We start from the raw sequence: 144,179 nt of genomic DNA, 5'->3' as shown, positions 1-144,179 counted from the left end.
AGATCAAGGTTCTAACAGACTTTGAGAACAGAGCCATAGAGCTGGCCACAGAGGATGTATACCGTGCCTGTGCTGTTGGTGAGGATGGTGGCACACACCCAAGTGAGGATCCTGCGTTAGAACATCATCAGACAACCATACTGTGAGTGATTTCTCCTGTTTCTGAGTCACCTGCCATGCACTAATTGTCTCTCCTTTCTTTTGTACGTGCCTCCAGGAAGCTGCCAAGGGCATCCATGAGCCAGGACCTAAACTCCACCCCAACAACGCCTCGGATGAGGAACCTGAGGACAGCATCTTTGAAGACCCGTTACAGTGCCCACCCACACCCTCCACCAGCGCGGAGGCAAACACCTCGGTGGGACCTAGTTCTAGAGTAGCCCCGGGGTCACAATCTAGTGAGCACAGTGCACCATCTGCTCCACAGCAGGTGGAGGCAGGGACATCAGAGGTCGCCAGCACTCAAAGGACTGCTAGAGACCACGACTCTGCTGCATCTGAGTCTGATGATGGGGCTCAAGACGTGGTATTAAATCAGTTGCTGAAGTTGCAAAGTCAAGCACAGGAACATCAGAAAAAAGATGTCAGCTGCACTCCTCAGATTGCAATGAACGATGGACATTTCATTCCTCCTTCAGTCTGAGGCAATAGCACCAGCATACCATCGCACCAAGGTCAACAATGGCAGGTTAGCAGCCGCTGTGGAGATCATGGTCCGAGACATCGGTCCTGCACTGCTGCAGGAGCTGCACTCCATTACAATAGCCATTGGTGGCATCCATTAGTGTCAACATGAGGGGGCTGCGGGGCACCTCAATCTCACTCTAGCTGCCCCTTCTCCACAAGGAGTTAGCCAGGGGCCCTCGGCCACCCATAGGGAGGAGGACCAGCAGCTTCACCCAGGGCCATGCACCCAGATGATCCCAGGAGTATCCAGCTGATCCAAATTCCTTTTTCCTGTGACTGCATTAGCTCCAGCCCCACAGGCCGAGGAAGGTGCACCTGCCCACGGTAGGACACCTAAAGCAGGCTGGGGCCCACAGGCCTCAGCCCTCCAGAGGATACCCGCCAAGATCATCATAGACAACAGGCAAGCAGTCAGTAAGCTACCTCCACTCTGCTGTGGATGTTGGGGGAGCACTGGGACGTAACAGCAGGATAAGGAAAGGGAAGAGATGTAGTTGCCATGGGTGTTAACCACATATATATCATGTTCACAAACATAAATAGACTTGCAATCATTTCATATCTCCTCTTGTCTATGCCTACTTCTTATGATGAGCTGTGTTACTGTCAATCACATGTGATACCCTGGTTCTTGGACTCACTTAGGGCAATTGTCTTTATCCTGGGCTTCTCTTCTGTGCACTGTGCTATCATTTCACCACAGAGTGTCCCGTTTCAACATAATGCTCCACATCAGTAATGCCTGCACCTTCATGTTTAATATGCTTGATGAACAAACTTGGTTTCCATGCCTCGTAGGTCCCATCTCATCTGTGTTCTTGATAGGTGAACGTGTGGTGTTTAAGGAGAGATGTGCTAAAGCATGGAGAAGACTCATGTGCTGCCCAACTCCATCTGCCCACTGTCTCTCGGCAGGTTTACAATGATATGAGCCTAATACTGGGAGCTTATATGCTCTGTCCCTCAGCCAAACAGGTTTCCAACGTTCCCAGTGTCAATCTGCTGAACTGAGCAAAAGTGGGAACACCTTGCCACCTCAAGGTGATGGAGCAATGGCACATTTGTGTGCAGGCGCTGAGATGTCTAACTTTTACCATCTCTCACCCTATAGTTGTGACTATTCCAGGGAGAAGGGTCTGGTCACAAAGTTGGTACACAGCGTTGTGCGTCCCATCGCCTTGACAGTCAAAGAGGTTACTGATACTACTTCCAAATGGCGATTTCTGGAGGCCAAAACAACCTTTAAGCACGCTACAAATTCGCACATTGTTGCTTCAGATAATGTGGAGGGGAGCAATGGAATAGGAATGAATATGCGATGAAGCAGAACAGTGCTCCTCATTAGCAATGGTGCGTGCCCTTAAAGTCTTCATGTTCTCCGATCATCTTGGACTTTTCTAGGGCCAGGGCTGGCCATGAGGTTTGTAAGAGGAGGCATCTCAATATCAGGCAGCCAAGTTTCTGACAGCATCATGCTCAGGTGCTCCGCCTCCATATTAGGTTTAGGAGAAATGCAGGATCCCTAATGTAACTGCCAGATGTCACTGTCATTTCACAGAGTGTACCATGGCCAACTGAGTCATCTCTAAGTGAAGTCGCAGCAGCGGTATTTCATCAGCTACCTTGTCCCAAGTGTTATGTTTCTGTGTCACCATCAATGTAACACACTGCTTCTGATGGATCTCCTTGAGGAGCCTTGCCAGGTTGAAGGCATGCAGGCACTAGGCCATTGAGGGTCATGCAAGTGCCCCTGTGTCTAGGGTGCTGTTGCGACTGGGATGCTGGATGGACGTGTGAAGAGGCAGCACTTTCTGATGCCTGATTGCCCTCCTCTGGGTAGCACCTCATCTCAGCATTGATACATGACCTCGAGGCTTGCTCATCCTTCACAGCATCAGGGCCATGTGAGCATTCTGTGCAACGATGCACTGTCATCTGGAAGTTCATGGGCAAAATTAGAGTAGTAACTATGTTGGCAGTCATGCTAGCCTGTGATGGAGAAGAGTTGTCCAGGAGGATCCTCAGACTTCTTATGTCCTGGCTTGCTTGATCTCTGCCAAAGTGGATAAAATTGTGGGCCTTTGCAAAAATGGTGTCTGTGACCTCCTGGATGCATTTGTGGGTGGACGTTTGGTAGATTCTGCAAAGGTCCCCAGTGGAGCCCCGGAAGGAGCCACTGGCATAGAAGTTGAATGCGGCAGTTACTTTCACAGCCACTGGCAATGGATGCCCTCTAAGTCCCTGTGGCGCGCCAAATCCTGCAGAATGTGGCAAATGTGAGTCACCAGATCCCTTGACGAGTGGAGGCTCAGTGCTGCAGACAACACATGTGATGTGTATATACCCTGGGTCTAGCAAGGTGCCTATGAATTATGGCTCTCTGTGGATCATCCTCTGCGTCCAGAGGACCAGCTGCCCTTTGGTTTTGAGGGTTCTGCTCCTCTCTTTGGCGAGCCAGGTGCCTCCATCGCCTTCTTCTCATTCTTCTGTCCTGCCTAGAAACAATAATTCAGGCAGTGATAACCAGGCTCCATCTTCCTGATGGTCTCTGCACTCCAGTATCAAACACGCAAGAGTCAGCATTTGTTGCCAAAGTCCACTTTCTGTCTGTGATTGCGGGCTCAAGGCCTTTTTACACATGCCAGAGAGTGCTGGCCCCTGAAATGATGCCCAGTGCAGGATGCGCAAGAACATTCACCACAAACCCCTACCCCAACAACCCCCGGCCCACACAACTGACTGGCGGCAGCTTCAGCCAGGTGACTGGATGTTCTGCTTTCAGCCCTGGTATTGGGATCATCATTAACTGCACTCCAAGACTGCATTGTTCGGACTAAACATGAGGGTGAATGTTCAGTGAGTATGTGAGATTAGTTTAGTGGTCTGGAGGCTTCTCCTCTGAGTGGTGAATGGCCACATTTCCAAGCTTGTCGAGTCGCCCAATAGTTCTGCAGTTCCATAATGCTCTAGTAAATTTGAAGGCTACAAATGAGGGTTAAAACTAGGGGAACAATTATTGTCAGGGATCTGGTGACTCACATTTGAGGGATCAGTTTTGCATGAATGGGCATTATGGCTTCGCTTTACTCCCTGCATGTCAGTTGAACAGCTGTTAACCTGTCTCAGCTGTGCCTCTGCCCTCATTCTGGAACAATCAGTTCAATTGAGTGGCCTTTTCATGCCCCCTACCACCCAGTTATGTATCTCAGTGCAATCTTCCCCACTCATTGGCCCCAATTGAGCTCTTGCCCTTCCCTCAGTCCTGTCTGGCCCCTTCCCCAAAGGAGCCCTTTCCCTGCAGACCCTTCCCTTCCCTTAGTCCTGTCTGGCCCCTTCCCCAGTGGAGCCCTTACCCTGCAGCGCAGTAAAAACCACCACCACCTTAGCCTGCTGTGGTAACTGTAGAGACTTGCTTTAAGACCCTTCTGAAGCCGATGTGGTGCAGCCTGAAAAGCCTGGCGCTTCCCCCTGCGGCCGCTGTGCAATGCATGGTATGCAAACTAGCCTCAGGTTCAGGAGTGAAGTGCAGGCTGCCAGCTGCACGTCATTTGAATCCTGTTGAGAAATGTGTCGTTATAATTGCACGCTGATGTGGGCTCTTAATCCAGCATGGGGGGATGATTCCGGTGAGCAGGGGTCATAATGAGATGCTGATTTATGCTAATGATGTTTTCGAAGTTCGGTGGCGGGAAACGTGGCCTGCCACTGACGGCTGAAGTGCACAATCGCTTCCTCCTTTAACATCAACATAAAAATGGTTTTGGGCCTTCTCGCGTGATTAAGCTCTCATGCCCGCCATGACGCCCGCCGACCAGGAATGGAAAATCCCGGCCATGGTGCGCATTCTTGCAGAATTCCATTACTCCTTGGGGCCAAACGTTGAATGGGTGTGAATGACTATTTGTCCCTCTCACAGGAACAAACAAATTTCAGAAGGATCCATCTTTAAAGGGGCAACAGATAAAATACATATACAAAATACTCCAAAGACCCCGTGAAGTCTCATGGCTTCAGGCCAAACATGGGAAAGGAAACCTCCTGCTGATTACCACTTACCATGCTCCTTCAACTGATGAATTACTACTCCTCGATGTTGAACACCTCTTGGAGGAATCACTAAGGGTGGCAAGGGCATAGAATGTACTCTGGTTGGGGGACTTCAACGTCCAAAGCCAAGAGTGACTTGGTGGCACCAGTACAGACCAAGCTGTCCAAGGCCTAAAGGACATAGCTGCTAGACTGGGTCTGCGTCCAGTGATGAGGGAACCAATAAGAAAGAAAAACATACTTGAATTCATTTCCACCAACCTGTCTGCCACAGATGCATCTGTCCATGACAGTATTAGTGCGAGTGACCACTGCACAGTCCTTGTGGAGATGAAATTCTGTCTTCACATTGAGGATACTCTCCATCGTGTTATGTGGCACTACTACCACGCTGAATGGGATAGATTTTGAACAGATTTAGCAACTCAAGTTTGGGCATCCATGAGGGGCTATGGGCATCAGCAGCAGCAGAAATGTACTCAACTGCAATCTGTAACCTCATGGCCCGGCATTTCCCACACTCTACCATTACTACCAAACCAGGGGATCAACCCTGGTTCAATGAAGAGTACAGGAGGGCATGCCAGGAGCAGCACCAGGAATACCTAAAAATAAGATGTCAACGTGGTGAAGCTACAACTCAGGACCACTTGTGTGCCAAAAAATGTAAGCAGCATGCAATACACAGAGCCAAGTGAATTTGCAACAACCTTCATCCAGAAGTGCCGAGTGGATTATCTATTTTGGCCTCCTTTGGAGGCCCCAGCATTACAGATGCCAGTCTTCAGCCAATTTGATTCACACTATGTGATATCAAGAAATAGCTAAAGGCACTGGCTACTGCAAAGGCTATGAGCTCTGACAATATTCCAGCAATAGTACTGAAGACTTGTGTTGCAGAACTTGCCGTGCCCCTAGGCAATTTGTTCCAGTACAGCTACAACACTGCACCTATCCGGCAATGAGGAAAATTGCCCAGGTGTGTCCCATCGACAAAAAGCAGGACAAATCCAACTCGGCCAGTTACCGCCCCATCAATCTACTCATGATCATCAGTAAAGTGATGGAAGGAGTTATCAACAGTGCTATCAAGAGGCACTTGCTTAGCAATAACCTGCTCATTGATGCTCAGTTTGGGTTCCGCCAGGATCATTCAGCTCCTGAACAAAAACAGAATTACCTGGAAAAACTCAGCAGGTCTGGCAGCATCGGCGGAGAAGAAAAGAGTTGACGTTTCGAGTCCTCATGACCCTTCGACAGAACTTGAGTTCGAGTCCAGGAAAGAGCTGAAATATAGCAATGAAGGTGAACAAGGCAACAGAGAAATCCGGAAATCTTGTCGCAGAGAGGAACAGAACTTCTTCAAGGAGGTAGGCATTTCTTGAAGAGCAGTGGCAGTCAATTAAACACAGAGATAAAAACAAAAAAACTGCGGATGCTGGAAATCCAAAACAAAAACAGAATTACCTGGAAAAACTCAGCAGGTCTGGCAGCATCGGCGGAGAAGAAAAGAGTTGACGTTTCGAGTCCTCATGACCCTTCGACAGAACTTGAGTTCGAGTCCAGGAAAGAGCTGAAATATAGCAATGAAGGTGAACAAGGCAACAGAGAAATCCGGAAATCTTGTCGCAGAGAGGAACAGAACTTCTTCAAGGAGGTAGGCATTTCTTGAAGAGCAGTGGCAGTCAATTAAACACAGAGATAAAAACAAAAAAACTGCGGATGCTGGAAATCCAAAACAAAAACAGAATTACCTGGAAAAACTCAGCAGGTCTGGCAGCATCGGCGGAGAAGAAAAGAGTTGACGTTTCGAGTCCTCATGACCCTTCGACAGAACTTGAGTTCGAGTCCAGGAAAGAGCTGAAATATAGCAATGAAGGTGAACAAGGCAACAGAGAAATCCGGAAATCTTGTCGCAGAGAGGAACAGAACTTCTTCAAGGAGGTAGGCATTTCTTGAAGAGCAGTGGCAGTCAATTAAACACAGAGATAAAAACAAAAAAACTGCGGATGCTGGAAATCCAAAACAAAAACAGAATTACCTGGAAAAACTCAGCAGGTCTGGCAGCATCGGCGGAGAAGAAAAGAGTTGACGTTTCGAGTCCTCATGACCCTTCGACAGAACTTGAGTTCGAGTCCAGGAAAGAGCTGAAATATAGCAATGAAGGTGAACAAGGCAACAGAGAAATCCGGAAATCTTGTCGCAGAGAGGAACAGAACTTCTTCAAGGAGGTAGGCATTTCTTGAAGAGCAGTGGCAGTCAATTAAACACAGAGATAAAAACAAAAAAATCTGTGTTTAATTGACTGCCACTGCTCTTCAAGAAATGCCTACCTCCTTGAAGAAGTTCTGTTCCTCTCTGCGACAAGATTTCCGGATTTCTCTGTTGCCTTGTTCACCTTCATTGCTATATTTCAGCTCTTTCCTGGACTCGAACTCAAGTTCTGTCGAAGGGTCATGAGGACTCGAAACGTCAACTCTTTTCTTCTCCGCCGATGCTGCCAGACCTGCTGAGTTTTTCCAGGTAATTCTGTTTTTGTTTTGGATTTCCAGCATCCGCAGTTTTTTTGTTTTTATCTCTGTGTTTAATTGACTGCCACTGCTCTTCAAGAAATGCCTACCTCCTTGAAGAAGTTCTGTTCCTCTCTGCGACAAGATTTCCGGATTTCTCTGTTGCCTTGTTCACCTTCATTGCTATATTTCAGCTCTTTCCTGGACTCGAACTCAAGTTCTGTCGAAGGGTCATGAGGACTCGAAACGTCAACTCTTTTCTTCTCCGCCGATGCTGCCAGACCTGCTGAGTTTTTCCAGGTAATTCTGTTTTTGTTTTGGATTTCCAGCATCCGCAGTTTTTTTGTTTTTATCTCTGTGTTTAATTGACTGCCACTGCTCTTCAAGAAATGCCTACCTCCTTGAAGAAGTTCTGTTCCTCTCTGCGACAAGATTTCCGGATTTCTCTGTTGCCTTGTTCACCTTCATTGCTATATTTCAGCTCTTTCCTGGACTCGAACTCAAGTTCTGTCGAAGGGTCATGAGGACTCGAAACGTCAACTCTTTTCTTCTCCGCCGATGCTGCCAGACCTGCTGAGTTTTTCCAGGTAATTCTGTTTTTGTTTTGGATTTCCAGCATCCGCAGTTTTTTTGTTTTTATCATTCAGCTCCTGACTTCATTATAGCCTTGGTTCAAACATGGACAAAAGAGCTGAATTCCAGAGGTGAGGTGAGAGTGATTGCCCTTAATATCAAGGCAGCATTTGACTGAGCAAGGCATTAAAGAGCCCTCACAAAACTGGAGTCAATGGGAATCAGGGCAAAATTTCTTCAATTGTTTCAGTTCCAGGGCATCACTTCAGGAATTCCTAGGCCCAACCACTTCAGCTGCTTCATCATGACCTTCTTTCATCATAAGGTCAAAAGTGGGGATGTTCACTGATAATTGCACAATGTTCAGCACTCTGCGATGACTTAGACACTGAAGCAGTTCATGTTCAAATGCAGCAAGACCTGAACAATGACCAGGTTTAGGCTGACAAATGGTAAGTAACATTCACGCCACACAAGTGCCAGGCAATGACCATCTCCAACAAGAGAGAATATAACCATTGCCCCTTGAAATTCAATGGCATTACCATCACTGAATCCCCCACTATCAACATCCTAGGGATTATCATTGACCAGAAACTGAACTGGACTCGTCATATAAATATTGTGGCTACAAGAGCAGGTCAGAGGCTAGAAAATTCTGTGGCGAGTAACTCACCTCCTGATTCCCCAAAGCCTGTCCACCATTTACAAGGCACAAGTCAGGAATGTGATGGAATACTCCCCACTTGCCTGGATGAGTGCACCTCCAACAACACTCAAGAAGCTTAACACTACCCAGGACAAAGCAACCCCCTTGATTGGCACCCCTTCCACAAACATTCACTCCCACCATCACTGACGTACAGTGGCAGCAGTGTGTACCATCTACAAGGTGCACTGCAGGAACTCACCAAGGCTCCTTAGATAGTACCTTCCAAACCCAAGGCTGCTACCATCTAGAAGGACAAGGGCAACAGATACATGGGAACACCACCACCTGGAAGCTCCCCTCCAAGCCATATACCATCCTGACTTGGAAATATATCACCGTACCTTCACTGTCACTGGGTCAAAATCCTGGAACTCCCTCCCTAACAGCACTGTGTGTGTACCTACACTGCATGGACTGCAGTAGTTCAAGAAGGTAGCTTACCATCACCTTCTCAAGGGCAATTAGGGATGGTCAATAAATGCTGGCTTAGCCAGCACGCCCACATTCCATGAATGAATAAAGAGACCCCAAAACATTGCAGCTGAGCAGTTCAGGCTTTTCACGGCTCTACGATGACAGTCATTACATTAGTTCAAGGCTGGGCTCTAGTCTACTCCAAAGGGTGCAGCCTTACAGTGCCCTGACTAAAGTTGATAGCACCTGGCTGCACTCGTCCAGATCCAGCCGTCTTTGTGAATGGGCTGTCATTCCTGAGATGTTGGGGAGTGCAGAGGGTGACTCGGCTTCCAATGATCCTAAACGGCTGTACTGGAACTGTTAGGGAGGATCTGTGGATAGCATTCCTGGAATGAGGGCAGCCCAAGGGCTTCACAATGACTCCCTAGCTTGGCGATGGAAGGTGATCAGTGCATGGTTCTCATGCAATTGAGAGGGGGAAAAGTTGTCCGTCACTGTCAGGTAGGGCAAAGGGAAGAGCTTCACCCTGACAAACATGGGCCAGAGGAGCTTCATGAAGACCCAGAAGCTGAGCAGGAGAGACCAATTCCACGGAGGCGTTTAACGCAAGCCAGAGTGTACTGAAGATGCTTCTCATACTAACAGATGAGTGAGAGACTGTTCTGTAGATGCCTTCACTTGTCAGTGGGTGTGGGGTGGCTCACATCTACCACATTCTTCGGGAGGAGCCGACGCTGTACGGCCTGGGAAGCTATCCATTCCCAGTGGCTCTAAAGGTGACTGCTACACTCAACCTTTTTGCAAGTGGCTTGTTCCAGGACTCCACTGTAGAATATCACAATCCTTTGCTCATAAATGCATCCGAGAGATCACCACGCTCTATTCAGTAAGGCACAAAATTACATCCAGTGCTCACTGGATGAAGCAGGCCAGGCTGCCAGAGCAGTGGAATTTGCAATGATCTGTACCTTCCCATGGTGCAGGGTGCCATAGACTGCACATATAGCATTAAGAGCTCCCTGGTAGCAGCCACAACGATTCCTCAGTAGAAAAGGCTTCCATTCTCTCAACCTGCAGTTGATCTATGATCTCCAAAAGCAGATTATGCAGGTCTGTGTGAGATACCCTGGGAGCTCGCACGACTCTTAGATCTTGAGTCACCCGCAGGTGCCATAGGTTTTTGAAGGCCTCAGCGCATTCAGGGTTGGCTCATCAGTGAAAAGGCTACCCTCAAAAGGCATGGCTAATGTCACCTGTTTGGCACCCACAGAGTGCTTCAGAGGTGAGGCACAATGTGGCTCACTCCGCTGCAAGCTCCTTGATTGAGCATTGGCACGTTGAAACTGCATTTCAGATTTCTGGACCGGCCAAGTGGTGCTCTCCAGTACTTTCCTCAGACGGTGTCCTGCATCATCAAGGTTTGCAATGCCCTATACAACCTAGTGCTCCATAGTGGGTAAGAGTTGCCAGATGGACAGATGGAGGAGCTGCATGTCTCCTCCAATGCGGAGACGTTGAGAGGGTTGAACTTATTGAGGGCAAGGATGTTGACGACCCACAGGAAGATGCCATAGCATTGGCTCGAAATGGCAGACATACCCGTGATACGTTTCTTTTAATTCATTCACAGGATGTGGGCTTCGCTGGTGGGCCAACATTCATTGCCCATCCCTAGTTGCCCTTGAGAAGGTGGTGGTGAACTGCCCTCTTGCACTGGTGGTGCAAGATGGTGTTCCCATCTTTCTGCTGCCCTTGTTCTTCTAGATGGTGTTGGTCATGGGTTTGGAAGGTGCTGTCAAAGGAACCTTGGTGAATTCCTGCAGTGCATCTTGTAGATGGTACACACTGCTATTACTGCGGGTCAGTGGTGGAGGGAGTGAATGATTGTGGCTGTTGTGCCAATCAAGCGGGCTGCTTTGTCTGGATGTTGTCAAACTTCTTGAGTGTTGTGGGAGTTGCACTCAACCACACCAGTGGGGAGTATGCCATCACACCCCTGACTTGTGCCTTGTAGGCTTTGGGGAGTCAGGAGGTGAGTTACCTGTCGCAGGATTCCTAGCCTCTGACCTGCTTTTGTAGCCACAGTATTTATATGGCTAGTCCAGTTCAGTTTATGGGCAATGGTAACCCCCAGGCTGTTGATAGTAGGGTATTCAGTGATGGTAATACCATTGAACATCAAGGGGCACTGGTTGGATTCTCTCTTGTTGGAGGTGGTCATTTCCTGACACTTGTGTGGCACAAATGTTACTTGCCACTTGTCAGCCCAAGCCTAGATGTTGTCCAGGTCTTGCTGCATTTGGACATAGACTGCTTCAGTATCTGAGGAGTCGCTAATGGTACTGAACATTGTGCGATCATCAGCGAACACCTCCATTTCAGAACTTATGATGGAAGGAAGGTCGTTCATGCGGCAGCTGAAGATGGCTGGGCCGAGGTCACTACCCTGAGAAACTCCTGTAGTGATGTCCTGGAACTGAGATGACTGACCTCCAACAACCACAACCATCTTCCTTTGTGCTAGGTATGACTCCAACCAGCAGAGAGTTTTCCCCCTGATTCCCATTGACTCCAGTTTTGCTGGGGCTCCTTGATGCCACACTCAGTCAAATGTGGCCTTGATGTCAAGGGCAGTCACTCTCACCTCACCTTGGGAGTTCAGCTCTTTTGTCCATGTTTGAACCAAGGCAGTAATGAGGTCAGGAGCTGAGTGGCCCTTGCGGAACCCAAACTGGGCATCAGTGAGCAGGTTATTGTTAAGCAAGTGCCGATTGATGGGGCAGTTGATGACTCCTTCCATTATTTTACTGATGATGGAGAGTAGACTGATGAGGCGGTAATTGGCCAGGTTGGATTTGTCCTGTTTTTTGTGTACAGGACATAGCTGGGCAATTTTCCACGTAGCCGGGTAGATGCCATTGTTGTAGTGTATTGGAACAGCTCGACTGGGGGTGCAGCAAATTCTGGAGCACAAGTCTTCAGTATTATTGCCGGAATATTGTCAGGGCCCATAGCCTTTGCAGTATCCAGTGCCTTCAGCTGTTTCTTGATGTCATGTGGAGTGAATCAAATTGGCTGAAGACCGGCTCTGTGACGCTTGGGGTCTTTGGAGGAGGCCAAAATGGATCATCCTTTTGGCAATTCTGGCTGAAGATTGTAGCAAATGTGTCAGCCTTATGTTTTGCATTGATGTGCGGGTTCCTCCATAATTGAGGATGAGAATATTTGTGGAGCATTCTCCTCCAGTGAGTTGTTTAATTGTCCACCACCATTCATGACTGAATGTGGTAGGACTGCAGAACTTAGATCTGATCCATTGGTTGTGGGATCGTTTAGCTCTGTCTATCACTTGCTGCTTATGCTGTTTAGCGTGCAAGTAGTCCTGTGTTATAGCTTCACCAGGTTGACACCTCATTTTTAGTTAGCCTGGTGCTGCTCCTGGCATGTCCTCTTGCACTCTTCATTGAACCAGGGTTGATCCCCTGGCTTGACAGTAACAGTAGAGTGGAGGAAATGTGAGGCAACAAGGTTACCGGTTGTGTTTGAGTACAATTCTGCTGCCCTGATGGCCCACAGTGCCTCATGGATGCCCAGTCTTGAGCTGCTAGATCTGTTCAAAATCTATCCCATTTAGTATGCTGGTAGTGCCACACAACACGATGGAGGATATTCTTTCCTCCACAGAGTTCCAGGATAATGGACGACTAGCTTGTACGAGCCTCTTTCATCCTCCATGCAGTCTTAACATTAACAACTTTGCTATTGTCAGCATCAAAATGAAGGACATCAATATCAGAATGAGTAATCACAATCTTGCAGGTGATGGCCTCATCCTTGGACGGCCAGGCAGCCTATGGAGCATTCACCATTCTGATCTAAGGAACTCCACCAGCGCTCATTATGAAGGAAGTAGACATGGACAGAGAGAGCTTCAGCAGCATCATCATCTGATCATTGACAAGCACTCGTGATCCAGCCTTCATCTGGAGCTTCCCAAGTTCATGTACAGAATTGCCTTGGCATCTGGGTGTGAGGTGGCCCAATTTCAACACAGCATTTAAACATTACTTAGTAACTTCATTGATAATAAAGTGCACACATCAGATATCCTGGAGCTTCGCTTTGACCCCATTTGAACTGTCCACATTTTCATTCCAACCATTTCAGATATACACAAGGAAGCCTAGGGCACTGATGGCACTGTCACAATCAGATAACCATGTTGATTGCCCTTCGAAGAGTTAGCTCAGGGATCCTGTCAAGCCACACTAGCAAGATCTTCAGGTGCAGATCAGCATCCTCCCATTTAATAGGCCAGCATCATGAGGCTAGACACACACCTCAAATCTCACAAGTCATGGCCATATGGCAGGCCTTGGAGGAGTCTAGCTAGCTAGGTCAATAGCTCTGCATCATGCAGGTGGAGAGTGGGAACTACTATAGGGGTGATGTCTAACTGTACATGCGGTCATGATGTCATGCTAGAGGCCGCCATGAGCTAAGGTCCCCAACTATTACTTGAAATGTAACCTACACCTAGGCCTAACAGACATTCCATGGAGACCATCGGAAAATGCACCGAGTTAGATTGACTTCAATGTGGGTTGCCATTAAAACCTATAAGATCCACATAGATCAGCCTTCAGTGCAGCAGCAACAGGAAAATAAACAAAACTGCAAAATCAATACTCATGAGGCCACATGATAGGATCCTCCGATGCAAGTCTAAAATATGCATTGTTCAGCCACCATGTTGATAGAGCAATTGTTCATGTTGCTGCTGTGGACAGAAAGGTGACTCACTGTACTGAGATTGTGCAAAACACTTTTTTAAATTTATTCATTCACGGGATAGGGGCTCTGCTCACTGGGCCAACATTTATTTCCCATCCCTAGTTGCCCTTGTTGAACGGCCTCTCCCTAGTGTGAACGCGCTGGTGTTTGACCAGATGAGATGAACAAGTTGGTGGTGGTGAGCTGCAGATTGTAGCAAATGCGTCAGCCTTATGTTTTGCATTGATGTGTGGGTTCCTCCATAAATGAGGATGAGAATATTTGTGGAGCTTTCTCCTCCAGTGAGTTGTTTAATTGTCCACCACCATTCATGACTGAATGTGGTAGGACTGCAGAACTTAGATCTGATCCATTGGTTGTGGGATCATTTAGCTCTATCACTTGCTGCTTATGCTGTTTAGCGTGCAAGTAGTCCTGTGTTATAGCTTCACCAGGTTGACACCTCATTTTTAGTTATGCCTGGTGCCTTCTTAAAGCACTGGTACACCCACAGTGCTGTTAGGAAGGGAGTTCCAGGAATTTGACCCAGCGACATTGAAGGAATGGTGATATATTTCCAAATCAGCATGGTGAGTGACTTGGAGGGGAACTTCTAGGTGGTGGTGTTCCCATCCATCTGTCCTTCTAGTTGGTAGTGGTTGTGGGTTTTCGAAGAAGCCTTGGTGGATTCCTGCAGTGCATCTTGTAGATGGTACACACTGCTGCTACTGTGCATCGATGGTGGAGGGAGTGAATGTTTGTGGATGTTGTGCCAATCAAGTGGCTGCTATGTTCCGGACGGCGTCAAGCTTCTGGAGTGTTGTGGGAGCTACACTCATTCACACCAGTGAGGAGTATTCTATCACACTCCTGACTTGTGCCTTGTAAATGGTGGACAGGATTTGGGGAGTCAGGTGGTGAGTTACTCGTCGCAGGTTTCCTAGCCTCTGATCTGATCTTGTAGCCACAGTATTTATATGGCTAGCCCAGTTCAGTTTCTGGTCAGTGGTAACCCCCAGATGTTGATAGTGGGGAATTCAGTGATGGTAATGCCATTGAACATCAAGGGACGATGATTGGATTCTCTCTTGTTGGAGATGGTCATTGCCTGACACTTGTGTGGCGCAAATATTACTTGCCACTTGTCAGCCCAAGCCTAGATGTTGTCCAGATCTTGCTGCATTTGGACATGGACTGATTCAGTATCTGAGGAGTCGTGAATGGTGCTGAACATTGCGCAATTATCAGCGATCAGACCTGAGGCACATGATGGGAGATAAGTAAGGAGGGGGGCCATCTGTTACACTTATATGAGCATTGTATCAGATAGAAAAGCCATTCATGAGAGGAAACTTTCAGAAAAGCAAAATATACTTACAGATGTGCAAAATATATACAGTGAGTGAACACCTGTGCCACCATTGTTCTTTCAGCGTTTCTTAATTTTTCTCATCCTTCCGCTATGTCTAGGTGCATCCCCATCATCTGCAGCAGTGCCTGCTGACTGCTATGTTCTCTTGTCTATGATGATTTTGGCTGACGTCTGTTGGACAGCCGAGGTATAGAGGGCCCTGTCCCGATTTGTGTCTCCTGCTTTGGGACAGGTGGACCCTCCTCGCCTGAGCAGCTGGACAGCCTTGCAGAGTCCTGGGTGGATTGCACTAGGGTGTCTGGCTGTAGCTCCTTCTCCCTGTGAGTGTCCAAGGGCACCTCCATGACTCCTTGAGGAGAAGGAGCTCCTGGAGAGAGATTGAGCTGCACCGTCCCCCTTTCGCAAAGCCACTGATGAATCCCACTCATGGCTATAGTGACGGTGTACAGGTCCGAGTGCACATCCGGCACAAACTGCTGGACCAGGGTCTCCATGGCAGATGTCACCCTTCAAAAGGTGACCTTGATGTGCTGGCATGTTGGTGCCATGATATCACACAGAATGTGGACGGACTCCTCCATCCTCCATCCTAATATGCTGCTTGCCTCTGAAAACCCTGCCTGCTATACCCCTGCCTGTCTTTGGAGCTCCAACATCTCTCTGAGGGCTGATTCCAATGGCTCGTCATCAGACTTGGACTCAGCAGGAGCCTGGCCTCCAGCAGTCCTCCAAATGTCAATGACCTTGACTGTCACTGCCTTCACCGACCCAAATCCATGCTGTGCTCTCCAGATGGTGACCCAAAGCTTGCTCTAAACCTAGGTACCACCGAGGTGTGTGTCTTTGCACTAGTGGAGGATGCAGGTGAACGCAGTGACAGCTTGATATCTAGTGCATCTTAAGGGCCTTCATCTGAGGTGGTCTGGGGACTGGGGCTGATGGGCTGCCTGGTAGACTGCCTCCTTCTTGCTGGTGGCTATAATAGAGAGGAAATAATTAGGGATTGGCTGGATAGTCACCTACATTAAAAAGCACACAATTTCAGATTGTGGACAAAGACTTCTGGATGGAACCTCACTGGCTTTGTTGGGAGACGCCGGTCTTGCCTTTGGTGCAAGAACGGTCCCTGTCCTTGCCAGCCAGCTCTGTCACCTGCTCTTCAAAGTGGGTGAGTGGCCTGAGCTCTGGCATTCCCCTACCCTGCCCCCCCTCCACCCCCCACCACCACTCCAACCCAACCCTCCCCCTCCTGTCTGGGATCTCTCCCTCTTGTTCTGGGCAATCTTTTCCTGCATAAAGACAGATGGACAGACTGTAAGCAGGATGGATGTCAACACATATGATAAGCATGCATGCCTGCTGTGTGTGCTGAGTGGACCTATGTAAGGGCTGAAGGCATGACTTGTGCAGGATGCGACAAGAGATGGAGGTGTAAGTGTGTGTGAGAGAGAATCAGTGATGATGTCTCTTATGCAGATAGTGTGTGAGATCCCTGTAAACTGTAACTTTGTGAATGTCTGCTGGCATAGTGATATTGTCACTGGACTAGTAATCCAGACACCCAGTGTAAGGCTCTGGGGACCAGGGTTCAAACCCAATCACAGCAGATAGTGAAATTTGAATTCAATTAAAAAACCTAAGAGTGTAAGGAATAGGAACACTCTAGCCTCTACAACTCTCTGGGATAGAGAATTCCAGGCATTCACAACTCTCTGAGAGAAGAAATTCTTTTGCATCTCAGTGTTAAATGAGTGTCCCCTTATTCTGTAACTATGCCTCCTAGTTCAAGCTTCCCTCACTAGTGGAAACATCTTTTCAACATCTGCCCTGTCAAGCCCCCTCAGAATATTGTACGTTTCAATAAGACTCATTCTTCTAAACTCTAATGAATAAAGGCCTGATCTGTTTAGCCATTCTTGACAAGTCAACCCCTTTATCCCAGGAATCAGCCTAGTGAATCTCTTTTCAACTGTCTCCAATGTCAGTATATCCTTTCTTAAATATGGGGACCAAAACTGTACACAGTACTCCAGGTGCGGCCTGTAGGGGGTGGAAGTATGTGTCAGCTTCACCTCTAACTTCTGAGCGGTCCGAATTGCTCCCACTCCCTGGGTTCTAGACCTTGGACTTATTTAGGGGTTGTGACAAAGTGCAGCAGACAACTGGTTTTGGTGCAAGAAAAAAACTGGGTTTATTGAAGTCACAAATGACCTTATAACATTAGGATTACACTGAGATTATACAGACCTATGAAGTACACTTAGTTAAGAATGGGGAACACACGGCATAACGAGGGAAAATCATGCTATTAATCCCCTTACCCTTCTCCCATCCCCAAAACCTAACAAAATTGAACTAGGAGAGGTCAGGGATCATGCTCACCAACTAGGGTTTCTTGGCAGTTCGAAATTCAGCCAGGTAAGCCAGTTGCAGTTTGGGGGTATGGTCTGTGTGTCCTCTGGGGCCTGCCGTCCCCACGTGGTCCCGGTCTGTGGAATCTGCGAAGGTTCTTCAGTTGGATGGAGGGCGCGGTTGTGGGTGGTCGATCTTTGTGGGGGGCTGCAGTTGTGGCCTTGTTGTCATTGGTTGAGCCTGCCACCCCGTGCCCCTCGCCGTGATGTTGCCTGCGGGCCTGCAAACCTCCAGATCTTCTTCCTCCGTTTGGCTCAACTACCTCTCCCTGCTTAAACTCTGCTTCAACCACTCCAAGAACTGCTCACCCCTTTCTTTCATAATTGGTGGCCCAGTTATACTGTTTTTTTCAAATATCTTAACTGAATCCAAATCAAGGTTCGTTCTTTGTCTGATTTTGGTGGGCTTCTTCAGGTGATTGTTTTCTCGTTGTTTTTAATGGGCTCGCATGATGTTTCCCGTTGTCTTCCTGTCCCCGTAACTAGTCTTGAACTGAAAGCCATTGTATATGTAGAGTATTGATAGGTTCGCATAATTGCATTGATTGCTGCCTTCCTGCCTTAGTAGTTAGTAGCGATTATTTATGCAAGATTTTGATGGGCTTTAGTTTCATGTAAGATGAAGTCTTTCTCTGGGTTGATTCTTTTAAAGGGAAGAATGCGTATTTCATCTCCTCTCGTTGTCTGGTTCCAGGCAACAATCCACACTGCACTCAACAAGCCCGGGCATGTCCAGTCCCAAGCCTTCATGGGCCCAGCCTCCTGTCTGCAGGGTTCTACACTTAACTTGACAGTTGGGTCCTCTGCCATAAAAGTCCAAAAGTCATATCCTTGTTGATGATATGAAAAATGTGGGAATTTTGAGAACCCTTCAGGCCTCACTAACACCCTGTACAGTTGTAACAATACTTCCCTATTTTTATACTCCAACCCCCTAGCAATACAGGCCAAAATTCCATTTGTCTTCCTGTCTGACCATGGTAGCCTGGGAGGAGGTCGCAGGTGTGGTTGGCACCCGTGGAGCCCAAAAAGGAAACGGCCAAGTGTTGAAAGAGGATAAATGATCTGCTGTGCTCCACTAGGGTAAGTATACCTTCTACTCAATGTAAACTGACGCTAAAGGAAATTGCTTCTTTGTATACATCCGATCAAATCCTTTTAAGAGCCCTCTTCAGTTTAAAGGTCAACAATACATTAATATTACTACTTTTTGTACCTGTGTTTTTAGTGATTTGTGTATAGAGGCATCCAAATCTCTTTACTCATCCACAGTTCCTAGTTTCTCGCCTTTCAGAAAATATTCGAGCAAGGATTGTCTGATGCAACTTGCCTCGAACCTTTCCCAGCCACCAGTTGTTTTAAATATCTTCTTCACATTATCTCTTTTTAAAGCAGTTTCACATTTGAAGAGCAGCCAACACTTAGCAAGTTGGAGTTGGAAATTATCTTACAAGCAATAGGCAGTGGGAAGATCATGCAGTTTGAGAGCATTGGGCATTCTTGAGCTTTGAGAACACTGGAATGTAGTCCTAGATTTAGCAGAACCGTAGCTAGATAAAAAGTTAGCACAACAGCATAATTACATTTATTGAAAACAAATAATCGATTTGAGATGCTAAGTCCAAACAGTTTAAGCAGGCAGAATTACCTGGAAAAACTCAGCAGGTCTGGCAGCATCGGCGGAGAAGAAAAGAGTTGACGTTTCGAGTCCTCATGACCCTTCGACAGAACTTGCGTTCGAGTCCAAGAAAGAGTTGAAATATAAGCTGGTTTAAGGTGTGTGTGTGGGGGGCGGAGAGATAGAGAGACAAAGAGGTGGAGGGGGGGGTGTGGTTGTAGGGACAAACAAGCAGTGATAGAAGCAGATCATCAAAAGATGTCAACGACAATAGTACAATAGAACACATAGGTGTTAAAATTAAAGTTGGTGATATTATCTAAACGAATGTGCTAATTAAGAATGGATGGTAGGGCACTCAAGGTATAGCTCTAGTGGGGTTTTTTTTTTACATAATGGAAATAGGTGGGAAAAGGAAAATCTTTATAATTTATTGGAAAAAAAAGGGAAGGGGGAAACAGAAAGGGGGTGGGAATGGGGGAGGGAGCTTACGACCTAAAGTTGTTGAATTCAATATTCAGTCCGGAAGGCTGTAAAGTCCCTAGTCGGAAGATGAGGTGTTGTTCCTCCAGTTTGCGTTGGGCTTCACTGGAACAATGCAGCAAGCCAAGGACAGACATGTGGGCAAGAGAGCAGGGTGGAGTGTTGAAATGGCAAGCGACAGGGAGGTTTGGGTCATTCTTGCGGACAGACCGCAGGTGTTCTGCAAAGCGGTCGCCCAGTTTACGTTTGGTCTCTCCAATGTAGAGGAGACCACATTAGGAGCAACGAATGCAGTAGACTAAGTTGGGGGAAATGCAAGTGAAATGCTGCTTCACTTGAAAGGAGTGTTTGGGTCCTTGGACGGTGAGGAGAGAGGAAGTGAAGGGGCAGGTGTTGCATCTTTTGCGTGGGCATGAGGTGGTGCCATAGGAGGGGGTTGAGGAGTAGGGGGTGATGGAGGAGTGGACCAGGGTGTCCCGGAGGGAACGATCCCTACGGAATGCCGATAAGGGGGGTGAAGGGAAGATGTGTTTGGTGCTGGCATCATGCTGGAGTTGGCGGAAATGGCGGAGGATGATCCTTTGAATGCGGAGGCTGGTGGGGTGATAAGTGAGGACAAGGGGGACCCTATCATGTTTCTGGGAGGGAGGAGAAGGCGTGAGGGCGGATGCGCGGGAGATGGGCCGGACACGGTTGAGGGCCCTGTCAACGACCGTGGGTGGAAAACCTCGGTTAAGGAAGAAGGAGGACATGTCAGAGGAACTGTTTTTGAATGTAGCATCATCGGAACAGATGCGACGGAGGCGAAGGAACTGAGAGAATGGGATGGAGTCCTTACAGGAAGCGGGTTGTGAGGAGCTGTAGTCGAGATAGCTGTGGGAGTCGGTGGGTTTGTAATGGATATTGGTGGACAGTCTATCACCAGAGATTGAGACAGAGAGGTCAAGGAAGGGAAGGGAAGTGTCAGAGATGGACCACGTGAAAATGATGGAGGGGTGGAGATTGGAAGCAAAATTAATAAATTTTTCCAAGTCCTGACGAGAGCATGAAGCGGCACCGAAGTAATCATCGATGTACCGGAGAAAGAGTTGTGGAAGGGGGCCGGAGTAGGACTGCAACAAGGAATGTTCCACATACCCCATAAAGAGACAGGCATAGCTGGGGCCCATGCGGGTACCCATAGCCACACCTTTTATTTGGAGGAAGTGAGAGGAGTTGAAGGAGAAATTGTTCAGTGTGAGAACAAGTTCAGTCAGACGGAGGAGAGTAGTGGTGGATGGGGATTGTTCGGGCCTCTGTTCGAGGAAGAAGCTAAGGGCCCTCAGACCATCCTGGTGGGGGATGGAGGTGTAGAGGGATTGGACGTCCATGGTGAAGAGTAAGCGGTTGGGGCCAGGGAACTGGAAATTGTTGATGTGACGTAAGGTGTCAGAGGAATCACGGATGTAGGTGGGAAGGGACTGGACAAGGGGAGAGAGAAGGGAGTCAAGATAACGAGAAATGAGTTCTGTGGGGCAGGAGCAAGCTGAGACGATCGGTCTACCGGGGCAGTTCTGTTTGTGGATTTTGGGTAGGAGATAGAAGCGGGCCGTCCGAGGTTGGGCGACTATCAGGTTGGAAGCTGTGGGAGGGAGATCCCCAGAGGAGATGAGGTCACTGACAGTCCTGGAAACAATGGCTTGATGTTCAGTGGTGGGGTCATGGTCCAGGGAGAGGTAGGAGGAAGTGTCTGCGAGTTGACGCTCAGCCTCCGCGAGGTAGAGGTCAGTGCGCCAGACAACAACAGCACCACCCTTGTCAGCGGGTTTGATGACAATGTCAGGGTTGGACCTGAGAGAATGGAGTGAAGTAAGTTCAGAGAGAGACAGGTTAGAATGGGTGAGAGGAGCAGAGAAATTGAGACGACTAATGTCGCGCCGACAGTTCTCAATGAAAAGATCGAGAGAAGGTAAGAATCCAGAGGGAGGGGTCCAGGTGGAGGGAGAATATTGGAGATGGGTAAAAGGATCCGTTGAACTGGGAGAGGACTCCTGCCCAAAGAAGTGAGCCCGGAGACGAAGACGGCGGAAGAAGAGTTCAGTATCATGCCGAGCCCGAAATTCATTGAGGTGAGGGCGTAAGGGTATGAAACTAAGTCCTTTGCTGAGCACTGAACGTTCAGCATCGGAGAGGGGAAGGTCAGGGGGTATAGTGAACGTTCAAGCTGTCTGTATTTTTCTAGGATCTCACCGTCATTCTGAAATATAACAAAATCATAATAGCTTGCTGTAAAACTACTTCAGTTTCTAAAATTCAGGTTCCAACATTCATAAATCATTTTGTAAAACAACTGATCTAACATAACCTATGTGGGTACACAGTTCAAGTTTCCCACTGCGAAAACATATGCTCGGTAGATATTTGTTTTAAAATTCAAATCTTAAAAAACATGCATACATTCAATAGAGTCCACCATCCCAGTGTAGTGCTCGTAATTAAATCTCTTCTGCACACCAAAACTGTGCTGGAGATCAGGAACACGTATCCATTTGCATGGCCTTTGAGCGCTTCTGCCCAAAATTCGACAGATGCACTGTGCATTCTCTTGTCACTTCCTCCAACGTGGAAAAGAAAGGCCAAGTGCGTAACAGTGGCAGATATTTAAGGAGATATTCAGTTCCTCCCAAGTAAATATTCCAAAGAGGAAGAAAGATGGTAAGAGGGGGAAAAAGCATCCATGGCTAAGCAAGGAAGTTAAAGATAACATAAAGGCAAAAACTAAGGCATACCAAATTGCATAGGTCAGTGGCAGGCTGGAAGATTGGAAACTTTTAAAGATCAACAAAGTGTTACTAAAAATTAATAAAAAGAGCAAAGGTAAATTATGAAAGAAAACTAGTGCAAAATGTAAAAACTGATAGCAAAAGCTTCTACAAGTATATAAAAGGAAAGAGAGTAGCTAAAGTGAATGTTGGTCCCTTCGAGGATGAGACTGGGGAGTTAATAGTGGGGAATGCAGAAATGGCAGAGATGCTTAATCAATATTTTGCCTCAGTTTTCACGGCGGAGGATATGAATGGAACCCCAATAGTAACAGGTAGTGCAGAGGGTATAGAGGAGGAACTTAGAACAATCACCATCATTAGAGAAAAAGTACTGAGTAAACTATTGGGATTAAAGGGTGGCAAGTCCCAAGGACCTGATGGCCTACACCCCAGGGTCTTAAAGAAGTGGCAGTGGAGATGGTGGATGCATTGGCTATAATATTCCAAAATTCCCTGGATTCTGAAAAAGTTCCAGTGGATTGGAAAAATACTAATATAATGCCCTTATTCAAAAAGGGGGGAGGGGGGCGTGGAGGCAGAAAGTCGGAAACTATAGACCAGTTAGTTTAACGTCTGTCATTGGGAAATTGTTGGAATCCATTATTAAGGAGGTAGTAATGGGGCATTTGGAAAGTCAAAATGCAATCCATCAGGGTCAGCATGGTTTTATGAAGAGTAAGTCGTGTTTGATTAATTTGCTAGAGTTCTTTGAAGATGTAACAAGCAAAGTGGATATTGGGGATCCTGTAGATGTAGTATATCTGGACTTCCAGAAGGCCTTTTTTTAAGGTGCCGCACAAAAGATTAATACACAAGCTAAGATCACACGGAGTTAGGGGTAATATATTAGCTTGGATAGAGGATTGGCTAACCAACAGAAAGCAGGGAGTCGGGATAAACGGGTCTTTTTCTGGATGGCAAGCTGTAACCAGTGGGGTACCACGGGGTTCGGTCTTTGGGCCCCAACTATTTACAATACAATATATTAATGACTTGGATTCAGGAATATAAGGTACTATAGTTAAATTTGCAGATGACACCAAAATAGGTGGGAAAGTAAGCTGCAATGAAGAAATAAGAAATTTACAAAAGGATATGGACAGGTTAGGTGAATGGGCCAAATTTTGGCAGATGGAGTTTAATTTGGATAAGTGTGAGGTTATCCATTTTGTTCGGAAGAATAAAAAGGTGACTTATTATTTAAACAGAGAGAAACTTCAGAATGCTTCAGTGCAGAGGGATTTGGGTGTCCTCGTGCATGAATTGCTGAAAGCTAATATGCAGGTACAGCAGGTAATAAGGCAAATGGAATTTTGGCATTTATTGCTAAAGGAATAGAATATAAAAATAGGGAAGTGTTGTTGCAACTGCACAAGGCATTGGTTAGACTGCACCTAGAGTACTGTGCCCAGTTTTGGTCCCCTTACTTGAGGAAGGATGTAGTTGCATTGGAGGCGGTTCAGAGGAGGTTCACTAGATTGATTCCAGAGACGCAGGGCTTGTCTTATGAGAGAGATTGAGCAGTTTAGGGCCTATACTTGCTCGAGTTAAGAAGGATGAGAGGAGGTCTAATTGAGGTATATAAAATGCTAAAGGGGATGGACAAAGTAAATGTGGAATGGATGTTTCTCCTTGTGGGGCATTCTAGAACAAGAGGCCATAGTTTTAGGCTAAGGCATGGTAGATTTAAGTCAGAGATGAGGAGGAATTATTTTTCTCAAAGAGTCGTGAATCTGTGGAATTCACTACCTCAGAGTGCAGTGGATGCCGGACGCTGAATAAATTTAAGGAGATAGACAGATTTTTAATTAGTAACGGGTTGAAAGGTTATGGGGAGAGGGCGGGAAATTGGAGTTGAGGCCAAAATGAGATCAGCCATGATGGTATTGAATGGCAGGGCAGGCTCGAGGTGTTGAATTGCCTACTCCTGCTCCTAGTTCTTATGTTCTTTCTGTGCCACAAACCGCCTATGATTCCATGATAACTCTGGCGGAAAGTCTCGGAACATTTGAGTTTTTTTAGAGAAGAAATTTCTTTGTATTCTCAACATTTTCTCTTAAGAAAAGTGCTGAAAATTGTCCAACTCTATTTCAATTAACAAGACTCCCAGTGATAAAAGCAAAAAACTGCGGATGCTGGAAATCCAAAACAAAAATAAAAATACTTGGAAAAACTCAGCAGGTCTGACAGCATCTGCGGAGAGGAGCACAGTAACGTTTCGAGTCCGTATGACTCTTCAACAGAACTGTTCTTCTTCTGTTGGAGAATCATACGGACTCGAAACGTTAACTCTGTTCCTCTCCGCAGATGCAGGCAGACCTACTGAGTTTTTCCAGGTATTTTTATTTTTGTTTAAGACTCTCAGTGACATTGCTTATAAATTAGTGAATGTGTTGCTTTATAGCATTAAGTGCGTTATAACATGTTAACAAGCAATGTATTATAAAAAAAATCACTGATTTAGTGAATAAATAAGTCAAACTTCCTTTTTTATTACACATTAGGAGTATAGAGGATCAGATCTTCTATAGTCCAGTATTCTGTGAAAAACATAAACAGGCCTACGTTGTGTATGTTTTATTTATGCTTGGTGACTGTTGGATATATTACTCACAAGCGCCTGATTAAGTGAAACCGATACTCAAATGGTGCAGTCTACTAGGTCATGATTCTGCAGTGAACTCTCTTACGAAAGTGGGATGAAGCCTTCCCCCTTGGTGAGGTTCTAACTGAGGCCGGCAGTGGGGTGCAACCTCCGCCTTGGTGAGACCTGAGGGTGTTGATTGACAGTTTAGGCTGAGTCCGGCGGCTCCTTGCTCACACATTCCTAGAGGCCCCCTCCCCCATCGGGCGTTGCGAGCATGCGCCAGTTTCCGTGACGCGTTTCCTTCCGGTGTCTCGAGTCTCCGTCACGAGTCGGAGAGAAGGCGGCGGTTTGGTGATACAGAACGGTCAGCATCAATCAGCAGTAACCTGTTCAGGTGAGGTTCACTCCGTCTATTCTGTCCTTCATCGAATCGCTCAGCTAAGGCGAGCTGCTCCCAAACTACCATTAACTCTTTGTTAAGTTACCGTTCTTTCGGCCATGTATCTGGTCGTCCTGAAGGAACCGTCTCTAATCGCATCAGGAACATGGAAGCGCACCGTCTCCGGGTGGAAGTTGACTAGTTTAAATCGTAGGAGCCCGGGGCTCACATCCCCATGTAACGGGGCAGGTATTGTAGTGAGGCAAGAGCAGCTGTTGATGCTCAGGGGGTGGGTGTTAATGTACATTGGGGCGGATATCGCTGCTCAGGAAGAGAGGAGGAGGGAGAGGGCAGGGGGAGGGGGCCATGGGGCAGTGCCAGGGGAGGGGGCACTGGTGGGGTGAGGGGGCCATGGGGCAGTGCCAGGTGAGGGGGCCATGAGGCAGTGCCAGGGGAAGGGGCACTGGTGGGGTGAGGGGGCCATGGGGCAGTGCCAGAGGAGGGGTCACTGGTGGGGCAAGGGGGCCATGGGGCAGTGCCGGGGAGGGGTCACTGGTGGGGCGAGGGGGCCATGGGGCAGTGCTGGGGAGGGGGCAATGCCTGGGAAGGGGGCACTGGTGGGGTGAGGGGGCCATGGGGGAGGGGGGCACTGATGGGGCAAGGGCACCATTGGGCAATGCTGGGGAGGGGGCATTGGACAATGGGACAGTGCTGGGGAAGGGGGAATGGGGCAGTGCTGGGGAAGGGGGCCATGGGACAGTGCCAGGGAAGGGGGCCATGGGGCAGTGTAGGGGTAAGGTGTGTGGGGGGCACAGGACAGTGTCTGGAGTATGATCTCTTCTGCAAAACTGGGAGGTACCAGAGATGGACAACATTTAAAAAGGGTCAGGACAACAGAAAGAAGGCAAAAAAAGGGCTTTTCAGAAGCTTTCCTGTGAAAGGTGGCACCATTAAAACAGATGTGATGAGCAGAACCACCCTAGAGTGCTGCAAATTGGGGTGACTGCAGTGGGCCCAGCGATTGAACATCATGATGTCAGGCATAATGCTATCCTGAACTAGTTAATGTCTTTAAAGCAGGCATATAGTGCATAGTGTCCGTCTTGTGGGTAAGTCACTCACTGCGTTTATTTTTGGTCCCAGGCAGTTTAAACCCTCCGCTTATTTTATTTTCCTTCCAGTGCAAATTTGCAACTAACATTTGCTTAACATTGGAAGGTGGACAGTCTTTTTTAAAGTCAAATTATTTATTGTTTCATTTCTGTAAATTTTTTTGAGAAGTTGAACGCAGTGACAGACACTTGGGCCAGAATTTTCCAGCCTCCCCCCCCCCCCATGGCAAGGCCGCCAAGGCATTGAAATCTCCATTCACATCAGCGGGACTGAAAGATTCCACTGGTATGAAGGGCTGGAAAATTTTGGCCTTAAAGTTTTCTCCAATTGGGGTTGTTAGTAAAAATGTTATAATGGAATCCCATGGATTTCTCCTTAACAAAAGGAGAGCCAACCTTGGAAGCAAGGTGTAGTTTTACATGCGACACAGTTATCACAGTCAAGAGTGTAGTCCCTGCTTGTATCCAAGTGCTCAGTAGCTGGGATGCTGCTGCCAGTGCTCCTTTTCACACACGCCCGGGGGCCCAGCTATCAAAGGAAACTTGTATAAAAATGTTATGGGGGCTCCACACAGACCATTGTGGTTTGAAAGTAGGGAAAACTTAAATGGACATTATTGTTTGCTAGTGCACAATGACAGCGGTGTACACCATCTACAAGATGCACTGCAACAACTCACCAAGGCTGCCTTGTCAGCGCCTTCCAAATGTGTGACTTCAACCAGCAGATGCATGTCACCATCTTCTGCAAGTTCCTCCAAGCTGCACACCATCCTAACTGGGAAATATATCACCGTTCCTTCATTGTTGCTGGGTCAAAATCTTGGAACTCCATTCTTGCAGCACTGAGAGTATATCTACACCATATGGACTGCATGGGTTCAAGAAGACAGCTCACCATCACCTTCTCGAGGGCAATTAGAGATAGACAACAAATGCTGGCTTACATCTCAGGAACAAATATTAAAAAGAAGCCTAAGACTTGTTTGCATTTCGAGCAAGACATGTTTTCCCAGATGGTGATTTGATTACATTAATTCTGATATTTCTGGTATGTTGTATAGAAATTAGAAAACAATTGTGAAAGTTGCAGACTGTAAGGTGTAAGTTTTTCCTTTTCTGAATCGGTCTCTTTTGAGATGTTTTTCTATGTTAAAGGTGCTATATAAATCCAAGCTGCTGCATTAACTTGACCAGTTATTAAGGAGGTGTCTTTTTCAAGAAGGGATCTTGCCCGAACACTTCAAATAAAATAATTTTGAAAACACTTCTACGTCCCACGTCACCCAAAAGAAAAGTTTAATCTCAATCTGATAGCACAGCATGATGGCATAGTGTCAGTTTTATTTTCTTTCCTTAATGTTTCTTGCTTGCTGTGTCTGGCAACATACCAGGTGTTTTGCACTTGGTTGATATACCAACTGGGAGTAAGGTGCGGTTGAGCTGTTCTGCTAATGTTCAAAGCACCTATTAGATAGTGTGTGACAACTTTCTTGTATAGAGGTTCAATCTTTACCTATATCTACATGGCTAAGTTCATTGTCAATATTTGTTACAGTGCATGGAATGCAGCCAGAGCAGCTAATGCTTGTACTTTTCCGTGCCAAGTTCTGCTTCCTTATTATCCCTGTCTTTGTTGAGCCCTCCTAATAACCTCTTTGGCTTGACATCTGTTGTATAATTGTGCTTCTGTTAAGGGCTTGGGATATTTTTCTATGTAACTTGTGTTTACATGATGCAAGCAATTTGTAGTAGTGCCTTCCATTCTCTTTCTTGCACTGTGCCCTCTGCTGTTCCTCAATGATCTTTTCTTTACATATATGTGTTGCCACGCATTGACCTCATCTTCAGGCATGAGGTCAGCATTCATATATTTTCTAACCATATCTCTTTCTATCTCTGCCACTTCTCTTGATTACATTGAATGGTCTTGTTTCACAAGCAGTCTGATGGCACATCAGGTTCTGGATAAGTTTGAAGTTATTCAGTTCAATATCGAGAGACTATCGCTATCATCTTTGGCCGATAAAAATCTATAAGCCCTCCCCAGCTACCCTGGAAGACTGATCCAGAATGGCTGTCATTTTGGCAACCTATTTGATCCAGTTTTAAAACCTATATTCAATCCATCATCAAGATGGCTTATTTCCACTTCCACAGTATTTGGTATGTCTCAATGCAACCCTTATATATGCTATTGTCCCATCAGATTTAACTATCCTTAATGTTATCTTGCCAGCCTCTCATCCACTGCCCTTGTTAAACTACAATTTGATCAGCACATTGCAGCAGGTAATCCATCCACAACTAACTTCTGCTCAACCATCATCCCCATTTTCAGTGACCTAAACAACACCCTTGTCCTCATTTGTAATTTTTTAAATCTCCTTGCATAAAACTTTTCAATCCTTTGAGCCCTTAATATAATCTATTTGTGTGACTGTAGCTTTCCCTGCACCCCAAAAAAACCCTTTCCCTTGTCCAACAACTGTTGGAAAGCTGACTCGGTACTTTTCTTTGGAACTCCTTCCTTAAACCTCTCAATATCCTCTGCACTCCACCTGTTTTAAAAACCTGCTCAAAACATGTGTTAACCTGGCTTTTGTCACCTGTCCAAATTTCTTCCTGGTTCTTTGTTTTTATTTTGTCTATTTCTCAACTAAGGCTAAACATTTTTCATGTAGAAGCTGTCATATAAATGTATGTTTATAAGCATTAAGCATGTTGTTTTGCTATGCAGTAAAATATGTTCAGAAAAGATTACTTCCAATTAATAGTAAAAGTTGTACTAGATTATATCATTTCGCCACCTCGCCTCCCCCAGCAGTTATCTACTTTCTAAACTAAGCGTGTTCTCTAATTCCTTACAGCAAGGTTGTAATTCCATCTCTTGAGTTGGTAAATTACATTTCTCTCTGTGAGCCTCCACCTTTGCTGAGGTCAGTTGTAGAATCCCATCATCACTGTAACTCATTGCTAATCAGGGATTGAATCTAGAACCTTGGTAGCCTATATTGCTAAATGTCACACCAGGTAGTAGTGGATTTATTGATGAAATCATGAAGGATAGTACTTTTATTGGTAAGATGTTGGCATGCTAATGTGTTAATTTGTTTTGTTCCCCTTTTGGCTACTTGTCTATGCAACTGTGGAGAAAGTGGGCACCCATCATATAGGGAGAAAGCACTTTGGAGGATACTTGTGCCTTGTCCTTGTGTACACTTCTTGGCAGCCAGCTCAAAATTGAAGTTTTGGAATTCAAAGCTTAGTGTTGTGTAACAGGGATTTTTTCCCCCAGTTAGCTACAGTTCTGAGTTTTACAGCTGGATAATATGACTAATTTTGAGCTGTTGTCTGAAAATCTAAATTATGGACTTCATAGGCTTGACATTGGATTAGATGGCATTCACTTTAGAAATGCCTTTTATTAGTAATAGTTAACTAGATTAGAAATGTGACATTTTCCCCACATGAAACCTAAATGCTCTTCAAAGCCTGAGAGTAGAATTGATCTTGTCTAGTGGACTGCTTCACTTGTAGGTTTTTGTAACAGGAAGTTCTTGTTGGCTACAGCAGAATTTACTTCCGTATACCTATTTTAGTGAATCGCGAAAATACCTCATTTGAATGATTTAATATCAGCAACTGAAGAGGATTGTGTCTTTACATTTTGAACCTGACCAAATCTTGGATTTCGATATGCTATATATATTTAATGCTTTATTTAATTGTCTGAAATTCAAAATTTATGTTCACCTGGCAGGATGAGGACCTGCTTGGGCGATCAGGCTTTCCACATAAAGCAATGTTGTAAGGGGTGCAATAACATTATTACCACCAGTTATTTTTCTGCTACAATACTGCTCTGATACTGAATTCGACTTTTACTTGCAACTCCTTACTTCAGACCACTTGATTTTAAAATCAAAAGCAAGATATGGAGTTCTCAAAGGAGTTGCTGGAAGGGCATAGAGATAAAGAGTGAATATGTTTGAGTGCCAACAAACAGAAAGGGTCAGTAGATTTATAAATCCATACTCAGGAGAATCGTAGATACTTAAGCAGTAGAATTTTAAGGTGTATCTTAACATGAAATGTTCTAGAAAATCCCTTGTCTGACTCACTTTGCAAGTTGCAAAATGTTGCTAACCAAATCAAACTGTACTACTATTGAGCAGTGTTCAGTGTGACAGCTCGCTCTGGCTAAAAATTGCATTAAACAAGAAATAGATAGTTATAGCAACTAGTGGTTATGATTTTATAAATATAAATTGTTTTCCAAAGCGATTGAATATCTGTTCAATTTTTGTTTTATGCTTGGGTACTTTAGTTTGCATAATTGGATCGAGAGTTAGAAAGAAAAGAAAGACTTATGCTTAAATAGCCTTTCATGACCTCAGGGTACTTCAAAGCATTTTACAGCCAATGAAGTACTTTTTTAAATGTAGCCACTGTTTTAAATTAGGAGATATAGCAGCCAATTTGTGCAGAGCACGATCTCACAAGCAGCACTATGATAATGACTGGATAATCTGTTTTTTGTCATTGACACCAACACCCATCTAGGACTCTCCACCCCTGCCTGTCCCTCCGTCCCCACCCCATCTTCCAATCCCAGCCTTGGCCGTGTATTCACTATACCCCCTGACCTTCCCCTCTCCGATGCTGAATGTTCAGTGCTCAGCAGAGGACTTAGTTTCATACCCTTACGCCCTCATCTCAATGAATATCGGGCTCGGCACAATGCTGAACTCTTCTTCCGCCGTCTTCGTCTCCGTGCTCACTTCTTTGGGCAGGAGTCCTCTCCCGGTTCAACGGATCCATTTACCCACCTCCAATATTCTCCCTCCACCTGGACCCCTCCCTCTGGACTCTTACCTTCTCTTGATCTTTTCATTGAGAACTGTCGGCGTGACATTAGTCGTCTCAATTTCTCTGCTCCTCTCACCCATTCTAATCTGTCTCTCTCTGAACTTACTGCACTCCGTTCTTTCAGGTCCAACCCCAAAATTGTCATCAAACCCGCTGACAAGGGTGTTGCTGTTGTTTTCTGGCGCATTGACCTCTACCTCGTGGAGGCTGAGCGTCAACTCACAGACACTTCCTCCTACCTCTCCCTGGACCATGACCCCACCACTGAACATCAAGCCATTGTTTCCAGGACTGTCACTGACCTGATCTCCTCTGGAGATCTTCCTCCCACAGCTTCCAACCTGATGGTCGCCCGACCTCGGACGGCCCGCTTCTACCTCCTACCCAAAATCCACAAACAGAACTGTCCTGGTAGACCGATCGTGTCAGCCTGCTCCTGCCCTACGGAACTCATTTCTCGTTACCTTGACTTCCTTCTCTCTCCCCTTGTCCAGTCCCTTCCCACCTACATCCGTGACTCCTCTGACACCTTACGTCACATCAACAATTTCCAGTTCCCTGGCCCCAACTGCTTCCTCTTCACCATGGACGGCCAATCCCTCCACACCTCCATCCCCCACCAGGATGGTCTGAGGGCCCTTAGCATCTTACTTGAACAGAGGCCTGAACAATCCCCATCCACCACTACTCTCCTCCGTCTGGCTGAACTTGTTCTCACACTGAACAATTTCTCCTTTAACTCCTCTCACTTCCTCCAGATAAAAGGTGTGGCTATGGGTACCCGCATGGGCCCCAGCTAAGCCTGTCTATTTATGGGGTATGTGGAACATTCCTTGTTCCAGTCCTACTCCGGCCCCCTCCCACAACTCTTTCTCCGGTACATCGGTGATTACTTCGGTGCTGCTTCATGCTCTCGTCGGGACTTGGAAAAATTTATTAATTTTGCTTCCAATCTCCACCCCTCCATCATTTTCACATGGTCCATCTCTGACACTTCCCTTCCTTGACCACTCTGTCTCAATTTCTGGTGATAGACTGTCCACTAATATCCATGACAAGCCTACCGACTCCCACAGCTACCTCGACTACAGCTCCTCACACCCCGCTTCCTGTAAGAACTCCATCCCATTCTCTCAGTTCCTTCACCTCCGTCGCATCTGTTCTGATGATGCTACCTTCAAAAACAGTTCCTCTGACATGTCCTCCTTCTTCCTTAACCGAGGTTTTCCACCCACGGTCGTTGACAGGGCCCTCAACCGTGTCCGGCCCATCTCCCGCGCATCCTCCCTCACGCCTTCTCCTCCCTCCCAGAAACATGATAGGGTCCCCCTTGTCCTCACTTATCACCCCACCAGCCTCCGCATTCAAAGGATCATCCTTCGCCAACTCCAGCATGATGCCACCACCAAACACATCTTCCCTTCACCCTCCCTGGCGGCATTCCGTTGGGATCGTTCCCTCCGGGACACCCTGGTCCAATCCTCCATCACACCCTACTCCTCACTCCTCAACCCCTACCTATGGCACCTCCCCATGCTCACGCAAAAGATGCAACACCTGCCCTTTCACTTCCTCTCTCCTCACCGTCCAAGGGCCCAAACACTCCTTTCAAGTGAAGCAGCATTTCACTTGCATTTCCCCCAACTTAGTCTACTGCATTCGTTGCTCCCAATGCGGTCTCCTCTACATTGGAGAGAGCAACGTAAACTGGGCGATGCTTTGCAGAACACCTGCAGTCTGTCCGCAAGAAAGACCCAAACCTCCTTGTTGCTTGACATTTTAACACTCCACCCTGCTCTCTTGCCCACATGTCTGTCCTTGGCTTGCTGCATTGTTCCAGTGAAGCCCAACACAAACTGGAGGAACAGCACCTCATCTTCCGACTAGGCACTTTACAGTCTTCCGGACTGAATATTGAATTCAACAACTTTAGATCTTGAACTCCCTCCTCCATCCCCACCCCCTTTCCGTTTCTTCCCCCTTCCTTTTGTTTTTTCCAATAATTTACATAGATTTTTCTTTTCCCACCTATTTTCCTTATTTTTTAATCTTGTATGCCGGGCTAGTCTTTCCACCCCACCCCCACTAGAGCTGTACCTTGAGTGCCCTGCCATCCATTCTTAATTAGCACATTTGTTTAGATAATATCACCACCTTCAACACTTCTTTGTTCCTTTGTCTGTGACATCTTTTGTTATCTGCTCCTATGACAGCTTGCTTGTCTCTACAACCACACCGCCCCCCCCCCCCCAACTTCTCTTCCCCCCCCACCCCCCCCCCACCTTAAACCAGCATATATTTCACCCCTCTTCTAACATTCAGTCAGTTCTGTTGAAGGGTCATGAGGACTCGAAACGTCAACTCTTCTTCTCTGCCGATGCTGCCAGACCTGCTGAGTTTTTCCAGGTAACTCTGTTTTTGTTTTGGATTTCCAGCATCCGCAGTTTTTTGTTTTTATTTTTGTCATGTTGTTTGAAGGCTAAATATTGGTCAGGACATCGGAAATATCTCCTCAGCTTTTCATGGGATCTTTTACCTTCACCTGAGAGTGTAGTGGTTTAACGTCTCATCTGAAAGACAGCACCTCCAATAGTGCAGTGCACACTTGGTAATGCAGTGGAGTGTCAGCCTAGATTTTTGTGCGGAGTCCTGGAGTATGATTTGCCATTGAGGGTTCGAGATTGCTACCAACTGAGCTACAGCTGACATTCCCTTTTTTCCCTCTTTCTCTTTGTTGCACCTCACCAACTCGTGTATCGGAATCACAACATGGAAACAGACTGTTCTGCCCACCACTCTGCATTGGTATTTATCCTTGAATTGAGCTGCCTTTTCATATTTCACTAATTTAACATTAAATGTTGACATGCTTCAATCATAAATTCCAGTCATTCATTTTCACAGCCTCATGCAATGTGTGCTTATATAAAATAATTTCTTTGTTCTTCACCCTAAATCTCTTCCATTTAATCTTATACTTGTGTACCCTGGCTCTGACCCTTTAGAACAGAAAGTGTTTCCTTCTTCCCTGTTCCATTCCTTCATAATTCCAAATGCCCCTATAATCTCCTGTGTTCTTTTTAAACAAAAAAAGGCTGAATCTAAGCCTGTTTTGGTATTTTTATTCACAGCAGAATTCTAATGAACTTCTGCTGTATACTGCTTCTTGCCTCAACATCTTTCTTTTAATGTGGAGCTTAAATTATGGAATCACTTGGTGGCTCTGTGGATTGCTGAGACCATCATACTATGATATCACATATACTGGAAAAGGTTCCATTGGGATAAAAACAAAAAACTGCGGATGCTGGAAATCCAAAACAAAAACAGAATTACCTGGAAAAACTCAGCAGGTCTGGCAGCATTAGTGGAGAAGAAAAGAGTTGACGTTTCGAGTCCTCATGACCCTTTAACAGAACTGAGTGAATCTTAGGAAAGGGGTGAAATATAAGCTGGTTTAAGGTGTGTGGGGGGAGGCCCTACCTTAAACCAGCTTATATTTCACCCCTTTCCTAAGATCCACTCAGTTCTGTTGAAGGGTCATGAGGACTCGAAACGTCAACTCTTTTCTTCTCCACCGATGCTGCCAGACCTGCTGAGTTTTTCCAGGTAATTCTGTTTTTGTTAAGGTTCCATTGGGTGTCAGTTGCACTCCAAAACCTTGTCCAAATGGCCGTCGTTCATAAGCAAAGCTTGGAGTATCCAGAGGCAATTTAATGTCATTTGGTGAAAGAAACAAACTCAATCCTGTCCCCCTCTGATATTTGCATAATACATTTCCAATGCAGTTTGCTAAATTACAATCCCAAATGGGTACTCTGGCTAACTTGTTTCCCTCCTCTTTCAAAATCCAGGGTTGTTAAGCCATTGCCCCAGCTGAGAGCAGCTAAGTGGTCAGAGACTGGGTATCAAAGCTTTTGCACTCCTAGCTCAGTTACTCACTTGCAAACCTGAAATACTGCAAAGGTGAAGTGCTCCATAACTGTTAAAATTATATATTTTTTATCAGCGGCTGAAAAGTAAAACATACTCTTGTAGTGTTGAACAAGAAAAGCAATAGCCAGCTGTGTCATCAAGGTGCTGAATTGCTAGTTTTCAAAATTGTTTTTTGCATCATTCTTTTGTGCCCAAGTAGTTTGTCATTTATTAAGTCAGACTGAAAGTGTATAGTGTGGAGGCTCTAAGTCATAAGTAGATATGATGAAATGTGCAAGGTATTCAACTTTCCTCACCCACTGCCTTGGAAAGGGGAGAAAAGATGTATCAAAAATGTTTTTTCAAAGGTAACTATTTAGCTAAAATCTGTGCTTATTCATTTGTTGTCTCCACTCAACCTTAATCCTGATGAGGATTGGACCATTTTTTTTGCGAAACTAACAGGATTTTGAAAGTATCTGAAGATAACAGATGATCAGAAATAGTGTAAATAGCTTTCCTTTTTGGTTTGAACTTGCATACAACAATAACTACTTTTATTTATATGGCATCTCTAAAGTGATAAAACCTTTCAAGGCGCTTCACAGGAGCATTACAAAACAATATAACACCGAGCCACATGAGAAGTTAGGTCAGACGTCCAAAAGCTTATTCAAAGGTGTTTTAAGGAGAGCCTTAAAGAAGGAAAGCGAGATGGAGAGGTAGTAAGAGAATTCCAGAGCTTAGGGCCTAAGCAACAAAAGGCATGGTCATCAGTCAGTGGTGAATACAATTGAGGATACTAAAGAGGCCGGAATTAGCTGAGTGGAGATATCTTGGAGGGTTGTAGGTATTACAGAAATAGGGAGGGGTGAGGTCACAGAGGCACTGACAGCAAGGTTCAGAATTTTAAAATCAAGATTTTTGTAACGGGTGTAGGTCAGTGAGCAAAGGAGTGATAGGAGAATGGGCTCGGTGTGAGTTAGGACGCATAAGATTACAGATGGTACAATGTGGGAGACCAACCAGATGTGTATTGGAATAGTCAAATCTAGAGGTAACAAAAGTATGAAAATGGATTTCAGCGGCAGATGAGCTGAGGCAGGGGCAAAGTCTGTTAGTAGGCAACCTTGGTGATGGCTTGAGTATGCAGTACGAAGCTCATCTTGGGGTCAAATATGACACCACAGTTGCAGACAATCTGGGTTAGTCTCAGATGGCTGACGGGGAGAGGGATAGGAACTGAGTTTGGAGCAGGGATTGAAATTAATGGCTTCAGTCTTCTCAATGTTCAATTGGAAATTTCTGCTCATCAGCAGCTTGATTATTTAGCAACAGTGGAGGAGTAGAGAGGTGGAACAATATATTGAAAGTGTAAACATAAATAGTGTATCTGTATCACCTTTTCTTTTATTGCACTTCCACCTGCACCCCCCTCCCGCCCCCTACCAAAAAGAAACTTTCTATTCAAGGGGTCGGGGAAGATGTATGTTGCCTTTCTTGGAATGTATTCACAGTACATGTCTGAATGATGTTCACGTACCATAATACATTGTAGAAAGACTGGTTAAGAAACAATAACATATGCATATATTTCTAGTACCAAAGTGCTGCACTTTAGTTGTTTCTGCATTTCTAATTATTTCTGAACTAACCATGGCTTGTAACCTTTACTAAATGTTAGCCCTTCTGAAATGGCAAAAGTGCTGTGGCTGCGAGATTAGAATTTACTCCAGTTCAGCTGGCTTTATACTATACGTTTAGATGCTAAGAATGTTCTGGATAAGTCTAACAATTTCAATCCCATCATCCAATGCAAGTATGGTAGGTTGTATTATGTTTATAATTCCCTGTTAATGTACACCTGGAGAATAAGGAATTATAAATTAGTATATGAAAGATAATTGCTTGAATAAGACCCATCAGTATGACATGTCACCATTGAAAACAACAGGTATCTGTTTCTGCTATATTTTAAAGTATACATTTATGTGCATTGTTATGTGGTAATTTGCAATATTTTAAATCATGAGAATGTCTGTGAACAAAATATTCACTTTTTTTCCTCTAAGGCTTTTACATTTGATTAAAGATGTCTTTGTACCCGTCCTTAGAAGACCTTAAAGTAGACAAGGTGATCCAGGTAAGTGGAAAATGTAGTACTTGCCAGTTAAGGGTCCTTTTCACTATGCATTAAGCAATCAGGGATACATAAGTGCTGGATCTAAATATGAAACACCATAATTGGAATTTAATTCAAACCTATAAATATAAAGGAATGAAGGACACCAAGCCAAAATATATTTTAGGAGGGCTGATCAAAAGCTTGATCATAGGTAGGTTTTCAGAAAAGATATGAAGAAGGAGAGGAAGGTAGTGAAATTGAGAGATTTAGAGAGAATTCCAAAGCTTGGGGCCTAGGAGACTGATATTACAGTTGCCAATGGTGAGACAATGGGGTTAGAGTACAAGAGGCCAGAGCCTGAAGAATGAAGAGATTTTCGAGGTGATATTTTCTTGGTGGTTCCAGAGATAGCAACACAAGTGTTTGTGTTTTTTTATAGGAGCCTGGTTCCTAGGACTGGTACCAGATTCTAACGATTTCAGTTGAGTCTAGATTGATACTGTATCATTAATTAGATTACGTTCATAGAAAATTGCCAGTAAGCCTGGTTTAGTTATTCTTGATCAGTAATCAAAGTGAAATAACGTTCACAGTTGCGAAAAGTGTGATCTTTGTTTTCCTTTGATTTCTAGCATTTGTAAATCAGCAAAATATACAGCATGATTGTCAGTATCTGTAAGGCAGAAAGACTGGTTACAATATTTTTGATTTGTAGCTTTCGTTAGAAATCTATAGATGCTGATTGTTATTTAATTCAAGCATTTGTTTTCATTTCACATATCTTTTACCTCTTGGGTCACAGAAGATAAGGTGCACATTGGGGAGAGAAATGGAGAATATGGCAGATGTATGAAGAAAAAAGTAAAATAATGCTATTTTTAACAGTGAATTGAAGTAAGGGGAGCACAGCCAGTTGCATAAGTTTCTATTGTAATCTATCTTGACACACACCACAAGCATGAGTATGAGTGGCATTCACTTTCTTATAGTAGGCATCCTTGAGTTTTCCAGTTATGTTAGCAATGTCAGTGGTAAATTAAGGGTAGCCTTATGCTGTGGGTCCATGCATACAGTGAGGCTTTGCAAACTCAATTTGCAGAGGGCTCTTCATCCTAAAGACCTATGCTGGATTTAAACCTTGATTTCAAAGGTCATCATCTGTGCTGAGCCTTGCAGTTTCCCTTGCATAGGACTATAGTAAAGAATAGGACCAGATAAAGCTGCAGTCCATCTGATCCTTGTCTCTATACTGTTTCCAATGTCTCCCTGGGCAGTCTGTTCAACACATTTACTATTCTCTTAAATTAGCTACGTCTAGACCTTTCTAACCATCTCCCCTGGCTCCAGAACTTGTAACAAGTTCAAAAATATATTGTTGAGGTTCAAATTTCTGCTCCCTTAAGAACATTGAATAATCCCCTGGGCTTTTTCTTTTCAGTAAATAATGCCGGGCTCTTCAGTTTCTCCTTGAAGCTGAGATATCTTTAGCCAGATGTCAGTTTGGTTGTCCTTTTCTCCACTGTTTTCAGCACCTGAATATTTTTGCCGTAGTATAGCTAAAATTGTACCCAGTACTCCAGATATAATCATACCAATATCGTGCAGACTCAAGATTTGTGCTCTTTTGCTGGTGAAATGTTTTAAGAATCGGTTAGTTTTCTTTCCTCTTTTACGCACTGCTGTTGATTTCAGTGAGCTATGTATTAATATCCCCTGCTATTGTCTGTAACGTAGAGCCACTTAGTTTATATTTACATTGTTTACTTCCTTCTATAGTCACATAATTTTGTACTTGTTCACATTAAATGCCGTTTGCTACACATGAGCCAAAACTATCCAAATTCATTTGAGTCTGTAGAATCTTTCTTCCTGTACCCTACCTTCTGATCATGTGAATTAATTGCTCAGCTGAGATGGTAATGAATGCCAAGCTAAAATCTAAATATTTCATCCCTTTCTTAAATTTGTGATCAAACAAATTTCTCAGATCATGCTTGCATGCACTGTTTCACCAGGGAATATAAATACACTATTCTAAATTGGTAACAAACTTGTCTTTCAAAGTTGTATGTTTAAAACTGGCTCTAGGACTTCACATAATCTGGTTTAGGTAGACACTCCAGTACAGACTAGATGTGCAGTGCACATCTTCTGGATGAGCTTTAAGGTCAAGTGCTGATACCTATTTGAGCAGTTGTAAAAGACCCCTTGTATCTATTTGAAGATGTCCTGGCCATCATTCACTCCTCACCCCCACCCCTACTTCAGCTAAGTATGTTTCTTACATTACAACAATCCTTAGACTTATGAAGTATTTTGACTGTAAGGGGCTTTGGGGATAAAGCACATGAGAAACACGGGATTTCACAATACTGGTATACAATAATGTGACGAAGAAGATCAAAATTCAAATTCATTGAAACAAACAGTGAGAGCTTTATTTAATTCTTCTACCTCGTAATAACAATGGGAGATAGGGTGAAAAAGCCTGAGAGAGAACAGTGCTAGATTTTTCGTTTTTGAAAACAAATTCCCATAAATTGACCTCAAAAGTTACGATGAAAATGTTAGATTTATGCAACAGAACCATTTGTGACATTCAAGACATCATGCAAAAAATATAAAATAAACTTAACTTTAATCATATCCCGTTATAATCATCTGAATGGAAATGTTTTAAAAAGATTCGGAAGGGAATAAACAGGGTTGGGAATTTGCTTCCACTTCTAGCTGATCCTGATAATGGTTGTTGCACTGTCAGACACCAGCCATGACAACAGTTATCATGGTTTTGCTGATCACAATGTTTTCCTATCAGATTGTTTCACCTAACTTTTTATAAAGTATCGTAATTTCATTGAAGTTCATTTTTAAATGTCACACATTGGTGGCCATCTTTGAAAACTAGAGTGTAATTGAGTCATCATGGAGAATATTGTTTTGAAGTGCACAATATTACCTCAGCTACATCTATCATATATATTCTATCAAATGATAATGTCCTTTATTCTGATATTCATATCCGGTCAGTTATAAACTTAACCACTTGAGTGTCACCAGTATTAAAACAATACTCAAATGCAAGCTTTCCCCCCCTTTTTTTTCTATTTTCTTTTTTCCTTTTCTTTCATGTACCCAACAAGAATAGAATACATTTTTCAAAATTGCTTATTGGAATGCCAGTATGTCAAATGTTCAAAATGTTTTATAGGCTCAAGCTTCATATGTGGCAAATTCTGGAACTCCTGCAATTTTGTCTGAAAACGCAACCTGTCCAACTTCAGATGGTGGTAAGTTACTGACTTTGTGGGAGAGGGTTAGGAAGAGAGAAGGTTTGTAATATGGCACTGCTCATAATAAGTTAGGTGATGCACTGTTAATAAGAACAAGAGCATTATGCCAAATAATGTGAAGCTATGTTCTTTTAAAGCTGTAAAGTCAAACTGCTGTTAAGCAAATGTTGAGTCAGTTCAAATTTTAATTGATCGTACTGTAGTCAGAACCCTGCTTTCAAGTATGACAGGTGACATAGTTAAGAGACTGCAGAAGTACTGTTTTATTTTGCTTCTGATTGGGTTCAATAGGTATTTCAAATGGCTCCCTCTGCCTTTTTTTTACGGTGCTGGGCAGGATTTGTGTGTCTAAAGCACATCATGCTTGTGGCATGAGCCAGATCATGCTCTGTTTTAAGAGAGGGAGTTTCCTATTTGATTGACCTGAGGCTATATTTAATTAATTAGACTTTGTGGCCTTGGAGATGATTGAGCTTTGGCAACAGAACAACACATTTGTATTAAGTGGCATATTTCACTTGAAAGAAATGCCAGTGGATCCCCAAGGCATGTATGTGAGATCATGTGGTGTGGAGATAGCTCATGATACCAGAAGAGTACACTGTTTTATCTCTCTCCAGTATTTTACACTAATTTGTGGTGATTAAATCATTTTTTTTTACAGGCTCTTTTTCCATGATTGTGTATTTGTACATAAGAGTTGAGGCCCTAACAGAGTTGAGAAAATGTATTATGCTGGTATTTTTAAAGTTTGATTATAATAAAGTAATGTTTTAAAATCAACAAATTAATGGGAAATAGAGTAAATGATAGAGAAATTATAAAGGTATTGAAATTAATTGAGAATAGTTTTAGATTGGAAGGCTTTATTTACTTGATAGGAATACAATAGGGAGTTTATATGTGTATCATTATTGATGAAATATAGATATATTTATATAAATCACACAATTCTGTCTAGAGATCCTCAATGATATGATGTCCATTCTTTTTATTCTTTCACTCCTCACCCTTTAAAATAAGTGCCTCGGGGGTTTTTCTATATTAAAGCTGTAACTTATCTGTATATAGGTAATAAGGCTCTGGTGAAGCTAGATTTGAGTTTAGCTTTGAAACCTATTGCCTATATTGCTTGGTTTTAAAGTTGGTTATTTTCACATCTCAACTACATTTTTGTAGAATAAACTGCACAGTCTGAAAAACCTTTGAATTTTTTGCAGGCCTTTATCCCTGCCTGTATCCTGAATTGTCTCAGTATATGGGACTTAGTCTGAATGACGGGGAGATACAAAATAACATGGCTATGGTTGCAGTACCAGAGGCAAGTGATGATGCATTTCTTAGTATTTTTACCAAACGGCATGATTAAGCAATTGTATTTTTCCACTAACCCCCGTCACCCCAAACATGATGTGGCAGTTAATTTTCAATTGACATATTATGACCAAGTTGAAATCTGCAGAATGTGACTACAAAAAGTGCTACCAAGATCAACATCTCTATATTTTCTCAATGTAAGGATAAAACTACTTAGCTAATGGAAAAGATCCTAAATCATTGTGAGAAGAGACATGTAATATTTCTAAAAGATTTTTAAAAATCATATTTGAATGTACCTTTATATCTAACAGCAAACTGTTGCTAGACCATCTAGTATAAATTACATGGTGGCACCAGTAACTGGATCCGATTTGGGTCTTCGGCGAGCCGAAATCAAACAGGGTATCCGGGAATTAATTCTCTGCAAGGATCAGGATGGAAAGATTGGCATTCGCCTCAAATCAATTGACAATGTAAGTGCCGCTTACTATAATTTAGAGCACACAAAGGTTTATAAAGTTGAGACCATTAGAATAAACAAAATGTATCGGGAGATGCTTTGTATTTCTTCATATTGGTAATGATGCTAAGGTTTTTATTGAAAAAGGGTGGCTTCATCAATGCTTTAATTGCTTTACTCAGGTGAGAGGGATGGGGTGTTAGGAAGGTTCTTGCTGTAGGAAAGCTGGACTAACTGTTTCAGCAAAGAAGTACTTTGGATTTTTTTCTCCCCTGAAATTATACACTACAAATTTTAAACACCTAGTATTTTTCACCTACCCAACTCAAAGTCTTTGCATACATTATCTCGCTCAAAATATACTTTGGATGACGATACTGATTTTGAGGGCTGCTGTTGATGGGGTTGAAGAAATGGAAACTAGTATGCTTGTAATTAGCTAATAATATTTATTAGCCAATCACAGGGCAATATATTAACTGACATCATGGAGAAGGCCATCGCCCAGAATGTTCTTCCTACCAAGCAATAGGCCCAGCCATCTTCATATATTTCATCAATAACCTTCCCTCCATCATAAGGTCAGAAGCGGGGATGTTCATCATTTACGAATTCTCAGATACTGAAGTAGCCTGTGTCCAAAAGCAGCAAGACTTGGACAACATTCAGGCTTGGACTGGTAAGTGGCAAGTAACATGCACGCCAGGCAATGACCATCTCCAACAAGAGAGAATCTAATCATCTCCCCTTAACATTCACTGGCATTTCTATCACTGAGTCCCCCACTATCAGAATCCTGGGGTTATAATTGACCAGAAACTGAACTGGATCAGCCATGTAACTACTGTGGCTACAAGATCAAGTCAGAGGCTGGGAACTCTGCAGAGAGCAACTCTCCCCATGACTCCTCAAAGCCTGTCCACCATCTACTTGGCACAAGTCAAGAATGTGGTGGAATACTCCCCACTGACCTGGATGGATGTAGTTCTAGCAACACTCTTAAGAAGCTCAACACCATCCAGGACAAAGCAACCCGCTTGTTTGACACCCCATCCACCACAATAAATATTCACATCCTCCAACACCAATGCACGGTGGTAGTGTACCATCTACAGGATGCATTGCAGCAACTCACCAAGGCTCCTTCAACAGCACCTTCCAAACCCACAATCTCTACTGCTAGAAGAACAAGAGCAGAAGCTACATGGGAACACCACCACGTGCAAGTTTCCCTCCAGGTCATACAGCACTCTGACTTGTAACAATATCACTGTTATTTCACTGTCGTTGGGTTAAAATCCTGGAACTCCCTCCCTAACAGCACTGTGGGTGTACCTACATCACATGGACTGCAGCAGTTCAAGAAGACAGCTCACCACCACCTTCTCAAGGGCAATTAGGCATGACCTGGCCAGTGACATCCACATCCTATTAAAAAATATTTTAAAAAACTGCACCAATGACATAGTTGACAAGGAAAGCAATAGTGGTGTTCTTCGGTTAACATTTAGGAACAAGGGAGAAAACAACATTGTAGTAAAGGTTTGTTAACCTTGAAAAGCAGCTACCAGCAGAAAGATGATATTCTTTGCATTGCCCTGCTGCTGTGTCTGAAAGCTGTTGCTGTCGGCGGAATCAAAAGACAAAGATAAACCATGTTTTGTAGTATCTCGACACAGAAGAAGCCGACTCGGCCCGTTGTGCCTGTGCTGAACACCCGTCCAGCTGCCAAATGCAGCTCATTCTTTTCTCCACGAGTACTGTGAATGTTCCCTTCTTAGGTGTATATCCAATTCCCTTTTGAAAGTGCTTTGAATCTGCTTCTGTGACTCCATCAGGCAGTGCATTCTACATTGTAATAACTAATCCCTCTTTGGTTGGCATCCAGAAAGAATGAGAAATTTCTTTGAAATGGGAACACAGGAAAAAATGTAAACTTTCATTTTATATTTTTTGGTATCGGCAGTTTTTTTCCTTAAGCGAATGAGATGCTTTTCCTTAGGCATTTGAGTACTGAATCTTGAGCAATTGGTAATCCAAAAAGCTATCATAGTTGCTAGAGTTGGAAAAAATGAAAACTGACCACAGTTCCAAAATATAATGTACTGTAATTTGAAATCGTATAACAGCAAGTTTGTGATCAAACTCTTGTTAGAAGAATGTAATACCTTTTTAAATTTAAAAAAAAATCAAATGTTCATCTGGTCTCAACAAAAAACTTTTGGTTTCACAATTTTTTTTTTACCATGTTCTTGAAGGAATTTTGAGAGCGAAGTATACATAGAGGCTGTCCCTACCTTTCTTTTAAACAAAAAAGGCTTTTCTTGAATTGCATGGGATTATATTTGTGTACTTTCTGTCTGTGGCCTCAAAACCTCTGCCAGAGGCATGTTCCACTGTGGATGAAGAAACTAGCAAACCTAGCAATGTTTACTGCAAGGCTAAGCATTTGTGAAATGTTTCAACATTTCCAGTGACATAATGTTTCGTTGACAGTAAAGCTCTTTCATGACTGTTAAGCTTTTTGACATCTTTGGTTTTAAATCTGCTATTGGTTCAATAAAAGCACCAATTTAAGGGAAAGCTAGATAGTTATGTGAGGGAGAAAGGAATAGGAAGATGTCTTCTATTCATTCATGGGATGTGGGCATCGCTGGCTGGGCTACCATTTATTGCCCATCCCTAATTGCCCTTGAAAAGGTGATGAGCTGTCTTCTTGAAATGCTGCAGCCCATGTGGTGTAGATGCACCCGGAGTGCTGTTAGGGAGGGAGTTCCAGGATTTTGACCCAGTGACAGTGAAGGAACGGCGATATATTTCCAAGTCAGGATGGTGAGTGGCTTGGAGGGGAACTTCCAGCTGGTGGTGTTCCCATGTATTTGCTGCCCTTGTCCTTCTAGATGGTAGTGGTCGTGGGTTTGGAAGGTGCTGTCTAAGGAGCCTTAGTGAGTTCCTGCAGTGCATCTTGTAGATGGTGCACATTGCTGCTACTGTGTGTCGGTGGTGGAGGGAGTGAATGTTAGTGGATGGGGTGCCAAACTAAGTGGGCTGCTTTGTCCTGGATGGTGTCAAGCTCCTTGAGTGTTGTAGGAGCTGCATTCATCCAGGCAAGTGGAGAGTATTCCATCGCACTCCTGACTTGTGCCTTGTAGATGGTGGACAGGCTTTGGGGAGACAGAAGGTGAGTTACTTGCTGTAGGATTCCTATCCTCTGATCTGCCCTTATAGCCTCAGTATTTATATGGCTAGTCCAATTCAGTTTCTGGTTGAAGGTAATCGTCAGGATGTTGATAGTGGGGATTTAGCGATAATAATACCATTGAACACCAAGGGGCGATGGTTAGGATTTCACTTGTTGAAGATGGTCATTGCCTGACACTTGTGTGGCTCACATGTTACTTGCCACTTCTCAGCCTTAGCCTGGATATTGTGCAGGTCTTGCTGCATTTGGACATGTACTGCTTCAGAATCTGAGTTGTGTGAATGGTGCTGAACTTTGTGCAATCATCAGTGAACATCCCCACTTCTGACCATATGATTGAAGGAAGACCATTGATGAAGCAGCTGAATTTCGTTGAGCCTCGGACAGAGGTGAAGTAGGTTGGAATGGCTGTTGGAGCATTATGCTTGCACAGTCCTTTTGGTTTCTGTGTTGCTCAAGTAATTGTATGTATTATACAAGTCAGGCCATATAAAAGCAACATATTTCCTTCCATAAAGGCTCTTTTTGAGTCAGTTGAATTTTTCGCTTTGCAATAAAGTAGCTCTGAAGTTGGCCAAGTTGTATTTTTAGAAATTGAACTGAATGCAGATGTCTTTCCTGAAAGTTGTAGTTGCTCCATGGTTTCACTGAACTGAAGTGGATTTTAATGACAACCTTACCATAGTCATGTTACTTGTTTCTCCACTGACCTTGATCTTTGCTTTTACTCTGATCAAAAAGACATCAATAATTAATAATCCTTACTTGCATTTGTTTTTTAAATGGTTTCTATTTCTTATGATTGAATTTCTGATGCACATCTGTTTCCTTATGTTGAATTGGAGGAAGCATTTACTACAATGTAGGAATGAATTCTAAATTTTGTAAACTTTCTTGGGGTTTAAGTGCATTCACATTCCTGAATATTACTTGTATCTGTTTTGTTAAAATCATTACACCAGTTTACTGTAGCCTTTAAGTAGATTTAATTTGCATAATGTGTTGCACAAGTTTCTAGTTGCATCAAATGTTTGCTATTAGACACAGGATAAACATATGGTCTATGGCCCTTGGTAGAACAAATGTATTCCATTTTTGTGGTGCACTGGCACTGATGAAGAGATAGAGTACATGCACATTTTTCCATTGTATAATGGAGTTGCATTTCTTTTTGCCTTCAAGGGTGTCTTTGTCCAACTTGTACAAGCAAACTCGCCTGCTTCTCTGGCTGGTTTAAGGTTTGGTGACCAAGTCCTACAGATAAATGGTGAGAATTGTGCAGGCTGGAGTAGCGACAAGAGTCATAAAGTACTGAAACAAGCTTCTGATCAAAAGATTAGTATCATAGTTCGTGACAGGTGAGAACGTGCTCCTCTTTCTGCTGAAATGATAATTTCTGATGCAAGTTGCTTTTTATTTTGTTTGCATTTTGCCGCAATCTTTGATTTTAACTACTAGTTGGTTGAACCGTAAAAGTGTGAATTTAGTTATCCCATGCAGGAAATTTTTATTTTAGTTGAGCCATTTTTGTGGAAGCAAAGAAGCACCATGCTGTGAAGAATGAATTCCATGGAATTAAAATGAGGTGGCATATCTCCACAATAGCGAATTGCCATGCTCAGTGGACTGCAAAATGAGACATGCTGTCGAAGCTTATCCTCTTGTACTTGCACTCATCAAGGCAGAACCGCAAGAATACCAAACCTCAGAGGGAACAACAATTTATACTGTGAAGAGGGTTGATTGTTTGGCAAGTGGACTCTGGACTCAAACAGGAAGAGATAATTGCTGAGGTCAAACTCCTCTATTCTCAGTTATCCCGCTATAAGTTCTTGAAAGTACACCTAGCTGATCTAGTGCACAAATATCGCAGGATACCCAACGTCTTTGCTGACTTTCACATGCAGCCCAGACGTTTGGTAGCATTGCGAGGTCTCAACCCAGACATAGATATCTGTAAGCCAGACAAAGGGACTGGAATGGTCACCCTTAACAAGCGTGACTATATTGACAAAATGCACACCATCCTTAATGATGGATTCAAATTCCTATCCATTGGGCCCACCGCAACGCATGACTGCATAGTCTATTCCAAACCAAGTTACAAAAACACTTGTTGGACTTACATAAGTGTAACGATTTGCCTGTCGGTGTATCTGATGGCTCACTGCGTCCACATATGTATGGGCTGCCCAAGGCGCACACATGATGTCCCTTTGCGCCCGATCTTATCTATGACTAATTCTGCACCACATGAATTGGCCAAATGATTGAGCAAGTTGCTACAACCAATTGTGAGCACGTTTTCCACGTGCACAATGAAGGATTTTTTTCACCTGTGCAAACACCATACAGGACTTGCATATTGATAGCAATGCTGTGTCCGTGTGCTCATTTGACATTACTAGCCTATTCATATGAGCAATTCAGTTAGGAGCAGCTGTAGGCCACTTGGATCCTCAAGCCTGCTCTGCCATTCAAATAAGATCATGGCTGATCTGACTGTAACCTCAACTCCTCAATCCCACCTACCCTTGATAACCTTTCACCCCCTTATCAAAAATCTATCTAGCTTTGACTTAACAATGTTCAAAGACTCTGCTTCCACCGCATTTTGAGGGAAAGAGTTCCAAAGATTCACCACCCTTGGAGAAAAAAAACTTCTCCTCATCTCTATTCTATATGGGTGACCCTTTATTTTTAAACAGTGACCCCTAATTCTAGATTCCCCCACAAGAGGAAACATCCTTTCCACATCCACCCTGTCAAGACCCCTCAGGATCTTATGTTTCAGTCAGGTCGCATAGTACTCTTTTGAACTCGTGGCTACAAGCCTAGCTGTAACTAGTCAGTATTGTACTGCTGAAGGAAACCATAGACATTTGCATGCCAGAAGCTACACATTCACACAAAAAGCCCTGTCCTTTGCAAACAGAGAGAACATGTAAATGCATTGTGCCTTTTTCAACTAAACGAAGGCTTAGGGGACAGCCATTCCCTGGTTCATTCACCATGGCAACGTCTTGACTAATCAGAAGTGTCTTGCTTGGTTTGAATTTAAGCAATAGCTTGGCAGCTGTTTCCTGGTGCATTCTCCACGCCAACTGCTCTACCAATCAGAGTTCATTCCCAACCCATCAGTACCCTCTTGTCATGCAGTATAAATTTTTGTTTCCTTTGAGATTTGATATTCTTATGATTCTGTCCCGATGATTACAAGTCTAAAAGCTTTGAGAACGTGCTTTTTTCTGCAATACTCAAGTTCTGTGCTACCAAACAACAATGCCGTTTATTTGAAAATGGGCACAACAAGATTTGTTAAAATGACAGAGGACAGGTGATTTTAGCAATTTCTGCACAGACAAAGAATTAATTCATGTCTGCAAATGTCTCTGGGAGGTTCTCATGCAATTGGGTCTCGGATGTGAAGGGTTCATCCTTACCAGCCTGATCGAAGAGATCTTTAAAAAAAAAAACAATGGCTGCCAGCTGTGATGGAGCTGTGAAGATGGAATATCAAATGTCTTGCAGTTGGCTAATCATAGCTGGTGCGTTGATGGGTTGATCATGTCTTTTAGGCATGATAACCCATCAATTGGTGATTGGTAAAAAATTCGATCAGATTTCTCAAACACGACCTTCCCTTAAATCCATGCTGATTACCCCTGATTAATCAATCTGTCTGTCTCCAAGCGCAGATATATTATGTCTCTCAATTCTTTCTAGTAACTTCCCCGCCACTGAGGTTTGACTGAATGGCCTGTAATTTCCTGGTTTATACCTTCCTTTTTTAATAATGGGACACATTGGCAGTTTTCCAGCCCCCTAGCACCTCACCTTTAGCCAGAGAGAATTTGAAAATTACTGTCAGGACCCCTGATATCTCTTCCCTTGCCTCACTCAATAGTCTGGGATATATCTGATTCGGGCCTGTGGGTTTATCCACTTTTAAGGCTGCTAAACCTTTTTTTTAATATTCACATGAGGAGGTAAATGGGACCTCAATTTAACAGTTAATCCAAAAACAGGAAATCTAAATTTCAGCCTCATGCGATGCAGGGAAGAGCAAGTACATGTAAGATAGTATATTTAAAACTTTGAAGGAACAGAAGAGGAAAATTGTAATGTTCTTCTGGAAATTGAACAGCAATGATCTTTCATATTGAAGTTGGTTATTAGTTCATTGTGTATATATGCGCTCTCATGGAATTTTATTTTTACATAGGCCTTTTGAACGCACCATCACTATGCACAAAGACAGCACGGGACACGTTGGCTTCATTTTCAAAAATGGCAAGATCACCTCAATTGTAAAAGACAGCTCAGCAGCCAGAAATGGACTCCTAACAGAACATAATATCTGTGAGATTAATGGGCAGAATGTCATTGGACTGAAGGTAAGGAAGAGTGATATTTTAATTGTTTCAAATTAGGCAGCCTTGCAGGAAATGCATATTTTTCAGAAAATCTTGATGCATCTACAATTAAGCAATGCCTAAATAAGTTCCAAAGTGCACTGTAATTATAAAGCTGGCCCAGTATAGTTTTGGGTCAATGGTAACTCTCAGGATTTTGATAGTGGGGGAATCAGCAATAGTAATGCCATTAAATGTGATGGAGAGATGGTTGGATTCTCTCTTGTTGGAGATGGTCATTGCTTGGTTCTTGTGTGGCATGAATTTGACTTGCCACTTATCAGCCTAAGCTGATATTGTCTATGTCATGCTGCATATGCGCACAAATGGTGCTGAACATTGTGTAACTGTCAGTGAACATCCCTACTTCTGACCTTACGATGGAATGAAGGTCATTGATGAAGCAGCTGAAGATGGATGGACCTAGGACACTACCCTGAGGAACTCCTGCAGCGATGACTTAGGACTGGGATGATTGAGCTCCAAGAACCACAACCATCTTCCTTTGTGCTAGGTATGACTCAATTACTGGAACGGTTTCCCCTGATTCCCAGTTTCCCCCCTGACTTCAGTTTTGCTAGGGCGCCTTGATGCTGCCTTGATGTCAATGGCAGTCACTTTCACCTCACCTCGAGTTCAGCCTTTTGTCCATATTTGCACCAAGGCTGTAATGAGGTCGGGCTGAGTGGCCCTGGTGGCACCCAAACTGAGCGTCAGTGAGCAGGTTATTGCTGAGCAAGTGCCACTTGGTAACCATGCCGACGATGCCTTCCATCAGTTTAATGATCAAGAGCAGACTGAAGAGGCGGTAATTGGCCAGGTTGGATTTGTCCTGCTTTTTGTGTGCAGGACATTAACCTTGTGATTTTTCCACATTTCTGGGTAGATACCAGTAGCTGTACTGGAACAGCTTGGCTACGGGCATGGCAAGTTCTGGAGAACAAGTCTTCAGTACTATTGCTGGAATGTTGTCAGGACCTGTAGCATTTGCGGTATCCAGTGCCTTCAGCCCTCTCTTGATATCAAGTGGAGTGACTCGAATTAGCTGAAGACTGGAACCTGAAGATGCTGGGGACCTCTGGAGGAGGCCGAGATGGTTCATCCACTTGGCACTTCTGGCTGAAGGTGGTTGTAAATACTTCAGCATTGTCTTTTGCACAGATGTGCTGGGCTTCCCCCCCTCCATTGAGGATGGGGATATTTGTGGAGCCTCTACCTTCAGATAGTTGTTTAATTGTCCACCACCATTTACAATTGGATGTGACAGACATCCACACCCCATGCCCTTCCCACGTTAGGTCATCATCCACCTTCAAACCACAACTGGATATAGAGCTGTACATGAGAGAAAAATTAAAACTGTCATACTGTAAATGCAAAGGTTTTTTGGTTCCTTTTACAGACTTTTCTATATTTATCTGAAGTACATGAAATAACTGAAGTACATGAAATAACTGAAGTACATGAAATAACTGAAGTACATGAAATAACTGAAGTACATGAAATAACTGAAGTACATGAAATAACTGAAGTACATGAAATAACTGAAGTACATGAAATAACTGAAGTAATTTATGAAACTGTTAAACGTGATTTTGTTTTTTCTTGATGTGTGAATAGGATACACAAATTGCTGACATTCTGGCCACAGCAGGGAATGCAATAACCATTACCATCATGCCTTCCTATATTCATGAGCATATGATGAAAAGGTAAATGTTGATTAAATCATGTTCAGAGGAGATATTTGTCAATAGCATTAATTCTTAAGAAGTTGGTGTACTTCAAGGTGATCACTCTTTTTAGCATGATAACTGCAGTTGTTTAAGGACAAGACACATCACTATTGCAGGGTAACTAAAGATGGACAATAAATGTAGCCGTAGCAATGTCACTACATCCCAAGAACCATTAAAAATAAAACTTCTGACAGATCAAAATGTAAAAATTAAATTCTACGAATACAATTTTTTGCTGTTTGAAAGAGATTTTAAGAACATTTTTACAGCCCTTTTTAATGTGCTACAATTCTTACATACTGTACAAATAAATCTCACTTTTAACTGCAGTTTTTGTCAAATACGCAATGTTATTTGGAAATATTTCTTTAACTATTGGACACTTGCAGAAAAAACCCTATGATATGATTTTTCTTTTTTAGTGCCTATAACTTTTTAGACTGGTGACAGACTACATTTTAATCATTATTTCATACCCATATAAACATTTGATTCCCTTGATCCTAGAGCTGCCAACCCATCAGACTGCCCCGGTGTCTTGGGTATTCTGATGAATGACTAATCTCCAGGATTCCACTGTGAGCAACCCAGGAAAAAATCATAGGGACATATAAATGTTATTAAATAATTTTCTTCGAACATTTCTATTTACTAGTTATAAAAACATTGGACTTGTGGGGCTTGGGGAAGGAGGCTGTTTGGATGATTCTCAACAGTCAGATAATGAGTCTGTTCACTTTCTAATTAGCATAGGCAAACAGTGCACTGCAAATATGGACATGTTGGAAGACCAGTGGTGAGACTGTAGGGGTGGGACGTTTGGAGGCAGATCTTGTGATGAAACTTTCAGGAATATGTCTAACTAGGATTGGCAACCCTACTTGATCCACAAAAAATTGCATCCTAACAACTGGAATGTACCCTTTGACGTTCAGTGGTTGATTTAGCTGCAGCGTGGAACATCGTAAAGCAAAATGTTAGCTGTAACATCAAGATGTTAATCTCTCCCTTGTTGGCAAGTGCATCACTTGTGGTATTGGGACATAGTTTAAGTACTATTTCACCCTGTTAGTTTCCTGATGGCAGCCGAGATAGATTTGTAGGCATAATATGTACTTGTTATATAAAGCGGGGGGGGGTAGATAGGCCAGAGTTGTTCCTCCTGATTTTTATCCAGTGAGCCTGTTGGAATTGTACTTTTGAAAACAATTCTTCTCTATGGTCCCCAGAATGGTCGATTGTTGAAAAAGAAAATTGTCAAATGCTGGAAATACACAACAGATTAGTTATCTTTTAAGAGCAGGAGTTAGGTCATTTGGCCCTTCAACCTGCTGTGCCAATCAATAAGGCTATGGCTGACCATTGGAGCTACACCTATCCACACTATCCAATCCCTTGATTCCCCTTAGTTTCTAAAGTTCTATTAAACTTTGACTTGAATATGCTCAACAACTGAGCATCCACTGATTTCTTAATCCAAAGATTCACCATTTTTTGAAGAAATTCTTCCTCATCTAAGTAACAAACGGCTGATCTATTAAGAGACTCTAATCTGAAGTTCTAGACGCCCCAACCAGGGATAACATCCTACCTGTCAAGATCCTTGAGAATTTTTGCATTTTAAATAAGCACTTCTCATCCTTCTAAACTCCAAGGAATATAAGCTGAGTCCACTCGATTGCTCCTCATAGGACAATCCCCTCATCCCAGGAATCAGTCTAGAGAACCTTCGTTGCACCCCTTATAAAGCAATTATAAACTTGGGAAAGTAGATCAGACTGCTACACAGTTAGCCAAGTGTGGTTTCATCAAAGCCGTAATTGCAGTAAGATGACTTGTACTCCTGTTATAAAGGTTAGCATACTATTTTTTTCCTAATTGGCTGCTGCATTAACATGTTAATTTTGCGATTCATATGCAAAGACACTCAAGGCCCTCTGAATACCAACATTTCCTAAGTCTTTCACCTTTTTGTTTGCTTTTCTATCTTTTCCAAGTGGTTAACTCTGCATTATATTCCACCTGACACATGCTTGCCCACTCAATTTATCTATTCCCATTTGCAGCCTCTTTGTCATCTCCTCTGTGTACTTTCTCACCTAACTTTGTATCCAATTTTGCAGGGATACAAGTATACATTGGTGGTTTGCTCATCCAAGCCATTTACATAAATAGCTGAAGTTCAAGTGCTGATCCTTGTGGTGCCCCACTAGTTATGACCCTATCTGAAAGCTGCCCATTTATTTGTACTGTTTGCTGCCTATTAACCAATCCTCTATCTATACTATGAAATTACCCACAATCACATGAGCCCTAATTTTGTGTAATCCACACCTTATTGAATGCTTTTCAAAATCCAAATATACTGCATCTACTGGTTTTCCCTCATCTACCCTGTTAGTTACAACCTTAAAAAGCTCAGAGTTGTCAAACATTGTTTCCCCTTTTATAAATGTTAACTCTGCTTTATATGATCTTCTAAGTGTGCTGTAACTATGTCCCTAATAAAGATTCAAGCATTTTCCCTACTGTCAAGATATGGTTCCCTGTTTTCTCTCTCCCTCAAGATATGGTTCCCTGTTTTCTCTCTCCCTCCTTTCTTGAATAGCTGCATTGAGTTTGCTACTTACCTGTCCACATGAACCTTTAGAATCTAGGGAATTCTAGATCAAAACCAATGCATCTACTGTCTCTGTAGCCGCCTTTTTAAAGATTTAGGTAGACCATCAGGTCCAGGGGAATGTGTTGACTTTAGCCTTTTATTTCTCCAGTACTATTTCCTTACTAATAAACTCCTCATTATTCAAAGGACCCTTACTGGTTCCTCACTGTTTCTGGAATGTTTTGTTTCTTTCTACTGTGAAGACAAAATATTCATTTAATGTCTCTGCCATTTTCTTCTTCCCCACTATAATTTCCCATTTCTCTGCCTCAGGAAGACCTATATTTACTTTTGGTAACTTCCTTTTCATATGCCAATAGAAACTTTTACAAGCTGTTTTAATGTCAGTCAGGTTAACTACTCTTTTTGGCTGCATTGTAATCTTTATTTTAAACTCATACTGTCTTTTACCTTCTCATTAACCAGAGTTAGCCCACTATTCCTGTGGGGTTTTTATTTAAGGGAGAGAATTTTGAATTAATTCTTTAAATGTTAGCATTGTTTATCTACCACTGTCTTTTAATCTAGTTTCCCAATTTATGTAGTTTTTGTTCAAATTCAAGACCCTAGTTAGACTTAAATTTTAGACCGAGTTTGAGATAATATTATGATCACTCTTCCCAAGAAGCTCCTTTTGTACAGGGTTTAACTTAAGCTTGCTTCACCTTTGATCTAAAGTAACTTCCTTCCTAGCCTAGTTGCTTCCTTAATGTACTGATCTAGAAAACTACCTTGAATATATTTATGAACTTGTCTTTCACATGATTATGGCAAATTTGGTTTTCACAATCTTTAAAGAGATGTTATATTTCAGATCTATCATTCATTAGAACCATAATTTACCACTATTGCTGATACATGCACTCAAAGAATAACCACTGAAGTACTGTGGGATTCTATGGAACTTTACTCCTAGAAAGATTTCTTAATGCTGGAAAAGTGTAATAAATGAGAAAATTGAATTCAGAAAGTGGTTAATTTTAATGTTTAAAATGATTAGCTGGGATATCCCTGGAGGTAGACTTGAAGGGTTAAATTGTTACATTTACTCAAGTGGGAACTTGGTATTTCAAATTAACACTGACCACCTGAAAATTTTAGATGCTACTTTCTCATAGATTAAGTACTTATTATGGTTTCAGTAAGCTTCAATATAAAAGTATAGTACTTCAGTTAGCTTGGGTGGAGGTTCATTTATGAATAGTGAACTTGGGAGCTGAAATTTTGAGGATTTAATGGCCTTATTTTAATACTGTGTACAGTATAATGAGATATAATGACTTTTTGCCCTTATATCGGATTATTAATTATTGCAGAGTTAGTGTGTTCTGTTGGTTTTGCTAAGTCTTGGAATCTAGTTTTAATCTTGTAACAATTTTCCTGGCTAACTACAGATGGCCTGAAGTGAATTTTGTGCTTGCATTACCTAGTTACTAATTGTATATAACATTTAGGGGATGATGTGGAAGGTAATCAAAATCAGAAGAACAGTTGGGGTTCTGACTGCAAATTACATGAATGCTATATGGTCGCTTAACCAGTCAGTTGTAGATATGATATGATCCAGATGTAAGAGCTTCCTGCTTTTGGATACTGAACCACAGTAGTTCAGTTTTGTACTTTGAATTCATGCAGGTTGTGCCCCTCTTTCTGATTTGCACATCAAAAGGTAATCTATAAATCACATAAATATCTAAGTTAATTATACTTAGAGGCATGTTTTAAGTTTTAGATTTAAAAAACAGATCTATTTTGGAAGACTAATGGCACAGGATTTATAGCTGTCAGTTTAAGCCAAATTGTATTCATGGCTATTCAGCTTTTTGTAATTGTAAACTAAGCAAATTTCACCCCCCCCCCCCCCCTTTTTGTCTTTCTAGGATGGCTTCAAGCATCATCAAGTCCCTTATGGATCACACTGTTCCTGAAGTGTAAATGCAGTGATTAACAGTGACTTAACCTATTAGCCTTTTAGATGGCCTTAGTCTAGTTAAAACAGCAGCTTGGATAGGACTTGGCTTACACATTAAAGCAGTTTTAAGTGTAAAATGGCTATTAACTGTTGCTGCCTGACTGCATATTTACTGTTAAACTACTATACAAATTATGAGCTGCTTTACTCAATACCATCAGTTTACATAGCAAAGAAATGGCACATTAGCATTTTGTCTCTTAACCATTCCATTGTACACTTTATTGTTCCATATCCTTTGATCATTTACACATGGTGTGGAATTGTGATTTGACAGTATTGAGCAGTTAATTTCAAGAAAATTGTGAATCTTGATTTCCATACGCTAGCTAATCAATATCTATGTAGATTCTTGACTAAGATGTCTTGTAGTTCTTGGTTATTTTTGGTCCTGATTGTATTAGTCCATTTATTCTGTATAGCCTGCTACTAAGTTTTGAGACTATCATTGTCCTTAAGTGTCTCGTAAGACATCTGAATGCAGTTTAATTTGATTACAGCAAATAAAGAATCTTGAATATTTTATGGTGTCCATTTTTTTAAAAAAAAATTGTTTCACTTCCACTCCCTGGCATTACTCAGCATTTTCTTCCACACTGCAAGGTAAAATGTAACCACACCATTTGAGGATAAACAATTGAAATAATGAGTATGATCCTGTTCCATTTTTGGGGACTGTGTTGCAATATAACAAATTATCTTTAATCATTAAAATATGTTTAGTGAAATGTGTAATACAGTACCTCAAGGTCTGAATCAATTATTTAAAATAAAGGTAGATATTTACCAAATAATGGTACTGGAGAAAATAAAGATTTGTATTTATATAAACAACTTTCATGACCGCCAGGGTGGAATTTTACAGCAGGGGTAGAGTCAAAATGCAGCAAGCCATTCAAAAGTCCATTGACCTCAGCGGGACTGTAAAATTCTACCCCAGGATATCCTAAAGTGCTTTTGAAGTAGGAAACAGCAGGTAATTTGTGCACAATATACTTCACTGAAGTACTAGGTACTCAAGACAGACTTGTAGCCAAAACCACCTGATAATCAGTGGTAATTTTCTTGACTAATGGCATAATGCCTTCAGCCTGGGATAGTTTTTCATTAGTTTTTCTACTCACCCTGACTTGAATGCAACAAGTTAACATGGCAATGACCTCTGTTAAATAAGGTTTCCCCACGCTCCATTTTCAGCAGCAGTCTCAATGTGTTCAATTTCTCATCATAGCCACTGGCAATTCAAGAAAAATTTAGGTTAGAGATGATCTATCTTTTCTTACGTGTTACTTTATTTTGATGGAGATTCAAAGGCTGCTGAGTTGACATTTTTTAAGTGGTTTAGCAACTGTTCACTGCCTCCTTTCCGTGCCCTTCCACCTCAGCCACAGTTACTTTTTGCACTTATGGAAGTTTTTGTTGAGGGTGTGCAAGCATTTATGTAACAACTGATTTCTCTAATTGACAGTGGAATTGCTGTCTAATGCAATGTTTAGTTCATTTTGCACAAGTACACTATGCCTTATCTCCTTGCATAGAGTTACTGTTAAGACCCCTGCTGAGGTTATCCCTGGACAAGCCTGATCCCGGAGTGGAACCCAGCTTGATAGATCCTAACTTTTAATTTTGTTTAGATATATGGAGAATAGCTACTGAACTGAGACACAGGAGTCAGCTGATGAACTTTTAAAAGATTAAAACATTTATTCAACAAGATAAAACTATATTACAATACTCCTTCACCTGCAACTATACCTATAGATTTGTAAGGATAATGCAAGTTACAAAAATTCTTATACTCTGATGTCCACAGCAAATACAGTCCACGTGAATCAATTGTGACCTGTAGTGAGACATGCCACACTCTGAAACCAAGTGATAGATGCCTCAACTTCTCCCCACCCACAGACACTTGTTACATCATGAACCAACTGGTTGCACTGCACTGTCTTTCACACAAGGTTTTCCACTCTCCAAGACCTCATCTTGGAATCTTGTCCAAAATCGATGCTTTCTCAGACGTCTTCCACAAGGGTTCACCTCCAGGGCTTCGAACTCAACTGATGTGCATTCAAGTAGTCTTCCACTCACCCTTTTACTGACTCAGTCATCAACAATGCTACTGCTTCATATGCCCATAGCAAAGAGTTACAGACCTTCAGTTGTCTCTTTGGACCTTGCCTCTTGCAAGCTGTTCTCGCTTTAATTCTGCTTTCTGCAGTTTTTGTCTCATTAAATCTGAAGCTTGGAGCCTTTCTCTCTGTCCCTTACTCTTGACTTCACTTAACAGGACCTTTTCCAGGTTCCTGTCCTTCCTTTGACTAGAAGGTCTTCTTGGGATTTTCCCCTGGATTTTGGGTTTTTTTCTTTAACTTAGGACTGGCTTTGCTTCAGTCTCCCCTGGCAGCTACTTTCAACTAATTTTAGCTTGGGACTGACTAATTGTCCCTTCCAGGTTACTCCCCTGGCACTACATTGGCTGTAAAGTGCTTTCAGCCATCCAGCAATCATGAAAAGTACTATATAAGTGCAAGTCTCTTTTTGCTTTGCATCTTCCTCACAGCTTAAATTCCCAATTTGCTTTGTATCATCAACAAACTTAGAGACACATTATTCTTGGTCTCTTCATCCAAGTCATTAATATAATTGTAGTGAGCTAAAGCCCCAGAACTGATTCTTGGGGCGTATTAAAACTTAATTGTTTTCAGCATGTTCCTAATGATTGTCAGGCTAACTGGTCTATGGGTCCTTGTTTTTTCTTGAATAGCAGTGTTACATTTGCTAACCTCTAATCCAATGGGCCATTCTAAAATCTAGGGAATTTTGGAAAATGATAACCATAATTGTGTGGTGGTGCAGGATATTCCCAACAGTTAAATATGGAAACCAGAGTTGCTATGTGCAGAGACCATAAGTTGCCAGGTTTATGCTGTAATAATAGAGCACTGATAGCCTCACTGCCATTAAGCAAAATCCAGAGCACTATAATCACCAGAATGTTGATTTAAACCTGTGGTCACGAGCAATGTTCCCTTTTTTTTTGTTGTTGTGCACAGCCTATTTAAGTGTAAATTTTCTTACGCTGCAGCACACGCATGGTAACTTAAAGGGGCAAACTCGTGCTCGACCTACGTGGGAACGTTTGAGTTGCTGCGCAGCTTAGAGGGAACACTAGTCATGAGTTTTTAAATTTGGGATGATTACCAGATAAAATGAATCGACTACATAAATTTACTATGCAATTTGAGTTAGAAGAATAAACCAACACATACCATAATATGGTTTATGTTTATGGTGTCTACATAATTAGCTATGGTCAGCTTCAGTTAAGACCATCCACTACATGAAGTATGTGGTTTACATATTTTAAAATAAGAAATTTTAACAATGGTTAAAGTACAACTCTCAAGTTAAATGTACAAAAGTCAATTTTTAAATTTAAATATGCTCCCACAATGAGAAATTATTTTCAAATTAATTATAAAATTACACAAGTTTAATAAATCCATTCAATATACGTTGTAACCTCTCCAGTCTGGAACACTTGGACCAAGTTAGTTATGGATTTAAGAATTTTCTGGATTATAGAATGACATCAGAATGCCTAATCATGAGTGCGTGCACCAGAAAACACTGTGGAGATAAATATTTATAAAATATAAAGCAATCGGCAAATTTATTTTACTTATCCAAGTACTGTACTAAAATGCCGATAACATTGAGGTTCTACTTAAAACATTTCTGGACAACTGGTATTCCTTAACAATAGATTCCCGACTGGAGAGGTTACAGCGTATGCTGTTAAATTATGACTGATGCATGTAAAATTTGCTACGATGTAACACAAGCATAATTAACTTTAAAGAATGGAATAAAATTTATTCCTAGTTATGCATCTCCAAAAACAATACAAACCATGAGTTCAAAAGGATGTAAACTGACAAATCTTTTATTTCCAGTTGAAAAAAACATTTGTACAAGATAAATGTTCAATTTCCATACTCATTTCACTCTTCCTTGTGGGTGACCTTTGTAACTGTAAATTGAAATACTAAACACAAATGTTGTGCTCTTTAATTAACTACCATAGTAAGATAAAAGTTGGTTTTAATACATAATCTCATCTTGACCAGGAAATACACTAGCAGTGTTTACAGCGTGTAGAAGAGACAATGCTTACAACTGACGTAGCTCTGGAGATGGAGATACCACAAATAAACTAATTAAATTATCCTTGCAATGACCAATGTGTCTTTTCCCTAAGGAGAAATCTTATGGTAATTTATACCAGTTGGTGCAGAGATTTAACAAACATTTCACAAGGAATTAGACAATTAGGAGACAAGGGTTACCTAAACCGATGGTGGGAGGGGTTCTTATTACATGAATAAATCTAACAAATATGGATTTCACAAATTGGTACTAAAATAATCTATTGGAAACGGAGACTTTCTAAGGCTTGTCATTAGATATCCAGTTTTACTGACAGTTCATGCCTTGCAATGTTGTTGTGCAGAACAGAATCTAAAGATAAAAATGTAAATATGCAGCCATCTTGAAAATATAACCAATTTGTAGATTTTTAAAAATCCAACTATACCCAAACATCCCACAATTATTATAATCTGTAGAATGAACGTAAAGATTAGCTAACATAGTTTTAGTTGACGAATACTTTTGATGCCACATACAGAAAATTTTATTGTGCGATGAAATACTCCCTGGAATGGTAGTTTACTTAGCCACATCAGTAACAACAACATCCCTCCACAAAATCATTTACCCAGAGGACATAGTCACCAGCAAAGTTTTTATCTTCTACACTTTAAATACTTTATATTACCTTTAATTTTTCTTCAGTAACAATCACAAGATGCATACATCAAGAAATTTCCTAGCCACTAAAGGGCATCAAGGCACAATCATTATAAAAAAAATACTATTGGGGGCACCCAATAATATTCACATTAACTGTGTCAGAATATTTTTTTAAATTTCACAATTTATCTCAAGATAAAAGCACTTGTATTCTGTAGATACATCTGTTATGACAGACACAATTTGGTCTGGCATGGACTCCAGTCCACTGAAATGAAAATGAGTTACTAACAAAAGTAAAACCTTAGCTCAGCTCAGGTTCAGAATTCTGCTACTTCATGACTAATCTTGACACAACCCAGTTGACTAGGTTCACATATTCTTAATACTAGATGAACTTCACAAATTTAAGATAAATGCATATTACTGTATCATGCACTTGATGTAGAACACTTGACCATACAGCAACTAAAACAATAAATATCTAACAGTATAAAATTTAGTTAAACCCAAGTAAAATTTTTCTAATTCCCCATAATTTAATATCATTTTCCAATCTGAAACACTCAAAAGTACTTTTGTTTTTACACTGCACCATGACACAGGGTGCTGAAGGCCCAATGCAAGATCCTGCAAACTATCAACACACAAGTTTAATGATTCCGTGCTGTTGCTGTTTTGGGAAGTTTATTGAATGAAGGTAAGTGTTCCTATAAGGAGTCCTCTTAAAAAGCAAAAAAGTGCTAGAAATACTCAGCAAGTTAGGCAGCATTGTGAAGAGAAACAAAGTCAACGTCTCAGGTTGAGATGATCAACTTGACCTGAAACATTGACTTTGTTTCTCTCCATGGATGCTGCCTGATCTGCTGAGTATTTCCAGCATTTTTATTTTAGATTTCCAACATCTGCAGATTTTGCTTTTGTATTAGAGATTAATCTTGCTGTCTTAATTACTGCTTACAGAATGTGGACAATGCAGCTTTAGAAGAGTTCTTGTTTCATGTTTTTTTTAAAGTGCTAGAAGCTAAAGTCTTGAGGGATTTCAAAGAAAGGCACTTAGTACTGCAGCTTCCAGAAAATAATCTGTTTATCTTCTCCCCCTGTTATGATGTTGCTGCATTGCTCATTCATCCAAATACACGTCACAGCACCTGACAAAAACAAAAGAAAACCAATTATGTCAAATGATGTTAAAAAAAAACAATTCCTTTGGCAATTTACAATATCCACACATAGGCATTATGCAACAGTTAAATAAAATAAATTTTATAGACATGAAACAGCTAAGCTTTTGATTTTAGAAGATCTAAATTTGTTAGCTTTTCAAAATCATTGAGAAATGTATTAACTTTGAGCAAAGTTAAACTGATGCCTCAGTATTCAATTTTACTGTACTCAAATTTTATTATTTAGCTGTATTCTATCTAAACACTGTCTTTAATGATGATCAGCCAACTGAGATTTTTCTTTGAAATGTTACAAGGAAATTGCATCTAGATAATCGCCTAAGTGCTTTCATAATACAGCTGGGATACAATCCAGCCCAACAATGATAAGGCAATGGTATTTGTACAGGATTAAATTGTGACCAAAAGAGATCATGATCTTATCCTGTATTATTGTCAACTAAATGTGGTGACAAAAATAATGAATAGTCTTGTTTTATGATATTTATACAATGAGCAGATTTGACTGCACAACTTGGGGATTATGCTATCTGTACCAGGGATGAGAGTGGCTGAAGACAAAAAGGTCTGAAAAGCTTTTGGGACAGGGAATCAGGTAATTCTAGCACTTTTTGTGATCTATAGTGAAAAACATTTCTTGGCCACTTCAAATAGATCGAATTATTAAGCTTCAAATGGGTAGAAGCATTAATTTTCCCTCTGTTTACCTTCTATTATCGTCAATACTGTGGACCAATGAATTTGTATCAAATCACCAAAATGACCTCAGCATCTCAGATTCAATGAAGTTAATGCATGTAATACAGGATGAAGTCCATACTAACAACAGAACCTGACCTTACTAGATTATGTACATGCGAAGTGAAGCAAAAGAGTACAGCAGTTCTTCAGAAACTATTTTCCAATGTGACCCCATTTTAATTTATCACCACTTTCTCAACGGCAATTGGGGATGGACAGCAAATGCTGGCCTTGCCAGCGATGTCTACATCCCATGCACAAATACGTTAAAAGAACTCCTGAAAATTAATACAACCCCAGACATCAGCAAACACAAGGTAGCAATAAAGCAGCATAGTAACATTCAGTATTGTTACGACTGAGATGGGAGGAGTGCACTGTGTCTAGCTCCACTACTCCACTGGTCACAACTTATATTTAAATGATTTTTCCAGCTAATTATTCAGCCAATTATGTACTTTGCCTATTAGTTTCAGAATGACCACTTAAAGTTTAGGTTCCTTCGATAAAGAACATTTTAAATTTATTATAAAACCAGACTTGTTGAGTAGCAAGGCAAAGCCAATTAACATATAGTATGGAATATAAAAGTATAATAATGACTCTTTCTAATTCCCAACTCAGACACACCGGCCCTCCCCCCAAAAAAGGAGGAATTCTGCAAAAAGGATAAAAATCAATGGTTCAAGGGAAAAGGATAAATGGTGGAGTCCTTGAAATGGAGTCTGGGTTATACAGTTGGTCTCTTGGCACTGGTGTGGGAAAAATTGATGACTCTTGCACTACTTTTCAGGCAGACTTCAAGGAAAACTTGCAGTCTATTTCCGAATGTAGAGCCACTTCAGAGCAACATCCATTCACTTTCTGCTTTGAACAAAAAGAACAGTACAGCACAGGAACAGGCCCTTCGGCCCTCCAACCCTGCGCCGATCATATTGCCTGTCAAACTAAAACATTTTGCACTTCTGGCGTCCGTATCCCTCTATTCCCATCCTATTCATGTAATTGTCAAACTGCCTCTTAAACACCACTATCATACCTGCTTCCACCACCTCCTCTGGCAGTGAATTCCAGACACTCACTACCCTCTATGTAAAAAACTTGCCTTGCACATCTCCTCTAAAGTTTTCTCCTCTCACCTTAAATCTATGTCTCCTAGTAATTGACTCTTCCACCCTGGGAAAAAGCTTCTGACTATCTACTCTGTCCATGCCACTCATAATTTTGTAAACTTCTATCAAGTCGCCCCTCAACCTCCGTCGCTCTAGTGAGAACAATCCAAGTTTCTCCAACCTCCCCTCATAGCTAATAACCTCCAGACCAGGCAGCATCCTGGTAAACCTCCTCTGCAACCTCTCCTTCATATCCTTCTGGTAATGTGGCGACCAGAATTGCACGCAATATTTCAAGTGTGGCCTAACCAAGGTTCTATACAGCTGCAGCATGACTTCCCAGCTTTTATACTCAATACCGCTGCTGATGAAGGCAAGCACGCCATATGCCTTACTGACTACCTTATCCACCTGCGTTGCCACTTTCAGTGACCTGTGGACCTGTAACCCAGATCCCTCTGCCCGTCAATGCACTTAAAGATTCTGCCATTTACTGTATAATTCCTACCTGTATTAGACTTTCCAAAATGCATTACCGTGCATTTCTCCGGATTAAACTCCATCTGCCATTTCTCTGCCCAAGTCTCCAACCGATCTATATCCCGTTGTATCCTTTGACAATCCTCTTCACTATCTGCAACTCCTCCAACCTTAGTGTTGTCTGCGAACTTACTAATTAGCCCAGTTACATTTTTCTCCAAATCATTTATATATTCTACAAACAGCAATGTTCCCAGCACTGATTCCTGCAGAACACCACTAGTCACAGTTCTCCATTCAGAAACGCACTCTTCTACTGCTATTCTGTCTTCTATGACCAAGCCAATTCTGTATCCATCTTGCCAGCTCACCCCTGATCCTGTGCAACTTTACCTTCTGTACCAGTCTGCCATGAGGGACCTTGTCATAGACCTTACTAAAATCCATATAGATAAATCCACTGCCCTTCCATTGTAATTTCCTTGAAAAACTCGACCAAGTTAGTGAAACACGACCTCCCTTTCACAAAACCATGCTGCCTCTCACTAATACGCCCATTTGCTTCCAAATGGTAGTATATCCTGTCAAGAAGAATCTTCTCCAATAATTTCCCTACCACTGACGTAAGGCCTGTAATTTCCTGGATTATCCCTGATACCTTCTGAAACAATGGAACAACACTGGCTATTCTCCAGTCCTCTGGGACCTCACCCCTAGCCAGTGAGGATACAAAGATTCCTGTCAAGGTCCCAGCAATCTCCTCCCTTGCCTCCCTCAGTACTCTGGGGTAGATCCAATCTGGCCCTGGGGACTTATCCACCTTAATATTATTCAAGACGCCTAACATCTCTTTTTTTATCTCAACATGATCCAGGCTATCTACACACTCTTCCCTAGACAAACTGACCGCTAAGTCCTTCTCTTTGGTGAATACTGATGAGAAGTATTCATTTAGTATGTCTCCCATTTCTTCTGGCTCCAAACACAGACTCCCACCTCTGACCCTGACTGGGCCTTCCCTTTCCCTGGCTACCCTCTTGCTTTTCACATTTGTATAAAAGGCCTTGGGATTTTCCTTAATCCTGGTTGCCATGACTTTTCATGACCCCTTTTAGCCCTCCTGACTCCTTGCTTAAGTTTCTTCCTACTTTCTTTATATTCTCCACGGGCTTCATCTCTTCCCAGCCTTCTAGCCCTTATGAATGCTTTCCTTTTCTTTTTGACTAATCTCACAATATCCTTCATTATCCATGGTTCCTGAAACTTGCCATACTTATCCTTCATCCTAGCAGGAACATGCCAGTCCTGAATTCTTATCAACTGACGTTTGAAAGCCCCCCCATGTCAGTTGTTGATTTGCCCTCAAACATCCGCCTCCAGTCTAGATTCTTCAGTTCCTGCCTAATATTGTTATAATTAGCCTTCTCCCAATTAAGCACCTTAACCCGAGGACTCCTGTTATCCTTATCCACCAGTACCTTGAAACTTACTAAATTATGGTCACTTTTCTCGAAATGCTCCCCTACTGAAACTTCGACCACCTGGCCAGGTTTATTCCCTAATACCAGGTCCAGTATTGTCCCTTCCCTATTTGGAATATCTACATATTGTCTCAGGAAGCCCTCCTGGACGCACCTTACAAATTCTGCACCATCCAAACCCCTAGCACTAAGTGATTCCAGTCAATATAGGGAAAGTTAAAATCACCCACAACAACCCTATTGCTTTTACATCTTTCCAAAATCTGCCTACATAACTGTTCCTCAACCTCCCGCCGGCAATTGGGAAGCCTATAGTAAACCCCCAACATTGTGACTGCACCCTTCCTATTCTGGAGCTCTACTCATATTGCCTCGCTGCATGAGCCCTCCCAGGTGTCCTCCTGTCATACAGCTGTGATATTCTCCTTAACCAGCAGCACAACTTCCCCCACCTCCTCTACATCCCTCTCTATCCTGCCTGAAACATCTAAATCCTGGAATGTTTATCTGCCAATTCTATCCATCCTTCAACCAAATCTCTGTAATAGCAATAACATCATAGTCCCTGGACTTTTAAGGAGCTGTTGTCTTCTTTATCCAAGCAGTTGATCCTTCTTTCCAGCAAAACTTTACCAGCTTTTTAAAAAACCCAGTTTTCCAAACATGGTGTTGTTTTCAAAGCCATAAATCACCATGTGACCCTTTTGTAAACAGTTCACCGAGGTCAAGTGTCTTCCAGCTTCTTTGAAAAAAATACTTCTTTGAAGAGGTGATGCACTTGGGCAGGACAAACAAGGCACAGGAATACATGATGAACGGTAGGACCCTGGGAAGTACCGAGGATCAGAGGGAATTTGGTGTGCATGTCCATTGGTCCCTTAAAGAAGCGGGACAGGTAGATAAGGTGGTTAAGAAGGCATACGGGATACTTGTCTTTAATAGCCGAGACACAGAATATAGGAGCAGGGAGGTTATGCTGGAAATATATAACGCTAGTTAAGCCACAGCTAGAGTACTGTGTGCAGTTCTGGAAGCTGCATTATAGGATGGATGTGATTGCACTAGAGAGTGCAGAGGAGATTTACCAGGATGTTGCCTGGGCTGGAGAGTTTTAGTTATGAGGAGAGATTGGATAGGCAGGGGTTAATTGAGAGGAGATTGAGTGGGGACATGATTGAGGTGTATAAAATTATGAGGGGCATAAATAGGATAGACAGGAAGGAACTTTTCCCATTGGTGGAGGGATCAATAACCAGGGGCATAGATTTAAGGTAAGGGGCAGGAGGTTTAGAGGGGATGTGAGGAAGAATTTTTTCACCCAGAGGGTGGTGGGAGTCTGGAGCTCACTGCCTGAAAGGGTGGTAGAGGCAGAAACTCATAACATTTAAGAAATATTTGGAAGTGCACTTGCGATGCCATGGCATACAAGGCTATAGGCCTAGTGCCGGAAATTGGGATTAGAATAGTTAGCTACTTGTTCGGCCTGCGCAGACCCAATGGGTTGAAGGGCCTTTTTCTGTGCTGTAGACCTTGATGACTCTAAAACTTTTACTACTTTTCTTGTAAAATGCTGTCTTTTCCAGGAACAGCAGCCACAAGAGTCCTTGCCTTAACTCTTCAAGGGTCAGTGTCTTTTAAAAACCCAAGTTCTTCCAGAATGTTTAGTTCTTGAAGATGAACCATTCCGTGATTAAGACTTTTGTGACAGTATATAATTATTAAAGTTTGCATATCAACATATAAATAAAACACATAAAGATGAAAATCAGTGTTTTTAAAGTAGTTTGCAAACATATTATTTTATATCAAGTATGTTTCAGCCAAGCTCTCAGTATTCGCTGGTGACAGAAGACTTAATGAAGACCCTCTCCGCCTACCACCCCTCTCACACACTGTAATCAGCCTCGCTCCACACACACACAGACAGACACACACACATACACACCCCTCTTATTCTCATGCTGCTGATAGAAACATAGAAACTAGGCGTAGGCCATATGGCTGATCAACCAACTCAATAGCTTGCTCCTGCTTTCTCCCCATACCCTTTGATCCCTTTCGCCCCAAGAGCCAAATCCAACTCTTTCTTGAAAGCATACAATGTTTTGGCCTCAAATACTTTCTGTGGTAGTGAATTCCATATGCTCACCACTCTCTGGGTGAAGAAATTTCTCCTCATCTCAGTCTTAAATGGTCTACCCCGTATCCTCAGACTGTGACCCCTGGTTCTAGACTCCCCCACCATTGGCGACATCCTTCCTGCATCTACCCTGTCTAGTCCTGTTAAGAATTTTGTAGGCTTTTATGAGATCTCCTCATTCTTCTGAACTCCGGCGAATATAATCCTAATTGATTCAATCTCTCCTCATACGTCAGTCCCGCCATCCCAGGAATCAGTCGGGTAAACCTTCGCTGCACTCTCTCTATAGCAAGTAACTCCTTCCTCAGATAAGGAGACCAAAACTGCACACAATATTCCAGGCGTGGTCTCACCAAGGCCCTGTACAATTGCAGCAAGACATCCCTGTACTCGAATCCCAAGCCTCTTCCTCATTTCCCCTCCACTCACTCACCTGGCCATTCCAACATCCTTACACCAACATCGAGCCGTCCTGGGGCTCCACAGGTCATTTTATAGCCAGGTTACAATGACTGGAAACTAGTGCCAATTCACTACAACAGCTGAGATTTGGGCACTGCTGCTCTCTTATCTCCTTTCCCCAACCCACCTGCTGAGCCCCACCGTCCCACCAAGTAGCCAACAGAAGAATGCATCCTACCGGTGGGATGGGTGAAGACTGCTCAGGTCCGGGTGTCACGAGGCTGTGTGGCAGCACCCCCAGGGCCTTTTCCCAGCTTCGTAATTGATGTAGATTTTCTGGGCTGAGCTCTCTCTTCCTGGTTTTGGCCATTTTGGAGATTAGGAGCAGAGGTCAAGAAAAAACTAAAAGGGTGGAATTCCATTATCCAAAAGTCAGAATTCCACCAAACAGCAGAAATTTCTCATCCCTGCAGGTCTAGTTGAATACAGAGATCTGGACAGTGTTTTATTTATGAGACACCATATTTTGGAACTTCCTCTATTTCACAACTGACACTAACCATTAAGATTCACATATGATTAATGGTCAAAGGATTCAGAGAGTGATCAGTGCCTGTGGAATCACACACCAGCAAGTAAACAACAACTTCTCTTGATTAGTACTATTTAGGGAAGGTATCTGTTACTCTAGGACATTGGACAGTGTCCGAGAGAAATGGGGTAGGGAATATGACATGTGTCTCTTAAATGAAATGAGCTTTGAGAGATCACGAGGATGACTGAAGGAGGAACTAAAAAAAGATGGATTGCAGGCTGGGATAGAGACCCAGGGCGAGGCATAGCTTGGTGAGCAATGGAAAGGAGAGATGCATAGGAACAGGAATAGGCCTGCCCCTTATTCTGAGATTATGTCCCCTGGTTTTGGGATTCAACAGCCAGGGGAAACATCTCATCTACATCCACCCTGTCATGCCTTGTTAGAATTTTGTAAGTTTCAATGAGGTCACCCTTGTTCTTCGAAACTCTAGGGAATACAGACCCTGTCTCCCCAATCCCTCCTCATAAGGCAATCACGCCATCCTAAGGATTAACCTGGTGAACCTCTGATGCATTCCCTCTATGGCAAGTATATCCCTCCTTAGATAAGGGGACCAAAACCATACATAATACTCCAAGTGAGGTCTCACCAAGGCTCTATACAAATGCAGGAAGTTATCTTTACTGCTGTACTCAAATCCCCTTGTGATGATGGCCAACATACCATTTGCCTTCCTTACTGCTAAATTAAGCAGTTAAACAGATGGGCAGGGTTTGCGGGCCCGGGAGCAGCCAGGAAATGGTCTGTCATCTGCGATTTCATGCTAGCAGGCCCATTAACAGGTTGAGAAGCTCAGCGCTGCCGGGGTGGGGGCGGCAGGTGGGCAAGTGCCGAAGTCTGCGCATGCGTGGAGAAGCGCACAATGAAAGCTCCCTGAAGGCAGAGAGCTACCTCAGGGAGCTGAAGCATTTTAAACCAATGAATAAAGTTTTTAAAATTCTGGAAAAAATGTCAATATGGCCAATTCACTCACCTCAACATGTATATTTGAAAAATTCAGTCCCAAAATTTTATTTTAAAAAATTTAATTACGAAAACCTCATCCAGCCCGTGGATAAGGTTTCCTCACAAATCCAAAGGCCGCTTGGCCAATTCGCCCGCCCGCCAACCATAACCGCAAAAATGCACGTAAATTAATTGATTAATGACCTTGATAGGCCTAATTGTCGGCGGGCGTGCTGCCAACTCTCGCACGTGCTGACTGAAATATTGCGCGAGTTCACGATGACGTCGGGGCACTCACTCGATGTCATCGTGTGCTATTTCACGCTCGGGTTTGTCGGGTGCGCACCCGCATGCTGAGCAGAAAATCCTTCCCATGGTGTCTCTTGGTAACAAAGACGTGCATGAGTTCCTTCTTGTGAGAGATGAGGGGAAAGAATGGAAGGGTTTAAGAAGACAGTTAGTAATGGAGAAAAGAAGTCACAGTCATCCTCACTTTTCAGGATAACCCCTTGAGGAATGAATGGCTTTGGAAGAAGAGGCCGAACATGCTAGAGTTTGATATAGTTCAGCCGGATCTGGTGATTGAATGGCTGAGGAAAATGCAAACCAGATAAGATCACGTCTCCCATTATAAATGAGGAAGTGAATATGAGAGACATACCAGAGGAATGAACAGGATGGGAAACAGCAAAGATTTTGCTACAGACAAGACCAACAGCAGTAATAAGCATGTCAACAGCAAATCAGAGGTATTGTGAATGGGGGGCTAAGCAATTGGAAGATTGAAAATGCAGCTGTAAGCTATTTGCAGGACTTTATTTCCTTCTCACGGCAGATCTGGATGGAAATGGGGATGGAAGAGGGTAGGGAGGTGTGGCTGGCAAAGGATACAACATAAGGACCAAGGTAAAGCCTTGTCTGTGATCAAGAGAGGAAGAAGGCCATGGGAAATCTGTTGTGCTTACCCACTGGCATCTTGGTCTGTACGTGATTTCTATCTTACACAAACATGATTCACTCTTAGCTGCCCAGTCAACTGGCCGTCAAACATGCAACTTATCAAATCGTTATTTTCACCTCATGAACTGCAGCAGCTCAAGCAGTGAGCTCATAGCTGCCTTCTTTGTGCAACTAGGTCCCGCCAGCAACACCAACATCACAATTATTTTTTTTGTAAAAGGGCAGTTAGCCCTGAAAGGGCAACCAGCTGTCACTTCTGGCCTTTATGGCAAACAGTCCATGAAAATTAGCCAATTATTTTCCTATTTTGGGCTGCTTAAACACAAGTGCATGAAAGAATCTATCCACTAAAGCAAGGTTATTTTATCTTATGGATCAGTGGCTTGCTGCCTAAGAAATTGTCCATCTTACGTGGACCATTAAGGGATGGTTCTGTGATTTTTTTCTAGGAAAATATTCTTGCACTTTCAATATGTTCTCTAAGTTCTGAAAAACCAGTCTTAACTACTTCAATTGGTGCTCAGGAAGACACAAGCTATGAAACAGGGCACCCTGCTTAGAGTTATGAGTACCAGATAGACAAATACTACCCCAAATCATTTATAGATCAAATACCTAGTGAGTTCAGAATTGGTAACAGTTTTCTCTGAGAACTTTGTAGCAAATATTCCTACCTACGTAATTTTCCACAGCATCTAATGACAGAGATATTATGCTTAAGAGCTGGAAGACCTCAGGATCAGGGAGGAATCTAATGTTTCTCTTCAAGCATACAAAAAAGATTTTGAGCTGCTCATGTCTTGTACTCTTGAAAGAAAATTAATCCCACAGGCAACGATGATAGTCTACTATGTTAGAAAAATCTTTCTGACCCAGTGTGGTGTTGATATTTTATTTAGATTTGGACCTTGCCCAATTGCAAAGGCTGGTAATTTCTTTGGAGCTACTCCCATTCCATCATCATAAACTTTGTTATCAAAACAGAACTTAAAAATATAAGTTGTGATACTTGGATGATGAGGCTTCATAAGTTGGTCAATTCCAAAGCAGGAAGGCCTTTTTTCAAATGAGGACCCCAGTACAGATTATAGAAGGGAAATAATTAGGCACTGAGGAAGGGAGTTATAAAATGTAGTAATACAAACATTTAGATGACTTCAGATAGTTCATGTAATACAACAAGGAAAAGTGACACATTTTGGCTAAGCAAGTATAGGAAAACAATGCTGAGGTCATACCTGAATGTGCAAGAATCCTTTCAGTAATTTTTGCAGCCATCAGATCCCATACTAAAAGTTCACCAGACTGGCTGCCTGAAAGAACAGTGTTTCCATCCCAGCAAAAACACCTGTAAATAGAGTTTTGTATTTTTTAAAAAAACCTCCCAAGTTTATTTCTATGGCAAAATATAAACTTCAACTTAAATTATATTGCCTTATTCCATTTATTATGGGATGTGACCTTTCTATTTATTTTTCATATAAATGCCATACTCTATGTTACTGTAAGAATTGTTACCTTTGTTGCTGATCTGTAGGCAAAGAGGAGATCAACATCCCTGTCTGTACATCGATAACTTTCAGACAACAGTCTTCTCCTGCACTGAGAACATGATGACTATCTGCAATTAAGTCATACATAAGTTTGGCCATCTATCAGGATTTACTGAAATGTTCAGTTAGACAATAAACTTTATAACTGTTTTTTCATTAGCTCAACATAGGGTCAAGTTGCATGTTTAAAAATAAACATATTGTTATGAGTGTGGCAGTCAAATGCAGCTGTGTTCCGTGAAATTATTTAATAATATAAATTACAGCAATCATAATTTAGAAGGCTTAGCGAGGCACCACCTTAATAGTATGACAAGGATTTGTTTATACACTTGACAATTAAAGCAAACCATCATGCACTTGAAAAGCATTCCACAATTTAAGACTATGTAATGAGGTTTATATTTGATAAAAATACTTTTAAGCCTGAAACATACCAGGGCTGAATGCAACATCATTGATGGCACCCAAATGACAATGGATTTGATGTAAAACAGTTAAGGTGGTGAGGTCCCAAATACTAACAGTCCCTTCCTTGTTTCCTGAAACAAGCATTGTGCCTATAGGATTCAGGCTGATTGTATTTACCTGTCAAAGAAAAATCCAAACTAAGTTACTTTCATCCTAAACAGCATGAGCCCAGAATTTTCCTTCATGCAACACGCACGAAACGAAACTCTCCAGCAGGCAAGGCCTGACAGCTACTTCAAACATACTTACCCAATTCCAAAGTCTGTCTGGCACCACAAAATGAAACAATGTTTTTTGAATATTTGCAGAGCACTGGTTATATAGGTTCATTTAATAGGTTTTACTTTAAAATAAACATATTATTTGCCAGGAGAATAGAGCTTTGTATCTAAATCTGAAAGAATTTATAATTTACCATACACGAGCTGACTTCCGAGTTTGGGATTTTACTTTTTGATGCTGAGTCCCTATCACCTTCCCTTGGCATCCATGTTGCACTAATGAGTTGCCAAGAATCAAAATAACGCAGCAAATTATTTATTAGCATGCTCTTCTTAAGGTGACTAGACTATTCAGCATTTCTTCTTTTTCCAGGACTGGATACACAAGAAAAGCTTTGATATGATAGGTGAGCCTTTTCTCATTTCCAGCTTTCTATCCCTTCTCTGCATTGTAAACTTCTTGCTTCAGTCTGCCCCTGAAGTGTCTTCTCTGACATTTTGCCAATATAGCACTCTACATATACTTCCTTCTCTCTGTTGAAATCAGGACTTGTCACATGATGTTGAACACACTCCTTCTCAGGACCTCAGTTATGAAACTCCCTACATATTCCCTTCTAATTACAATGTAGATGCTCTTAAAAGTCAGATTTGGTGTGTATAATCACTATTCCTTAACTTAGCTTCTGAACTTGCCAACCTTAAAAGCACTGTGGTCCTTCAGCTGGCGTTTTTCATCTAAAATAGGCAGCAGGATAAAAGCCAGTGAAGTGCAAAAGAATAAATTGGAAGAGAAAGATTGTACATGTGGGTGCAGGAGGTGAGAGATTTTTTTTTAAATAAAAGGAGAATATGTGGCAGAACTATTACTATTTAGCGATCATAGCGGTGTAATTTCCTTAATGTAACGACTAATTTAAGGAGAAATATTTTGTTATTATGTGATACGATATACATTACAAAACAATCTAATAAATTTGTCTAATTTGTTATTAGTTTTGTACCAGCCTGAGTCAGTTGCTTGCCCGAGACAGTAGGTTATAGTTATATAGACTATTTCAGGGCTTGACCACAACTTTGGCTGACACACCAAATGAAGAACTTTTCTAGTGACAGATTTTATTATCCTTCAGATAAGATAATCAAGGATTATTGGTCTGTCGCTGTAGCTTGGAGTGGACATCTGGCACGTGTTGAAGCACAGATTTCTCAGTTTCCTGGACAATATTCTTTCCTCAATTATATAAAAGCATAGGCACAGGAATAGACTAAGTAAGAGGCTGCCAACAGCACTGCCACCCCAATCAGTGGGCCGGCAGCTCCATCGATAAGAGGTAGTCACTGCTGAGGTTGAAAGACGTGAGAGTACCTCCATGCTGGAGAGAATGAACACGCTAGAGCCAAGCAGGCAGACCCCAGTGAGCTGAGGGTTGAATCTTCCAACGGCAGCATTGGAGCTGCAGGGATGACCACTACCAGTGGAGGGCCCATCCATGGGGCATGGAACCCCCAAGGAAATAAGGCTCCTTCCCAGGAAGCCACTGGGGAGAAGGGTGGGAGAGGGGGGTGCCCTGGCATACCTGGTAGACTCCCCACACAGCATGCCCTCCAAAGTCAATATATCCTTCCTGACAGGCGGTGCCTAGAACTGCTCACGATATTCCAAGGCTTGGTCTAATCAGGGATTTGCATAGTTGAAACAGGACATCTACCCCCATGTTTTCTGGTCCTGTAGGTATAAAGGCCGGCATTCCATTAGCCTCTTTGATTATTTTCTTCTGCGCCTGATCCTGACATTTTAATGCTGTGTACACCTGGACCCCATAGCAAATCACATAACCCTCTTCACGCCTCCATTTTAACCTGAATTAAAGAGACAGTCCAAAACATAATCATCTTATAAAACCTTGTATTTGTAACATTTAATCTATCAACATGGCTTTTTCAATTTACAACTTCTATCTACACTGCTTACAATAATACCACCACAAACAGATGAACTTCACATTTACCTCATTGGTTTTGCTGTGCATAATACGGTTCCTGCTTTAGCCTAAACAACAGCTAAAACAATTCAATGCCTCAAGGTGCTTCAATATGTTTCTGCAATGTGATAAGATGGAATATGAATACAAGTCTTTCTTTCATTATTAATTCCTTTTTGTCCCAAGCTGCAAGTTGTCCTGCTCCCAATTTCTATTTGGATGAATTCTACACAAATTTGGTATTTTGTTCACATTCCTTTAATTGAGAAAGCTCTTTTCCCTTTCACCAAGATGGATCACATCAAATAGAAACATTTTGACCACTGAGTTGTCATATGAACACATAGATAACAAGCTACTTGAAAGGGTGTGTACTTACACCTGCATCATGTTCCAACTCAGCCTTTAGTTCACAACTATTCTTTCTCGAGCTAGAGAGATCAGCAGAGGCACATCTCCAGACCTATAGCCGACCAAAGGTAAAAGTTAATTTTATTCAGCTACTGAAACTTGATTGTTCAGGGTTAGAAATTAAGTATGTTTATAGATGAGTAGATCATTTCCCTAAATTAAAAAAAAAAGAACCTTCAGTACTGGAAAGAGACCTACGTTTTTTTAAACAAAGCAAATAATTTCATCTCCAAACAATTGTGACCTCTCTTATATAGGCACAAAAGAATATCTCATGGGTACTATTGAGATATTAGGTTAAGCATTTAATGGGCCTGAAAATAGTACTTATGAGAAAGTCACATTCGTCCTCTTTCCTGACAGGGCCATTTATTGCATGAGCACAATAAACCAATAGGAGCCATGAAGTATTCAGTTAACAAAGTGGGCAAATTGAGAAATGTATCATATTAGACACAGGGCAAAGTGGTTTGCATTGGCCAAAATAGAAACATTGTTTCAATGCAGAAAGAGCAATTTTCAACAGAACTGTGATAAAGCACATTCCTAAGTATGTTGGTAGCTCCAAAAGGAGTCATGATGCAATCACAGATGACTTTCATTATACACAGACATCACAATTCACTGCTGACATATTATTTTGGACTCTGCTTGAATCCTGGTTTAAATAATAACAACTGGCATTTATATAATGCCTTTAATAAAGAAAAGTGCCTCAAGGCACTTCAGAGGCTCAATCAAAAAAACTGGATTCCAAACTAAAGGAGATATTATGAGGACTGACCAATAGTCCGGACAAAGGGTGGGTTTTAAGTAGGGTAGTACAGGAAGGATTTAGGATGGAAATTCCAGGGAGCTGTAGGGAGTGAAGAGAGAGGATGTGCAGGAAGCTCAAGTCAGAGGAAGGGGGAGTTTGGGGCTTGTGGGAGACATGAGGAGGTGGTTTGTAGGGCTGGGCACCACGCAGATAGGGAAGAACAATACCATGAAAGGATTTAAACATGAGGATTGCAATATAGAAAATTGAGATTCTGAAGGACTGGAAGCCAATTTAATAGAAAAAAAGACTTGCATTTATGTAGTGCTTTTCACAACCACTGGACATCCCTAAACTAATTAGATACTTTTGAACTGTAGTCACTATTGTAATGTAGGAAACACAGCAGCCAATCTGCACACAGTAAACAGCCACATGTGATAATGACCAGATAATCTGTTTTTTTTGTGATGTTGACTGAGGGATAAATATTGGCCAGGATGCTGAGGATAACTCTCCTGCTCTTCTTTGAAAACTCATTCACCTGAGATCAGTGAGGAGAGGTGTGAGGCTGAGCAGGGCAATGCTGGATAAACTGGAATTTACAGAGGTGACAGGATTAGAGGCCAGCCAGGAGAGATTGGAAACATCAAGGTAAACAGTGACAAATGCATTGGGAATGTTTCATTGACAGATTTCTGAGGTGAGGGTAGAGGCAGACAAACTTAGAGGTGATGATAGCCAGTCATTGTGATGAGAACAAAAACAGAATTACCTGGAAAAACTCAGCAGGTCTGGCAGCATCGACGGAGAAGAAAAGAGTTGACGTTTCGAGTCCTCATGACCCTTCGACAGAAGATGAGAGGATATCTCCAGTTGAAAATGCAGTTCAGAATACAATGACACATAGATTTAAAATAATTTGTTTCAGCCAGAGACCGTGGCCAAAGTAGAGAATGGAATCAAAGGCAAAGCTACAGAGTTGTGCGAGTGAAAGACAATGGCTTTAGTTTTCCTGATATTTAACCAGAGGAAATGCAGCTCATCCAAGATTGAGAACATTAGTCTGCCAACGCCAAAGCAGTGGCAAGGTAGAGCTGGGTGTTGAAGATGTGAAAGTTACCCCTGTGTCCAAGGCAGTGTCACCAATTGTAACAGTAAGTGATCAAAAATGGATCCCTGGGGTACTCCAAATGTAATGGTGCTGGGGTCAAAAGAGAAGCTTTGCTGGATGTGCTTTTGCTAAGAATGGGTAAGCAACAGTGGAACCAAGCTGTACAATGGGGAAGAAATGATGGAGGAGGGACAATGCACCACAGTCACAGGGCAGAATCTCCCAGGCCTGCCAGCAGTGGGAAGTTTGGTGAACAGGGGAACTTAATTTGGCGTGAGGACTAAAATCAGTTTCCTGATGGCGGGATGAACTTTAGCAATTATGCGTTCAGGACTTTATAGGCGGGTCAAGATTCCTGACGAACCGTGTCGAGAAGCCCTTTTGCATGCAAAAGCATGTCATGCCTGCTCCTTAAAAGTGCAGCTCGCCAGAAGTAAGATCCCCCTCGAAATTAAGTTCCCCACCAGTGAGAAATGAGAATGTTCACATTCACAACTGTATATAATTGATGCACACCTGGCGACGCTGATTCCTTCCATGATTAATGGTGGGTTGTCAATGCATTATCCTCTTTGGGGGGGCATCTGTAAATGCCAGCCTGTGCTTGAGACCGAGTGGTGACAGTGCAAGGTACGTGAAGGATGACCAAGGAAGAAAGGAAGGGTTAGCAGGAAAGAGTGGAGCAGTGGCTGGGCAAAGATGGAAGGAATAGTGCAGGCTGCACGTGTTTCCATTTAATATGGCACCCGGACCTTTGACGCTCATGAGGTAGGGAGGGGATGGCGACTTCCTGCCCGCCCTTGCTGCAAGATTCACCATGCTCCTTGTGGATGCATATATAATAAACTGAACAGTGCAAGACAGCACGTGGCCAGCAGTCCTGGTCGCCAGCAGAAATCACTCTCGCTTGTGCCCACCATTGAACTTAGGCTCCAGAATGGAAGATTCCAATCTTCGAGTCTGCCTTATATGACCTCATCTTCCTGTATACTTCCAAACATCTTGCTGTGCCTCCTAGCTTAGCATCAGCAAAATTCTATTATTCATTTTGTGCACATGCCCAAATTATGCATGCAAGTGGAAAACAACACAGGATATTGCTCAAACACAGTATTTTTAGGCTGCTCAGTGAGATACTGGAACAGGCTTAGAGGAAGTAGATTTGAAGATTATTCATTACATGTAAGCAATTTTCCCAGGTATTGTCAGTACTATTACATTCAGTGCCATGGAGCGGGCGCAGAGCCGATCACTGCCCGCGATCGGCTGCATGCCGCCATTTTACGTGGGCTCAGCGCTATCTGTGTGGGCGGAGGGAGGAGGGCGAGTGGGGACATGTCTAAATAATTTTTCGCTTTATTGAAAAATTTCAATATGTACTTAATGTCCCTGAGGCAGCTCCGTGCCTCAGGGAGATTTTTGTGTTTTTTTTTCAATAAAGCAGAAAATTATTTAGACATGTCCCCTCATGTGACAGTGTCACATGAGCTGTGACATGTATGTCAATGTAACAAAAATTTATTGATTTTATTAAACCTTCAGAAAACCTCATCCCACCCGTGGATGAGGTTTCTGGAAAAACGCAAAGGCCACTTGGGCTCCTTGTCTGCCCGCCAACCTTAAGGTTGGACGGGCAGTGCTGTTAATTAGCTCAATTACTTTCCCAGTAGCCTTAAAATGTCTTTGACAGTTCGGGGAGCATGAAATGTCTAAATGACGCATCATGGCATTGGGATGCACGCCCGTCATCGCATGTCATTTTGCGCTTCAGCGTGTCGGGCCCGCCCCTGCACGCCGACGCCAATATTCGGGCCAAAGGCAATATATAAATGCAAATAATTGCTGTTACTGTTGTTTTGCTGAGTTTGGGGCAAGCTTTGCTTTTAGAGAATTCCAGATTACGTGGGGGTCAATAGTGGAATCAGCCTATTTGTATCGGGTAGGCAGGGGCCTGTGCTATTAGGGGTTCATCTGGAGGGCAGCTGCCAGCCTGCAGGATACAAATGGGGTGGGCGTTAGGAATGAGTGTCAAGGCATCTTTTGAAATGCTAGTTTATGGTGCCAAGCAAGGAGGCCACTTTGTTCATCTTACGATTTATCTTTTTTTCAGGGTCCAGGTTACAATACTGACCTGCCCTCCCCTATCCTTAAAAGGTGTCAGTCACTCAAGAGGCCAATACACCTCTGCTTAATTCATTTACCAGCCTCCAACATGCATTAGCTCCATGTGAGTCCGAGAAAGAGGAGCTGGAAGTCAGAGGTGTGCCACCCTTTTGAGTGGTGGCCTTGTTTGGGCAGGCAGGAGCGCCTAAAAAATATCACAGGAAACTGCAAGGCAAGTTTGAGACCAAGCACATCAGCAAAGTTTGCAGCCCTTCTGGTAGGTTCCCACTGGATACACAGCAGGAATCTGCTTATTGGCTAACCAATTCTTTCCCCATGATGTGGAAGCTAATAATTGTCATGGGTGTTAATCACTAGGAAGGATCCATAAAATATTTTCAAGTTTTCAAACTGGATGCCAGTATCATCAAAAGTGAAGACAATTTGATGAATGTACCTATACCTATAGCAAATCCTGGTCAACAGATATTGAAGTACAACGAAAATAATGAAACCAAAGTTTATTATTGTTAAAATAAAACTTAAACTTCATTTCAAACTTATCAAAGTTCTTAAAAAAACTTGTGAAAAGGAATCTTTTTATTGATTTTTGCATTTTATTAATGCAGAGACTGCAAGTGTAAACTTATTTTCTATAAATACTCAATTGTTGCTACTGCTCTATGTGCCATTTTCCAATAGTCTATGGACAGCAGGATATCTGTGCAAATTGTTTCGTAAGTCAAATGACAAATACAAATAGACAACTGCATTCAAGGTTAAATGACCTATAACTGATGCTGCTAATAATGCTCCCTGCGTGCTGGAAAGCTTACAGGGATCTGATCACTGCAGGCTTGGAGGAGGAGGAAAACAGGGGAGTGAACACTGGTATAGGCTTCTGTTATCATATTTCAGTGAAAGAACAGGGCTTTCATTTTTTTTTTCCAAAGCACAAGAGATTCTATTCAGGAAAATATATTTGTGGTTCCCTGCTGCTAGGAGATTCTCACCTTCACACTCTTTCGAAATATACACAATCTTACTGGTGAATAAATGTTTCAGTGAAAAGGGTATTTCAAGTGGAAACTTCCAGTAGGTTAAATGGTGCCCATTCATCTTTGGGGTTAGTTTCAAGGTCCATCCAGAGTAATGGGATTAGAATAGAAAACTGCAAATGCTAGAATGTATGTCTTTATTGAAAGACACAGATTTATTTTTGAGGTTTAATCCCTTGGTCAGAAATTTCATGACAACTTTTGTTTCTATGTCAGTAAATGGGTCAAAAATAGAGTATTTCACAGTTTTCTTAAAGTTGGAACAGACATTAGTCATCAATGACTCAACTAACTTTCCCTCATATAATGTTTAGCAGCCAACTCAAACTTTGAAATCACTTCAACAGAGTTTTACTCCTTTGGACTAAGGGATGCACAGCATCTAACATTAACTTGACCTCACATATATCATTTTTCTGTTTTTTTTTTGAAGTGCTAGTTTGACTTAATTGGTTGTGGATTCAAGTCCACTGCAAAACTTGAGCACATAATCTGAGGCCAATGTCCCAGTGCAGTCCTAAAGGAATGCTGCATTACCAGAATTACTCAATCTGTTGGCAATGAGATATCTCCTACCAAAGTATGAGAACTGTAATTACAACATCTGCATTATATTTATATACTCTGGTCCAGTTATTCCCTTTCCTCTAATCACACATCATCAGAAAACAACACTTGTCTGGACTTCCCATCTGCAATGCCACAAAAGATCAGCTATCACTTATGAACAGCAGCACTAACCTTGACTGTAGAATCCCAAGAAGAAGTATATAAGTGGTCTTTGTACCAACAGATCTTGCTAACAGCATCATCGTGACCCATGAGTGTATCTTGTCTTCGTCCATAAGCTACTGAGTAAAAATATCTGTAACAACGAATCCAGAAAAATATCAAAGACTGTCTAAAATACTGATGTGCCGACTAAACATACTTGAATCATAGAATCTTATACCACAGAAGGAAGCCATTTGGCTTGTCATACCTGTGCCAGCTCTTTGAAAGAGCTATCTGATATAGTTCCACATCTCTCATAACTTTCCCCTCCAGCCCTTTTGCCAATTACTTTAAATCTATGACCTCGTGTTACCAACTTGCCAGAGGAAACAGAACCTCTCTACTTGTTTTACCAAAACACTTCAAAATTTTGGATATCTCCACCTGCAAACTTCAAAGGTCTACTCCCTACACCTAAGTCTATTTCGTTTATATATAAGACTAACAATGGTCCTAATATAGACCCATGTGGAATGCACTGCAAACTTTTCTCCAGTCAGAAAGAAACATCTTGGGCTTTATAAATGGAGAGATAGAGTACAAAACCATGAAAGTTATGACGAGCCTTTTTAAAACATAGGCTCAGCTTGAACTGGAGTATTGTGCCCAAATCTGGGCATCACACTTTAAGAAGCATGCAAAGGTTTGGTAAGAGTGTAGAAAAAACTTACAAGAACCCTTCCAAGGATGAGGGGCCTCACTTATAAAGATCGACTGGAGAAACTGGGGTTGCTCTACTTAGAAAAGAGAGTTAATGGAGCTGATCCAAATCACAAGGGGTTTGACACAGAAGATGGAGGGAAACTTCCCATTGGAGAAAGGGTTGAGGACCAGAGAATACACCATTTAAAGTGAATGCAAAAAGACCTAGCAGTGACGGGAGGAAAAAATCTTTTATGCATCGAGTGGTTAGGATCTGGAATGTGTTTCTGTGTGTGGCAAATGCAGAAACAATTATGGCTTTCAAAGGAAATTTGATAATTATAAGAGAAAAGATTTTCAGGACTACAGGGAAAGCAGGAGAGTGAGCCAGTCGAGTTGCTATTGGAGATCTGGCACGGGCATGCTCGGTCTAACATCCCCCTGTTGTCACCGTTCTATGAGATGAGGGATTTTAGCTAGATGGTTAGCTTGAAGAAGCTGGGGTTGTTCTCCATGGAGGAAAGGTTTGAGGGGAAATTTTGTAGAAGTGCATAAGATTATGACAAATTCAGATAAGGTGGACAAAGAACATCTGCTCCTATTAGCTGATCATGCAACGACTAGGGAACACAGATTTAAGGTTCTGGGCAACAGATGAAGGGGAGATGTGAGGAATAACTTATTTACACAGTGAGAAGTAATGACCTGGAAGGAACGACCTACAAGGATGGTGGAATCGGAGAGGATCAATAATTTCATAACAAAATTGGATAGGCATTTTAAGGAACTAAACTTGCAGGGCTAAGGCATGGAGTGGGAAAATGGGATGGGCTAGACTGCTCTACAGAGAGCCGGCATGGACTCAATGGGCTGAATGGCCTCCTTCTCTCCCATAATGACTCAGTGACTGACTACTTTAAATCTAATTACATTATGATCACTATTATCCAGATGCTCTCCAACTGAAACTGACTCCATTAGAGCCACATTCCTCAGAAATATGTCCAATATTGTTTTCTTCATCAAGTTAGATACATACTAATTAAGAAAGTTCCCTTGTACACACATGGTAATTCTTCACCATCCTAGGCCCTTGCATTATTTCTTCCCCAGTTTCTCTTAGGGTAATTGGAGTCACCTAGCATCATTACTCTATTATTTTAACAACTCTCTGAAATTTGTCTATAGATTTTCTGTCCATTTCCTTCTCACTTTCGTGGACCTATACTAAACACACAGCAATGTAACAACTCCTTTTCTGCTCCTTAACTCTAGCCAAATAGATTCAGTTTTTCAAGCCTCTAACATATTGTCCCTCTATAGAACAGTAATATTATCCTTGATCACTAGTACCATATTCCCTATCCCTCCTGAATACATTGTGCAATATTTTTTGAGCACGTTTCCATTATTAGCAACATTTGTTAAACAATTTGATACATACACATTATTATCCCACGATGAACACAGAACAGTCGTATCCTCCAGTAACAAACAAGATGACAGGGCCTAATAAAAGATTGAAGGATCAGTTTGGCAGACTGTTCACAGACCAATGAATTCAATATATGAGGGCAAACGTAACACAGCAATCTCATGCTGTAACTACGGCAGACACTTGGTTGAAAACCTGGAGGAAAAGCATAAATCAAGGCTTATGCCATTTCTGTGGGATTTCCATCAATCTCCTGAAATTACAGTAACAGATGGAGGAAGCCCTGCAGAAATTACTGATGTTGTTTATTTAATGATATTACATTTTGTAACCATTTTTACATAGGCCCTCTTAGTGACACTTCCACTTTAAATTAGCACAAGACAAAATGTTAATAAAGATCTTTCACCCCTCAAAAGCACAGAAACATATTATTATTGATTTTACACCATGAAGCACTGATAAGAATCCAAACAGAGAATGACCAGACTTGAAATAGATGGGAATCCACATAATTTAAAACAGTGAAAACCGGGAGATGATTATGGATTAAAATATATTTAATATCCTCCGGTTGTTTTGCTGATTTTCCCCACCTGTCGTGAAGGATTAAACTATAGCTTCTCATTGTCCTCTATTTATCACAGAAGCCATTCTTCAATTGGAAGCCTACATGATGAACATCAATAGTTATTCCCTCTTATAGGACATTACTGTCAAGCTCAATCTTGCCGTCATTCGATGGCCACACATGCACTTTCAGCAGCTTACCAGAAAGTTACTAATAGCAAAATCTTCACCGATTTGTACCTTGCCTTACCCAGAAACACAGATTAATTATTGCACCATCAGCACTGTGCTGAGACCAGCTACCTCAGCACACCGTGAATACATCAGATTTGGCATGCTCCAGGTTAGAATGTCTCAGTGGTACCCTGCAAGTGTAGTTTTCCGCTAAGCCTCTGGAGTAGATCTTGACAAAAACATGTACTTTGTTTGGTTTAAAATTATCTGTTACTTTACCCTCAGGAGCAATGAACTCCATTTGGGGATTCTTTATTTGACTATTATTCTTTTTCTGCAGCGCCAGATCTCACCATATTTGAAAAGGACATGCTCCGTTGTAACAATTTTTTTTCCTTGGAAAACATTTTTAGTGTTGAATCTGTGTTTTGAATTAAAAGAAAGTAAAATATAAATTAATAGGTTTGGAATCGGAAGATATACAGACATTACAGAATGCAAACAAAAACAAAAGAATACTATAAAAATGGAATACTATGCTGGTCAGCAACACAGACTGCTAAACAATATTTTTAAAAAATCTTATAGTATAACCAAGAATATTACTGGTAACTTAATGGAGAGAATTTGTGCATTTCCTTGGAATTTGATTTTTGCAGTCGTGGGGCCATTAATGCCATTTTAGAGATATGAGGTCCCTACTGTTTTCTGAAGGCTAGAAATTCATTTTGCGAGAGTTGTAGCTAGTCAGGATTCAGTCTGACTGCAGATATAGAAAATTAGACACCGCAGGGTCTTTGTCATACACTAAACAAAGGCTTCTAAAAATTTAGTTTTACTTCATCTCATCTAAATTTATAACCTAGTATCAAGCTGTAGGGAGAAAACATGGCTAGTTTTCCTAGTTACAGGTGATCAACACTCAGAAGTTTAGTAAATTACCTTGAGAAGTTGTAAAGACTGAAGTTCCATTGCTCGCTACAGCAATCCCAGTCACTGCCCTAATTGTAAAAAGGGAGCCAAGATAAAATCCAAAGACAATCAGAAGCCACAACAATACCAGTTGAACATTCCAGTTTAACTACAATCCAACTATAATATATTTACATCAGCAGATATGTTAATAACCTTATCCGTACTAGGTTATTAGTCACTCAGTTGTACGGAATCAACACATACAACTTACTCCTTGTGAATCTTTTGCTGGTGAACTATACTCAGTTTGTTGATATTGCTCCATGCTAGCTTAATGCTTTCTTCTGTCAAATCTTCAAATGAGGAATCTTCACAGGAAGAAACTGCAATACAGAAAATTGGTTACTGCAGCATAGGGAACTCCAGCATCCAACGAGAAAGTGGTGTACTGTTTCATATTGATACTTAAAGCAACACATAATTCAATTTGAATTTAAAAAAATCTTAGCTTGACAAGAGGATTGAGAAGCACCTAAGATCCTATCTTTGATCTGTCATGTCCAATAGACATAAAGCAATGTATATATATATATATATATATATATATATATATAGCTAGATCATCCTGGCTACTTTATAAAACTTTTTTTTTAAATGGACAATGGCTTTACATGGACTGAAGCCTGACTAACTACAACTCTTGCAAAAGGAATTTTAGCCTTCAAAAAACAGTAGGTACCTAGTGATCTCTAAAGAGGCATTAATGCCCTCATGACTGCAGAAATCAAATTCCAAGGAAATACACCAACATCCTTTACATTTCACGGTCGAGATTTGACCAATGGAGACTAGACGTCTGCAAGGACAAAGGGACCCTGAAACCTGTTAAATTTATTAATGGATGAAACATTAACCATCTCAAGAATCCAGGGCAGGAATTTCTATTAATTCAATAATGGGATGTGGGCACTGCTAGCCAGGCCAGCATTTATTGTCCATTCCTAATTGCCCTTGAGAAGGTGGTGGTAAGCAGCCTTCTTGAACCGCTGCAGTCCATGTGGTGTAGGTGCACCCAAAGTGCTGTTAGGAAGGAGTTCCAGGATTTTCACCCAGTGACAGTGAAGGAACGGCAATATATTTCTAAGTCAGGTTGAGTGGCTTGGGGAGGAACTTCCAGGTGGTGATGTTCCCATGGAGCTGCTGCCTTTGTCCTTCTAGATGGTAGTAGTTCTGGTCGTGGGCTTGGAAGGTGCTGTTTTAGGAGGAGGCTTGCCGAGTTCCTGCAGTGTATCTTGTAGATGGTACACACTGATGTCAGTACTATTGCCGGAATATTGTCAGGGCCCATAGCCTTTGCAATATTCAGTGCATTCAGCAGTTTCTTGATATCACATGCAGTGAATCGAAATGGCTGAAGACTGGCATCTGTAATGCTGGGGACCTCCGGAGGAGGCCAAGATGGATCAACTGTTCATCACTTCTGGCTGAAGATTGTTGCAAATGCGTCAGCCTTATCTTTTCCACTGGTATGTTGGGCTCCATCATCATTGAGGATGGGGTATTTGTGGAGCCTCCTCCTTCAGTGAGTTATTTAATTGCCAACACCATTCACGACTGGATGTGGCAGGGCTGTACAGCTTAGATCTGCTCCTTTGTGGAATCCTCCAGCTCTTTCTATCACTTGCTGCTTATGCTGTTTGGCATGCAAGTAGTTGTGTGTTGCTTCACTAGGGTGACACCTCATTTTTAGGTATGCCTAGTGCTGCTCCTGGCATGCCCTCCTGCACTCTTCATTGAACCAGGTTCGATCCCCTGGCATGGTAATGGTAGAGTGGGGGATATGCTGGGCCATGAGGTTACAGATTTTGGTCAAGTACAATTCTGCTGCTGCCTCATGGATATCCAGTCTTGAGTTGCTGGATCTGTTTGAAATCTCTAATTTAGCACAGTGGTGGTGTCAAACTAACAAAGCTTGTGAGCCAGATGGTATACTCGCAGAGGTACACCATACTGGCAGCTATCAGCTCTTCTCACAAATCTACCAGTTCATCCTCCGTCTCTAGGAAAAGAGAGAGAGAGGGGGAGGAAAAACCTCTGGAGGCTTGGTGGTTTCATTTCTGAATTCAGAGTTGCATTTCAAACATATAATTGAAAACATAAGTTATGATAGTTGTTTAAAGTTTCCCTCAGTTTTTAAATAACTTAGCCTTTACCAACTGCTGTGTCATAACAATGTCCCAATCTTTATTTTTCATTATTCTATTTATAAGATGATCAGTGGATTTTACTTCCAGGTTTGCTGTCTGAAAATTCTTCAGTGCGATTGGCAGCTTATCCTGCTTTTTGGCATCACTGTTAGTGGATGCCTGAAGATCTCTTTGACTTGGTGTCAGATTCAAACTAATTCAAGAAAGATAAAATAACATTGCAGAGACCACTAGGTCTTTGTGTACAGCTTTTTTCAACGTGAGTGGCGAATGCTACCAAAACTAGGGGCCGTAAATATAAGGCAGTCCCCAATAAATTCAATCAGGAGCTCAGGAGAAACTTATTTACCCAAAGACTAGTAAGAATGTGGAACTTGCTACCACAAGGAGTGGCTGAAGCAAATGGCATTGATAAATTTAGGGGAAATCACTGTAACAAAGTGAAATTATTAATGTAAGTTCTTAGTGGACATTAACACCACAATTTTCTTTTTATACCAGAATTGATGACTGTGACTTACAAAAAAACATTTAAATAGGAACCTTAAAGGAATGTGTATTCTCTTCTGGGTTTCAGCCTCAAGAATTCCAAAACCACAAAACCCAGGTCATGGAGGGACTGGAGAAGGCGCAAAAAAGACTTACAAAGATGATATCAATACTGAGGCAGTAATGTAATGGAGATCTTTATGATTATGAAGGGTTTGATAAGGTAGGTGTAGAGATGTTTCCTCTTGGGAATACAACCAAAACTAGGGGCCATAAATATAAGGCAGTCCCCAATAAATTCAATCAGGAGCTCAGGAGAAACTTATTTACCCAAAGACTAGTAAGAATGTGGAACTTGCTACCACAAGGAGTGGCTGAAGCAAATGGCATTGATAAATTTAGGGGAAATCAAGACAACCATACAATGAAGAAATCAAAGGGCACATTACCAGTTAATTTACTTTACTGCTTTGCAATCAAACCTAAGACTGAAATTGGTGGCAAAGCACTGAAATAAATGTGAAATTAAAAAATTAAAATTACCCCATCATATTAACGCCAGACCTCTGGGGATCACTGATTTGTTCATTACTAATAGAAAACAGCCAAAATCGCAGTTCATATATCTGCACCTTTACCTGGAGGCAACTCTGTGATGGAAGTACTTCGGCTGCATCCTCTGGAAAGGCTCTGAAACTTTGGCATTATCCTTTGAGGATGTGGGCTAGTGAACAACTGTTTTGGTGTCTGTCCAAATTCCAGGATCTGGGTTAGCATTGCTATCTTCTGATTTGGATCCTCAATGCTGAGGGCAAATATTGCAAATGTGAGTATTGAACTAATCCAAGTGCTGCATTTGCAACTACTCAATGAAAGCTACTATGAAGACAATAGCATTTTATTTCCATATTGGCTCAAAACTAATCCAAGTGCTGCATTTGCAACTACTCAATGAAAGCTACTATGAAGACAATAGCATTTTATTTCCATATTGGCTCAAAACAGTTCATGCACGGCGCTAATCATTTAAAATTGCATCCTTCATTCTGATGTATTGCGACTTCTACAAAGTTATCTAAATTGGGTTTCCAAGAGGCAAGCAAAATTGATAATATTCATTACCTGCCCCAATCAACTCCTCCTTCATAAGTCAAAGGATGAAACACTGTAACAAAGTGAAATTATTAATGTAAGTTCTTAGTGGACATTAACACCACAATTTTCTTTTTATACCAGAATTGATGACTATGACTTACAAAAAACATTTAAATAGGAACCTTAAAGGAATATGTATTCTCTTCTGGGTTTCAGCCTCAAGAATTCCAAATCACAGTCTTGCTGTGTAATAAAAAAATCATGCTGTGCTAAAAAGTGAAGCTAAGCAATTTCCACTGTTGTTTCATCCTCCCTTGTAGTTGGCATTGTACCTTAGGGATTTCTGCCAGCCTTAAGCTTCCTGATGTCCCTCTGCCTTTACAGCCCCCACTTAATTTTCAAAAGGCTTTATAAAGTCCAATGCTTTCGGAACTCCATAATCCCTCAATTCTTTTTTTTCCTTTTCCTCTCTCACTCAAGGAAACACACTTAGGCTTAGTTCCTCCAGTCCCATGCAGCACAATATGCAGCAAGAAAACAGAGTCAGGATAACTGTATCATTCTCAGGTTGGCAAACTGTAGCTAGTGGCGTGCACAAGGGATCAGTGCTGGGGCCTCAGCTATTTAGGATCTAATATTAATGAATTGGATGGAGGTACAGATTGTATTGTAGCTAAATTTGCTGATGATACAAAGATAGGTGGGAAAGCAAATTGAGAGGATATAAAAAGCCTGCAAAGTGATGTAGATAGACTAAGTGATGGGCAAAAAATGGCAGATGGAGTACAAAGTGGGAAAATGTGAGGTTGTCCACTTGGGTGGGGGGAATAGAAAAGCAGAATATTATTATTTAAATATTATTTAAATGGAGACACAGTATAGAAGGATCTGGGTGTTGTACATGAATCACAAAAAAAAGCATGCAGTTACAATAAATTAGGAAGGCGAATGAAATGTTGGCTTTTCTTGCAAGGGGGATGGCATATAAAAGTAGGGAAGCCTTGTTACCATGGTACAGGGAATTGGTGAGACTGCACCTATATCGTGTATAGTTTTGGTCTCTTTACTTAAGGGATATACTTGCATTGGAAGCAGTTCACAGAAAGTCTCAAAAATGTAACCTTTTCTATAATTTAGGAAAAAAAGTATGATTCAATGCAAGTATACTACTTGTAAAAGGAACTGACAGATCAGAAGGCAGCTGAGCATGTTTTCTCAGCAGGATAAATATTGTTTGGAGCTGATCAAGTGTAGGTCCAACAGATTAAACTTATAAATGATCCAATTTTGTGTAAAATATTCTGTAATGTCCTGTGAAAGATGTACAGTGTAAATACTTGCTAGCAAAAAAGTTAAGCTTATTGAGGACCTAAAGGGAAAATCTTCACTAGAGTGAGATGAGTACATTGAAATTGCAATATGTCAAACTCGGATGACACAAAATTCCAGTTCTGTCAAAATCATCAACCATTCCCACTGACAGAATAGCAAATTCCACAGAACGATGCCCACAATAAACCAAAGTTCTGCACTGGTAACTCAGGATTAGCTGCATTTGTCCAAACTTGTCACATGACCCTGTCAACCAGGGTGGAGTTACACCACATAACAGAACAAAACCATGGAGCATTGGATAAGACATCATTTGACGTTGAGATCTCCTAAAACCTGTGAGTGTGGTTAAATCTGAAAGTTAAAAGTGTTGTCAATTGGAGAAAAGGTGAAGTTGATACAGCAAGTGGAAAACGATGGCATGAAGCTGAAAGTGGACACTGTAAAGGAGCAGGAGATTCTACCATCAAGTTTGTCCACCATTATGAAACACAAGGGGAACATTTCGGAACACTTCAACAAACAGGCATTCTGTCCAGCAAGAGGCTTCCAACTTTGAAGAAGCTCTGCTAACATGGTTCAAAGCAGCCCGTGCTGAGAACATTCCCATCTCCAGTCCAATCTTGCAGAAAAGGGGAGTTGCCCTGGCAAAGAAGCTGAGCTACATGGAGTTCACCAGCAGCGACAGATGGCTGGATGGATTCAAGATAATTTACAAAATTATGAGGGTATAGACAGAGTAAATGCAACTAGGCTCTTTCCACTTAGATTAGGAGAGATAAACACAAGAGGACATGGCTTTGAGGTGAAAGGGGAACATTAGGGGGAACTTCTTCACTCAGAGAGTGGTGGGAGTGTGGAACGAGCTGCCATCTGGCGTGGTAAATGGGGGCTCACTCTTAAGTTTTAAGAAGAAATTGGATAGATACATGGATGGGAGAGGTCTGGAGGGTTATGGACTGGGTGCAGGTCAATGGGACTAGCGGAATAATATTTTGGCACAGACTAGAGGGGCCAAATGGCCTGTTTTTCTGTGTAGTGTTCTATGGTTCTAAGGTATGGGATCATCTTCCGTGGCAGTAAGCAGTGAGGTTACGACAGCAATGACACTTGATTGACTCCAAAATGAATTTGCCCACGTCTTGAACAAGAAGACATTTTTAACACTGATGAAACTGGAATGTTTTATCTTCTTTTGTCAGGCTGTTCTTTGATGTTTAAAGATGAAATATGTAATAGTGGAAAAACAGAGCAAGGAACGTGACACTGCTATGGTCTGGGCTAACATGAATGGCACTGAAAAGCTGCAGCTTCTTGTGATATCAAAGTGCAAGAAACCATGTTGTTTCACAAATGTCAAGAAACTACACGCAGTAAGGCACTAACAAAACCACCCAGATGACCTCCAGCATTTTTGAGGCATGGATCAGGAAAGTTGACAAAACATACCAATGAAAGAAAAGGAAGATTGTCATCAATACAGGCAACTACCCTGCGCACCACGACATTGCTGGCCTCAAGAGCATCAAGTTCATGTTCTTGCTTCCCAACACCATGGCCAAACTCCAGCCAATGGATCAAGGATGATTAGGAATTTGAAAGCCCATTAGCGACAGCTGATCTTTCTGATTATTGAGATCATTGATAGAAGGAGTACAATCCACTCTACCAGAGGTTGTGTACACGGCAAAACAGCGTGGAAGATGGTGACAGAAGCCACACCTGCCAACTTCTTCCGCCACATTGGGTTCAAACACGTTACGACTACACAAGACAGCAAGAACAAGGAGGAGCAGACTGAGGCCAACCAACCGATGACGAGGCACCGTTTGCTCGGCTGCGGAAGGCCAACATGGAAATTCCAGCAGAGACAATCATGGAAACTCATGGGGAGATGGACGATGCACAACAGAGCTGGGAGACAACATCATCATAGATGCAGGATGTTCTTCAACCAAGGAGCACAAGGAGGCTGATGTTCCTAAAGAGTCCAATGAATTCCTGGCCACTCACCCATCTGTTTCCCTATCCGATGCTATAAAAGCCATAGAGATGCTTTGAAATATCACAATGCAGCACAAAAACATGTTTGATTGCACTGACAACATGGCTGTGTTGCATGCATCCAAAAAATAGCAGTTGAGCAGAAAAAGATTACAGAGTTTTTCCAGAGCTAACTCCCAGCTTTTTCTCAATGCAAAGTGGCATTCATTTGCAAGGTCAGATTCTTGTAAGGTATGAACAAATTAAATAAAAATTTTTTCACACGTTTACTGTTTTAGTATGTATTCATTTGCTATTTGAATCTGTCGTTTTTGACACAGACCACGTTTGTAGACATTTTGAGTTACATAGAGATACAGCCATGTGGGCCTCTTCGGTTATTACAAAGCTCTGCTTAACATGGATTTGGAGGTGAGTCTGCTGGGATTCAACTCATTGAGATTTTATTGTACTTTGCATCTGTTTTCACAAGGAAGGTTACACTAAAAGGAGAGAGCCGTTATGGACAGGACAGGAATAGAGATGTACTAAAAAGATTAGCATTACTAAACGTTGTCAATCTGTCGGTCTGAAGACAGATCGTTAGTTCCAGAGACTTCACTGGGAACAAGCAAAGGCGAAGTCTAGGTGTCAAAACAAGTGCACAAACCTTGAAACAACTCATCTAAGTAACCTTCCAAGCACCACCTGCTCTGCATGTGGCAGAGTCTACACTGGACTTATCAGCCATCTCAGAATCCATCGAACTGGATTGGAAGCAAATCATCCCTTGATCCCGTGGGACTGCCCAAGAGGAAGAGTATAGATAGGATCCAGAGGCACTGGAGAAGGTGCAAAAAGATCTGCAGGGATGACACCACAACTGTGGTTTTATTCCCATTAGGAAAGAATGAACAAAAGGCTGAGGAGTGACCAAATAGAAGTCTTTAAAATTTTCTGTATGTTATATTTTTTGGGCCAATTTAGACAGGCTGAAGGCTATGTAGTGATTAGAAAAATAAGTTTACATTACATACTAGCATTCAGCAATCCTGAGGAAGTGAGCAACGTATGGTGTCTTCTGTTATTTTTGCACTCAAAGAGCTATGAACAAGTGAAATTGGGCTCTGTTGATTTTCTTTTTTAAAAAAAATTTTCAATAAGCTTGACCATAGTTTTAGCATAGCTCACATGGTCTACTAGCATGTTTATTCTTCAAAGACCAGGATGTCAAAAGAGGGTTCATTTTAATTCAGAGAGCTAATTTTGATAAAGTTTTCATTTAGATCCAGGGCAATGCTACATGACCAGATATAAAGTCACACTTTGTAGAGAACAAGGGTTTGCTTGAGCGAGTGATCTTTGGCATTGAGCAGGACAGAAATATCTGATGGAGCCTAAAAAATTTAACATATACATCATAATTAGTTTTGGCACACCTGATGCACAAATTGGTATTCATTAGTTTCTTCCTGAATTGTGATCGAAATGTTGTATGGATTGATAAAAGGTAAATTATTCATCTTTAATAAATCAACAACTTACATATTTATAAATCATTCTTTAATTGAAAATAATGTAGCTTGCTAGTAATTCTTGTTAAAATGGAGAAAATGCTCCAAATTGTGGAGTTGTGCTCTCTCTATAGCTGGACCTCAGGATGGAACTCACTTATGTCAATGACATTTGAGCTGACACTCCCAGATGCTCCACACAATCCTTCCTCTCCTAAATAAAAACAGGAAATGCTGGAAATATTCAGCAGGTAAGGCAGCATCAATGGAGAAAGAAACAAAGCCAATGTTTCAAGTTGATGCCCTTTCATCAAAACCAGAATACACTAGAGGTAACAAGTTTAACAGTTTTAAGCAAGTACAGAAATAGAACAAAGTGGAAATGGAGGAAAGAACTTCCTTGTCATATGGTGGAAGGCAGACAGATTAAATGACAGAAGGGTTGATGGTACAAGCCATAAAGGGACAGGAATAGTAATAGGACAGGGGTAGTAATGGAAGAAGTAAAGAAAGAAAAGATAGATGTAAAGGTGATGTAAATGTAAATAAAATCATTACCAACCATTAGCCCTTCTATCCTGTTCCCTATACTTAACCAGCTCCAACACTGTGGACTGAGCCTACTGATGTCTTCATAAAACATGGTCCAGACATTATATGGAGGCTTACCATCAAACAGGTTGGTAAGACAATAATAATACCCTATATCTGATCAGTGCATCAAAGTTTGTGGGGAGCAGATATGAAGATTGTGCCTTTCTATTCAGTCTCTACAATTTCTACTTCCGCTGAACGCTAAGCTTTTTATTTAGTAATAATTCTGAAAGGAAGGTAAAACACATTTTATACTTCTAACTTCAGCTTTACATTTCAATCACTGAAATTATTTAGTGGCATGGGGAAACAAACATTTACACTTAAATATGCTATTTTTACTTTACCAAAATTCCTTATTACAATGAGTCACAATTTAACAGGATTTATTTTTCAAAATTTGGTATTCCTCTAACAATGCAAGGAAAATCATACCATTGTAGGCTGCAATAGCTTCACTCCCTTTTTGCTTGTAACCAAATACTAGATCGATCCACTCATGCAGATGTTCCGAAACATACTGGCTCTCTAAAGCATCTCTGTTCTTCTGGAGGAAATCATCAGGGCCTAAAAGACACAATGAACTTTAACTCTTGCTTAGCCACATTAACACAGTAGTGCAAATAGTATTTCTACACAACAGACAAAGTAGTATGTTTAACATGCTCCCTCAAAAAATTGTGTTAGTTTTCAAATTGGCCGAACAGTTCAAATTTTGTTAATTTTTCAATGACTTTTTAAAAAACACCTACCCTAAAGTGCCTCTATCTCATTTCACTATTATCTCATTCAATGTCATCAATGACTAATGCTGTAATTAAAAATTCTAACACAAAAATCAGTACTAAGTTGCATTTTGTGGTATTATTACATGCGCCCTTATTCTGGCAGAGCACCACATAGAGGACATTGGTAGACTGATGCAAAGCCTCCTTAGCGCTTCACGAGCGACACAATATGAGGCATTGCCTCGACCCTGGTGTCAAGAACCAACATTGTCCTGGAGTAACGCAAGGAGTGATTTGATTGAGCATTAGTCTCACTCCAAGTGAGCAAGGAGTGTTTACAAACTGCTTAGAAGATTTTTGTGGATTTATTGGGCACTTGTTAAACTAATTTTACCTCAAGTTCAACATTAAGTGTGTAGACATTGCTCCCTCCCTTTCTCTTTATACACTTAAAGTTTTAATTGCTGGAAGCATGCTCTCTGTATGTGGGCATCCATTCACACGTCTTAGCTACTAAGAGGGTAGGGTTAAGTTTCCGACAAGAACCTAAGCAATGTAAATAGGTACTACCTGGCTAAGAACCAATCTTCAGACACCAGTCTCAGACCAACAAGTTGATTGTAAAAGCACCCTTAAAACAATTGACACTGCATATCATATTGTACAAGCTTCAGGGCATGTAGTTGTGGAATATGTTAAAGCAGTAGGAGCATGCCAATTGTCTGAGCAATATATTAAGAGAAGATAGAAAAACACAGCATTTTATTAACACAAGGCTGTGTAGATGGCTGGCTATTCATTTCATTATAAACACTGATCATTGCAATAAACCTGGAATAAATTCATTAATTATGCAATGAAGAACTTTTAATTTCCAAGTACCAGAGGTCTACTTTATTTATATGAATTCAAACACCATTTTTTCTTTTGGTGAGTAGGAGTGTTCCTCCCAATATTACATTAAAACCTTGCTGGCCATCAGCCCCACATCCACTTAACCCTTTCCAACCTCAACCTCACCATCCAGCCACAGCTGTCGGGACCTCATCAGCCTCCATCTTCAGCATCACCCAATCATAATCATTTCTACCCCCCGCCTTCACCCCATCACAGTCCCAGACTCATCTATACCAGCACTTCTATCTCATTTCTACAGTCATTCCACTTTCTTGGCTATTGTGCTTCCTTTTTGCAGTGCTACCCATGGGGGTATTTGCTGGCCTATTTGACATGAATGCAGTAGCAAACAACTGGAAATCACAGAAAAAAGACACAGGTATAAAAATAGCACTAATCTATGGGGGCAGAGGTCGGGCGGTTCAGGTGGGGTCAAGGGTTGTTCGGGTTGGCTCAGAGCGAAGGAACTAGACCGATGAGCCACTGTGAACAAGCAGCAAAGCTGATAACTTGACCGGCGTGCCACCAAGTGCCTAGCCATCCCCATTTCTGACCTTATGATGGAAGGAAGACTGAAGCAGTTGAAGATGGTTGGGCTGAGGGCACTACCCTGAGGAACGCCTCAAGTGATACCCTGCAGCTGAGAGGACTGACCTCCAACAACCACAACCATTTTCCTTTGTGCTAGGCATGACTCCAACCAATGGAGAGTTTTCCCCCTGATTCCCTTTGACTCCAGTTTTGCTAGGGCACCTTGATGCTACACTCGGTCAAATGTTGCCTTGATATCAAGGGCAGTCACTCTCACCTCACCTTGGGAGTTCAGCTCTTTGGTCCAAGTTTGAACCAAAGCTGTAATGAGGTCAGGAGCTAAGTGGCCCTGGCAGAATCCAAACTGGGCATCAGTGAGCAGATTATTGCTAAGCGAGTGCCACTTGATAGCACTGTTGATGACAGTGGTAATTAGGTAATGACAGGTAATTATTTTATTTAATGACAGGTAATTATTTTATATTTGCTTCCAATTCCTTTACTATTCTCTACTCTCATCTTTTTTATCGTTCATGGGATGTAGGCATTACTGGTAAGGGAAAAGATTGACCAAGGGTCTCTAAAATGGAAAAATTGCTATGGCCTGGGAAAGAATAGAGGAGTGAGAGTAACTGGATAAATCTTTCAAAGAGCTGGCATAAGCACATTGGGCCAAATGGCCTTCTTCTGTGCAGTACAATTCTATGATTCTGAATGTAGATTTACATGATTCGCATTTCTGTTAGAAGGAAGCTTTTGATCAATTAAACAACACCTGCTGTAGTTTTTAGGGAATAAATCCTTTAATGCCCAGATATGTGAACATAAATAAAGAATTGAGTGCTGAAATATGCAAAGTACCTCCAAACATGGAATATAGAATATAGAAAGAACAACTTAAAAATCTCTACCAAGTCTATGTACCTGAAGCCCATGGTGGAAGTTCCACAGAGTCTACCATCTTGCCTCCCTGCCTCTTCCCAAGGTCCAACTTCAAACTGTTCACAATGAAGCTGGAATTTGTGCCATAAAACTCTGGGATCAACTAGAAAGTGAAAAAATGATTAGCAGAACAATTGGTAATTCTGATACTTTATTCCACGGATGACACAAGAATAAATATAACATTCATCTCCTACCTCTTTGAAATCTGTTGCACCTTCTAAACAATTTCTCCAGGTCTCTGCAAAACTAAACATAGCATAGATATTTACTAGAAATATAAATATCCACATACAAACACACAAATATTTTTAATGAGGCATCAGATTGTCCCAAAGGTATTAATACTAACCTGTTGAACATTCTATCTGCATTGTCAAATTTTCCATTTTGTAAACACAACATATATTCAGGGGCTGAAAAAGAAAAAAAAAGACACTTTTCTGAAAATAGTGTCCACATATATAATCCTACAATTTAGAAACAGGAAATGCCGCAAAAATAAAAGTCTGTCTGCATCTGTAAAGAATAAGCGCCAGTTAATATTTTGTGCAGTTTGTGTATTGCCTGCATTCTCAGTTTATATTTCAGATCTCCAGAATTTGCAGTTTAACATTTAACTTACAAATTAATTCATTTTAACTCCTTCAGCAAAAAAGATAATTTTAAAAAATACACTTAACATGCAACACCTAAGCACGTTAAAAAGACATTAAAGTGATATAAGGGGCATATAACATGAAACCACACATGTCCAATTACTTTTCATTTATTAATTTTAGTTGATAAAAAAAACGTGCAGTGGGGAAGCATAGGCACAAAAGCCCAAATTGACGACCAGTTATCAAGGCTCTTAGCTGGGAACACACATTTATAATATTTATCTTTAAATTTATTACTAACAAGTGCCACATAAAATAATGGAAGAATAAAGGTCAGAAAAAGCATCCGATGGCAATATGTAATTTAAAAATTGTTTTAATCTTTACCTTGCTTTTCGCCCTTTCACGTTCTGAACTGTTTGGCTTTAGCGACCTATATGCAGGTGGTGCAACTTTATAGTGCCACATTGGTCATGTCAAGATTGCAGCATTGGAACACACTTTTGAATACTCTTTTTTTTTTCCATTGTAGTTGCCTGATTCTTATGATCCCTATCTGAGATTACCCCTGTAGAAGCCTGATCCCAGAGTGGAACCAACCTGATAGATCCTAACTTTTATTTGTTTGTTTAAATAGTAGCTACTGAACATAGTCACAGGAATCAGCTGATGAACTATATTACAATACTCTTTCACCCACAACTATATCATTACAGATATATACAGATTTGTAAGGGGAACACAAGTCACAAAAGCTATCTTATACTTTAATGTGCACAGCAAGTACCCAGTCCATGTAAACTTATGGCACCCTGTGGTCAGACACACCACACTCTGACCTCAAGTGACAGATGCCACCTCAACCAGATGCCATGGATCTCTCCTCAACCCCCTCCATGTGTTTGTAACAACTTGAGCCAACCAGATACACGGAATTCCATCCGTGACAGGAGGGTTTCCAATCTCCACTCTCCAAAACCTCACCTTGGAATCTTCTCCCAAACCGACGCTTTCTCTCAGACACCTTTCACAAGGGTTCACCTCTCGGGTTCCGAACTCTCCTTCTGATGTTCCTCTTCCCTGGGTCACCACATGCATTCAAGCTGTCTTCCATGCACTCTCTCTCACCAACTCAGCCTTAACAGTACACCGCTACTTCACATGCCATAGCAAAGAATTACAGACCTTCACAGTTCGCTCTTTGAACCTTGTTTCTTGCAAGCTATTCTCACTTTAAATCTGAAACTTGGTGTCTTACTCTCTGCCCCTCACTCTTAACTTCACTTAACAGGACCTTTTCCCAGATTCCTTTACTTCCTTTCACTACAGGGACTCCTTTGGACATTCCCCGCTTTCACTTTCCTGGATTTTTGGGTTTTCTCTTCGCTTGGGATCTTTATGTTCTTTTGGGAAATCTGCAGTTCCCTCTCCCAGTGTCCAGTCTCTCTGGAGTCCTGACTTCAACTGAATTTTAAACTGCTGTTTCTTAAGCTGTTTGTGTATGTCTGTGGGAGGAACCTGCCTATCTGGCCCCGCTGATGCTAGGCAACAGCATTATTCTTTCTACTCGTGTGCTTACTTTTTCTTTACAGGGGTCATAAACCTCTCATTAGAAATGCAAGCAGCCTTTAAAAGTGGAACTAAAACTCCATTTGACCTTTCTTAACACACAGATACAGAAATATAAATCAAACTTAAACTGTAAAACTAAAACTCATTCCTAACACCCACAAATACAAATATAACTTACTTGAACTATCTCTTATTTCCTAACATGATGAACTGGCAGTATGTTCACAGCTGCAGTTGAATTTGGTGAAGGGTTAGGATGGTAAATAGTAAATAAAAATGTGATAAATTTGGAGCTGCTTACTCAATAACAATTCTCTTCTGCATAGCATTCAATAGATTACATATTTACAAGCTACAATTTGATCAGAGGTTTAATGCCATCATAAAAAAAATGTTTTTAGGTCACTCTTTAAAAATATTGCACCAATGTACAACCGAAGATATGCATCCAGGACTCTGGAAGTCCTAACTTGCAGACCTACATGGGAATTGCCCTGGAAGTTTCAACTTCCAATGGACAATTCCCCTGCTCCCAGGGATCTCCGCGAATGCCAACGATTCTGAGTTAGAGTCGGAGACTTTGGACAGTTCGGCATTACTTACCTGGATAGTTAACCAGGAAACGTTAGACAGATTAAAACCTAGTCTACCAACTGGTTAACTACAGAAATGACCCCAAAATCAATCTCCCGAAACCCTAACCACCTTCCTGATCATCCCCCCCCGCACCCCTTCCCCCCCACCCCTCCCACAGCTGATCCAACTACCACCTTGATGCCCTGGCTACCACTACACCACACCCCCACCCCTCAGACCCGACTAACTTCCTGACCACCCAACTACCTCCCAAACTGACTACAACCCATGACCACCTAACTATCCACAGCACAAGTCCCCTGCCGACCTTTCTCCCATCCTGACCACACCTCCCTGCCCGACCTGCCTACCCCTGCCAACCTCATGACTACCCTCCTGACCAGGCCCAACACACACCACCACCCAACTCGATTACCACTCAGCTACTTACCGCCTCCACCCACTTTCCACTTACCCACACAGTCATCCATTCATTTAACATTCAAACTGAACCTTTTGTTATGACAAGCGGGTGGTAAATGACAAGCTGCTCAAATCCCAGAGTGAAACTTTAAACAGCTGCCACAACTATTTGCAATTTGTATTTATTTCGCGGTGGGGGCTTTGAATTCAGTAAAAAGGCCAGCAAGGCTTAGAGGTTACTTACAAAACTAAATTAAACCTTTATTAATAACAAAGAGACTTTAAGCACATACATAGGTTTACAAATTACTGTTATGATAGCTCCTAGCTCCCCTAGTTAATCTAAGGCAACAGTAAAAAGACACAGATTTTAAAAGGCCCAGGCAAAGTAACATGACACCCTGAATAGTCGAATTCAAAGTGAATTTTCTTCACTTCAGTTCTTGCAGACAGCAGTTTGGGGAGAAAGGGTGGAGGCTTTTCACGCTTGTTAGATCTTAGAATGCTTTCCCTTACACACAGCCTTCTCCCTTTTGTACATATTTTCTCCATTGAATGCAAATATGTCTTTGGGTTCTACCTCTCTATTTATAAAAATCTATCATAGTACCAATTTTGCCAGTAATCTTTGGGAAAAATAAACACACTTGTTTCTTAACTTCTCCTGACTAGGTGAAACATTTCACCCCCTCTTTTAAATTCAAGCTAGTCTGGTTTATTCAAAAATGCAAATATTCCCTTTACACCTTACATTCTAAAACTTCCCCCATGTTTACCTATTTATCATATCAAATTTAGTTTCTCTTTTTACATTAAAGCCTTCAGGTCAGCTGTCTCTAATTCAATTAAATCCCACACACAGACACACACACATACATAGTCACAACCCCACTATTACTCTACTTTACAATAAATTACAAATAACATTATGAAAATTATATCTTACTGACACCTTTAAACTTACCATATGGCAGCTAGTGCCGTAAAAAGAGGGCATATCCTGTCTTCCCCGACTCTACTGTGATCTGACGGAGTTTCCAGAGAGGCGCTGCAATGTGCTGTATATTTCTGTGAAAGCCGGACTCGAAAGACCGCACAGAGTCGGGGAAATTCACTTTGTGCAGAGGCAATCCAATGCCACTGCCAGAAGATATAAGCCCTTATAAAGACCTAGAAACCTGATGAACAATTTGATTTTAAAAAAAATCACAGATGGTGTAATGGATAGGATAACATCAGTAACAGATTTTACAGTATTATAGTGGGCAGGTTGCAATGGAAGATATGCTTATTTGCTTTTATGTGCATTTTGATTTTCTACCCATAAACGTCATCAGAGATCATTTTTAACCAATCAGTAGTTAAAAAAAATGTTACCTTACCAACTCTCACAAGGTAGAAGAGGACATAACCTGGGGAAGAATAATGACTTCCATACATGAATTTTGGGTCAGGCATTTCTCGATAGCGAGCCTAAAATGAAAGAACATTGTGAATCTATTTGCTGTGTTTGTCCTTACTTACTCAATTTGATTTAGATATAACTAGTAGGAACATGGCGATGTGATTTGTAAAATCATTGTGCCTACGCCCACCTTGAATGTTTGCAAAAGTCAACAGGAAATGTTGATACTGAGAAAAAGAACATTTCACCATTTAGACACTGTCAGCAGGTATTCACAGGCATGGTGATATATAAAATGAAGCCATGTTCATTTTACATTAACAATGTACCTTAGATGTAACTTAGCCCCAAACTCAGCATAATGTCTGCACTTCTCAGCTTTATGCTGTGTTAGTGTGAGATTGACAACTTGCACCAATCTATGGGCAATATTGCATTGACCTCAAATTTATTAGAACCATGCAGACTATCTGAACTCATTTTACACAGGAATTCATTTCAGCTGACTTTAGCCTACACTGGAATCTAACTCATGCCATTTGACAACACAACTTGCATTTATATAGTGCCTTTAATATAGAAAAATGTCCCAAGATATTTCACAGGAGCATAATCAAACAAAACTGGAAGATGAGCCAAAGGCGGCACTGGGGGGCTGACTTTGGTCAGAGCTAGGTTTTAAGGAGAGTCTTGAAGGAGGAGAGAGAGATAGAGAGGTATTGAGTTGGGATTCCAGAGCTTGGAAGGCATAACTATTAATTGTGGTGTGGGAGATGCACAAGATGAAAGAGTTGAGTAATGCAGAGTTCTGAGTTGTAAGATTGAAGGAAATTACAGAGGTAAGATAGGAAGGAATGATGCCGAGAAGGGATTTAAACATATAAATAGCAATTTTACATGTGAAGCATTAGGGGACTGGCAATAATGGTCAATGAGCATAGAGGGATGGGTGAGTAGGACGTGATGAAGGATAGGGTAAACACAATTTTGGATGAGCTGAAATTTATTCAGAGTGGAGGACGGGAAGTTAGTTAGGAGAGACAACTAAGACACAATTAAGGTGACAACACACTACTTTAGCAAAACTAAAATCAGGCAAAAAAAAATCTGCAAGGAAGCAGCTATGCAGACATTTTATTGCCTCACTTTGCTTTTGGAGTTTGGGATTAGGACACCAGGTCTTATTCAGCATGAACAAACCAAATTATGTTGTGGTTACTGCTTTTTTAATATTAAACTATACACAAAACAGACTATTATGAATTAAATCACAAGTGATAAACTCACAAATTCACTTAAGTTAATCACATGAAACTAGTATCTAGTTACATTCTGAAGTAATTGCGAAGATTTTGTTTCCCCTCAAAATTTCTACAACAAAATCATACTACTGTTACTTGTTCTGAAGTCAGAAACATTAAAACATAGGGCTGAGAGGAAAACTGCAAAATACAGTACCGTCAATCATAGACGAGAGAGTAATAGGAATGGCATTCAAGCAGTCAACAATAAGCCATAATTTCCGAGCTCCAGGGCATCATATTAGTACCCCAAAGACGCACTGGGGAACGCTCCCCCGACCCCCACTAGAATTTCCCAAGGTTTGCACGGCAATTGCCTTGCAAGTGCAAAACCATTCCCACCCCAAATGGGACTCTCACCCCTGTCTCCCCGCCACTCTATGGGACTCTTTCCCCCACACGGGACTCCCCGCCCCCATCACCACTCCCCAAGGCCTGACCCTCCCCACCCCCCTCCCCATTAGGGCCGACCCAACTCAAGCACCACCCCCCTGCCCATATGGCCTGACCAAACTCGAATCCCCCCCCCAACACCGACAGGCACCCCCCCCCCCCGCCCCCCCACGACAAGGTTCAACCAGACTCAACCACTCCCCAACCCCCACAAGGCCCATCCCCTTTGGCCCGACACTCCCCCACCCCTGCCAATTCTACCTACTTACCTTGTACAAGACCTTTAAACCTGGCTGGACCTTTAAACTTATCTGGTTTAGACAGCTAGTGTTGTTAAAAAAAATGGCGTAGCTTTCTTACCTTTGACTCCACAGCCCTTGATGCTAGGTGCTGGGAACGCGCTGCACTGCCCAGATCTTGCCTGCCTGAATCAGAAGGTCGGACAGGATAGGATTGGCTGGATTTCAAGGTAACAGCTTTCGAGTGGAGTGGCAATCCAAATTAATTGCCACTCCATCGAAAGTTATTACTTTTGTTTACACCAGTTCGATTTGGGCCTGAAGAATTCACCATCATACAGGTAAAACAGTTAAAATCAAATCAGGCACGCATAGATGAAAGAGACCCCCAGTCAGTAATAACTAGAACCGGAGTGAATAATTTATTTGTGGTGACACGGTAATCAGAAGTTTCAACTTTGTGCTCAACACTTGTAGATCTAATGCATACAGCAAGTGGTGGTTATGTTTAACCACCACCATTTTAAGTAGTCTGCACTAAATAAATGAAGATGGGAAATGTCAAGAGGACTATAGTTTCCACTAAATTGCTTTTAAAGCTATTAACATATAGAAACGTAAGCACCCTGCTGCACACAAGATTTGGCCAAATGACTGAATATTATTAACTAAAACCATCTGAAACTATCAACAGTTAGTCAATTATTATTAAGAAACTTTCAACCAAAAAGCTATCAAGGTATGCTCAATTCACCAAACGTGATTTATCCGTTTGAAAAGAAGCCATACCAACAATCGATCCAGCCGCTCTTGATTTAAGGCACCAACTGGCTTCCTAAGGTCTCGAAATATTTCAGGATTTGACAGGTCTGTTTCAAAACAGAAGTTAGAGATGTGCTATTATTTCTGCACAGAAGTGTACATAACGCCATTAAAAACATGTCCATTTTAAAAACAAATTGATCATCTGGTTTTGGAAAATAATAATTGATAGTGTTACCTAGTTCTGAGGAAGTATAATCAGCTATGATCCAAGGAAAGATGGGGTACTGGGACAGATCATTACAGCTGCGGTCAGCCAGGTTGTTGAGGTGCAGAAGATACTGATAATTTGAGAGATACCCTCTTTGCCATTGTAGCATATAGCTTTCAGCTGTGTGCTCAGTAATGTGATTTTCTGTAGAAAGAAATTTTGAGGGAAACAAAGCCTTCACAATTACTGTTACATAATGTAGCTAAATGATAGCTTCTTTCTACAAAGGAACCAGTAATTCTGTTCTGATCTTTTTGTTTTAAATCATATGTAGCTTGCAAAATGAAATTAAACATCCTATAATCTTGCTTTAAATTAGGTAGGATTAGCATGTTATCTCAATTTTTTTTCTGGTATGCTGTTTTATAACAGACAGGTCTTGTGGCACAGTGGTAGTGTCCCTATCTCTGGGTCAAAAGCTCCGGGTTCAAGTCCAAATTCAGGACTTCATGGCCATGGAAGGCCTGATGGCAGGTGGCAAGAGGAGAGTTTCCTGGTCAGCCACACTTTAGAAGACAGCAGCAAACCACTGCAATACTTTGCCAAGCACAATAATGGATCAATCTAACGCAAGTCCATGGTTATCAATGCACTCTTAGGGCATGGTACCTGAAGGAGGAGGAGGAGGAATTTTAAGAAAGTGGGTTTACTTACTTCTCATCCCATTCATCTCTTTTGGCAGAAGGGGGACAGGTGAGGTGACCTGGCTCTTTTCCAATCCCAAAACGGGGCTACGTTTTGTAGGTGGCGCTGGGGCCAGGTTGGTGGGCCAGTGAGTTAAGCAAGGGGTTGTGGAATGGGCGGGGGGAGGGTTTGCAAAGAGGGGAAATTTGGGGTTGTGAGTATGTTGGGGTACCCCCAACAGGCTCAGCGAGCCCATAACAGAGGTACTGCCCCAACTTTGCCTGGCCACCAGCCCAAGCAGTCAAAGCTGCCCAGCTGCACATTTGGGGCTGAACTCCCTTCCCCCCCCCCAACCCGTTGGGGGTGAAGTTGAATTACGGGCGCGTACGGGCACGCTTCCAATCGGCGCTCCCGATCGGAGGCGTGGCGCCATTTTACGTGGGCGGGCCAATTAAGGCCTCACCCAGCGTGACGTCCGCAGGGAAGTGCTATGCGCTCCCTGTGAGGGCGGGGGTTGGGGGGGGGGGGGGGGGGGGGGGGGGGGGTGGGGGGGGTCCCAAAATCCCAAAAAAGTGCAGCCTCAGGGAGATTGGCTCTAAATGTAAAACAGCTAAAAATAGAAAAATAAAATTTCCCTTACATGTTCCCTCATGTGACAATGTCACATGAGTTGGGACATGTCCATAATTTTTTACACAATCTTTATTAAAATTTTTTAAAGCCTACATGAAACCTCATCCCACCCGTGGATGAGGTTTCATGTTTTTTCTAGTTCCCGCCGGGGCTCCTAGCCTGCCCACCAACCTTAAGGTTGGACGGGCAGGTCCTTTAATTGCTTAATTGGCCATTGACAGGTCGGTGGGTGTGCAGCTGATTTTGCTGCACTCCCGCCTTCCTGAAAATTTAACTCGGGCGCGATGACGTCGGGAGTTCCCCCCGACATCACCGCGTGTCATTTTATATGTCGGCGAGCAGGCCTCGCTCCCACTCGCCGACTCGTAAAATTCTGCCCTTGGTGTGGGCTTCTCCAGTTACATCCCAGTGGCAGGAGGCTCTTAAGCGGCCATTAATTGACCAGTTAAGGGTTTTAACTAGCCCACGGACAGTCGGGCCTCCCAACACTTCCCCACTGCTGGTAAAATTGATAAAATTAGGGCAGGCAGGTAGGCACCAGAAACAGCGCCCAAAGCATGGTGCCCAATTTCATGGTCACCCACCATCCCACTCCCCGCCCTGTCTGCCAACCCACCATTGGGGACTGTAAAATTCAGCTCTGGTGTGTGAAACCAACCCAAAAGCACTTGCAATTATAAGGGATAAAAACAAAAAACTGCAGACGCTGGAAATCCAAAACAAAAACAGAATTACCTGGAAAAACTCAGGTCTGGCAGCATCGGTGGAGAAGAACAAAGTTGACGTTTCAAGTCCTCATGACCTGTTCAGTTCTGTGGAAGGGTCATGAGGACTCGAAACTTCAACTCTTTTCTTCTCCGCCGATGCTGCCAGACCTGCTGAGTTTTTCCAAGTAATTCTGTTTTTGTTTTGCAATTATAAGGTATCCTTTACTGCAGCAAAGAGGGAGTGGTGTGAACAGACACTTAAGCAGTAGGAAGAGCAGATAAACCTAAACAACTGACTTCACTTATCTCCATTTTTTTCTATAATTCCATTCTGTGACAAGGGAAACATACAGAAAAACTTCAATTGTGACTTGCTTGTTTTTCTTTCTTCTGTTGGCAAAGGATTCATTCCTTTTTAGTATTTCCACTGAGATTAGGAATTAGTCGCACAGGGAATCCCACCTCTTAGCACTTTCACACTTCAACTCATACATACTAATTTGATTTGAACTTGGGTCAAACCACAAAAATTGACAAACTGAGCAACAACATGTTACTTTATGATTCTGATCAACAGCTAAAAACATTTAAACTGCTCAAAATGAGGATACTTTCAGGGCACTCTACAATGTTAAAGTATGAAATTAAATTAATGGTAAGACATGGGACATGGCAGAAGTAGTAAATAAAACTAATTTTCATTGATCCTGCAATGCTTAAAAGGTTATGAAATTCACATCTGATAGACCATAAAATACACTGTAGAGGAGAGGTAATCATCAAGCAGTCTTTAAATATATTTCTGATAAGCACTTAGTTAAACGGCGACTGAAACAAGGAGATAGGTTTGAGGAGTCATATTGAGAATGGAGGAGCTAAATTTTTATTTATTAACCCAGAGTGTTTCAGCAATCACTATTGCACATAAATTCAGCTTATCTGTACTGAGGGATTTAACAAATCCTCTACGACAGTTCCCCGATTGACCCTGAACATTGCTCACAAAAAATAAACAGGAAAAGGCAGAAAAAGACAGTACGGTGATTCACAATATTTTGATGAAAAGATTTGACTTTTGAAAAAGAATCTTATCAATGTATAAATTCAGTTTACACGAGTCTGACATTGGTTTTACTGAATTAATTTGTAATCTGTCAAAATAACCCTTATATCTGTCAACAAATAAAAGAGCATGTTGTAGCACTTTAACCAGACCAAGGCAAACTAATTCAGGTTCCAAGGTTGACTACCACTTGAATCCGTCTATCTCAGTTCAAAAAATATGGTCAGTTTTCACACATATTTGGGAAAAGATGATGGGTTAATATTTTTTCCGCCTAGAATTGGCAACTGACGTTTGGTAATTAAATGGAAAGTCAGTTAAAATACACGAGTGACATATTTTGTGTATAACTAACCTAAAAAGGTTGCAATATAGTAGTAGAGTTCATCACGATCTTTGGAGTTATAAAATTTCAAGTAGATATCAGAACAAAGATCATCTTCTGTGCAAAAAACCTCAAGGCCCTAAAGGGAGAAACAGTGGAGTGAGCAAAATAAAGTGTTAACATCACTGTATTACAACTCCAGGGCAACCTGTATGATAGCAAACATTATATAATCACCAAAGTTCTATGGTGAAATTTAAGTGAACATCTCACTTTAAAAACAGGCAACTTATTGTTCTAGGGATGATATTAGGAAATATATAACATTGAACAATGATTGAAATGTTTTGAAATTCTTTTAATATTTCAATTACGTACATCAATTGCAAATTGCTTCAAAATGCATGCAAACAAATTAATGTCATTAGTTACTCACCAAAGGTTTTAATCCATGCCGCCTTTTGTAAATACGTCTTATCTCGTGCAACTTTACTTGTACAACTGTCTCCTAAAAGACATTACATTGTTATCCTATTATATGTATCAGTTATTTAGGAGTATTATAAAATAAGACATTGATATCACACACTTACACAGGCTTTTTATAATATAGATTACAAGAACAAACAGCACAGAAATGAAATATTTGTCCCAGTCAGTCCATGCAGTATTATGTTCCACTTAAACCTCTTTAGTCTTTCCTTTTCTAACTCTATTAGCATAACTCTCAATCACTTTTCTTTTCAATGCTATCCGTCTAGAATTAAACTCTAATGCTTTTTTTTATGGCCTTATTAACCTGCATCACTATTTTTAGTAGATGGTGTATTTGTACTCCCAGATTCTTTTGCTCCTCCACCTCATCTATTTATTCTTATTTTCCAAGTATTATGTGGCTTCCCAATTCTCATCCTTTTCTGTGTTGAAATTAATTTGCCAATTAAATGTCAATTATAAAGGCTTATTAATGTCATCCTGTAATTTGTTTCAGTGTTCCTCAGCACTGAGTACTCCTCTCCACCCCTCCCACTTTGGTGTTATCCGCAAATTTGGAAATAGTGCTTTAGATTCCAAAGTCTAGATCATTAATATAAATTGTGGTCGCAGCACTGATCCCACTGGGACTCCACCTATCCAGTTTGCAACTCCGAATAGCTACCCTTTAACCCTGCTTTCTGTCTTGTACCCAACTGGCTATCCATTCTGCTACTTGTCCCCTGACTCCACATGCGCTGACCTTGTTCATTACTTTATTATGTAGCACCTTATTGAAGGTCTTTTTGCATTACCCTTGCCAACTCTCTCTACTACCTTTCAACAAGTTCAATCAGGTTGGATAGGAAAGGCTTCCCGTTTTAAAATCCGTGCTAACTATTCATTATATTATTTCTGGTTTCTAGATACTTTTGTCTATTTTCTCTTTTAGTGGTGATTCTATCATTTTTCCTATCATCAATGGTAAACTGACTTGTCTATAGTTTCCTAGACATAATGTTATGATCCCTGAAGACTGAAAACATTGGATGATAAAAAGATCTTAAAGAAAACTGTTCATGAAGCCCAAGCTAGCTCTGCAGTGTCAGTTTCCTCTATTACATTGTCAGTTTTATTTTGGTGCCATCTAAAGGGAATCTCTGGCATCTAGGAACAGCAGATCTGGAGTCACATGTAGGCCAGACCAAGTGAGGATGGTAGATTTCCTTCCCTAAAGGGCATCAGTGAACCAGGAGGGTTCTTGCAATAATCAACAATGGTTTAATTGTCATCATTAGACTTTTAATTCCAGACCTTTATTGAATACAAATTCTACCATCTGCCGTGGTGGGATGCAAACCCAGGTCCCCAAAGCGTTACCCTGGGTCTCTGGGTTAGTAGTCCAGCTACTATCATTGCCTCTCCAGAATTGAACTCAACCACAATGTGTAACCTCATGGCCCAGCATATCCCCACTCTACCATTACCATCAAGCTAGGGGTCAATCCTGGTTCAATGAAAAGTGCAGGAGGACATGCCAGGGACAGCACCAAAAATATCTAAAGACAAGGCGCCAACCTGGCGGAGCTACAACTCAAGAGTACTTGCGTGCCAAACACCATAAGCAGCAAGTGATATACAGAGCTAAGCGATTCCACAATGAATGGCTCAAGCCGAAGCCCTGCAGTTCTGCCGCATCCAGTTGTGAGTGGTGGTGGACAAATAAACAACTCACTGAAGGAGGAGGCTCCATAAGTGGCACTTGCTTAGCAATAGCCTGCTAACTGATGCTCAGTTTGGGTTCCATCAGGGACACTCAGCTCCTGACATCGTTACAGCCTTGGTTCAAACACGGACATAAGAACTGAACTCCAGATTGAGGTGAGAGTAACTGCCCTTGATATCAAGGCAGCATTTGACCAAATGTGACATCAAGGAGCCCTCGCAAAACTGGAGTAAATGGGAATCAGGGAGAAAACTCTCCACTGGTTGGAGTCATATCTAGTATAAAGGAAGACGGTTATGGTTGGTGGAGGTCAGTCATCACAGTTCCAGGGCATCACTACAGGAGTTCCACAGGGTAGTGTTCTCGGACCAACCATCTTCAGCTGCTTCATCAATGACCTTCCTTCCATCATAAGGTGAGGATGTTTGCTGACGATTGCACAATGTTCAGCACCATTCGTGATTCCTCAGGAACTGATACAGTCCATGTCCAAATGCAGCAAGACCTGGATAATATCCAGGCTTGGGCTGACAAGTGGCAAGTAATATTCGTGCCACACAAGTGCCAGGCAATGACCATCTCCAGCAAGAGAGCATCTAACCATCACCCCTTGACATTCAATGGTATTACTGAATCCCCCACTATCAACATTCTGGGAGTTACCGTTGACCAGAAACTGAATTGGACTAGCCATATAAATACTGTGGCTAAAAGCGCAGGTCAGAGGCTAGGCATCCAGTGGCGAGTAACTCGCCTCCTGACTCCACAAAGCCTGTCTACCATCTACAAGGTACAAGTGAGAAGTGTGATGGAATACTTTCCACTTGCCTGGATGAGTACAACTCAAACAACACTCAAGAAGCTTGACACCATCCAGGACAAAGCAGCCTACTTGATTGGCACCCCTTCCACAAACATTTATTCCATCTACCACTGATGAACAGTAGCAGCAGTGATTACCATCTACAAGGTGCACTGCAGAAACTCACCAAGGCTCTTTAGGCAGCACCTTCCAAGCCCACGACTGCTACCATCTAGAAGGATGAGGGCAGCAGACACATGGGAACACCAGAAGCTGGAAGTTCCCTTCCAAGCCACTCACCATCCTGACTTGGAAATATATCACCGTTCCTTCACTGTCACTGGGTCAAAAGCCTGGAACTCCTTAACAGCACTGTGGATGTACCTACAGCTCATGGATTATAGCAGTTCAAGACAGCTCACCACCACCTTCTCAAGGGCAATTAGGGATAGGCAATAAATGCTGGCCGTAAATTAATTTTTAAAAAGCCAATTAGATTGAAAAATTCTCAGAGCAAACTACGAAGTGAAAAGCACTACTATTCACTTTTTAGTCATTTAAGAGATTGAAATAAAGATTGAGACATACAACTGGGATTAAGAATGAAACTGAAATATCAAAAAAACTTTTAAAAATAAGCTTTTCAGGGCCAGTGAAGCTTATCAGCAGGAATGATTACTTAGTACATCACTAAAAAAAAGTTACATCTCATTCAACAAGTATTAAACTTGCAATGGTTGTATTGTGAGAATAGTGCCTGAAAAGTTGAAGTTAACATCCAAGCATTGATTTCTGTGCTGATTACATCTGTGAAGACTGCAACAGAGAACCCTGATTGGAACCTCCAGTTTCCGTGTTCAACTATGCGTGTGCAGATGTCAAATGTTGCTGTCTACTTTACACAGTACTGACAGTGAACGCCGATAGTTTCGCCATCATTGCAACAGCAAATTCTGGGCCATTATATATGTGTAAAAACGCCTTTGCTATCTCCTCTCTCGATTCTTTTAAAATACACAGATGCAATCTATCATACCCAGGAATTTTATCTTTTGCATTTGATTAGTTCATTTAATATCTTTTTATTTTAAGTATGGGTATATTCATTTCTAATTTCACTTCCGAAGTCATACCCAGTAGGTCCTTCCCCTAATATATAATATTTCTGCCATTTTGCTATAGCTGCCTGTGATTTTACTTATGTCCCTGCCGAATATTTCACTATTTTTGTTTCATGTTCCTCAATAATTTAATTTCATAGTTCCTCTTTACCTGCCTTTTTTTTACTTCTTTCATAATCACTTTGAATTCTCTCTTGTTGTGTTCTTCCCCCCTCATGTCAGCACTTTTAATGTCTTGCCCTACCCTAAATTTTTCTGTATGTCTTTACTCATCAATGTCTCATTAGTGTTTACTTTGTTCTTGTCTTTTAGCCAAATATGCAATCTGGCCATGCAAGTGAAATTTATATGCTGATTTCTTTGATATTCCACTGTTCACCCTAAAAGATTCACTAATTACTTCACTTATAACAAAGAAATTCAAATGTTTGTGATGTGGGGTGCAATGGTTAAAGAACTTGTAAAGAATTGAATTGCATCAAGTATGTTAGATAATGCAGGATGGCTTCAATTCTGAGAAATGAGATTATAACGTAACTCAGTTTTGAATAAGTCTTGCAATATTTTACTGCACCGAAATTACATTGCACATACACTGCAGGAGTTTCAGTAGAAAAGTCCTTACTATATTCAAGCTTCCTTATTCAACAGATATGCCTGCCCCTTGTGGAAATAGATTGCAATCCCTTTTCTGTCCACAAACCCATCCGATTGTCTCCGAAACCCATTTTTCCCGTCAATTCGTTCCAGTTAGATTCATTTGATTTATTTGAAAAAGAGATGGAATTTTAGGTTTAGGCGAAACCTTTTGTATACAAAGCTTCTCTGTGAACATACATTCCCCCAGTAGCCTATGCAAAGTGCATATGCTTGAAAGAGGTGAGATAACATGAATCTCTTTCAGTGCACCATAAACAAATTTGGGGAACAAAATTTCACTGAGGCCAGTTGTTTCTAGGCTGACAAAAGATCCCTCGCTGTGGAGCAGTTATACCAATGCTTCCGCAGTATTTTGCTTTTACGCCAATGACAATCCCTGGCTTGTATCAGTCCAGGCTTGCCTGCTCCATACAAGCCAATGGAGAATAGAAGGATTGTAAAGCTCCATAGATAAGCCTTGTGAAAAGATGTCTTTCACACTATAACCTACACATCTTCACATTTAAGTTGGTGATCAAGTTTGCTGAATTTAATTCAGCCAATATTAAACAGCATCACATTCAACAGCCCTCATTTCTCAGAATGCATTTATATGACATGCAGCAAATGAAGAGCCAAGTGTTTTTGTTGTAGCTCTTCCAAATCTACTCACTTCCTCCTTTTGAAGCCAGCTTCCATGTCATGTGGCATTCTGATGTGATGACTTAACAAGACTGCCCACGACTGGAACAAATAGCTTGACAAACTGGTGAAGGCCATAATTATATTGGTTGTTTAGGCTCTCCATGAGTCAGACCACTTCTGACTCTGTATTTACACTGCAACTTTAAATTGGGACTGTTAAATGCACACTTGGAAGCTGTACAATATTAACAGTCTAGTCAATTCTTTATTTTCCAAAAGCTCAAATTATTATTAACCCGTTCATTGTTTTCTATCAAATATTAACCAAATGCAAAAATGATCAATTAAAAACCGTTTATAAACTTTTTAAGCTAAATTGTGCTTAAGAATCTGCAGTTAAATTTTTGTTATCTGGCACTCTACCAAGTGACATGTTCTAGTAACTGGAATTTCTGTTGGGACTGCTTTTTGACCGGTGTTGTGTCTCTTCCTTCAGAAGCTGATGCTAACACTTGCTGCTTGTCAGTGCCATTCCCACTCAACTGCTAAAATGCTCATGGGTGGTTGTTATCTAGGCCACTAGGGTAATCTAGATACCACTGCACCATGTTGCCTCATTGCCACTCACTAGATTTGTGCACGCCCGTATCTCTCGAGACCTCAACAACCGCATCACCACAAGATCATCCAGGAGCTTTCTGATTGGTTGAAAACACGGAACTCTTAGGAACTCTTAATCTTTTGATTAATTGGCACCACCCCATTGCATGTGCATGACAGATAATAGAAATTTTAGTCTACTTTAACTACTAGTGTTTTGGTTATCTGAGAACCAACATCAAACACTAAATCCCTTGTACTTTGGATGAAACATTTGGGATTCTGAAATGATGTTTTTTCTCAATAAGATGTTTTTTTTTAGAAAAAGGGGAAATAATTCTAACAAGGTCACTTACAACAGATTGCAAAAAAAAACAGTGCAAAGATACCGTTGATTGTGCAAAGGCCATTGTCATGGTAACAAGGTAACCACTGATTAAGTCTAGGATTTCCTAGTCTGCATGGCTCAACACAACAACAGGCAAGGCATATATTCTGAGTCAGTAAAGGGTGCGTGCAACTTATTTTTGGCTCAACAACGGGGAAGAAAACAATTTAAAAACACTTTAAAAAAACTGAGGTTTTAAAGTAAATATACAACATTAAGGAATCTTCTGGATTCTAAGCAAAATTTTGAAGTTATATACTGGGTAAAGTAGCAACAGCAAATAACTTACAGGATAGCCATTCAGAGGCTGGAAATACAAGTTTTGGTTTGTGATGCAAACATGTCCAGGATTAGATACCAAAGGAGTTACCATTTCAGCCTCACACTCCATGTGGGGCCTTTCAGTAACACTCTGAAATCTATAAGAGACACCAGTTACTAAGGATTGACAAAATAAGGGGAGGGTTAACAATATCATCCTAACAGCAATATATATATGAAAATAGACAATATATACATTACAAAACTATACAGGTCATAGAATTACTGGAACTCAAGCATCATAAAAATAGTATTTTATTTTCATGTATAAAGCTATTAGAGGAATTGATTCCTAAAATGAGTCAGCAGCCATAAAATGATAACTTATATTTAGATAGTAGCTTAAATGTAACAAAATATTCCAAGATGCTTTACAGGAGCCTGAACAAACAGAAGTTGTCACTGAAGAAATATTAGGACAGGTGACCAAAGGTTTGGTCAAAGAGGAAGGTTTTTGAATGTCTGAAAGGAGGAAGAAAATTCCAGAGCTTAGGGCCTAGGAAGCTGATGGCATAGCCACCAGCTGTGAAACAATGAAAACCAGGGATGGCCAAGAGGTCAGAATTGTAGGAGCACAGGAATCTCAGAGGGTTGCAGAGTTGGAGAAGGTTATAAGGTTATACAGGTAAGGGCAGGTGAGGCCATGGAGGGATTTGAGAACCAGCATGAAAAATTTAAAATCAAGTCGTTGCCGGACCAGGAGCTAACAGAGGTCAGCAACCACATGGGTGATGGATAAACAGGAATTGGTACAAGTTAGCATATGGACAACAGAGTGCTGGATGAGCTCAGATTTACAGAGGTGCAAGTTGGTGGTCATGGCATTGAAGAGGATATGGGATCAGGAGCTCTGCTCAGGGTAAAACAGGATGGCAAGGTTGCTAATGGTTTGGTTCAACTTCGAACAATGGCGAGGGAGATAGGAGTTGGTGGTTAGAGAATAACGTTTGTGATGGGGATCAAAGACATTGGCTTTGGTTTTCCCAATATTTATTAACAAAGAGGGAGCTTTCCACTGTCTGGACACCACACGCTTGAACTTTCCCAAAATCCTGTCAGCTTCAAATGTCCTTAAGAACTTTGATCATGCATTTGATTGCTTCCCCTACTTCTTATTTATCTCATATATATATTTTATGAAGGCCTCAGGATGTTTGGCACATTAAAAGCACTATATAAATGTAGACGTTATCGTAGTGGTGGTGGGGGGTTGGGGGGGGGGTTGTGGTTGGTAGTTTGCAAATACTTCTACTCAATTCTACTTAAAGCGGTGTTCATTTTTAACCGATAATTTGAGAATTAATTTTTTGAGATAGGATCCAGTAAATACCCTTCAGCCCATTTGATCTCATACTTGCAGAAAATGAACACTATAGCTTTTAACATGCACTGGACAAGGCTGTTACGATCTTAGGAAATATGGCTCATCTTAGATTTGCTTTTTGCTGATTAGTATTCCAACTAATGAGCAATAAATATTTATTTATTTGTTGACCATCAAAAACCATTTTTTCCATTAAAAAAACTGTGCTAAAAATATTCTGACACAACCGAAGATGAAGAAATAAAAGTGAGAACATTCAAAATCATACGATCTTGAAAAAAGCACATCAAAACTAATATATTATACTTCAGTAACTGGTTCTTAATTTGTCCAGCATTCATAACCTAGTTCAGTAGTACAACTATTTCATAAATTACAAAAGAACATTTTCCCACCATTTCTATTACACACATTTATTGGTAAAAAAAAATTATCCACTCATACACTGCATTGACGAAAACTAAGTGTTATCATCAAGTGATATTAGCACCGTCCATCAAGATTACTTAAAGCTAAAAGCAGTGGAAATTTCTATTTCGATACTGGAAACCTGTTCTCAATTTCGTGCACTAGAAAGAGCATTCACTAGAAAGAGCATTCAATAGTCATATTATTAGGCTTTGAGTATTACTCATTAAGCCATTATAGCCCATGAATAGTACCTGTTTTTATCAAATGAGGTCCGAGCCAAACGAGATTGCAAAATAGCTGTGATCTACAATGGGAAGGGGGGGAAGAAAAAGAATTAGAGGAGGAAGGCAGGTTTCATACCAAAAAATATTAGTACAAATAAAATTAATGTGCTGAGTTAAGGTTATTTGCATACCTGATTTTAATGATTGTACTTCATTTTGAAATCACTTACCATGGCAATCTGGTCTGCCATTTTGTCCAACTGAGAAGCTCTGTGTAGCTATAAAGGAAACATTAGTAATTTCATCATTTTAGTCAGTCTTTATACAGGTGAAGTATTTTAACCAAAACTACAATTGGCAATATAAGCAAAGCAAATAATTTCAAATATGATGCTGTATGCCACCTTTTAATTAACTTCCCATGGCAATGCAAGGCCATCATTATTTAGGGGCTTATCCATGGCTGATAACGAATATTATGCAATCCATTATATTGGATATATTATATTCAAAGGCTATTGCATATGTAGCCAAATTATATGGCAGACAGTTTTTTGTCAACTGTTATGGTTCAGGATCCTCACTTGTGCCTCATGAGCAGTAAGGACCCTAATGTCAAAGAGCACTTTTACATTGTTGTTCCTGTCTGAGTTCATTTTTCCACTTTGGCAGTAACTTGGTGTTGAATGCTTTAACAGGATCAAGCTTGGAGCATGAGGTTGTAATGAGACGAGCTTGTAATGATCAATCAACCCAGACAATGGCAGTTAATCAGTCTCACTTAAAATTTTGTCCTGAGGCTTAACCTTTAGTCATGTGCGAAGGATCGCAAATCAAATACATCAATTTACCTATTTATTACTTTGGAGCATACCCAAGTTTTTGAGCCAAGTATAAAAATGGATATTACTAATGTGTTGTAGAGACATATTTGAAGATTTGCAACTTATGTTTGATTTCCATATGTGGAGATAGTTTGTTGCAGAGTTTACAAATGCAACATGTCTACATTAATTAGAAAAAAAGAGTCTCCACTGGAAGAAATCATGTTGCCTAAGTAAATTGTATCACTAGTTCCACTGTCTTGAATGGATCGTTACCGATTATGAAAGTAGTTGGAATGACTGCATAGTTATCATCTCCCCTGGAGATCTTCCTCTCACAGCTTCCAACCTGATAGTCACCCAACCTCGGACAGCCCGCTTCTACCTCCTACCCAAAATCCACAAACAGAATTGTCCTAGCAGACCGATCGTGTCAGCCTGTTCCTGCCCCACGGAACTCATTTCTCGTTATCTTGACTCCCTTCTCTCTCCACTTGTCCAGTCCCTTCCCACCTACATCCGTGACTCCTCTGATACCTTACATCACATCAACAATTTCCAGTTCCCTGGCCCTAACCGCTTCCTCTTCACCATGGACGCCAATCCCTCTATACCTCCATCCCCCACCAGGATGGTCTGAGGGCCCTTAGCTTCTTCCTCAAACAGAGGCTCGAACAATCCCCATCCACCACTACTCTCCTCTGTCTGGCTGAACTTATTCTCACACTGAATAATTTCTCTTTTAACTCATCTCACTTCCTCCAAATAAAAGGTGAGGCTATTGGTACCCGCATGGGCCCCAGCTATGCCTGTCTCTTTATGGGGTATGTGCAACATTCCTTGTTCTAGTCCTACTCTGGCCCCCTCCCACAACTCTTTCTTCGGTACATCAATGATTACTTCGGTGCTGCTTCATGCTCTCGTCAGGACTTGGAAAAATGTATTAATTTTGCTCCCAATCTCCACCCCTCCATCATTTTCACATGGTCCATCTCTGACACTTCCCTTCCCTTCCTTGACCCCTCTGTCTCAATTTCTGGTGATAGACTGTCCACCAATATCCATTACAAGCCTACCGACTCCCACAGCTACCTCGACTACAGCTCCTCACACCCCACTTCCTGTAAGGACTCCATCCCATTCTCTCAGTTCCTTCGCCTCCGTCGCATCTGTTCTGATGATGCTACCTTCAAAAACAGTTCCTCTGACATGTCCTCCTTCTTTCTTAACCGAGGTTTTCCACCCACGGTCTTTGACAGGGCCCTCAACCGTGTCCGGCCCATCTCCTGCACATCCACCCTCATGCCTTCTCCTCCCTCCCAGAAACATGATAGGGTCCCCCTTGTCCTCACTTATCACCCCACCAGTCTCCGCATTCAAAGGATCATCCTCCGCCATTTCCGCCAACTCCAGCATGATGTCATCACCAAACACATCTTCCCCTCACCCCCCAGCGGCATTCTGTCGGGATCGTTCCCTCCGGGACACCCTGGTCCACTCCTCCATCACCTCCAACTCCTCAACCCCCACCTATGGCACCTCCCCATGCCCACGCAAAAGATGCAACACCTGCCCCTTCACTTCCTCTCTCCTCACCGTCCAAGGGCCCAAACACTCCTTTCAAGTGAAGCAGCATTTCACTTGCATTTCCCCCAACTTAATCTACTGCATTCGTTACTCCCAATGCGGTCTGCTCTACATTAGAGGGACCAAACTTAAACTGGGCGACCGCTCTGCAGAACACCTGCGGACTGTCCGCAAGAAAGACCCAAACGTCCCTGTCGCTTGACATTTTAACACTCCACCCTGCTCTCTTGCCCACATGTCTGTCCTTGGCTTGCTGCATTGTGAAGCCTAACGCAAACTGGAGGAACAGCACCTCATCTTCCGACTAGACACTTTACAGCTTTCTGGACTGAATATTGAATTCAACAACTTTAGATCTTGAACTCCCTCCTCCATCCCCACCCCCTTTCTGTTTCTTCCCCCTTCCTTTTGTCTTTTCCAATAATATAGATTTTTCTTTTCCCACCTATTTCCATTATTTTTAAATCTTTTATGCCCTGCTAGTCTTTCCACCCCACCCCCACTAGAGCTGTACCTTGAGTGTCCTACCATCCATTCTTAATTAGCACATTCATTTAGATAATATCACCACCTTCAACACCTCTTTGTTCTTTTGTCTGTGACATCTTTGGATTATCTGCTCCTATCACTGCTTGCTTGTCCCTACAACAACTCCCCCCCCACCCCCCGAATTCTCTCCCCCCACCTTAAACCAGCTTATATTTCACCTCTCTCCTAATATTACTCAGTTCTGCTGAAGGGTCATGAGGACTCGAAACGTCAACTCTTTTCTTCTCCGCCGATGCTGCCAGACCTGCTGAGTTTTTCCAGGTAATTCTGTTTTTGTTTTGTATAGTTTATTTATTGTCCAAGATGATCAAACATCAAATATTTTCTACCATTAACTTTGTGATTATGCATGGTGGTAAACAAAAATAAATTACAAGGAATCACAGTCGGGCTCAAAAGTACTTTCACCTCATAACATTTTACCTGGAGTAAACTTTGCACAACATCTTCTGCTTTTGTAATGTCCTCTATCTTGAAAACATAGTCCTTTGGGCCCTGGTTAAAAAGTAGATGAAACTACTTAACTTACTCAAATTATTTTCAAATCGTCACTTGGTAGTATAGAATTTTTGCATTGCTGAAAAACAGAAACCTTTTTTTGTCAAAGCTTTTCACCCTGCACGTACCAGGACAATTTGCAAGAATACCAAATGTAAAGGGAACAACAATTTATACTGTATGAGAAGGTGCTGAGTGATTGACAAGTGGACTCTGATTGGTAGAGGCAGTCATGGAGAATGCACCAGTTGGTGACTGACAATTAACTGTCAAGTATTGTTTGAAATCTAAACCAGGCAGCTTGATCAAGGCCATTGCTCTGAGGAATGATCCAGCGAATGGCTGTCACTTATTTTGTTTAGCTGAAACAGGTGCAATGTGTGTACATGTTCTTTCTGTCTGAAAAGAACAGGGCCCTGTGTATTCATATATGTAGGTTCCAGTACATGCAAATATGCCATGCTGCAAGCCCAACTGACAATCTTAAATTGATTGTCAGCATAGCACACTGAGCATTGTTTAGCAAATGTTGTTCAATCATGGAATCACATCTAATGTTGACACTACGTTTTGAGTTTTGGAAGCACAGGCTGATTGGGTACGGTCTGTACCCTGCCCGCTATGAACAGCAGCTGGGACATGCTGTTTAATACGATTTACCAGTCTCTGAGGCGTACGGCCTACAAACCTAGCATCACAGTGGCACTGAAATTCATATACCACATTACTCATTTGTGTAATAGGCAAAGCGTCTTTTTGGCTTGACGGCAACGTCCTATTAGTGGTGAATACCAGTCATGTTGCTGCTGCATAACAGCAGCATGAAACAGCTAGCTTCACCTGTTGTTCCAATTTCTGAGATACCTTGCCCTTCCAGGGTAATCCAAGGTAGCTTGGGCACTTTTCAGGGCTGAATGTGACAGCCTTAGGCCTGTTCATCAGTTTGCGCAATATACAGCGTGAAATGATCTGATCAGAGTAGTCATTATCCTGCAGGATGCCTTTGATACGCCCTATTTCGGCATCGAGCTTGCATAGTGAGCAAAGCATTTACGAGGTTGCCGACAAGGCCAATCTTATAGCATGTGGAACTTTAAGAATCCCAACACATATACTGACCAGTGAAGGTAGGCTTGCGGTAGACTGTGGTAGCAAACTCCATGGCAGATTTCTCAATTAGTACATCAAGGAAAGCGGATTCATTTGACTGCTCCATTTTAAAAGTGAATTTGAGCGCAGGATGGCTCATACAGTATAAATTCTCTTCTCATACTAAATAAAAAGTTGTTCCTTTTACATTTTGCAAATTGTGCTAATGAGTACAAGAAGAAAGGCTTCAATACAGTTTAATATAAGCATGCCAATTCTTATTTAGCTTGTCAATGAAACATGAGCTAAACTGCACAGTACAAGGAAAATTGAAATATTTTACAATAGCAGAAATTTTATGTGATTTTCTAAGAAATAAAGGGCATCAGCCAGCTATTGCTTGGGACAGGGGCAGTTGCAGTCTAATTGAAGATCCACTGCTCTTCTGGAAATTTGGTTATGTGGTAACTAATACACGCGAATCGATACATAAAATTAGACCAAGACATTGCATTCAACAAGAAATGTCTGCCCCTAACGGGTTTTTTTTTGTCACTGGTTTCAAAGCACATCAGGCTACACCACTCCATTTAGTTATTAAAGCCGTGCCTCACAATACAGAAACTGTCACTTTATGTTTTCTTCAAACAAATGGTTTTAAAATGAAAGTACTGAGGCATAAAACACAACTGTAAAGCTTTAGTTCTGCAAAAAGAACCAGCTTCCTTCAACAGACTAACAGTTGCATTGTTCATAAACATCCATTTTGAAGATCTATCAAGAAACAAATTTGTTAGATTTACAAGTCTTGCTGCTGCCTATCAGACAAGGATACCATTTGAAAATAGATTATACTGACACCATGTGGACTAATTCTATTATCTTTCTGTTTCTTTGCACTTCTGTGCATTTAGATTGTTACAAAATCCAACCAAATAGTTTGCACCCTGATCTGAATGTATTATTGCCCAACTTTGAGATATCGGAAGTAGGCATCTTCAATGAGCAATATACTGTAATTAATGAGTAATCTTTTCAATCTGGCAAAGTGATTCATATAAAAATGCAGACTTTGGTTCATAGGAACCTTTTTTTTGGAAAATCAAAATCAAAAAGTGTTGGGAAAAATTTGGACAGCAAAACTTCATCTAATTTATGCCAATGATTGATATTTTTCATCTCCTCCTGGATTGCAGTCTTTCACAGGAGAACCTTCAGTACTTGCCCAGTATTGTTAAATTGTAGAAACTTCCAAATGCAGTAACATGAGCTCAAGTAAACAAATAAAAATATGACAAAAATACTTCAGGGTAATAGCCTGAACAAAGGCAAAACTTATGATTTTGAAAAAATTAATTCAAACATAGAAGAGTGATTTTCAATGGGTTGTAGAATTTATGCTGTTTAACAATCCTCAAGCACATTTTGATTAGATGGTTCTACAGCAATAAGGCCACTTGGCACATTTACAAAACAAACTGGGGCTGATGCAGTTTCATTTAATACAGAAGTATTATAGTGGACATAGGCTCTACAAATACCACATCTTCAAAAGCCACAATCTACTAAATTTAATTTGAAAAGTGTTACAATGAACTTCTGAGTAGATCACACTTAACTATGTGTGAAGAGACCATTACAAGCAAAACAACACATCAAATAAAGAGGGAGCTTGCTGCAGGCATTATATATTTTAATGCAAGTTAAAATTCTGTTCTTTCACAGGACAAATTTAGTGCAAACATAGACAGAATTCAACAGCGCAGTTTAATAACTAAGGAAAGTAAGAAATCAACCTACTCTTTCAATTTTATATGGAGCCACTAGTCTTTCTTCTTTGATTAAACAAATCTAAAAGAGAAAACAAAACACAATGACTGCCACAGCAAAATGCAAAAATTCTCCCACATTTTGAAGCTTCAACTGCAACTTCAACAGTAGACTTGATTTGAGTTGGCAGCTTACCAATCCACGACAATCTGACACACACAGTGTAATGCAGCCTTTATCTTTGCTCCACTTCCCCAAGGTTGTAACTGAAATATACATCGCCCACATTTAAAATGGCAGTCCTGTTCTCAGGCTTCCACCAATGCTGTTCTAAAGCTACCAAATTTTTTTCCCTCCATCCTGTGCCAGGGTTGGAAGCCCACTATGAGTAAATAAACTCTCTCTCTAAACAACTCCATCACACGTTGTTGTGCTAATATGCCCCTGTAATTATGTAAAGTGATAAGAAAATGGAAAGCCTTAAAATGCTAATTTTTACAGGATTATTCTACGTTTTCAAGTTTTCCTCTGTTGTAATCAATAAAAACATAGTACCTAGGTTACAAATCTGTTCTGGCAAGGATATAAGAAAATCTAATTTTAGAATGCATAAAGTGCCATTTTTCTCAAAAAGATTATTCTGAAACACATTTTGTAAAATGGGAAAAACATCCACCTCCATATATTGTCCAGGATTTGTAGCATTTCAAAATGACAGGACAGCCGGGGTGGGGGTTGTGGGGTGGGGGGGAGGCTGGGAGACAAGGCCAGCAAAGTATCATAAAGAAAGACAGAATTACCTGGAAAAACTCAGGTCTGGCAGCATCGGCGGAAAAGAAAAGAGTTGATGTTTCGAGTCCTCATGACCCTTCAACAGAACTGAGTGAATCTAAGGAGAGGGGTGAAATATAAGCTTATATTCCACCCCTCTCTTTAGATTCACTCAGTTCTGTTGAAGGGTCATGAGGACTCGAAACGTCAACTCTTTTCTTCTCCGCCGTGCTGCCAGGCTTGCTGAGTTTTTCCAGGTAATTCTGTTTTTGTTTTGGATTTCCAGCATCCGCAGTTTTTTGTTTTTATCATAAAGAAAGTATGGCTGGAGATAGGCAAGAAAGCGAACAGCTGTAGAGTTGTCACAGGAACATGGGTGCAGTGCCAGAAGTGATTCAATAACCTTGAGAGGTCAGGCAAGCTGAGTGGTATGTGTAATGGCAAGGTGGCAGCCCTACATGTCTTGTACAATGTCCATGCAATAGGAGGAGATGTGGCTGAACTAAGCATAGGGAATGACCAAGGGCCACCTTGCAGTGAGCCACACAATTACTCACTGCAGGGATCAGGGTCAATGGCTGCTTGCAGCCTGTCTCCAAGTGGCGCATCGGTAGACATTTAAAGTGGCACAGTCTGACAAGCACAGCTGGGTCATGAGACAAGCGTGACACTGTGCATCACTGTCAAACAGGAGAAACAAGCTCAATGCAAGGAAGTAGAGGCACACAGGAGCTGGTGTACTCACAGGAGGTGGTTAACCCTTCATTGCTCTAGTCATGCAGAGAGGGTGTGATGGAGATTGGATGGGCTGCAGCAGGCTAGCCTGTCGCAAAGGAGAAGGTGGGTGTGGAGTCCAGAGAGGATGAGGAAAACAATGATCATGGGCACCAAACCTTCTTTCATGTTGTGGGCATTGACATGCTCTTAGAATGAGTGGCACCAGCTAATGGGCGTAACACAAATGTGCAGCAGCTGGCGATGGAGACAGTAGCTGTTCCAGCCACTCCCCATCAGAGGATTAAGGGCAGGCCCAGCAATGCTCAGTTTCCTGTAGATGGTGAGCCTTGGGAGTCATCATCAAAGTGGCAGATATTGGAGCAGCAACGTGTAATGTGTGGACATCTGTCAGAGTTCCCATAGGCTGCTTGCTCCAGATAATCCCTGAAACAATCCTGATGTACAAGAGCTGAGTACCATGGTTACCTTCATTGCCACAGGCAATGGTTGATCATTGGGATGTGGTGGGCACAACTATCCCACCTCTGGCATTCAGCATAGGTCAGCAACCACCTGCCTTAATAGAAGCAGTCTGCAGAAGCACTGCTGCCCTGATATTTCAATGAAGCTAAGCCGTTGTATGTAGGCCATTTGAGCTTCTTCAGTGCTTATTGCCCCTATGCACACTTCCCATCCACGTTTTAACATATTAAATCCACTCGAATCATTGTTCTTACACTTAAATATTTTTAAAAAGATAAACATTAGATCCACAAATTCTGAGCCATCACATCCACATAACCAAATAAACGAATTTCACTTCAGCTAAGGCATTTTCTTGTAATAATGCACCATTCAGCAGTTGAAGATGCTTCCTGACACAGGAAATCTTTTGAAATTCACCCTTCAAAACGGCTTACTTTATGTTTCATTTTGCTATGTTTGCCAGCATCCTCCATCACATGAGTTTTGTTACAGTTAACACCAAATTCATGTGATTCAATGCTGCAAGGCTTGAGGCAATTCTTGACCAGCCTACCAAACAAGATCTTAAAGTGGCTTATAGAAGGCTACTGAGACTAGAGGTCAGTATCTGTGCTTCAGCAGTCCCTGGAAATCTAGCAACCCAGATGCTCTCATCACTCCCTCCCAGCATAGCCTCTTCCCATCAAGCACCCAATGCTGCAGCCTCTAGCCTGCTTGCCAGAGTCCTGTGTTACTAACTTTTCCAGGCCTAGGTCCGAAAGACAAAGAAAGAGATAGGCTAAAATGAGAATGGTAAGAAAGGGGAAATGAAAAACAGCAGGGAAAGCAAGGAATAAAGAGAGAGAAACAAGTGGAGGGAGGAGGCACTGAGCAAGCCACAGGTATGTGCAAGTGATAGATTGAATGAGGGAAAGTGTGAGCATGACAAACAATTGCAGTATGCAAAACTGAGAGAAAAAGTGTGCACCAGAGACAGAGTATACAAAAGAGAAAGGCGCATACACGAGAAATTAAGGTTAAAAGATTCTTACCTGACAGCACGTGATGCAAAATCCACAAATTCGATTTCTGGAAAGGCATGATTTAATTGAAATAAACATGAATTCACCACTCACTGAGTATTGTATCTCAAATAAAATTGAAAACCTGTATATATATAAGCCTAAACTCACTCTTCAAAAGGATTATTACTTTTCTTATCTTCTATCTCTTCAATTCTGCTGCACTCTCTGAAAAGGAACTGCAAATTTTCAAAGGTCAGTGTACAGCAAAAGTTCCAATCTCTAAGTTATACATAAGGACTTAAGTTCATATAAAGCAAATTAATTTTCATTAGAAGAAATATAAAGACATTGCACACAGAATGGTAATGGCAGTCTTCACAATAAAAAGTGGAAACATTTCCATCTTATTTCAAAGTTATACATGTAAAATATTAATTCACATATTGGGTGCTAATAGAACAGATCCTCGTAATAATGTTTGAGAAAACTGATTGTAAAGCAATGGTTTATAAACTGAAATTTGCATATCCTAGGGTCAATGGGACATTCCCAAAGGTTTCACGAGGTCATAATGCAAAATCTAGATTTCTATTATGTATCTGAAATTCCAACAGATCAGAATCCATGTACAGTGGGCCCAATTTTAACTCTGTGTAAGGGGATAGGTGTTAAGCAAGTTAAAATCTCACCGATATTAATAAAAGTTTGCATTAATAGCACCGTCTAATATTGGCTCATTGAAAGTGATCTTTGGAAATTAGCACAAGAGACCTGTGATTAAATACCAATATTTGCAGAGAGCCTCTGACAGAAAATTTGAAAACAACTCTTATAAAGCAGTTAAATACTGCGGATGCAGGAAATCTGAAATAAAAACAGAAAATCCTGGAAATACTCAGTAGGTCAGGCAGCATTGGTAGAGAAACAGAGTTAACAACTGGTTCTGATGAAAGGTGACAGCCCTGAAACATTAATGCTGTTCCGTTTTTATTTCTTATGGGCACTTTTTAAAGACAGTTAAATGTATATTTTTGATCATTGCCATGTTTTGCACTTTTTCTACGAAAAAAAGGATGTGTTGTGAAGTAGGGAATTTCAAAGCATAATTTCTTACAGCTGCAGCACCTATTTCAATGACACAAACTCATTAAAAAAATTAAGATTATATCACCAAGTAAGCTTTCAATATATACATCCTAATTTCTTTTGCATGTGTACTTTTTCTCTTTTCTACACCATCTCTCAAGCGCACTTTTATTTGCTCTCCTGCATGCGCCTATTGTCTCTTATGCTATTACATTACATACAAAATATTACATATGAAATAGGAGCGGGCCATTCAGCCTTCTGAGCTTGCTCTGCCATTGACTGACATTCTACCTCAACTCTACTTTCAATCCTATCCTTATATCCAACAAACCTATCAATCTCTGTCTTGGGTATAATCAATGACTGAGCATCCACAGCCCCCTAGGATAGAGAATTTTAAAGATTCACAGTCCTTTGAGTACATACTTTTAAACAAATACTTTTATTCGCGATAATGCCAATCCTGACCAAAAACACAGAAACCATAGTATAACTTAGTATACAATGCTACCAAGAGCGAACTCAGGGCCAGAAATATCATCCACAAGATAAACATGTCCTCAGCTCAATTAGCTTTTCTGCTTGTGTAGATATGAGAAATTTCCCTTTTTTTGCATACGCTTGCAAAAGAAGTGCTTCATTGTTCCAGAAAGTGTGTCATACATGTTTAAAATTTCACAACATGCCACACTACTTGAATTTCAGGATACAAACTGGGCTAACCTGAAATTCCTTTCTATATATTTGAAAACCCTGTGGTATAGCCGGTCAGGAGAAAAACTCTTTCCTCCTTAGCTATCTGCTGCTATCCTGTGGCTGCTCTTCTCTCTTCTGTTTAACTCCCTCTTTTGCTGTCCCTATTCCTCCGTCTCTCCAACCTCCAAATTTCTGTTTTCTTTTTCCTCTTATGCTTGTGTTTCTCTTTTTCTGCCTTCTCTTTCCTCAAATGCTTTCTCTTCTTCTCCTCTTTCTCTCCTTTCCTTCTATACCTTTGACTGGGAGCTGATGGGTGAAATGGGATGATGTAGTAGGGAGTGGGATAGAAACTGCTGTCAAGGACCACAGGCTACATCATCTCCTGATGCAGACAGGCCTGCAAGTGGTGATTGGTCGCGGATTCTGGGGTGCCAGGCATTTTTCTGGTAGTGGGTGCAGACTGCTGGTTGGGGCAACACATGTTAAAGAAAAACTTTAAGAGATATACAGTTAACGTTTCAAGTCTTCTGTTGAAGAGTCATATGGACTCGAAACATTAACTGTGTTCCTCTCTGCAGATGCGGCCGGACCTGCTGAGTTTTTCCAGGTATTTTTATTTTTGCTTTGGATTTCCAGCATCCACGGTTTTTTGCTTTTACTACAGTATGGCCCACGTGATTTGAAGACTTGAAACATGAAAACTGAAGTAACTAAGAACTTGCTCACAATCCAAAGATGAACATATTCAGTTTCTTATCAACTGTAAAAGGTATAAAGAAAATAAGGGTCAGTTATACCAAAACACTTGATTGGGGGAACACAGTTCTTTTTCATCAGGCCAGTGGCAAAACTCGGAATCTGGGGCCAGAAGCTTATTGGATCCGGGGGAATAGATAACATGAGTAGAGTAGGTGCTACAGAAAGTCACACCACCTACATTGGAAATGAAAATTATGAGTTAAAAGAACTGAAAGGCAAATAGACGTATGTGGCAAATTTAATCCTTGCCAGCTTACACCTAATACCCAGTCATGAAGAATAAGCACACGGGATATGTAAAACTTTTAAAGCGTTGTAAAGATACATAAATAATGACTAACATATACCAGGTACTATACACATGTGAAACAGTTCTTACTGACTATACCTTTAAAACAGGTTCTGATATTTGATCCGGTTCAAAGATCAGTGATTTTGAACATATCTTCAGGGAACCTTTAATTGCTCTGCAACAAACAAAGGAATTATATGTGCAGTGTCCATGTAAACGTATTGTAATAGAAAACTAATCATATTGAGCTCAGGCCTCACAGCAACTGGTCAGCTGGGAACAGTGCAGAATGTGCAGGAAATGAAAATGAAACTTTCTCCCATTGAAAGTGTTACTCTAACATGGAATCACAAATGTTTGCAAATGAAACAAGGCAACACTGTTATTTCAATTGTGTCATTAAGTGTGTTATGGACATTCTTATAAAAGAGCAGGAAAGTACCAGGTATGTGTTCGCTATTGTTGTTAACACAATTCAAAGTTGACCAGATTCAATTTCTTTTAAACTGTAAAGGATATAAAGAAAATAAACATCAAGTATGACAAACACTTGATTGGGGCATACAGTTCTTTGTCATCAGAATTTTTTTTGCACGGACAAGTGGAAGGATTTCTCAGGATCTGTATTTTTTCTGTTAAATTGTACACCACAAAAATATTAAACATAAAAGCTGAAAAATATTAGTTGACTTTTTAAAAAGAGAATCAAAATGATGGAAAAATATACCACAAGTACTGACAGCCCCTATCCAAGTGGCCATCCATCATCTGAGTATAGATAGTGGCAGCCTAGCAACCATAAAGGACATCACAACTGGGCCCATCCCTGGCATCACCTGACGTTCAAATTCATCCATTTGCAGCAAGTCACCAGATGTCAATCAGAAGGGGGGCAGTAGCGAGTCTTATCCCTAAACCAAGGTGACAGAGGCATCTGTAGCATCTCTGCTGTTTTTAAAAAGTGCATCATTTAATTATTTTCAAAAACTTTCAAAAGAACATGGGCCAAAGTATTTGGCCTTTAACCTCAGATCAAAGACTAGAAATTCAACTCCGTTTCTAGCCCATGGCAAGCTTAAAATTAGAGGAATTTCTTAACTTGTAACGAACATCAGGGAATATTATTCTCCAAATGCATTGTGGTTAGCTTCTTTCTTAGTATAAGATTAACTGCTTTTTCACATCACAGCTATACTTCATACAGCCTCCCATTTGCCAAACAACAGTGTTGCTTGCAAGTGACAAGAAGCAGGCAACAATTACCCAACACAATAACTTGAGTTGACATTTCCAGATTTCATACAATACCTTCTTTCTCCTTTGTTGTTGGTGAGTACATAATAAAATGTGTGATGGTCAAAGTAATACTCTTCGAGGTCAAGCATCAGCAGAGAAAACCTGTTTGATATGAAAAATAAATATGAGCTAGGGCACCAAAAAGAAATTATTTTCCACTGCCAAACGCCAAAGCTATATATATATATGTATAGATTATTATTTAGCGGATAAAGTAGCACAGTTATTAAATTTATACATAATTTACTTACAAGCTAAGTCACTGCAGGTTTAAACCAAACACATAAATTACTGTATTCAAGAACCAAGTAGCTTTAAGATCATAGAATCATGAACAGAAGAAACAGAAGTAGGCCATTCAGCCCCTCGAGCCTGCTCCCCATTCAATAAGATCATGGCTGATCTGTTTGTCTTTCAAATTCCACATTCCCATCTACCAACCTTTGATTCCCTTGCCTAACTTTCTGAAGCACAGTTCCAAAGTCAAACAACCCTCAAAAAAAATTTCTCCTCATCTCTGTCCTAATTTTAAAACAGTGCCCCCTAGTTCTAGACTCACCCACAAGAGGAACCATCCTTCCTGCATCCACCTTGTCAATACCATTCAGGATAAGACCATAAGACATAGGAGCACAAATTAGGCCTTTCGGCCCATCGAGTCTGCTCTACCATTCAATCATGGCTGATAAGTTTCTCAACCCCATTCTCCCGCCTTCGCCCCGTAACCTTTGATGCCCTTACCAATCAAGAACCTATCTATCTCGGTCTTAAATACACTCAACGACCTGGCCTCCACAGCCGACTGTGGCAATTAATTCCATAGATTCACCACTCTCTGGCTAAAGAAGTTTCTCCTCATCTCTGTTCTAAAAGGTCTTCCTTTTACTCTGAGGCTGTGCCCTTGGGTCCTAGTCTCTCCTACTAATGGAAATCTTTCCCACGTCCACTTTATCCAGGCCTTTCAGTATTCTGTAAGTTTCAATCAAATCCCCTCTCATCTTTCTAAACTCCATCGAGTATAGACCCAGAGACCTCAAACGTTCCTCATATGTTAAGCCTTTCATTCCTGGGATCATTCTCGTGAATCTCCTCTGGACCCTCTCCAGGGCCAGAACATCCTTCCTGAGGTACGGGGCCCAACATTGCTCACAATATTCTAAATGTGGTCTGACCACGGCCTTATAAAGCCTCAGCAGCACATTCCTGCTTTTATATTCTAGTCCTCTCAAAATAAATGCCAACATTGCATTTGCCTTCCTAACTACCGACTCAACCTGCAAGTTAACCTTAAGAGAATCCTGGACTAGGACTCCCAAGTCCCTTTGCACTCCAGATTTCTGAATTCTCTCCCCATTTAGAAAATAGTCCATGCCTCTATTCTTCCTACCAAAGTGCAAGACCTCACACTTCCCCACGTTGTATTCCATCTGCCACTTCTTTTCCCATTCTCCTAACCTGTCCAAATCCTTCTGCAGCCTCCCTGCCTCCTCAATACTACCTGTCCCTCCACCTTTCTTTGTATCATCTGCAAACTTAGCCAGAATGCCCTCAGTTCCTTCATCTAGATCATTAATGTATAAAAGTGAAAAGTCGTGGTCCCAACACTGACCCCTGCGGAACTCCACTAGTCACCGGCCTCCATCCTGAGAAGGACCCCCTTATCCCCACTCTCTTATATACTTCAATCAAGTTGCACCTCACTCTTCTAAATTCCAGTGGAAATAAGCCCAGTCTGTCTAACCTATCCTCATAAGACAACTGGTATTAAGTAAACTTCTTCTGAACTGCCTCCAATGCATTTACATCCTTCCTTAAATAATGAGACCAAAACTACACACAATATTCGAAATGCGGTCTCACCAATGCCCTGTATAACTGAAGCGTAACAACTTTTATGTTAAATTCCTCTCGTAATAAATAGCACATTCTATTAGCCTTAATTACCTGCATACTAACTTTTTGTGACGAACACCTAGATCCTTCTACACCTCAGAATTCTGCAGCTGTTCTCCACTGAAGTAAAACTCTGCTTTTTATTCTTCCTGCCAAAGTGAACATCACATCTTCTCACATTATACTCCATCTGCCAGATTTATGCCCACTCACTCAATCTATCTTTATCTGTCTGCAACCTCACATCCTGTTCACAACATACAATCTATTTTTGTGTCTTCTGCAAATTTAGCCACCATGCTTTCACTCCCCTCATCTAAATCATTGATATAAATTGTAAAAAGTCGAGGCCCTAGCATAGACCTCTGCAGGACTCCACTTGTCACATCATGTCAATTAGAAAAAAGGCCCATTTATGCATACACTCAGTTTTCTGCCAGCCAGCAAATCTTCTATCCATGCTAATATGTTACCCCCTACACCATGAGATTTTATTTTCTGCAATAATCTTTGATGTGGCACCTTATCAAATGCTGGAAATCCAAGCAGAGCACATCTACAGGCTCCCCTTTATCCACAGCACGTGCTACTCTTTCAAAGAACTCCGATAAATTGTCTAAACATGATTTCCTTTTGACAAAACCATGCTGACTCTTCCCGATTAGCTTGAGTTTCTCTCAGTACCCAGCTACAACCTCCTCACTGATCGATTCTAACACCTTTCCCATGGCAGGCGTCAAGCTAACGGGCCTACAGTTTCCTGCTTTCTGCCTCCTTTCCTTCTTGAATAAAGGGGTTATAGTAGCTGCTTTCCAGTCCGATGGAATCTTTCCAGAATCTAGCAAATTTTGGAAAATTATCACCAACGCATCTACTACCTCATTAACCACCGCTTTTAAGACCCTAGGATGAAATCCATCAGGACCAGGAGACTTGTCAGCCCGCAGCTCCATCAGTTTGCTCAGTACCGCTTCCCTAGTGATTGTAATTTTGCCAAGTTCCCCTCTCCCTTCCACCTCCTGCTTTAAAGCTATTACTGGAATGTATTTTGTATTCTCTATGGTGAAGAGGAAAGCAAAATATTTGTTTATTTCATTCGCCATTTCCTTTTATCTACTATTAACTCCCCCTTCTCACTCTCTAGAGGACCAACACTCACTTTACTTACTCTTTTCCTTTTTATCTCTTTGAAATATATGACCCTCAGACACACACACAGGATGGCACATATTATGCAGACACAATAAAATAGGAGAAAATTCTACCAATAAGCCAAGTACATATACAATATACAGCAAATTACTTCAGAAAACTAAAAAACGTACTAAAAATATTCTAAGAATGACTCTTGTGGAAGTAAAACAATGGTTCTGAATTTTCTGGCAAATTTAACTATGAGGTAACAGCAGAGTTGTGCCATTTCTTCTCCCCTCCACCCCCCACCACCTCGCAGAATTTTACATGCGAGTAACTTACACCAGCTTTAGACTGAAGCATCAATATGTGCAAGTTTCCTTAATCGATAGTGTGTTCCCCCATCACATCCACTGAAACCCAAATTAGCTGATTAACATTGCTTGGCCCCAGGGCAAAAAACAGAAACCATAAATTTCTTACATTTACATAAGTTCGGAACAGTATAAAGTTATATTAAATATATTAGCTGTAGCGGAATATAAAGTCACTATTTCTGTTCTTTTAAAATAAAGACCTGAAAAGTATTTTCTATATCCTTGAATGCTTTATCACATCAAAAGTTGATATATTAAAAGGAGAAAAATCATAACTGTATTTTTCTTTTAAACTTTTCATGCTTGATGCAGATTAAAGATGGTTTGATGCCTTCAAATTTCAAATCACTATGATTAAAAGAGACTTGAAGAAGTGGTATATGGTATATGTCCCATACTTCCTGTGAGCCCTAATTTCTTGTCCTGGTTTTTGCTGGCTTTATATTGGTCTTTGCACCCTACTGTATGCTACTAAGATTCTCAAGAAATTTTTGTGTTGCTATTAGTATAATCAGCATAGAAGCCAGAGTAAATTTTAGCATAAATCAGTTCAAAGAAATTATGGCTTATGTTTCCTACCAGTCAGATGTTTGCCTTTTGGCTGATTTGCATAAGTTTGTGGAAGGACATTACCATTCTGGGCTGAGAGATACCTAAGCCGTTAGCAATTTTAGTACTTTACCAAATCTAAAAGTAAGCGATCTAGCCCTTTTCCTTTCAATTGACTCTCTCTTCAATAAAAACCCTCCTAGTAATGACAAGCTGAAGGTGTCAGGTTCATCAATATATATTATTTTAAGCAATATAGATACATTTGCATGGACACTTCTTCAGATTTCCAAAACTGTATTAAAACAACAGGTAGTTTCCAAATTTAGCATTAAGTCAAATATACAATACTAACATAAAATTAGGAAGGCAATGAAGCAAGCAAAAAAAAAGTTTTCTAGCTTGGAGCAGAAATCACAATTTATAGCAGATATATAACTGCCAGCTTGAGGCAAACAGTAGTTCATTGCCTTGGCTATCACAGTGTCTTTACAGTGCAGGAGGCAGCCATTTGGCCCATTGCACTGGCTCTCTGAAAGAGCATTCCACCTAGCCCCAATCCCCTGCCTTATCCCTGTATTTTTGCACATTCTCCTTTTTCAGACAGCAATCCAATTCCCTGTTGAATACCTCAATCGAACCTGCCTCCACCACCCTTTCAGGAACTTTGTTCCAGACTCCAACCATCCTCTGGGTAAAAAAATATTTTCCTCATCACATTTACTCCTTTTGCCAATTATTTTGAATCTGTGCTCTCTAGTTCTTGATGCTCTCTCAAGTGGGAACAGTTTCTCACTATTAATCCGTCCATACCCCTCAGAATTTTGAATACATTTATGTTTCTGAAGTGCAATATAATCAGTTTAGCCTGACTCACAGGTTAGGTGCAGAATCTTTTGCTCACTTTGTTTAAATACTTAGCAAACAGGGCTTCTCAGGTGTGTCACTAAACATCCAACAGGATCATGATCTTAATCTGCAAAAATCTGTTAACTGCCAATCTTCCTCAGTTAATAGCATAGATTCTGCCAGCATTACCTTCATTTTAATATAAAAATCATTACTAATAATGGAGAAGAAATTAGGGCATCCTCATAACCTTGCTTGTAGATAAAAAGTAAACGATTCTTACTGAGGAGCTTATCCTGCATTTCCTCAGCACTGACTTGCTCAAGGGTCCCAGGCCATGATACTGAAGCCTAGTGTGTCAGTCCAGCTGTCTCCTCTTTCTCACTCCTATTTAACAGAGAGGTAGCCTGGACCTCAGTGGCTGGGACAGACATGATGTGGGGCATGGAGAATGCTCATTGCCATGCTGTTAAGTTGGCCACCAATGAAGTGCCAGGCTTTCCCAGTCTTGAATTGGATTTAACTTTGGGCCTCTACTCAATTAGGAACAAGTAAGTAGCTAGACTCGTAGCTGATCCCTCTTTTTTTTTTGTCTTCCACTCTCCAGACAGCTTTGATGCTTTCTTATTTCCTCTGTACATCTAACACCCTATGACCCTTTTCAATCAGTCTCCTTCCTGTAAGTGTCTTTCATTGCTTCCGTCCCCCTCCCACTCTTTCTGTAAACCTCTCATAAGTACAGTATTGATTTATTCAACTTACAGCTTTTACCTTTAAAAAAATCCACAGAACAATCCAAACTGTCAGAGATTGGGACTGAGTCATGGGCTAGGCACAGAAAGAAGAAACCAACATGACAGAGAACTTGGATCAACAAGGTCAACTAAAATGACATCTTACTGACAAAAAAATTGGATCTCCTTGGGAAGAAGGGTGTGAGAATTGGGGACTGGGGTCACTGCAGCATTAGGCTAAGAGGAATAAGGGGGATGCATTGTAGCTGGCCAAAAGTCAATGAAAAATCAAAACATAAGAAAGGACAAAAAAATACAGTCATAAAACAAATTAATCCATAGCGATTTGGTTTCAATTAATCTTTAGTACCATCTGAGAACACGGTCTGAGTGCAACGGAATGAAGAGGTGGGCACCCTGTGGTAATATGCATATCTGCTTGAAGAGTCAGCAGCATTTCAGTTGGGAGGTGTTGGAGCTAGGACTGGGTCAACAGGCTGGTCCTGCACAAACTCAGGGAATGCAGCACTAAAACTTGACATACTGTCACAGCAGGCAATGGAAGACACCACAGGTTGGGTAAGAAATTGAGGTCTAGCATGGGGCAACTAGGCAAGATGTTTAGAGGTGTTTATAGAACTGAGGACAGACATGCTATTGTGGAGAATGCTCTTCATTTCCCTGCTGTTAAGTTGACCACCAATGAAGTGTAATGAAGGGGCATTGCCTGCTCAGGCTGCTGCTCAATAGTAATACTCAGAGTGTTGAGGATGCCCAGACAAGAGCAAAGCTGAAGCACTCAGCATTCCACCAACCGTGACACCATAGCCAGTGGAGTCATCCATAGTTCTAGGATACAAAAGACATTTTTTTTTATTTGTTTACGGGATGTGGGCATTGTTGGCTAGGCCAGCATTTATAGCCCATCTCTAATTGCTCTTGAAGTGATGGTGGCGAGCTGCCGCCTTGAATCGCTACAGTCCCCATGGTGTCGGTACACCCGTAGTGCTGTTAGGGAGGGAATTCCAAGATTTTCAGCCAGCAACAGTGAAGGAACGGTGATATATTTCCAAGTCAGGATGGTGAGTGGCTTGATGGGGAGCTTCTAGTGGCGCTGTTCCCATATATCTATTGCTCTTGTCCTTCTAGATGGTAGCTATCATGGGTTTGGAAGATGCTAAGGAGCCTTGGTGAGTTTTTGCAGTGCTTGTAGATGGTACACACTGCTGCTACTGCTCGTTGGTGGTGGAGGGAGTGAACGTTTGTGGAAGGGGTGCCAATCAAGCAGGCCGCTGTGTCCTGGATAGTGTCAAGCTTCTTTAGTGTTTTTGGAGCTGTACTCATCCAGGCAAGTGAAGAGTATTTTATCACACTTCTGACTTGTAGATGGTGGAGGTGAGTTACTAGCCACAGGATTCCTAGACTCTGACCTGCTCTTGTAGCCACAGTATTTATGTGGCAGGTACAGTTTAGTTCAGTTTCTGGTCCATTATAACACCCAGGATGTAGGTAACGGGGGGTCAGCGATGGTAGTGCCATTGAATGTCAATGGGGCGATGGTTAGATTCTCTCTCTTGCTGAAGATGGTCATTGCTAGGCACTTGTGTGGCACGAATGTTACTCACCACTTGTCAGCCCAAGCCTGGATATTATCCAGTTCTTGTGCATTTGGACATGGACTCCTTCAGTATCTTAGGAGTTGCGAATTGTGCTGAACATTGTTCGCTGATGATTGCACATCACCACTTCTGACCTTATGTTGGAAGGAAGGTAATTGATAAAGCTGTAGAATTGCTTGGACCTTTGACACTACCCCAAGGGACAATGTCCTGGAACTGAGATGATTGATCTCTAACAACTCCAACCACCTTCCTTTGTGCTAGGTATGACTCCAACCAGCAGAGAGTTTTCCCCCTGATTCCCACTAACTCCAGTTTTACTAGGGCTCCTTGATGCCGCGCTCACTCAAATACTTGATGTCAAAGACAGTCACTCTTGCCTCACCTCTAGGGTTCAGCATTTTTGTCCATGTTTGAACCAAGATTGTAATGAGGTCAGGAGCTGAGTGACCCAAACTGAACACCAGTGAGCAGGTTATTGCTAAGCAAGTGCCACTTTACAAAACTGTTGCTGACCCCTTCCATTACTTTATTGATGATCAAGAGTAGACTGATGTGGCAGTAATTGGCCAGTTTGGATTTGTCCCGCTTTTTGTGTACAGGTAATAACTGGGCAATTTTCTATATTGCCAAGTAGATGCAAGTGCTGTAGCTGTATTGGAACAGCTTGGCTAGGGATGTGGCAAGTTCTGGAGCACAAGTCTTCAGCACTATTGCCGAAATATTGTCAGGGCCCATATTCAGTGCCTTCAGCCATTTCTTGATATGACGTGGAGTGAATCGAATTGGCTGAAGACCGTAATGCTGGGGACCTCCAGAGGAGGTCGAGATGGATCACTCACCTTTATTACACTTAAAATTTAATATAAAATTTATACACATACTATATGCTGATTGAAAGAAAGTGAATTATCCACAAATGGTTACGGTGGACTTACACAGATAGAACTCGCACTCGACCTGATATCATTGAATGCCTTATATTCCATTGTAGCAATTTACATTTATATAATACCTTTAATGTAGGAAAACACAGAACATAATCATCCAAAAGTGGACACAGAGAAAGGAAACAGGTGAGCGAAATAAAAGTGGGAAAATAAAGGAGATAGCAATGTAATGGACTCAGGTTCAGACTGGCTGCCAAAATGGCCACAGAAGAAATTAAAGTTACAATGGCATGGCAAAGATTAGGACAGGTACATTTCAGTTAAGAAGCAGAAAGCCCAGGAGCCATATATGTCACCCTGCATGGTGACATACTCAAATATAGGACAACAAAGTAAAGGCTGTAACTCAATACTCTGTTTTGGATTACAAATAATTCTTGCCTGGACATCAGTCAGAAGGCTATTAAATTACAACCTTATGGCTTGCACTTAATAGTTTCTTAATTTCTCCCTTCCTGAAAGTATTCATTTCATAAACACTGGATCATAGCAGATACCTTGTCCAACTGGTGGTACCCTTTATTAATCTCTGAGCTTCAAGAATGGGCATCAGCAAATTACTTAACTGCAGAAGCAATGGCAATCCTATCCTCACACTATGTCTATATTCTGCTTTTTGAAAATAATTTCCTGCATAGTGATCAAGAGCATGAAGCTTATCTGAGTTCCAGCTTCCTAATCCTGAAGCACTGAGAGAAAATGTAACCCTTATCACCACTGTGGGTAGGAGAGATTATTAAACTTAGCATCTGAGACCAGAGACACTGCCACAGGCATCTTATTAAACTTGGCACAGACTACAGGGGTTCAAGAAGGCAGCACAGCACCATCTTCTAAAGAGCAATTAGGGGTGGGTAATAAATGTTGGCCTAACCGGTGACACCCACATCCCATGAGCAAAGGAAAAAAATCTTCCTGGCCTCTATGGCTCAGTTGTTCACTGGATAAACATCTTGAGCCATGACTTAATTCCATACGTACAAATATGGGAAAACACTGAGTCAATATCAGGGAAAATATAACAACTAGTTCAAAACAGCCTGAGTGGAGGTTGAGGAGTTTTCCTGTTCAAACTACCACATGATACAGGACATGGAATGGAAAACAGTTTACTTTTTTTTAATGGATTAGTACAAGTTTATTTTGTAAACTGCAACACCAGTGAAACAACAACAGGCAAGAAACTCTGAAATTATTTTAAACTGTAAACCTCTGGGCAAGGAAGTCAACTTTAGCAAAGTAAACAAGAAGCTGCGGAAAATTCAAAACACGCAAGGGCATTTAAAAATTAAACCTAAATTATCCAAGTCTGAGAACAGGAACCAGTAAGAAAATAAAAACTCTTTACTGCAACATATCAAACTCTCAACACAAAATGAAGCTTCTAATGATGAGCTGCAGTTACAGCCTGAAAACCGACCGCACGGCCTCGGCTCACGGCGAGTTACCAACGCGGCCCCCACACCCCCTCCCACGGCCCCGGCCCCGACCCCGACCCCGGGCTCGGCACCCCCGAGACACGCACCGGCACCCACAGGTTTGGCTCAATTCTCGGGCCTAGTTTTCTACCCAAAGCCGGGAGCTGCCAAAGAAGCTGTAGCATTGCGCTGCCCTCCCCCCGGCCGGGTACCGACCTCTCCCTGCAGCGCTGCTGCTGTTCCTGCTTCTCCACAAAGGCCATCGGGAGAAAAGAGCATCGGCACCGGATCCTGGAACCACACAGACAGAAACCGGCAACGACTCTCACACAACAGGAAGCAAGTACAGCACACAGGAACCAGTAGAGACCAGAGACACTCCCACAGGAACCAGTAGAGACCAGAGACACTCCCACAGGAACCAGTAGAGACCAGAGACACTCCCACAGGAACCAGTAGAGACCAGAGACACTCCCACAGGAACCAGTAGAGACCAGAGACACTCCCACAGGAACCAACAGCAAGCAGAGACACTCCCACAGGAACCAGCAGAGACCAGAGACACTCCCACAGGAACCAACAGCGGACAGAGACACTCCCAGAGGAACCAGTAGAGACCAGAGACACTCCCACAGGAACCAGCAGAGACCAGAGACACTTCCACAGGAACCAACAGCAAGCAGAGACACTCCCACAGGAACCAACAGCGACCAGAGACACTCCCAGAGGAACCAGTAGAGACCAGAGACACTCCCAGAGGAACCAGTAGAGACCAGAGACACTCCCACAGGAACCAGCAGAGACCAGAGACACTTCCACAGGAACCAACAGCAAGCAGAGACACTCCCACAGGAACCAACAGAGACCAGACACACTCCCACATGAACCAACAGAGACCAGAGAAACTCCCACAGGAACCAGCAAAGAACAGGGACACTCCCACAGGAACCAACAGCAACAAGAGACACTCCCACAGGAACCAGCAGAGATTTGAGACACTCCCACAGGAACCAGCAGACACCAGGAACACTCCCACAGAAACCAGCAGAGACCAGAGAGACTCCCACAGGAAACAACAGAGACCAGAGGCACACCCACAGAAACCAGCAGAGACCAGAGACACTCCTACAGCAACCAACAGCAATCAGAAACACTCCCACAGGAACGAACGGGAATCAGAGACACTCCCACAGGAACCAACAGTGGCCAGAGACACTCCCACAGGAACCAGCAGCGACCAGAGACACTCCCACAGGAACCAACAGCAATCAGAGGCATTCCCACAGGAAAAAACAGCAATCAGAGAAACTCCCACAGGAACCAACAGAGACCAGAGACACTCACACAGCAACCAGCAGCAAACAAAGACACTCCCACAGGAAGGAACAGAGACCAGAGACATTCCCACAGGAACCAACAGAGATCGGAGACACTCCCACAGGAACCAGCAGACACCAGAGACACTCCCACAGGAACCAACAACAACCAGAGACACTCCAACAGGAACCAGCAGACACCAGAGACACTCCCACAGGAACCAACAGCAACCAGAGACACTCAAACAGGAACCAGCAGAGACCAGAGACACTCCCACAGGAACCAACAGCAACCAGAGACACTCCCACATGAACCAGCAGAGACCAGGGACAGTCCCACAGGAACCAGCAGAGACCAGAGACATTCCCACAGGAAACAAAAGAGACCAGAGACACTCCCACAGGAACCAACAGAGACCAGAGACACTCCCACAGGAACCAAGAGCAATCAGAGACCCTCCCACAGGAACCAGCAGAGACCAGAGACACTCCCACAGTAACCAACAGCAATCAGAGACACTCCCACAGGAACCAACAGCAATCAGAGACACTCCCACAGGAACCAGCAGCGGCCAGAGACACTCCCACAGGAACCAGCAGAGACCAGTGACAGTCGCACAAAAACCAGCAGAGACCAGGGACACTCCCACAGGAACCAAAAGAGACCAGAGACACTCCCACAGGAACCAACAGAGACCAGAGACACTCCCACAGGAAACAACAGAGACCAGAGACACTCCCACAGGAACCAGCAGAGACCAGTGACAGTCCCACCGGATCCAGCAGAGACCAGAGACACTCCCACAGGAAACAACAGAGACCAGAGGCACTCCCACAGGAACCTGCAGCAATCAAAGACACTCCCACAGGAACCAACAGAGACCAGAGACACTCCCACAGGAACCAACAGAGACCAGAGACACTCCCACAGGAACCAACAGAGACCAGAGACACTACCACAGGAACCACCAGCAATCAGAGACACTACCACAGGAACCAACAGCAACCAGAGACACTACCACAGGAACCAGCAGAGACCAGGGACACTCCCACAGGAACCAGCAGAGACCAGGGACAGTCCCACAGGAACCAGCAGAGACCAGTGACAGTCCCACAGGAACCAGGAGTGGCCAGAGACACTCCCACAGGAACCAACAGAGACCAGAGACACTCCCACAGGAACCAGCAGCAATCAAAGACACTCCCACAGGAAACAACAGAGACCAGAGACACTCCCACAGGAAAAAAAAAGAGACCAGAGACACTCCCACAGGAACCAGCAGCAATAAGAGACACTACCACAGGAAACAACAGCAACCAGAGACACTCCCACGGGAACCAGCAGAGACCAGGGACACTCTCACAGGAACCAGCAGCAATCAAAGAAACTCCCACAGGAACCAACAGAGACCAGAGACACTCCCACAGGAAAAAAAACAGAGACCAGAGACACTCCCACAGGAACAAGCAGCGACCAGAGACACTCCCACAGGAAACAACAGCAAACAGAGACACTCCCACAGGAACCAACGGAGACCAGACACATTCCCACAGGAACCAGCAGCGACCAGAGACACACCCACAGGAAACAGCAGCGACCAGAGACACTCCCACAGGAACCAGCAGTGGCCAGAGACACTCCCACAGGAACCAACAGCAATCAGAGACACTCCCACAGGAACCAACAGCAATCAGGGACACTCCCACAAGAACCAACAGAGACCAGAGATGCTCACACAGAAATCAGCAGAGACCGGAGACACTCACTCAGGAACCAGCAGAGACCAGGGACACTCCCACAGGAACCAGCAGAGACCAGGGACACTCCCACAGGAACCAGAAGAGACCAGTGACAGTCGCACAGAAACCAACAGAGACCAGAGACACTCCCAAAGGAACCAAAAGAGACCAGAGACACTCCCACAGGAAACAACAGAGACCAGAGACAGTCCCGCAGGAACCAACCGCAACCAGAGACACTCCCACAGGAAGCAGCAGAGACCAGGGACACTCCCACAGGAACCAGCAGCAACCAGAGACACCCCACAGGAACCAACAGAGACCAGAGACACTCCCACAGGAATCTGCAGCAAACAGAGACACTACCACAGGAACAAACAGCAACCAGAGACACTACCACAGGAAACAACAGCAACCAGAGACACTCCCACGGGAACCAGCAGAGACCAGGGACACTCCCACAGGAACCAGCAGAGACCAGTGACAATCCCACAGAAACCAGCAGTGGCTAGAGACACTCCCACAGGAACCAGCAGAGACCAGGGACACTCACACAGGAACCAGCAGCAATCAAAGACACTCCCACAGGAACCAACAGAGACCAGAGACACTCCCACAGGAAAAAAAACAGAGACCAGAGACACTCCCACAGGAACCAACAGCAATCAGGGACACTCCCACAGGAACCAGCAGAGACCAGAAACACTCCCACCGTAACCAACAGCAATCAGAGACACTCCCGCAGGAACCAACAGCAATCAGAGACACTCCCACAGGGACCAG

At 41.9% G+C, this 144,179-nt stretch overlaps 2 protein-coding genes and 1 long non-coding RNA gene across 5 annotated transcripts; 2 read left to right on the top strand and 1 right to left on the bottom strand.

The window, feature by feature from the left end:
* Positions 1–25,270: 25,270 nt before the first annotated feature.
* LOC121278970 (syndecan binding protein (syntenin)) lies at positions 25,271–56,983 on the top strand. Its single transcript, XM_041189604.1, has 9 exons — positions 25,271–25,388; positions 37,345–37,415; positions 40,609–40,687; positions 41,911–42,011; positions 42,322–42,483; positions 46,855–47,030; positions 49,898–50,069; positions 51,708–51,799; positions 56,369–56,983. The coding sequence occupies exons 2-9, from the start codon at positions 37,365–37,367 to the stop codon at positions 56,421–56,423; spliced, it is 888 nt and encodes a 295-aa protein (XP_041045538.1). The 5' UTR covers positions 25,271–25,388; positions 37,345–37,364; the 3' UTR covers positions 56,424–56,983.
* A 3,410-nt stretch (positions 56,984–60,393) lies between these two features.
* Positions 60,394–140,811, bottom strand: nsmaf (neutral sphingomyelinase (N-SMase) activation associated factor). 3 transcript variants are annotated; one of them, XM_041189335.1, is made up of 31 exons: positions 140,557–140,811; positions 130,830–130,919; positions 129,618–129,696; positions 126,854–126,921; positions 126,713–126,749; positions 123,738–123,788; positions 120,774–120,845; positions 117,621–117,668; positions 117,418–117,470; positions 115,400–115,529; positions 109,152–109,223; positions 108,746–108,854; positions 105,331–105,507; positions 105,120–105,199; positions 102,375–102,465; positions 98,172–98,235; positions 98,017–98,068; positions 97,802–97,922; positions 95,157–95,288; positions 89,326–89,368; positions 88,842–89,008; positions 85,779–85,890; positions 85,535–85,593; positions 84,946–85,013; positions 83,858–83,922; positions 81,739–81,862; positions 75,934–76,017; positions 73,315–73,465; positions 72,843–72,945; positions 72,563–72,672; positions 60,394–62,429 (listed from the first exon to the last, which is right to left on the bottom strand). In XM_041189335.1, the coding sequence occupies exons 1-31, from the start codon at positions 140,601–140,603 to the stop codon at positions 62,335–62,337; spliced, it is 2,754 nt and encodes a 917-aa protein (XP_041045269.1). In that variant the 5' UTR covers positions 140,604–140,811; the 3' UTR covers positions 60,394–62,334. The 3 variants fall into 3 exon arrangements, with proteins under 3 accessions (XP_041045269.1, XP_041045270.1, XP_041045271.1); XM_041189336.1 differs by lacking the exons at positions 85,535–85,593; positions 85,779–85,890; XM_041189337.1 differs by lacking the exons at positions 60,394–62,429; positions 72,563–72,672; positions 72,843–72,945; ... (2 more) ...; positions 81,739–81,862; positions 83,858–83,922 and adding an exon at positions 83,952–84,043.
* On the top strand, positions 73,941–92,867 carry LOC121278877. The gene is made up of 3 exons (XR_005943283.1): positions 73,941–73,976; positions 88,292–88,426; positions 91,833–92,867. It is a non-coding gene; the product is annotated as an uncharacterized LOC121278877 (long non-coding RNA).
* Positions 140,812–144,179: the final 3,368 nt, after the last annotated feature.

This window comes from Carcharodon carcharias, chromosome 6 (assembly GCF_017639515.1).
Source record: "Carcharodon carcharias isolate sCarCar2 chromosome 6, sCarCar2.pri, whole genome shotgun sequence".
Taxonomy (NCBI): Eukaryota; Metazoa; Chordata; class Chondrichthyes; order Lamniformes; family Lamnidae; genus Carcharodon; species Carcharodon carcharias.
This window is presented reverse-complemented; position numbering and strand designations above follow the sequence as displayed.

Bases quoted from the DNA above. Each gene is read 5' to 3' on its own strand.
- nsmaf (XM_041189335.1), bottom strand. From the start codon at position 140,603: ATGGCCTTTGTGGAGAAGCAGGAACAGCAGCAGCGCTGCAGGGAGAG. The intron at 95,289-97,801 runs GTACATAGACTT...TGTGTCTTTTAG, and splicing joins ACTTCCACCATGGGCTTCAG to GCCCTGATGATTTCCTCCAG. The intron at 89,369-95,156 runs GTATGATTTTCC...ACTTTGTTACAG, and splicing joins AGCTATTGCAGCCTACAATG to TGTTTCATCCTTTGACTTAT.
- LOC121278970 (XM_041189604.1), top strand. From the start codon at position 37,365: ATGTCTTTGTACCCGTCCTTAGAAGACCTTAAAGTAGACAAGGTGATC. The intron at 40,688-41,910 runs GTAAGTTACTGA...AATTTTTTGCAG, and splicing joins CTGTCCAACTTCAGATGGTG to GCCTTTATCCCTGCCTGTAT. The intron at 51,800-56,368 runs GTAAATGTTGAT...TTGTCTTTCTAG, and splicing joins CATGAGCATATGATGAAAAG to GATGGCTTCAAGCATCATCA.